The sequence below is a fragment of the Oryx dammah genome, unplaced genomic scaffold (genome assembly GCF_014754425.2).
Source record: "Oryx dammah isolate SB20612 unplaced genomic scaffold, SCBI_Odam_1.1 HiC_scaffold_11, whole genome shotgun sequence".
In the NCBI taxonomy this organism is placed as follows: Eukaryota; Metazoa; Chordata; class Mammalia; order Artiodactyla; family Bovidae; genus Oryx; species Oryx dammah.
This window is the reverse complement of record NW_024070195.1, coordinates 32,938,085-33,041,635: the sequence shown is the minus strand read 5'-3', so window position 1 is coordinate 33,041,635 and position 103,551 is coordinate 32,938,085. Positions and strand designations below refer to the sequence as shown.

At 41.2% G+C, this 103,551-nt stretch overlaps 2 protein-coding genes across 5 annotated transcripts; both read left to right on the top strand.

Moving 5' to 3' along the window:
• Positions 1–15,903: 15,903 nt before the first annotated feature.
• On the top strand, positions 15,904–37,629 carry SPATS1 (spermatogenesis associated serine rich 1). Of its 4 annotated transcripts, none has more exons than XR_005722711.1 (9): positions 15,904–16,099; positions 16,384–16,560; positions 23,905–24,049; positions 26,834–26,958; positions 28,276–28,437; positions 32,415–32,535; positions 33,980–34,042; positions 37,092–37,324; positions 37,450–37,629. XR_005722711.1 is itself a non-coding variant. In XM_040249548.1 (9 exons), the coding sequence occupies exons 2-9, from the start codon at positions 16,446–16,448 to the stop codon at positions 37,476–37,478; spliced, it is 876 nt and encodes a 291-aa protein (XP_040105482.1). In that variant the 5' UTR covers positions 15,904–16,099; positions 16,384–16,445; the 3' UTR covers positions 37,479–37,629. The 4 variants fall into 4 exon arrangements, 3 of the variants coding, with proteins under 3 accessions (XP_040105482.1, XP_040105480.1, XP_040105483.1); XM_040249548.1 differs by having other exon boundaries at positions 37,092–37,207; XM_040249546.1 differs by having other exon boundaries at positions 37,092–37,629.
• Positions 37,630–42,618: 4,989 nt separating this feature from the next.
• Positions 42,619–86,867, top strand: CDC5L (cell division cycle 5 like). The gene is made up of 16 exons (XM_040249545.1): positions 42,619–42,791; positions 45,106–45,209; positions 46,599–46,760; positions 47,345–47,472; positions 48,850–48,949; positions 53,440–53,658; positions 55,024–55,168; positions 56,246–56,434; positions 59,752–59,900; positions 61,784–61,946; positions 64,139–64,303; positions 65,362–65,442; positions 66,258–66,500; positions 69,053–69,250; positions 81,839–82,051; positions 82,811–86,867. Exons 1-16 carry the CDS (start codon positions 42,747–42,749, stop codon positions 82,913–82,915), a joined length of 2,409 nt encoding a protein of 802 aa, XP_040105479.1. The 5' UTR covers positions 42,619–42,746; the 3' UTR covers positions 82,916–86,867.
• Positions 86,868–103,551: the final 16,684 nt, after the last annotated feature.

Below are 103,551 nucleotides of genomic sequence, written 5' to 3'. Positions count from 1 at the left end.
GAAGATCCCCTGGAGGAGGACATGGCAACCTACTCCAGTATTCTTGCCTGGAGAATCCCATGGACAGAGGAGCCTGGCGGGCTGCAGTTCATGGGGTTGCAAAGAGTTGGACACAACTGAAGTGACTTAGCAGCAGCAGAAGTATTTAATACACATTTCTCTAATTTTAGAAGAAGAGCAGGCATATTGCAAAACACCTGAAGATTAAGCAGTTTCATTTAAGCGTGGTTATGAATGATGGGGTTGTGTCGTGGGCCCGAGATGCCTTGGTGCTCTGGGCAGAGGGAAGAGCAGGTAAGTCCTACAGGGAGCATATCAGGGAGCCCAGCCCTGTGGCTCGGCAGTGAGCCTGACTAGCCAACAGTGGTCACTGAGGGAAGTGTCTGGGCAGTTTTCCTAAGGGCTGCTCAATTAAGAATCCATTCTCAAGCCAGTCATCTGATGATGGGCACTTGGATTGCTTCCACGTCTCGGCTATTCTAAATATTGCTGCTATGAACATTGGGATGCATGTCTTTTTGTGAGTTAGAGTTTTGATCTTTTAGAAGATGTGGTACAGGGACTTCCCTGGTGGTCCAGCAGTTAAGACTCCTCGCTCCTAATGCAGGGGACCTGGGGTCAATCTTTGGTCAGGGAACTAGATCCCACATGTTGCAACTAAGAGTTCTCAGGCTGCAACTAAAAAAATCACACATGCTTCAAGGAAGATTGAAGACCCCATGTGACACAGCTAAGACCCAGCACAAACAAGTAAATAAATAAGATGTGGTATGTGTACATGAAATATTATCCATACAAATAATGAAAAATTGCCATTTGCAGTAACATAGGTAGTCCTTGAGAATATTATACTTAGTGAAGTTAAGTCAGACAAAGAAGGACAAATAATATGTGATATCACTTATGTGGAATCTAAAATATAATACAAATGACCGTGTACAAAACAGACACAGACTCACAGAGAAAGCAAACTTAAATAATTACCTTTATAGTTACCAAATGAGAAAGCGGGGGAGGGATTAATAGGAGTGTGGGCTTAAAAAAGCTATTATATGTAAAATAGATAAACAATAAGGATTTACTGTATAGCACAGGAACTGTATTCAATGTCTTATAATAACCTATAATGGAAAATAATCTAAAAAATACATGTATAACTGAATCACTTTGCTGTACGCCTGAAACTAGCACAATATTGTAAATCAACTGTACTTCAATTTTTTAAAAAAAGGAATCCATCCTCCTATCAGAGTTGGCCAAGGCCAGGGGTTCATGTGTAGTGTTTTTTCCTTCCTTGAGAGAACGTGGAATAAAGAAATTCTGTATGAAATGCTATGAGAAGATCTCCAAAATTGAAAAGAATAGTGTGAGTGTATGCTATTGCTGTATACAACAGATGGGAAAGAAACACACAACTGTATTTGCTTGTAGCACTCCAAAAGGGATACAAAAGGAAGAACAGTGGTTTTGCGGGAGCAGGTGAAGGGGCCTGTTCCAGTCATGGATACAGTGGGAAGGAGGCTTTCCTTGTCTACTTTTAAAATTTATTTATTTTTTTACTTTTGCATGTGCTGAGTCTTCATCTCTGCACTTGGGCTTTCTCTAGTTGCAACAAGCGGGGGCTACTCTATAGTTGAGGTACAAAGGCTTCTCATTGTGGTGGCTTCTCTTATTGAGGAGCACGGGCTCTAGAGTGTGGGCTTGGTAGTCGTGGTCCACAGGCTTAGCTGCCCCGTGACATATGGAATCTTTTTGGACCAGGGATCGAACCCATGTCTCTTGCATTAGCAGGCAGATTCTTAACCGCTGGACCACCAGGAAAGCCCCTCTTTGTATACTTTTTCAGAGTTCTGGTTTTGCAAGCCATGTGTGGTTAGTTGCACAGTCGTGTCCAACTCCTTGCGACCCCATGGACTGCAGCCCACCAGGCTCCTCTGTCCATGGGGATTCTCCAGACAAGAATACTGCAGTGGATTGCCATGCCGTCCTCCAGGGGATCTTCCCAACCCAGGGATTGAACCCAGGTCCCCCACATTGCAGGCGGATTCCTTCCCCATCTGAGCCACCAGGGAAGCCCAAGAATACTGGAGTGGGTAGCCTATCCTGACCCAGGAATTGAACTGGGGTCTTCCACTTTGCAGGTGGATTCTTTACCAGCTAAGCTATCTTTTTATGGTGTTTGCAAGTGGTGTAAGTGCATTTCCTACTGAAAAATTAATAACTAAAATGCAAAATAAGAAGCGATAAGATAATATGAGACAATTCAGTCCAGTTCCTTGGAACACATCAAAACAGGAAATTTCAAGGCGTTGGCATTCCCTGATTAATCAGAATTTCAAAGACTAGCACTATGCTGTGAGAGTCGGGACTCTGTGTCTTAATAATGCACCTGTGTCTTACGAGGCACATGACTCTGCCATTAAGGTGCTTTATTTTGATACTACTTTTACTTCTCTTTGCTTTTTTATTTTTATTTAAAATTTTTATTTTGGCTGCCAACTCACAGCTTGCAGGATCTCATTGCCCTGATCGGGGACTGAACCCTGGGCCACAGCAGTGAAAGCACTGAGTCCTACGCACTAGCCTGCCAGAAAACACCTCTGTTTGCTTTGTTTTGTGCTTTGTGTGTATTCTAAGGGCTTCCCAGGTGGCGCTAGTGGTAAAGAACCCGCCTGCCAATGCAGGAGATGTAAGAGACACAGGTTCGATCCCTGGGTCGGGAAGATCCCCTGGAGGAGGGCATGGCAACCCTCTGCAGTATTCTGGCCTGGAGAATCCCATGGACAGAGAAGCCTGGCAGGCTACAGTCCACGGGATCTCAAAGAGTCGGACACGACTGAAGTGACGTAGTATGCACGGACACGTGCACACATATTCGACAGTTAAGTTTGTCATCCTCTCTTTCCCCTTTCACAAACGTATTTGGGTACACCCTGCCTATATGTGGGATTTGGGGATGCAAAAGTATGTTGTCTTCAAGAACACATCCTAAAAGACTGGCATCCTGTAATGGCTGTGGCTCCTGGCTGCAACTCCACTAACTCACCAGAGCGTCTCAGTGCCCTGTGGCTTCCTTGCTTCTTGTCGTTCAGGCTTTTAGGGACAGAGTTGGTCACTCTGGCTTTGGTCTAGAGACATATGATGAGAAGCCCTTTCTGCAATAAGTGTTTAATAAATTAGAACACAGGTTTCCATTATCCCTTCCCGAAATGGGGCCAGCCACTGTCTGTCTATAAGGATGTCTGCAGAGTGAAAAAGTAAACACAGAATCAGGAATTTTATCCTTAATGCAATTTGCCTTTGCTTTCGGCTTCCTGTGCTCGTCTTTGAGACGCCATTAAAAATGCATGCAGGACGTTAATGAGATAAAACATATCAAAATTCAAGCTGATTCCAGTTCACCGTGACACTCCATTTCTCTGGCCCTCTGGCTTCCAGCGGGCTTTAGCCCAGATCTTGGGGGTGAGGGATGAGAGCCTCTGAGCAGTGAAAGGTACTGGCCTAAAGCTCATAAAGGAGAGTTGGGAATTCCCTGGTGGTTTGGGGATTCCCTGGTGGTCTAGTGGTGATTAGGACTTGATGCATTCACTTCAGCGGCTTGCAAGCCAAGCAGCATGACCAAAAAAGAAACAAAACAAAAGCAAGAACACCACCACCACCAACAAAGAAGCCAAATGAGTGTCTTTGCCACTTGACCTGTGGAATCAGTAACTTACTTCATATTAATAATGATAGCTGTCCCTTTGGGCATATGCTGTATACCAGGTAAGCTACTTTATATATAAAAACTTATTTAGTCCTCATAACAGCCTAATGAAGTAAGTTACTATTGTTTTCCCATTTTACAGATGAAAAAACTGAGAGAGGTTAAGTGACTTGTTTAAGATCACACACAGGGAATGGTAGATCAGGAATTTGAACCCACACAACTGGGCTCCAAGGCCCATCTTGTTAACCACGTCTGCTCACCTCCCATCTGATGTGTGTGTGTGTGTTTAGCACATATAATTCTAAACAGTTGCGGTGGTTGGTTTTCTAACTCTTGGCAGATCAAGAATTAGGGCCACTAGAAGCATGTGTATAACATCGGGAGACAGACTGGGGACCTAGTAGGTCTGAGGAACTAGTCACCTCCAGCAGTCTGGTCTCCACTAAGGAGTCTTTCTCGCACATTTCAGCTGTTCTTTCAGGAACCACAAAGCACAATAGAGGAGCATGATTCCATTTACCAAGATGGTTGTGGCAGACGCCATCCCTAGCCTTCAATTTCCCCTTCTCTTAGAAATGGAATCCGCAGGTTTTCAATGGACCACACCACTGGGTCTCGTACTGCAAGGCTTGGCCGTGTAGCCCTTGGACTAGGGGCAGAAGTGGGATGTACCAGATCAGCAAGCTCTGCCCTTTTGCTGCTCCTCCCATGGCCTGGGATACAGTCTCAGGGGACAGGGAATCACCCAGCGGTTACAGCAAAGGATGTAAAGAACCTGAGTCCCTGCCCCTGTGGAGTGACCAAGGGCATCCTGGACAGGAATAAATAAAATACCAAAACAAAAATCTCTTGAATTTAGCCAAAATTTTAAATTTCAATTATAAATGAGAAGGCTTTGATTTATCCTGGATGAGTTAACATTGTCCTCTTTCAAATAATAGATAAATATGTTGAGTAAAGGCAATGGCACCCCACTCCAGTACTCTTGCCGGGAAAACCCCATGGACGGAGGACCCCCTGCAGTCCATGGGGTCACTAAGAGTTGGACACGACTGAGCGACTTCACTTTCACTGTTCACTTTCATGCATTGGAGAAGGAAATGGCAACCCACTCCAGTGTTCTTGCCTGGAGAATCCCAGGGATGGGGGAGCCTGGTGGGCTGCCGTCTATGGGGTCTCACAGAGTCAGATACAACTGAAGTGACTTAGCAGCAGCAGTAGTAACTATTTGTCATGCTGTACTAAGCACCTGAATTTTAATCTAATCTCTTCCTAAAATAAAGGTATAAAATTGCTTCCTGATGTTAATAGAGAATGAAATCCATAGCATAGCCTAGCATGCGGTATGTCCTGAGCTCTGGACATGGGAGTTTGTCACATGGGAGAGAAACCAGCTTTCTCATTGAAGCTCTTAGTGCGGCAAACTCAAAAGCTGATGAATACACCCAGGACATCAAGGAGAGGTTACATTATGTTTGCTGTATTTTGTTAATAAGGCAAGGAAATATTCAGAGAATTTTAGAAATAATTCAATAACAAGTTCTGAGGCCTAATGGGAGCAACTTTAATTATTTGGAAACATCCCCAGAAACTTTCGAAATGCTGGCAGAAAAAAGAACACACTTTGCTTGGTTGATGTGATAAAGAGAGGATGTAAATTCAGTTCAGTTCCACAAATACTTATGAAAAAGCTACTTCATGCCAGGCAAGGCTGAGGGCGCCCTTGTCCTCAGGGAGCTGACAGTTGGGCTTGGGGATCAGAGGGCTCGGGAACAGGGACTGATGAGCAAGTGGATATAAAGGTGATCAAGCTGATGGGCACACACCCTGCCCTGACTTGAGCATCAGGGAAGGCTCTTAGGAGGAGCAATCAGAAGGTTTGCTGGCTGCTGTTCCAGCTCTTGGCAGGGTTAAGTTTTCCTTAAAGAAACAAGTACTTGTGTCTTATGGAGGTTGGACCTGAAAAGCTCATTCAGAAACTTCTCTGCCTTGAGAGATGTGAGCCAAGAAACTGACACTTTGGGTTTCCCCCTTTCATCTTTTCTTCTTGTTCCAAGCTCCTCGTATCTTTGGGAGAGACTCCAGATAACCTTGGGTGGTCATGGTGCCCTCTTGGGATGTGGGTTAGAAAATACTCCCTAGAATATACTTTCCAGGAATCAGAGGGTTTCAGCTGAATGCCTTTTCTTTCATCTTAATTTTTTCAAATTTTATTTCTAAAAGAGCAAAGACATCCCTTTGCTGGCAAAGGTCCATAGAGTCAAAGCTGTGGTCTTTCCAGGAGTCAAGTAGAGATGTGAGAGTTGGGCCGTAAAGAAGGCTGAGTGCTGAAAAATTGATGCTTTTGAACTGTGGTGCCGAAGACTCTTGAGAATACCTTGGACTGCAAGGAGATCAAACAAATCAATCCTAAAGGAAACCAACCCTGAATATTCATTGGAAGAGCTGATGCTGATGCTGAAGCTCCAATACTTTGGCCACCTGATGGGAACAGCCGACTTATTGGAAAAGACGCTAATGCCGGGAAAGATTGAAGGCAAAAGAGAAGAGGGTGACAGAGGATGAGATGGTTGGAATTGCATCACCAATTCAATGGACGTGAACTTGGGCAAACTCCGGGAGACAGTGAGGCACAGGGAGGCCTGATGTGCTGCAGTGCATGGGATTGCAAAGAGTCAGAGGTGACTTAGCTACTAAACAACAACATCTGTTTATTTTTGTCTGTGCTGGGTCTTCATTGCTGCGAGGGCTTTTCTCTAGTTTCGGTGAGTGGGGGCCACACTCTCATTGCGATCCATGGTCTTCTTAATGCAATGGCCTCTCTTGTTGCAGAGCACGGGCTCTAAAGCACATGGGCTTTAGTATTTGCAGCACCTGGGCTCAGTAGTTGCAGCTCCCAGGCTCTAGGGCACAGGCTCAATAGTTGCAGCACCCAGACTTAGTCATTCTGCAGAACGTGGGATCTTCCCAGACCAGGGATCTAACCTGTGTCTCCTGCATTGGCAGGCAGATTATTCACCACTGAGCTACCAGGGATGTCCTATTTTTTATTTTTTACTAAAAATTTTATACGGGAGTATAGTTGATTAACATCATTGTGTTACTTTCAGGTGTACAGCACAGTGATTCAGTTATACCTATACAAGTATCTGTTCTTTCTCAAATTCTTTTCTTTCATCTTTAAATAGTGGTAAAAGCAGAAGTAGCCAGGAGCCTGAGAAATTGAAACAGTGCCCACGGGGAGCAGGGTCAGTGCTCCCTCCCCCTCCCCGACCTGCCCCTTTCTTTCTCTCGCTGTCTCTTCCTCGTCCTCAGTGACAGGCTGATGGATGATGGGCTAATTATCGAAGTCTGGCTGTCAGTTCTGTGAATGGTGATGTTACCCTTACCCTAGCAGGGGACTGTGAGCATGATAAATTGGAGGTATTAGATGGCACTTGGCAGACAGAGAGAGTCAGTAATTAAAGACTTTGGAGCAGGCTTGCAGAAATATTGATGCTTGACAGACAGTTGATGCTTTCTTTTCCCCAGAGAGTAGATCTCCGGGAAAGAGTCCAGATTATGGTAGATGGGGTGACTAGTAGAACACAGAGGAGAAGCAAGGAAAGGTGAAGCAGGGAGGTCACGAGAACTCTTTCCCCGAATGGTGATTTGAGGCTGGCTTCCTTGGAGTTTCACTCCAAACATTTTCCTTACCTCTTCAGTCCCCAAAGTTAAGACTTGGCTTTAATTTTAGCTGATTTTAGTCAAAGCCAAAATCCAGCAGTTTATGCTTATAGAGTTAAAAACATTGCCTTTAATTTTGTTAAGGAAAATTGTTTTCTTTCACACACGTACATACACATACATAGACATGTATAAATGTATATACACATATGTATACACACACACATATATATACATGTGCTGTGCTGTGCTTAGTCTCTCAGTCCTGTCCGACTCTTTGTGACCCCATGTACTATAGCCCACCAGGCTCCTGTGTCCATGGGATTCTCCAGGCAAGAATACTGGAGTGAGCTGCCATGCCCTCCTCCAGGGGATCTTCCGAACCCAGGGATTGAACCCAGGTCTCCCTCATTGCAGCCAGATTCTTTACCGTCTGAGCCACCAGGGAAGCCTAATATATATACATATCAGTATTTTATTTGATTTTTAGCAAAGATTGATTGCATTTGTTTTTTAATGCAAAACTTTGTGACCAGATTTAAAAAAAAAAAACACTAATGATGGAATAAATAGAATACCAAAACAAAAATTTCTTGAATTTTGCTAAAATTTTGAATTTCAATTATAAATGAGAAGGCTTTGATTTATCCTGGATGAGTTAACACTGTCCTCTTTCAAATAATAGATAAATATGTTGAGTAGTAACTATTTGTCATGCTGTACTAAGTACCTGAATTTTAATCTAATCTCTCCCTAAATTAAAGGTATAAAATGCTTCCTGATGTTAATAGAGAGTGAAACCCATAGCATAGCCTAGCAAGCGCCGTGTCCTCTGCCTCTCCCTCCTTCATGCTCTGTTGTTTTACTTGATTTGATTGTCTTCGCAGCACTTCTTTTTTAAAAAAAAAAAAAACTTTTTATTTTGTATGGGGCGTCTCTGGTGGCTCAGGTGGTAAAAAATCTGCTTGCATTGGAGAAGACCCTAGTTTGATCCCTGGGACAGGAAGATCCCCTGGAGAAGGGAATGGCTACCCACTCAGTATTCTTGCCTGGAAAATACCATGGACAGAGGAGCCTGGTAGGCTGCACTCCATGGGGTCACACAGACATGACTGAGAGACTAATACTATAGCCAGTTAACAATGTTGTGATGGTTTCAGGTGGACATCGAAGGGACTCAGCCCTACATATACATGGATCCATTCTCCCCCGAATTACCCTCCCATCCAGGCTGCCACTGAGAAGAGTTCCCTGTGCTATACAGTAGGTCCTTGTTGGTTATCTGTTTTAAATATAGCAGCGCATACAGGCAACTGTAAGTTCTCACAGTACTTATTTCTGTCTCTCATTTTCGTAGTTATTTCTTTGTTGTTTAAAGAGGTCATTGAAGGGAATTCCTTTGCAATCCAGTGGTTAGGAGTTGACACTTCCATTGCTGTGGCGTGGGTTCAATTCCTGGTTGGGGAGCCAAGATCCCACGAGCTGTGTAGTGCAGCCTTTGAAGATATAGACTCTAAACTAGTGGTTACCAGTGAGGAGGTAGAAGAAGGGCAATACAAGGGTAGGGAGTGGAAGGTACAAAGGGGTATAAGATAGGCTCAAGGATGCATCGTGCAACGTGGAGAATATAGCCAGTATTTTGTAGTAACTGTAAGTTAACCTTTACAAATTGTGTCGACAATTAGAAAAAAAATATTTAAGTCATTGAAATACAACATGGGGTAGATAAGTCCACTTAGGTGAACTGCTAGGTAGATTTTTCTGGTGGTCACCGACTTTAAAAACATGTTTATTGTAAAATATACATAACATTTATTATTTTAGCCATTCTTAAGTGTAGTATATGATTCATTGGCATTAAGTTCAGTTACACTGTTGTGCAACCATCACCCCTGTCTGTCTCCAGAACTTTTCCATCATCCCAAACTGAAACTCTGTACCCATTAAAAAACAATGCCCTGTCCCGCCCTCCAGCCCCTGGTGACCACCGTTCTTCCTTCTGTCTCTATAAACTTCGCTACTCCAGGGACCTCCTGTATGGCTGTGGACGTTCAATATGAAGTGGACTGGCTGTGGTCCCGAGACCAGACACCACATGTCACCCATTCCTTTTTATTCCGTGTAAGTTTATTAATGTCCACCTGTGTGATGGCAGTCCCCAGCTAGCCATGGTGCCTTGAAGACTGTTCTCATGGATTTTTCTCTTATTTTCTGTCATCCCCATGAGAAACTGCTAGGCAACTAATGTCTCAGCGTCAGACCACAGCCTCCAGTGTGAGTAATAGAAGCTACCAAGTTCACAGTTAACTTCCTGTGCCCGTCACAGTAATAAGTGGGTTCCTTCTCCCGAAGTGCATTCGGTTAAGTGCTCAGAGGTGATGCAAACACTATCTTTTAGAATAAATCTAAGCCTTGTTTGAAGGATGCTGCTTCCAATCATGATGATTTCTGAACGTTTCTTCCTCTGCTCTGAAAGACTCTTCTGAATCTGAGGGCTTTGTATCCAAGAGTGTCTGTTTAAAATCAAAATGTGTTAAGTATGCAGTCCTGTCTCTTTCTGACCTGACCCCTTCCCTGAATCTGAATCCTGTCGAGATGAGGAAGGAACATCTGGAAGTCATCAAGGCCTGTTTCATCCAGGAGAAAGGCACATCTAATTTAGAATATTTCTGGAAAATGAAAAAGCAGAATAGGAATTTGAAAAGATTGGAGTGTGTTGGAAGGACATGTCCATGCCTTACTCTAGAGCATAAACATCACAAGGATGTTTGGTGTGAAGGAGCAGAAAGTCCTGCAGCCAAGGCCTTACTCTTGCCAAAGCCCCGTTTCATGAACCAGTGAGGAGTGCAGGCATCAGAAAAAATGGACTACGGTTTGTTATAGGAGCTGGAGATGACTGAAGAGGAAGATATTTTGTACGGTAACAAGGACAAATAGCCTCCTAACCGCATGGATGTTTTGGAGGAACGGCTGAGGATGCACATGAAACTCACTGGATGAAATGATTGTTCTCGGTTCATCAGGCCCTCCCTGTACTTGGATTATACATCCACACTCTGTACCACAGGACTCTGTATTATCCCCCACTGGGTGTGGATGGAGTACACGTCCTCACTTCAGTGATTTTGAGTTTCCCCACATAATTTGCTTTGGCCAAGAGAATATGGGTGGAAGGGGCAGTGTGCTAATTTATACCCCTCTCTTGTGCTTAGGCCATTTGATATGAGAAGAACATGTCTCGTGTGGACTTCCCTGTGGTCCAGTGGCTAGGACTCCAAGCTCCCAACGCAGGGGACCTGGGTTCAATCCCTAATCAGGGAACTAGATCCCACAAGCCACCACTAAGGGTTCGAGTGCTGCAGCTGAAGATTCTGCATGCCACAACGAAGATCTCGCATGCGGCAACCATGACCCAGTGCAGCCAAATAAATAAATTAAAAATAAGTACCAAAAAAAAGAAGAACATTACTTGGGGAGCTATGGGCCCCAGGAGAATGGACAAAACCTGAGGAATGAAGCTGAATCTCAGGGACACCCTGGAGCCAATCTGACCTGCAGCCTGTAGTAGACTGATGTTAGCTTACCTCTAGACTCATGAGTGATAAGAATATATGCTTGTCGTAGGTCACTGAGTTTGGGGGAAGTTTGTTACAGAGCAGTACTGTGGCAATAGCTGACTCATACAAAGACCAAAATGTGGAAGCAGAGAGAAAAAGGGCAAGTGAAGTAGGTGGCTGACATATGAGTAAGGAAGGAAGTGGTGGTGGGGTCTGAGGAGAGAGCAGATAGGGAAAGGCCTCTGAGAAGAAGAATGAGGTGGACAAGAAGTAAAGGCATACTGCAGCTGCGGTTCCCTCAGGTGCTGGGATACAGGCAGTGGGATAGGAGGAGAGCATGCACGCACGTGTGCCACACACACACACTCACAGCCCGAGCCTCTGATGAGCACTGCACCTTTTTACTGTCTTTGTTCATTGTTGCCAATGTCTGAGAGGTTTCCGGGGAGTACAGGTTTGATTCTTAACCTGTCTAGACTTCCAGTTTTGGGTTCTACCTAGGCTTATGGTTACATTGTATCAATGGAGCAACAAAAGAATCTAAAAAATACCAACTAGTGAATTAACAAAAAAGAAGCAGACTCACAGATAGAGACAACAAACTAGTGGTTACCAGTGGTGAGAGAGAGGGAGGTACAAGCTGTTGGGTGTAAGATAAGCTACAAGGGTATATTGTACACACAGGGGAGTATAGCCAGTATTAATGTAAGAACTCCAAATGGAGTGTAGCCTTTAAAAACTGTATAAAAAATAAAACCAGCAAAAAAAGAAGAATAAAAATATGAGTTATCTAAGGACAGAACTTTCCTGAGTACGTCTTTAACAAAAATTATTTATATATTTGGCTGTGACAAGTCCTATTGAGACACTCAGGATCTTCGATCTTCACTGTGGAATGATGTTTTAGTTTCGGCATGCAAACTCTTAGCTGTGGCACGTGAAGTCTTTAGTTTTGATATGTGAGATCGTTTCCTGACCAGGGATCAAACCCCGCACCCCTTGCATTGGGAGCTCAGAGTCTTAGCCACTGGACCACCAGGGAAGCTCTTCAACAACTTGCAAAAGTGAAAATCACATCTACTGTTTTCTCTCTTCGCCATTCTCTAACAGAACAGGCCAGATGCTGTTCAGCTCCCCTTGCTTCAGATTTGAGTTGGCGCTTCATAGTTAGAGAAACCAGTCATAGAAGGAAGTGCTCTTAACAAAAGTGCACACTTATTGGCTTCTTACCATGTGCAGGGTGCGCTAAGTGCTTTACATGTGTTTATTCATTAATCCTCTCAATCACCTTGTGAGAGCACACACTAAGAAGGCTCCTGGGGACTTCCTGGTGGTCCTGTGGCTAAGACTTCACAATCCCAGTGTAGGGGACGTGGCTTCAATCCCAGGTCAGGGAACTAGATCCCACATACTGCAACAAAGATCCTAGATCCCACATGAGGCAACTAAGAACTGGAGCAGCCAAATAAATACATAAATAATTTTTTTAAAATAGAAGGTTCACAGTAGTGAGGGCCCCAGCTCTGAATCTAGACAGACCCGGCTTAAACTCCAATTAGGAAATGGTACCCCACTCCAGTACTCTTGCTTGGGGAATCCCATGGAAGGAGGAGCCTGGTAGGCTACAGTCCATGGGGTCGCAAAGAGTCGGACACGACTGAGCGACTTCACTTTCACTTTAGTGGGCTTCCCAGATGGCGCTAGTGATAAGGAACCTGTCTGCTAATGTAGGAGACTTGAGACATGGATTCGATCCCTGGATCAGAAAGATCCCCTGGAGGAGGTCATGGCAACCCACGTTAATATTCTTGCCTGGAAAGTCCCATGGACAGAGGAGCCTGACAGGCCACAGTCCATAGGGTTGCAGAGTCTGACACAACTGCAGTGACTTAGCATGCATGCAGTGGGACTAGTATTTTACCCCCTGCATCTGTTTTTCATCATCTGTAAAATGGGGATAATTCTTATAGCACTTTGCCATTGTGAGCGTTAAATGGGATAATGACTGTAAAGAGATGGGCACATCATAGGTGCTCAGTTGGAGAAGGGACTGGGTTTTACTCACTTTCAAATCCCTGCCCCTAGCACAGTGCCTTGCACATGGGAGGTGCTTGGAAGCTGTTTCCTGACCTGAACTGATGGGAAGTCCTTGAGGGTTTGGGAGCTGCTGGTGGTAGCAGGTTCTGAGGTACAAATGCTCCCTCCCAGCCGCCTTTGCCAGGGCCCCTCTGTCTACCTCTGAAAGTTGTCAAAGACAACGGTGCGTCAGTAATCCACCCCACACCCATTTCCCCAGTGCCCTCTTTGTAGGAGGCTCTGTGATTTTTTTTTTTTCATGTCCTGGTTTACACTGCCCTCTGGTGTGTGTTTATGGGACATGCATGTCATGTGGGTTTGTGGTGACTTTTTCTTGACATTGGAGAAAAGAGGTTCCCATATATACACTGTTTGTCGTGCAGCTGGGGGGAGAGTTAATGTTTAAGGACCCCCTCCCCGATTTAGATGGAAACTCTTGAGGTTTACCAGACACAAGAAGCATTTTAGCATGTCCCTGACCGCTTGACTATCACACAATGCCATCCTTCTAGAGTCAGGCTTCTTCCCTGTGTTCTGCTAAAGGCCCCAGAGGAACAGGGGTAGAGTTTATTTGATTCCCTCTCTGCTGTCTGGCTTCCTGTAATTCCCTAGGTACCTAGTTCTTGGGCTGCCCAGGTGGCACTAGTGGTAAAGAACCCGCCTGCCAATGCAGGAGATGTAAGAGATGAGGCTTCAATGCCTGGGTCAGGAAGATCCCCTGGAAGAGGGCATGGCAACCCACTCCAGTATTCTTGCCTGGAGACTCCCATGGACAGAGTTGTGGCGGGCCACAGTCCATAGGGTTGCAAAGAGTCAGACATGACTGAAGCGACTTAGCATGCACCCACCTAGTTCTTATCACTGCCTCACTATTTGTTCTAAAGGGTCTGGATTCAGAGCAGGCCAAGCAAAAACCAGAATTGGCCCTCCCTAACCAGTGTCTGCAACACCTGCCTGGTTTTCCTCTTCCCACCAGCTGCCTCGCTCTACTGTCCCTTCTCAGAGCCGAGCCCCCAGTCAGTGACTGTAAAGTGAGGTTCCATGGGGCAGAGGGGCTAGTGGGACTAAGGTCTAGCTCACCTTCCTTCCACCTCACCATGTAACCTCCCAGAAGCATTTGCCTTTTATGGTTAGGTTGGATCATGAAAATGTTGATATACAACAACTTATGACCCACAAAAACATTAATTAAAAAAAAACCTTATTTAGGCACTAGACCCTATATGTGCTAGTGATGGCCCTGGGATCCCACTCATTTGGGATCCCTCCTCCCTCCCCCAGCTCATTCAGACCCAGCTCATGGCACGGCAGGATCCCAGACTGCAGAGCTGCAAGGAGGGCCCTACAGCCCTCGAGAAGGTTGATTTCAGGACCCAAGATCGGCCCACTTTCTGCATCAACCCTCTGTTTCCATGTGGATTCTGTGGTGACCTCTGTGCCAGGCTTGGTCTTGGGGGACGCAGCCAAGAGAGAGGATGCTGATGAGAGCCCCCAGATAAGCCCTTTTTGCTGGAAGGCCCTCGCCCTCTGGGCTATACACACAGACTTTTCTGGGAGCTTCAGGAAGCCTTGGGCTTCTTGATACACCAAACATCCAAACCTTCACCTCTACTGCTGAATCGTGGCAGCCAGGCAGCTTCTGGAGCTCTGCTGCCCCCCCAAACTCCTTAGGGTGACTCCCATGCCCTGTCAGAACTCAGCCCAGAGTGGGAGGCATCTAAAACTTGCCCAGGGGATGAACGCAAAGTGGCCCAGGAGGCTTTAAAGCTGCAGAGTAAGGGAAGGTTTAGGAGTTGCAGTACGCAGGGCTTGTCTAGGATGACTTTTGGCTCTGCTGTCTGTCCTGATGTCTTGAAACTTGATGGTGCAGGTTAGAGACCTGGTCTCTTTCCAGAAGGATGAAAACAGAAGAGGGAGTAGCTCAGCTCGAGCCATTGAAATCCATAATCCATCCTCCCATTTATTTGTTAAACTGATTATTGAGTGCCTATATGTGCTAGGCACTGTGCTAAGTGCTTGGTGTATAGCAGTGAACAAAACATGAAAATATCTGCCTTCCTGGCATTGCAGCATCTTAATGTTAGCTGGGCAACAATACTTTTAATTTTTTTTCAAGGTTTCTAGAATGACCACTTTTTTGTTTTATAATCAGTAAAAATTTTATTAAAATAAAAACACAGTCTAATTTTTTTCCAGTTCACCAAGGGAAAAATTGCATCAGAATTTGAACTGAGGGACATAAACCAGAGTCGGAGAGGTTTGCCTGCAAGATTGATTAGTTGCTAATAAGAATTAAGTAAGATGATTTAAATTGGTATGATGGACAGAGTGGTAGATTTGGAGTGAGAAAACTTGAAAATGAATCTGTTTTCTGGGTGACCTTGAGCAAGCCCTTGCTCAAACTCAGCTTTCTATTTTGAAAAATGCAGCTGGCTGCTTAAGGAAGATAACATCCACCAGGGCGCCTGGCCCAGAAAAGACGCTCTGAAGTGTTAGGTGATCTTGTCCAATCAATGCCAGTTATAAGACCGCATCTGCAAGCTTTGTGGAGGGCTCATCCATCATTCACTGCCACCAGAGGCTACAGTCCTGATAATGAAAATTGCCCGGAGAAGAACCACAGTTAAAAAAAGGTATTTGTTTACTTGGCTGCACAGGGTTTTAGTTGCCTCTCACAGGATAGTTCCCTGATCAGGGATGGAACCCAGGCTCCCTGCATTGGGAGCGCGGCAGTGAGTCAGCCATTCGACCACCAGGGAAGTCCCCACAGTTCTTAAAAAGAAAAAGAAAAAAAATTCAGAAACACAAAGCCACTTTTCCATTGGTCCTTGCCCACCACGCCCCGCCAGGGCTAGGGACTCTGGTTTTGCTCCTTTAAAAGACTCCATCACGTGCCCAGAGAGCCGCGGGAAGCCAAGAGGACCGGGAAGCACCGCCTGGCGGGAGGCGGCGGCGCGCGTTCCTGGGCTGGTGTCCTGGCAACCCCCGAACGCGCCTCCGCGGGTGAAGCAGGTGGCCGCGGCGTCCCTCCTGCCCTTGGCTCTCGGATCCTCGGCCTGCAGTTCGGCAGTTCGGCTGCCGGTTGGGGTTGGTGCGTTGATGTCGGCCGTATCATCCTTGGAGGCCTCGGAGCGTAGAGCCAGGCCTCCCCTGGGGGAAGGGGTGGACCACCCAGCGGAGGAAGGGAAGGAGCATCTCGGTGGGCGGGCGAGGGCCCAGGGAGCTCGGCGGGCGTCCGAACCCGGAAGCGCCCAATCAGAGAAAGCAAGGGAAGCCTTGATCAAGAGGCCAGCCCTGCCCTCTAGACTTTCGGTGGCCCCTGAAGTTTCTGTTTCCTTTGACTGATGCTTTTTTAAAACAAAAACAAAAACAAAGGTCTTTCCTTTGTCTCCGGCTCGCTTTTTAATATTTAAATCAACATCTGCACAGCTGAGTCCATGGACGCTGGAAGCAGTCCTCGGGGCTCTCATCTCTGCCTCCCCTACAGCAGAGACCTGAAGAAGGTTCAAGAGAAAGGAGACTCTGACATCACCACTGGAGAGAAGAGATACAGTTGAGTTTAAAAAATCAGGAGGGCTGACTGGGATTTGGTTGCCTCAGTCGAGTACACTGAGCCAGAAGGCATCTTTTGACGTTTAAAAGAAGGCTAGTTTGGGACCCTGTAATAGGGACTATTTGTGTTGATACTGTCTGTGTTAACCCAAGGTCTGCTAAGGCAGAGAGCAGCATCCAAGCAGGCGTTCTCATAAATGACCTCCCTGGATCTCCTAATATATCTCACGGAGAGGTATACTACAAAGAATGAAGGAGGACATAGGTTTGACCTGCCCAGTGTGTCAGTCAATAAATGATAAAGCTGGGATTTGACATGAGTCTTCCTGTCTCCAAACCCAGGCCCCCACTTCTTTTTTCTCTTTGCTCATATATCAGATTTGTGGCACTGTTCATTGGATGGGACAGCTCAGGTAGAAATTAGGAACACTTTAATGAAAGGTTTAGCTTAAACAGTGGATGGGAGCTCTGTGATTGATTTTTATGGCTGAAGAGAATGTTTAGGGGTATATTTGCCTTTAGAGAACAGTGCTGTGGAGTAGAACAGCCAGAGTCTCTCAGAAAACCCCCGAGTGAGTACATGTAAGTGGGTAGCCGTCATGCCACAAAAAGAGACTGTAGAACGTTCCATCTCTGCCCATTAGAGCTTGGTCTTTGGGCTTCTGTATTCCGGGTCTGTGATCTCTCCGTTTACAAGTGCAGGGAGAGGGTCGCAGTATGATTGACTACCTACCTACAACTGGGGCTTCCCTGGTGGCTTTGACAGTAAAGAATTTGCCCTCAATGACTGGGGTTCAATCCCTAGGTCGGGAAGATCTCCTGGACAAGAGAATGACAACACACTCCAGTATTCTTGCCTGGAGAATCCCATGGACAGAGGAGCTTGGCGTGCTACAATCCGTGGGGTCGCAAAGAGTCGGACACCACTGAGTGACTCAGACTTTCACCTTTTCTTACAAGCGGGGGCCAGTGGAGCAATAGAAATTAGAGCCACTAATTGCCCAATGTGGCTAGTTCAGCAAGAAGAAAAAAGGTTCTGGGATTCTAGCTTTAAGCTCCAGAATGTTCCACAGTTTTCAGATTGACCAGGCCTAAAGAAGGATGCTGCTATTTTAAGGGTGGGTAAAAGGGTTTCAGGTTTCTAGGTTAGGGCTCCTGGAAGAACACCAGCCCCTGAGATTGCCACACCACATTAACACAAAGACCCATGGCTTCCTTTTCTGCTGGAGAGTGGTATCCACTCAGGAGACCACATCTGAGCTCAGCTTCACATGGAGTCCACAGGTTTCAGTAAGGAAAGGAACATGGATCTGTGAACCAGCATAGGCTGAGTGCACAACTCTGGATGTGTATGCATTTTTCCAGCAGAGAGAACCCAGGACTTTCTTTATTTCTTGGGGGGAGTCTGTGATTCAAAAAAGGGTTAAAAACCACTGTCCTAGATCTTTCATTTGTTTGTTGAGCAGATAAACAGGGATTGGAAACCAAGTGTTTGGTTAAAGAGTATCCACAAGAAGCTAACTTGGCTTGCTGTGTTATTTTCTCCCCACCAGACAGTGCTATTGTGTAACTCAGCTGAGATGACAAGAGTGTGAAAGTGCCTTGGTTATGTAAGGTGTTATTCCTGACTAACGGAAATGGAACTAATTATTGTGAATTTCACAGATGGTACCAAAGAAACAGACTTTTTTCTGAAACAGACTTTTTTCCCCCTCGATTCCTTTCTAGTCATCAAACTTTCTCTTAGGTTGGATCATCTTTTTTTTTTTTGTCTCCAAGTGTTTTGACTTAGGATTTTCAAGTTCATGGCTCACTGGATATCTTTTGCATTTGCGTAACAATGAGCATGATAAATGGTGACCCTTTCAAGAAGAATGTTCCTTAACTTACCATGTCTCGCCTCAGGCTACAGTGCTAGATAGAGAGGTGGGGCAGGCATTGTGAGCTGGGCACAACAGGTCACTGACTTGCTGAAAGTAACTTGTTACTCTACACAGCGGAGGCATCAATATCAGAATGGGAGGTTCATGGAAGGGTTCGGACTTGAGGGTTCTGTCTTGCATTTCCAGCGCTCTTCTCCCCCCTGGTGGCTCAGACGGTAAAGCGTCTGCCTGCAATGAGGGAGACCCGATTCCTGGGTCAGGAAGTTCCCCTGGAGAAGGAAATGGCAATCCACTCCAGCACTCTTGCCTGGAAAATCCCATAGACGGAGGAGCCTGATAGGCTACAGTCCATAGGATCGCAAAGAGTCGGACACGACTGAGTGACTTCACTTCACTTCTCCCACCTGAGGAGATGTGGAGAGGCAGCCTAGGGTCAGGCTTAAGTGTCTCCAGATGATGTTTGAAGCTGAGTTTCTTCTAGGAATTCCCGGAAGTCAGCCAGGTTTGGAGAAAGTGCCAGCTGAGCAGGCAGACCAGCCCTTGCTGGTCAGTCTGCAGAGCCTGCTGTTGGGGCAGCTGCACGCGGCTTTCTAGAATGTTGCCATCACAAAACTTCTTAAGTAAACAGGGAAATAGGCTAAATTTGTAGATGTGATTTCACTGGCTCGCTGCTTAGGGTTGCATAATATATTTACATTTTATCTCTCAAAAAAAAAAAAAAAAAAGAAAGAAACCTCCAAACTTGTGAGGGGGCCCCCTCTGATACCATCCTTAGCAAACAATCCTTGCTTTGGTGAATTCGCCAGTCCCCCTAGTGGCCGAATACAATATAGAATGTGAACTATTTAGAAAAGGCAGTCTCTGTTAAAACCTATGGGCAAGTATTCTCATAAGTAAATGCTGTGATAAGTAACTCAGAACTGACATGAGTCTCAACCCAGAAGACATCTCTGCTCTTAATCTTATTTTTTCCTTTACATATGTGAGTCCTTTGTGCATCTTTATATATACATTTCATACCTTTTTCATATGTTACTGAAAGTAGAACCTTGGAATGAAAGAGCAATTCTCATAGGTTTTGGAGGACATCAATGGCCAAATTACTCTTCAGTAAGATGGAAGTTTTTTTCAGCAACAGTGTACAAGAATGTCATTCCTCCAAGCTGTGCCAGCCTTAGGTATTTGTAAATGGATAGAAATAATAATATCTTAAGTTCAGCTCTTTTACTAATATAAGGATGAATTTTTTTCCCCAAACATATGTGTGTTTAGTGAATTACCTAATCATGTCTTTTGCTCATTTTTTTTCCTTTGGGTATAAGATTTTCATCTTATAAATTTTTAAAAACTCGTGTTTTGTCATGATTATTAGCTCTTTTTTTTATCCTGTATGTTATGAATCTACTTATAGTTTGCTATGAAAGTTTCAAATGTGTGTGTATTCAAATCTACACATCTTTTATTTTGCTTGTATTTTATACCTTTCTTAGAAATAACTTCCCCACTCTAACATTATTTAAACATTGTTATTTTTTCAGATACATCTTTAAATTTTTGCATTCAAATTTGTAATTCATTTGAAATTTATTTGGGGATAAGGGAGGTTTAATTTTATTTTCATTCCAAATGGTTAATTAGCTGTTCCAGAAATATTTTTTTGAATGATCCATTCTTTCTTCACTGAGATAAAATGCCACTATTAATCACATAAAATTTTGCTCTAGCTACATTTGCTGTTTTGTTCTGTTGATTTATCTGTCAGGGTTTGTGTCAGTTCCATCATGATTATTGTAACATTAAATTACATTTTTTTGTTGTTTTGTTTTTTTGGCTGCACTGTGTAGTATGTGGGGATCTTGGTTCCCCAACCAAGGATCAAACCTATGCCCCTTGCAATGGAAGCTCAGAGTCTTAACTATTGGACTGCCAGGGAAGACCCTAAACTACATTTTAAGAGTTATACTCCATTGCTCTGTAACCTTGTACAAGTTATTTGATATTTCTGGTACTCAATTTCTTTATGGGTAAGATTATTTCTGTTTTATTTGTAATTGTGGCCTCTTTTTCATTTCTTATACTGTTTACTTATATTAAAATTTTTTTCTTGAACTTTATCTACATTTTTAATTTTTTCCATGAACTGCTAATTCTGATAATCATCTTTATTTCATTCATTTCTGCTTTTATTTTATGATTTCTTTCCTTATCATTTTGAGGCATTTGTCTTTTTCCCCTTGTATCTTGAGTTGAAAGTTTAGGTCATTAATTTTAGAATCTTTGTTTTCTGACACTATAGCCTGTCACTTGTAAGATGACATTTTTCACAGTTTGTGTCTCTGAAGTTGGATGGGTCTTGCCAGTGCCATGGGCCCAGGAGCCCCTGTGAAGCAGTTGATACAAACTTTGCTGGATGAGCGCTGAATAATGCAGAGGTGTGTCTGTGGTTTGGAAGAAAATTTCAGAGGCACTTAAGCAATGCTCCGTCACCTACATGCTTGTTGCATTGCGAAAAATTCTGGTGGAAAATGTGGACATCAGGGATTGAGGTGCACTTTTGAATGTGCATAAGGTTTAAGAATGCCTTGTGCTCAGTCGCTCAGTCTTGTCCGACTCCTTTCCTCTGTCCATGGATTTTTCCAGGTACGGATACTGGAGTGGGTTGCCACTTCCTACTCCAGGGGATCTTCCTGACCTAGGGATCAAACCCGAGTCTCTTGTGTATCCTGCATTGACAGGCAATTCTTTACCACTAGCACTACCTGGAAAGCCCCACGAGTGCCTTTAGCCATTTAATTTTGCTTTTATTTTCCTTCTTTAAATATGCACAGGATTAAAATCTATATCTAAGTAAGTCTAAAAGGATTCTTCAATAAATATAAAAGTCCAAAATGATAAAGCATGTGTCATAATTTAATTGGCAGCCTCTGTTCTTTGTGGTCCATAAAATAATAATGTTTTTACAACTGATGATGTCTTATATTCAGTAAAATACAGTGTATGCATTTAAGGCTCTAGATTCTAATTACTGCTTTAGTTGAATCCACAAGTTTTGATATATTGTATTTATGTCATTGATCGTTAAGTACCTCATGAGTCACATTATGCTCTCTTCTATTATGTGAAATGTTTGGAGATGTGGTTTGAGTTTCCAAGCTTATGGGTGTTTTTTGGCTGTCTTTTTATTATTGATTTTTAATAGTATTGCGTGTGGTCAGAGAGTGTGGTCGGTATTATGTTCCTGATACCACACTTATGGCTCCATATTTGGGGCTGCTGGCGACCTGTGCTCTTTCTTCACAGCTCTGCCCTTCTCTGGGTTCCACTCCATCCCAATTACTCACTCCTCAAGCAACCAGTTGACCCTCGTGTATGGAGGGCTGCCCTAGGCTGCATGCCATGCTGTGCTTAGTCGCTCACTCATGTCCGACTCTTTGCGACCCAGTGGACTGCAGCCCGCCAGGCTCCTCTGTTCGTTGGGATTCTCCAGGCAAGAATACTGGAATGGGCTGCCATGCCCTCCTCCAAGGCATGGCTCAGGGCCTTGAGCCAAACACAGCTCTTCCCACACTTGGCTGGCTCTGAGAATCACACGAGGTGCTTCTTAAACATGCAGATTTCTGGGTTGCCGCCCCCTCCTGGTAAGTTGTCTTGGAGCCCTGGAATCTGCATGTTGAACAAGTGTCCTAAGGTGATTCTCATGTGGACGCATGTGGAAAATCAGCAAGAGGGGCAGGTGATGAACCTGGTGCAGTGATGGACCTGGGCTTGAAGAGGAGGAATTTCCCCGCCAAACATGAGCCTAAGAACTACCAAGGGAGTGAGGCTTCTTCAAAATGTGGATTCCCAGGCTTCACTGACCAAGATTCCAGTTTGATGGGTCTGTAATGAGATTTGGGAATTGGTATTTTTGAATTATTTCTTATTTTTTAATGTTTTCTGTTGTTTTTTCTTCCACCACCCCCATTTAATTTTTTTAAAAAATTTTATATTGGAGTATAGTTGATGAACAATGTTGTATTAGTTTCAGGTGTACAGCAAAGTGATTCAGTTATACACAGACATGTATTTACTCTTTTAAAAATTCTTTTCCCATTTCAGTTATTACAGAGTATTGAGCAGAGTTCCCTGTACTTTACAGTAGGTCCTTGTTGGTTATCTGTTTTAGCATCCCCTTTTTCCCATTTATTCTGGTAAGCTGTATTCTTTTTCTTTTTTAAAACTTTAAATTTTATATTGCAGTATAGCCAGTTAACAATGTGATAGTTCCAGGTAGACAGCAAAGGGAGTCAGCCATGCAAATATATGTATCTACTCTAAACTCGCCTCCCATCCCAGGCTGCCACATATCATTGAGCAGTGTTCCCTGTACTATACAGTAGGTCCTTGTTGGTTATCCATTTTATATATAGCAGTGTGTACATCCCAAACTCCCTAATAATCCCATCCCCCATTTTGCCCCGCTGCTGCTGCTGCTGCTGCTGTTGCTGCTGCTGCTAAGTCGCTTCAGTCGTGTCTGACTCTGTGCTACCCCATAGACGGCAGCCCACCAGGCTCTGCCGTCCCTGGGATTCTCCAGGCAAGAACACTGGAGTGGGTTGCCATTTCCTTCTCCAATGCATGAAAGTGAACAGTGAAAGTGAAGTTGCTCAGTCGTGTCCAACTCTTAGCGACCCCATGGACTGCAGCCTACCAGGCTCCTCCGTCCATGGGATTTTCCAGCTAGCAACCATAAATTTGTTCTCTAAGTATGTAAGTCTGTTTCTGTTTTGTAAATAAATTCATTTGTATCATTCTTTTTTTAGATTCCACATTTTTATAAGGGATGTCTGACTTCACTCATATGACAATCTCCAGGCCCATCCATGTTGCTGCAAATGATGTTATTTCATTTTTTCTAATGGCTTTAGTAATATTCCATTGTATATATGTATCACATCTTCTTTATCCTGGGAATCTGGATTTTTAACAGGGCTCGCAGGTAACTCTGATGCAACAGTTCTTATCCTGAGAAACCCCAGGATGGGGGTATTGTGAGAGGACAGATTTTGTAGATTTTAAACTTTAAACTTTGTAGAGTCACAGGCAAAGTCCTCCTAAGAGTAAAGTGTTTGGTAATAGAGTTGGGTCTTGACAAGTGTGGGAAGGATATGATTCACTTGATAGATGAATTTGAGAGGGAGTTGACAGGAAATGAATAAAACCTGGCTAAGGTAGTTCCACTGATGGATGGTGGGAATTTGCAAAGATGCCCAGTAGATGCCACACACATGTGAATCATGAAATGGTAGGTGGAACAGCAGTCATTCTAAAAACGTACTCCAGCATCAGAGAAGTCTGACTCTTATTTCTGAGAATTTTCTTATAGTTTTTTAAAACAGAAATTATTTACCATCTGGGAAACAAGATCAAGTGGGAGGTAGTTTCATGAATGTAATCCAGTGGTGATATCTATGTGTTACAGGTACCAAGCGCAATGATCTTGTGGAATCTAAGGGATGCTTTGCCAACGTAACATCGCCTGGCAGAAGGGTCAGCCCCTCATCTACCGACACAGGTCTAAGTGTCAGTGGGCCTCTCAGCCCTGGCAGAGGCTTTGTGCACCCAGAGTAAGTAAGGGTCCAGGGAAGAGCCGTAAATATTGGGGTCAATTCTAACCAGGGGACCAACAGTCTGACAGGGAGTGTGACATGTTTGCAAGAGCATGGGTTCCAGAGCCAGACTGGGTTCAGATCTCACTCTGTCACTCGGTATCTGTGTGAATTTGGGCAATTTACTTCACCTCCCTGGGCCTCAGCTTTCTTATCTGCAAAATGGGGGGAGGTGGTGGTAATACTTCAGGAGATTGTTGTGAGGATGAAATGAGGTAATACATATAAAGTGATTAGAAGACTCCTTGGCATGAAACATAGACTGTGCAAGGGCTCGCTATTATGAAGGTGAAATTAAACTATGTATTTTGGGGAATGCAAATATACACACACAGGTGGCAAATCTTTTACAAAATATTTGTTTATGTCATTTTTATTTTTGGCTGCATTGTGTCTCAGTTGTGGCACATGGATGTTCCTTGTGGCGTGTGGGCTTAGTTGCCCCAGGGCATGTGGGATCTTAGTTTCCTGACCAGGGATCAAACCTGTGTTCCCTGCACTGGAAGGCAGGTTCTTAAGCCCTGGACTACCAAGGAAGTCCTGGTGGTACACTCTTAACAGCAAAGAAATGGTTACCATAACAGTCAGAGTCAGGATTGTAGTTACCTCTCTGGGGAAGGGACACAGATGGTTTCTGGGGAGTGGGAGGAAAGGGCTGGCCATGCGTTATTTCTTTTCTTGGATGTCGGCTTTAGAAGTATTTGTAAACCTGCACTGTTTTATATACTTTGCTCTGTTTGATTTCTTATGATAAAAAGTCTTAAAAAGCTTTTTCTAACAGTTTCTGTTGTAATGAAAGTAATTTAGTGGTTTCCATGGTGGCTCAGTGATGAAGAATCCTCCTATCAACGCAAGGGACATGGGTTCAATCCCTGGTCCAGGAAGATCCTCCATACCAGGGAGCGACTAAACCCTTACATTACAACTACTGAGTCCATGTGCTCTAGAGCCTGGGAACTGCAAGTACTGAGCCCATAAGCCTGTGCTGTGCAACAAGAGAAGTCACCTCAATGAAGAAGCCACAGCTAGAGAAAAGGCTGTGTAGCAGTGAATACCCAGCACAGCCATAAATATATAATTAAATTAAAAAATAAAGTTATTTAAGTTCATTATAGGAATTTTGAAAATATAAAAAACGGTATAAAAAACAACCACCACGGTAATCTCATCTCTTAGAGAACTGGTATTAACTTTTTTTTATATGCATGAAAGAAATTTCTTATGCATGGAAATATGTAATTATTTTTCACAATTAAGATCATATTATACTACTTTTTTGCAAAACTTGCTTCTTCTAACTTTGCACTTACCCACTCTTTCACAGTCACCTGTTTATTTTATCTGTCCATGTCCTCTTCCCCTTGACCCTAAGCTCCTGAGAGCAGGGACTGTTTGGATCCCCAGTGTCTAGACCAATGATTTCCACAAAATGTACTCAGATATGTGTTTGTTGAGTGAAACAAGTAGGTGGATAGTCCTCAAGTTCTTTTGGATCATTTCCTTTATCTTGGCAATGTTTTCTATGCAGTTAATTCAGCAAACACAAATATATAAAAGTATTTAGGAGAGACATATATTACCCAGTGTCAAAGTTATACATTTGGAACTGGGAGGGTGGCCTCTGAGTTGTTGGCTTTTTTGCTTTATCTGCACACTATGGAAGTTCAAAGACATTAGTATGGGTATGTTTACTTAAAACTGAAGTTGGGCTATGCAAGACTATGAGTTATGGACCCAGGGTTCTTTATGATTTTCAGGCTGCAGATCCAGCTCGGCCCCTCTCTAGGGTGTGGGTTGTTAGTTTCTTTGAGGGGTCATTTCCTTTGCAAATGGAAATGATTCTACTGGCCCCACCTATAATAACAGGATTTTTTGTTAGGAGCAAACAAAATGATCAACATGAAGTTGGTTTGAAATGATTCCAATATCAAGGTGGCATAATATTTTGAAAAAAGATCCTATGACTTGATAACAGATAACTTACCTGAAAGTATTGTCCAAGGCCATCTATCAAATGCTAGGCCACTAAGACCAGAAGTGATGGCTTTTTCTGTTGATGCCCACAATAGCTCATTACAGGAAGTTCTGTACTAAACATAGTGCTCTGTTATTATAGCCATTTCAGTTGAGTCTTGTTTTTGATTATTTCTTTCTCTTTTCTTTATACTGATTGATTTTTTATTTCCATTTAATGATTTTATTGAACATGCATTTTTTTTGGTAGCAGTTTTAGTTGAAGCATAATTAATATACCATGTAATTCAGTTTAATAATGCAACCATTCTCACAATCAATTTTAGGACATTTTTATTGCCTCCTTAAAGAAACCTGTCACCCTCATGTCCCCTATCCCTCCAGCCCTGGATAACCATTAATTTTATCTCTATGGATTTATCTGTTCTGGATATTTCATATAAATGGAATCACCAATATATGGTGTTTGGTGTCTGGCTTCTTTTATTCAGCCTAATGTTTAGGTGTATGCCAGGAGTGGAATTGCTGGGTTATATGATAATTCTATATTTAACTTTTGGACACCAAACTGCCTTTAGGCATGCATCTTTTGAATATATTTCAGTTCCCTCAAATTATGAATCAATAAATTATATGCTCATGGACTTTTATTGAAGAGTAGTCCTAGTTTTCATATGTGAGGGCAATTCTAGTGTAAGAGATGTAAGATCAGGTTGTAACTTCCAATTTGAGCACATCGACATTTTCGTCCTTCTGCTTCCTTTCCAGCCCTGCTGCAGAGTTGGATCTGAAATCCTCCTCCTCACATTCTGATCACTCCTCTGAAACTTCACTGCCTGAAGTCCAAGAGGATAAATATCCCCAGGAATTCAGCCTACTCAAGCTGCAGACAAGTGAGTAGGTTATAGGTCCTCTCCATGTGCCTCGATGCCCAGGGTCTTTGCAGAAGGCTGCCATACTGTTGGGTGCCATTTGCTGAAGACCCACTAGGTGCCTGGCATTCAACATACTTCATCTCTAATTCTCACAACTCTGTGGGGCAGCTACTGTTATATGTTTTGCAAAATGAAAATGCCTTATAAACATAAAAGTACTATAATAAAATATTAAAATAATAAAGAAGCATGTAGAATATGAAAACCCCTTCCCCAATATTTTCCAATCATCCCCTTATTCTGCTCCATAGCTGTGAAGAATTTGATATCTGTTCTTCGAGAATTTTGAAATGTAAATGTATATGTATTTGAAATGTATATGTATATGTATAAATATATATATGTTTAATATATGTATGTTTGGATACATGTATTTATGGATTCTGATATACCACCATATTTTCACTGATAGAAAATAGTACAAAATTATTTTCAAAGTATTGTTTTCACTCAAAGTACAAATAGATCATGGATTCTTTCTGTGTCAATACATATAGACCTATGTGGCTAATACAGACCTCCCCGTTTTACACAGAAGGAAACTGAGGCTGGAGAGATTCAGTCACCCACACAGGCACACACAGTTAGGAAGTGAAGGGATGGGGTTAGAACTCAAACACGCCTGCCTCCAAAGCCTCTGGTCCTTCACGGGCACCAAGGAGACAAGAGTTTCTTAAGCAACCCTAGAGCTGTCAGATCTTTCACCGTTCCAAATCACTTGAGCAGTTTTATAGGAAAAGGGTTGGACGAAGAAACAGACTAAGGTCTCAGAGCAGCCCTTCTCCTCGGTCCTAATCACATTGCATTTCTCTGTATTTCTGTAGCCTGGGCATGTGCCAGTGTTGGCTGCCAACACCATATGCCATCTGGTTAAGATGCCATGGGTGTTCCAGCCCTTCCCCTGATGGGCTTTCTATTCCTACACATTTATTAGAGTGAAGATTGGCTCACAGATGCTTGTAAAACTGTCTCTGAGCTTCCTCACCCATACATCACTTCCAACCATAAAACTGGCCTTATTTTTGAAAGGGAGAGTAAAAAGGAAAAAAGAGAAGAGCCCTCTTAGATAGCTTTCTTTCTACTTCTCTTCTTTTGTGCCTAGTCCCATAGAGGTTAACACTGCCCTTGATGTAGAATTATGGAACTACACACATGGATACAGGTCGTATAGCCAGATAGTGCCGGGGGTGGGGGTGGGGCTTCACACCATTTTGTTATCCAGCTACACTGTGAGGCTGGAGCAGTGCTGATTGAAGCATTTCTGATGTCTTGCAGAAGATGGGCAGCGTCCTGAGTGGACATTTTATCCAAGGTTTAGCAGCAACATCCACACCTACCATGTTGGAAAGCAGTGTTTCTTTAACGGGGTCTTCCTCGGCAATAGGAGGTCTCTATCAGAGAGCATAGTGGACAAGAGCCTTGGGAGAAAGAAATGTGGTAACGTTTTCCTCCTGAATCTTCATTGTGCGATGTCCCAGAATACTCGTGAGTTGTCATTCCGGCGGCCCAGCCTTGTGTGGCTGGGGCAGACCTAGGGGGTCACTGTGTTATCCAGGTGCAGCCAGGAAAATAGGAAAGACAAGGGGATGGTTGGCAGGCTGCACTTTTTGGCAAGAACTCACACCATATGCTGATCCACATTTTTGTTTTTCTCTGAGTTTCATAAAATGCTAATGTGATATTTGAGTCATCAGATAAGTTCTCTCAGATACTTATTAATAGAAATCTCCATTGAAGTCCGAGGAAAAGAATTCACGTTTCAATTAGATGCTGCTTGTCATATGCATTTAAATCATACTTTCGATTCTTTACAAGGAAAACATCCTGTAACCCTTAGCTTCAGTGTGTGTTGTTGTTTTGTAGCTGATTTAAAGAAAGGTAGATGTGATGAGGAAGTGTATATATATCTCCTCAGCTTGTGACTTGGCGGGTTCTCTGTTCCAACTTAGCCATCATAAGTTTATTGAAAGACCCTAAAGAGTTTCTGAATACCAAGGGACCATTTATGGCACACGCTTCTATAGAAATACTTGTATAGGAGTCAGCAAGTGTTTCAGGGAAGAATAAGATTACTGTAGTAGGAATAAAGGGCTTCCCTGGTAGCTCAGCTGGTAAAGAATCTGTGTGCAATGCAGGAGACCCCAGTTCAATTCCTGGGAAGATCCGCTGGAGAACGGATAGGCTACCCACTCCAGTATTCTTGGCCTTCCCTGGTGGCTCAGCTGGTAAAGAATCCGCCTGCAGTCTGGGAGACCTGGGTTTGATCCCTGGGTTGGAAAGAGCCCCTGGAGAAGGGAAAGGCTACCCAATCCAGTATACAAAGAGAAAGAAATAGAAACTTCTAGTTTTTTTTTTTTTTTTTGAGTTTTAAAATAGACTTTTAAACTCACAGCAGAGACAAGCAGTTTTGAAAACCAAGGCTTTTCCTTGGGTAGTTGTTATTTAGTTGCTAAATCATGTCAAACTCTTTGCAACCCTATGGACTGTAACTCTCCAGTCTGTCCATGGGATTTTTTAGGCAAGAGTACTGGAGTAGGTTGCCATTTCCTCCTCCAGGGGATCTTCCTGACCCAGAGATCGAACCCATGTCTCCTGCATTGACAGGTGGATTCTTTACCACTGAGCCACCAGGGAAGCTCTTGTATGGATAGAGAATACACCATAAGCCAGACTAGAGAAGATGAGAAAGTAGTCATTGATACGGGGACTCTGAGGCATCCTGTGTCCTACCCAACTCCTGAGATCAAAATCTAGTGGCTGAGGGGACATGAGTCTAGCTGGGGCTTCTGCCTCACAGGGTGGCTGGGGGAAGACCTTGAGCTTCCAGATGAAGTGGCATCTCACCTGACTGTGCACAGAGAGCGATGATAACTCTGGGCAATGTTTGGGGAGAAAGCCTCCTGAGGGTCTCATCCACCCAGGAGATGTGGACAAATAGCAGCATTTCTGTGCCTTGTAAAGACTGTGGAGCTTAGGACAGAGAGAAAGAGAGCGATAGCGAGCAAGCGAGCAAGCCAGGGGAGCTGGTTGTACGGCTGGAATGCTGGCAGGCCACCATAGGGTATACTGTTGATCACCAAGCCGGAGGTCATATGGGAATAAATGTGTGTTTCACCTGATACACGGCAGACAGGGATGGCTTCAGAGGATCAGACTAGATGGCCCATTTTAGGAGACAACAGAAATAGATGCCAGCTCTCAGAGAGCAGCAGGTACCCATGTGGTTTGCAGATGGTGACCCAGGACCCAAAGCCTTCTCATAGATCCTGATGTCATGTAAGCCTGCTGTGCACACTCTGACTTCTCACTCCTGAGAGGCAGCCCTAGGGAGGAGAGCCAAGTATTTATTTAACTGGTTTAAATCTGGAACAGCTGAGAAAAACCAAGAAGGGACTAACTTTAGCTGTCTATTACTTAGGCATGCTTTTGGCTACAAGTAAGAGAAAAATCAAATTATCAGAGACGTAAATTGTAAGATATTTATTAAGTAATTAACAAGAAGCTTTGGTATCTAGGTGACCTATATGGTCTGGTTGCCCAGCGATCTCATCAAAGACACAGGCTTATTTTGGTTACCATTCTTCGTAATGTTGGATTTTTTTGTCTAGATGCTTGTCCCCTTATGGTTATAAGATAACTGTTGTAGTTCTAAGCATCATATTTGTATTCAAGACATAAAAAAGGAAAATCTCCTGTTGCCTTCCCCTTTTAGAAGGAAGGAAAGTTTTCCCATATGGTCCTTGGGAGACTTCCTTGTCTCACTGGCCAGAACAGGGACAACTGCAAGTATATATTAAAAGTAAATGAGGAAGATTTCCTTGGTGGCTTAGTGGTAAAGAATCCGCCTACTAATGCAGGAGACATGGGTTCCATCCCTGGCCTGGGAAGATCCCGCATGCTGCGGAGCAACTAAGCAACTAAGCCCGTGTGCCACAGCTATTGAGCTGTAGAGCCCAGGAGCTGAAATAACAGAAGCCTGAGCGCTGCAACTAGAGAAAAGCCTGTGCAGCAACCAAGACCCAGCACAGCCAAAAAGCAAAGTAAACGAGGGACTTTCCTCATGTTCCCAAAGCAGGAGCCCGGGTTCAATCCCTGGTCAGGAAATTAGATCACACATGCTGCAAAAAAGAGTGAAGATTCTCAAGCGCCATGGCCAAGACCTGGCCCAGCCAAATAAATACAAATATAAAAAAACTTAAAAAAAAAATTTAAAAAGAGTCCTGTTTGTTGGGTGTGAGCAAAGAAGGAGGTTGTGTCCCCAGCCGCATGTCCCTGCTTCTAGTCCCGAGGCAGCCTTGCAGGCCAGGATTACTTTCTTGGGAGAGGCATCTGGCATTGGAGGTGCTTGTTTAAATGGCCATCCTGTGCCAGCCTGACTCCATGGGAACTCAAGTGGTTTGTTTCTTGTTCCTGGGGCATTGGAAGGGGCTGGGTCGGGTGTCAGAGCCTGGGCTGAATAAGCAGTGTTTACTCAGCATCAGTAGACTTTTTCCTGACTCCTCTTCACCACGAAGGCCACCTCCCGCTGCTGCCCGGCCTCATTCTTTTTTTTTTTTTAATTAATTTATTTTTGGCTGTGCTGGGTCTTTATTGCTGCATGAGCAAATCCCTAGTTTCAGTGAGAAGGGGCTACTCTCTAGTTGCAGTGCATAGGCTTCTCATTCTGGTGGCTTCTCTTATGGAGGGTGGGCTCTAGGGCTTAAACAGTGGTAGTGCGTGGGCTCAGAGTTGTGGCCCCCGGCTCTAGAGCACAGACTCAATAGTTGTGGCACACGGGCTTAGTTGCTCCACAGCATGTGGAATCTTCCTGGACCACAGATCGAACCCATGTCCCCGCATTGGTAGGCAGATTTTATCCACTGCGCCACCAGGGAAACCCCCTGTCCCAGTCTTTGAGACAGAAGGAGGAGCCAGGATCCTTATTAGCTGAGATCCAATCAGAGAGTCAGAGCCCCAATTAAAATGGCCTCTAATCCCTGAGGAATTCAGGGATTCAAAGTGCACTAATGCCTAGGAAAGAAAAGATTTCAAGTCAGAGTTTATGCTCATCATTGCAGATAACTTTTGATTTGCCATTCATTTTAAACCAAACCGTCCCATCCAAACCTAAGTTATTGTTCTTTCTCAGGGTAAAGTAATCATAACACCTTTAAAAAAATGTCTCAAACATAGGCTCACACTTGAAAAAAGTTTTTAAATTTGTTTCTTAAATTTATTTTTTACTTTGATTTCAAGCTCACACTTTTCATCTCCTCAAGGTGAAACAATCAAAAACAGAACATTTAAGAAACCTATATGTACCTAATGATAAAACACTAAATTATCCTATTTCCACTGTCATGTCAATACTTAGAACAAATCTGGGGACCATCTTCAGCTCTTTTTATGATTTCATTTTTAAACACCATTCGCAGTTCTTGACCCTAGGAATGGCATCCCAAAGTTAACTCCAGGAGATAATCCATATATGTATCCAGAACAGAGTAAAGGCTTCCATAAAGCAGGATCAACTCTCCCGCGAGTGAATTTTTCATTGTAAGTATATGTTAATACTAGCATTATTTAGTGAACTTTAAAGGAATCATATTTCTCTCTGTTACATATAAATTATATTTTTCAAGGGGCAAATCTCAACAGGACATGGTGAAGATTTCTTAAAAAGTCCACGTCTATTTCCTTAGTGTATGTATATATGCATGTGTGTAACTGAGATCATACACAGGATCTTGACTACAAAAAGGTGGTTGCTAATTTTGTTCCTATTAATATTACTACAAATATGAAGGCTTAAATTTTCATTCTGAATCACATTGTTGGTTAGTAGGGTTGACTTACACTGGGAACTAAGCATTGACAAGAAAGGGAGGGTCACTAAATTAAAAGAAAAATAGTTGGTGTGGTACATTAAAAATATTTTAGAAAATTAATCACTTTCCAAAGAAAACAAAACCACTAATTTAAAAACATACATGCGCCCTAATGTTTATAGCAGCATTATTTACAATAGCCAAGATATGGAAACAACCTCAGCAGATGAATAGACAAATAAGATGTGTGTGTGTATGTGTATGTGTGTGTGTGTGTATATATATATATATATATACACATATATCTTTCCCTGGTGGCTCAGATGGTAAAGCGTCTGCCTATGATGCAGGAGACCTAGGTTCAATGCCTGGGTCAGGAAGATCTCCTGGAGAAGGAAATGGCAACCCACTCCAGTATTCTTGCCTGGAAAATCCCATGGGCAGAGGAACCTGGTTAGGCTATAGTCCATGGGGTCGCAGAGTCAGACACGACTGAGCGACTTCACTCACTTCACTCATACATACATATATAACACACACACATATATATATTATATATATTATACAGTGGAGTAATACTCCACCATAAAAGGTGAAATGTTGTCATTTGCAACAACATGGATAGACTTGGAGGTATTATGCTTAGTGAAATAAGTCAAACAGAGGAAGACAAATACTATATAATAGTAAAACAAACTAAAAAGTAAATATAAGAAAACAGAAACAGACTCACAGATATAGAGAAGAAACTAATGGTGATTAGTGGGGAGAGGGGTCTGGGGAGGGGCGAGATAGAGGTGGGGACTGAGAGGTACAAACTACTATGTTTGAAATAAATAAGCCACAAGGATATAAACTACAGGGAGTATAACCAATATTTTATAATAACTACAAATGGAGTATAACCTTTAAAAATCGTATATCACTTATGTATCCACTTTAAACATATTGTAAATCAACTATATACCGCAATAAAAATTAATCATGTTTGTTTTAATGATGTTTACAAAAAGCGATTAAAAAATACTAAGAACTATGGCCCTTAATGGTTTTGAAGCCCATACATGGCAATTAAAACAAGAAAATAAGACATTGTAATGAACACAATGAAGTATTGATATCTTTGCCATAGAAGCCGTAACAATCTGATGGTTGTCTTTTCTGATTTTCAGAGTGCCTTATGAAAAGAAATTTGATACATTTATTCCACTTGAGCCTCTTCCACAAATCCCCAAGTGAGTTATCTCAACATATTTCATATTATCCTACCTTTATGAAACAATCAATTATTTATTTTCTCCTATGGAGGAGTCATAGACACCTGAGGCATAGGGATCTTTTGAATCCTGGCAGCTGGGTGAGGCAGTTTGAATGGAGGGTTTCTGGTTTTGAAGGTCAAGTGTCTATGGAGTCTAGCCGCTGGGCTGCTTACATCTTCAACAGATATGACTGACAGACCACGAGATGCCCCGTGTTATTGTAGGCATGCAACATGAGGGGTTTTATGTGGAGAAACAGTCAGGGTCTTTGCTTTCCAAAACACAAGAGTTTGTTGGGAAAGAAAGACATATACTTAAATAAGCACAGCCAGAGAGGATGGTTAGAGTTTGAAAAGGCAGAGAGTAAACTAGTATTTCTGTATTTCAGGAAAGTATCATTCCTCTGATCTTTTCTTTTCTTTTTAAAGAATATTTGTTTTTATTTATTTGGCTGTGCTGAATCTTTTAGTTACAGCACGCGGGATCTTTAGTTGCTACATGCTAAATCTTAGTTCCAGCTTGTGAAATCTAGTTCCCTGACCAGGGATTGAATCTGGGTCCCCCTGCATTGGGAATGTAGAGTCCCAGCTGCTGGACTACCAGGGAAGTTCTCGTTCTTCTGATCTAATAGTTTAGCTTTGCTCCATTCTGAACCAAAATATTTTGATATGTAAGTTATCTTTATTTTTTGAAGAATTCTGTCATTCCCACTGATAGTTCCCTTTTGACTAAAGAATTCCTTAATAGGGAGATTTTCTAGATAGGGGAGCTTTTTGGCTTTTATTTTGTAATTCGTTCTTACTTGTATTACCTTGTGATCAGAAAGTATTTTTATTATTTTTATTTTATGGAACTTATCAAAGTTTTCTTGTGAGCTAATATACATTCAGTTTGGGGACTCTTTCCATATGCATTTGAAGGTACATTCTAGGGACTTTCCTGGTGGTCCACTGGTTAAGAATCCACCTTGCAGTGTAGGAGATGTGTGTTTGATGTCTGGTTGGGGAACTAAGATCCCATGTAATGTGGAGCAGCTAAGCCCATGAGCTGCAACTAAGACTCAATTCAGCCAAATAAATATATATATATATATTTAAAAGAAGGTGCATTCTATTTTATCAGGATGCAAATTAGATACATACCCAAAAGATTTATCTTATTGTTTATTGTTTAGTCCCTATTTTTTCTTACCCATTTTTGTCCACTTGACTGCTCATTTGGTCCGCTTGTACTAAGAGTTGGTGCGTTAAAGTGTCCAAATATTAGTGTGTTTCTATCTTTATTACTAGTAGCTTTTAGCATTGCAAAAATATCTTTCTTTTTTCTCATTTAATGCATTTTGTTCTGTGTTATACCTAGCCAGATATTAAGATTACAACTCTTACTTTGTTTTGTTTGCATTTGACTAATATGCTTTTGCCCATTCTTAGATTTTCAAATTACTGTGTTTTACGTCTTTCTCTCAGAAATAGAACTGGATTTTTCTCTGTGAGTCAATTTGAAAAGTAGTTTCTCTAAGAGGTGATTTAGGGTCACTTGTATTTATTGATTTGACAGATTTGATTTAAATTCTGTCAGAATAGTTTGTTACATGTGTTATGTATATTATATTTACCCTGAGTCTTTCACCATTTTATTTCAACAAAAGTTAAAAAATTATTTCTTTGGATGTTTAGGAATGCTGGTGTTTTTTATTCTATTGGTTCTTTATGCTGATATCTTCCTATATTGCTTTTTGCCCTGATTTTTTTAGCTGGGCTTCTAGTGGGTTGGCCAAAAAGTTTGTTTGGATTTTTACACAAGATGTTATGAAAAACCTGAACAAACTTTTTGGCCAACCCAATATTATTGTGTTGTCAGCTTTAAATGATGTTCCATCTATTCCTACACATGGTAATCCTCCTCTGTCTTCTTACAGGGACTTCCTTACCTTCAGTTTATCCGGGTGTTTTCTCAATCATAATGCATTTCTCCCCCTAAAGATGAAAATTCTAGCGGCCAAAAGATGAAAGCATTCTTCATCTTCCTGCTCTGACCCATCCCAGGAGCCAGACTTCCCAGGACCTCTTGGATCACACACAGCACAGCCCAACATATGCCGTTTCAAATCTCAACAGACCTGGGAGGATGCCAGGTGTCTGTATTAGCTGAGGTCCCAGCAGAAAGCAGAGGCATACTTTGCTGGGATTCTGAAGACAGTTTAATGAAAGGACTGTTTACCAATGAGTGAGCAGGTTGAGGGAACTCACATGGGAGGGTGAAGCACCCAGGGACTCCCACCAGTGGGAAGCTCTTAATGTCTAGGTCTGAACATCAGGAGAAGAGCTCATGGTTCGCAGGGCAGTGAGAGAATGGAGAAGGGCTGTTGTGAAGGAGCTGTGGCCGTGGAGAATACAGCCACTCCAGAACTGGGGTACCTCAGGCGACAGGGTGGGAGTCAAGGAGCTCAATAAGACACATCTCAGTCTCTGTCTTTGCACCTTCTGATCTCCTGTGGGTGCTTCCCACTAGCCAAGCCCAACTCAAAGGTGGGGGCAGGGAGGAGTCAAGGGGATGCAGGGTACAGGGCTCAGATTCCTGGGCAGACAGGGACACAAAAGAGACATGGGTTTGGGACAATGACGACAACTAATATGATGGGTTTTAAAAAAATATTTATTTATTTGGCTGCATCGGGTCTTGGTTGTGACATGCAAGATCTTTTATTGCAGAGCTCAAGCTTCTCTCTAGTTATGGCACGCGGCTTCAAGAGCATGCAGGCTCAGTAGTTGCGGCTCGCTAGCTTAGTTGCAAGGCATATGGGATCTTAGTTCTCTGACCTGGATTAGCCCGCATCCCATGTATTGGAAGACAGATTCTTAACCGATGGACCACCAGGGAAGTCCCAATACGGTGCTTTATGTTGACACCTGGTCTCCAGAATTGGAGGCCTTCTTACTATTGGAGAATGGAGTACCTTGTCTCCTGAAGGTGTTTGCAAATTTTGCATCAGGCGGACTGAAATGGTGTTGTTCTCTTCCCACAGCTTGCCTTTCTGGGTGAAGGAAAAGGCCAACATGCTGAAGAGCGAGATAAGAGAAGTCGAAGAGCTTGACGACTGGCAGCCAGCAGTCTCCTTGCTACAGAGTTTTCTACCTGCTGGTGGGTCAAAGGACTTTCAAAGAATAGCATAACAACTGGAGGCAAGCCCGGAAGAGCAGGCTTTTGAGAGGCTTCACAATGGAGAGGAGAGAGGCAGAGCCTCTCCCAGAGTGGATGGTATCCTTTGCCCCGAGGTGGCCCCTGGGCAGATGTCACGGCTGTGGGTTGCTGTCAAGTGTATGTTCGAGAACTGTTAGTCTTGCGATGGAGCACAGCCTTTAACTCTGTGCCTCTATCCACAGGTTCTTTGGACTTTCCAAGACAGTCCTGAACAGGTCCAGGAAGCAGGCCCTGACTGGCCCCGAGAGAGCCTTTTCCTGTTGAGTGCTCCTGTTAGTGCAACTGTTCTAAATCAAATGTTTGACTTGGACGCAAAATCACTGTGTTTTGCCTTTTTAAACGTTGTTATTATTTTTTGGCCATGCCATGCCATTTGTGGGATCTTAGTTCCTCGACCAAGGACTGAACTCTGGCCTTCGGCAGGGAAAGCTCGGAGTTCTAACCACTGGACCACCAGGGAATTCCCTTCACTTGTATTTTGAAAACTTTACTGATAGAAAAGTTTTCAGAATCATACAACAAACATCTACATATTCTTCACTTAGAACCTACAGTAGTTAAGGTTTGTCCAAAGGTATACACATTCTTTTTCTCATATTATTCCTATTATTTTGCTCAGTTATCTGAGAGTAACAGGCATCATAACTCTTTACTCCTACATACCTATTATACTTCAGTATGGTCAATGGTAATTGACTTCTTCATGCTTCTCCTAAGGTCAAGGGTAATCTGGTGGTTCACAGGAACCAGCTCACTGTGCAGGGGTGACGTCTGGGAGTAGCCTCTGAGCGCAGGGCACCCAAGTCCTGGGCCAAGCCCCTGAGAAGAGCAGGGCTGCTGCCTCCATGGAGTCTTTGGACTCATCCCTTCTCCCTTTGGTCCCCTGCCTTGGCCCCTCTCACATCTTTTTGTCCTGGGACCTTTCTCCCCATTTGGGCCCGAAATGCACTAAAGGAACCCCCTGGCCCCCACATCCCTTGTAGTTAGAAGTTCTGATGCTGATTTACTGCATCTACTGGCCAAGTTCAAGTGGACTCGAACTTGGGAAAGACTGGGAGCCCAGTTGAGATGTCTCGTGTTCTCCCAACACCAGGGAATTCCATAGGGGTTATGGCCTGAGCCTCCCCGGGGGGTGGGGTGGCCACTACTGACTTGAGGCTCCCAAATCTGGACTTTGTAAGAAATCCATGAAAACTAAACATTTTGTGGTGCACGTGGAGAGACCCAGCCTCATATCAAATAAGAAGCCTCAAATCCCAATGGCTTGTTTTCTGAAGAAATGTGTCTGAGTCCAGCAAATACAGAGAGGGTATGCGGGCAGCTTCTAGTGGTGACAGTGTGAGCATGGGTGTGACCATCTGGCTAGAAATATGTTCTATTGGCTGAGTGGAGTGTAGGCTGGAGGAAAAAGCTAAGGTTCTCTTGGAAAGAGAGGACAGAAGGAAGGCATGGGGCATAATTATACTAAAAACCGCTTACTGTCTATTTGAAATTCAAATTTAACTGGGAACTCTGTATTTTTATTTGCTCTACCTGGAAACAAAGAGCAGAGGTGGCACATAGGAGAGGAACTGGAGGGCTGCCTAGGAGATGAAAATGGCAAGACTCTGGGATGACTTGGATATGAGTGGGAGGAAAGTATGACAGAAGGGAAAGTGGCAACAGGTAGATGGTGATGCTGTTGCCCGGGCAACATGTGGTGTTCTGACCATAGAGTGTCTTCACTCACCTAGAGAGAGATGCTCTCTTGATGGACATGGTCCTGTGGGTGCACTACTTGGTGAGCAGTGTGCAAATTAGATTTTAGCCTCTATTTGTCCCTTATGCAATGAACCACTAACACAACCATACATGCCAGCCCTGTGCTATCCCCTGAAATAAGGAATACTGGAAAAGTATAGGTTTTCTAGAGGGAGCTCTTTTTTTTTTTTTTTTTTGCTCCACCATGCAGCTTGTGGGATCTCAGTTCCTGGATTGAACCCAGGCCCTTGGCAATGAAAGCGCGGAGTCCTAACCACTGGACCAGCAGGGCTTTCACAGGAGCTCAGTTTTTGGAAGTTGAATTTGAGAAACCTGTGACATGCTCAAGTGGAACTGTTCAGGATGTAATTGGGCATATGAGTTTGGGATCTGGTATATGAGTGTGGAAAAAAAACAGTCTCCTGTGAGAAAGGTAAATCTGAAGCCTATGCCTTGTGGATGCAGGGTTAGATGTAAATTATCTGATTGGAATATTGATCCCAAACTGGGAAATGAGCTTGAAAAGACTCTTGAACCTCTGGGGACTGAGAATGAGAGTATTCTCTTTGGGAATACCTCCCCACCCCAGGGCACCCCATAAATAACAATCATGAGCGTCTGAGAAAAAAATTACAAGCTACAACTGATACACCACAAGGGAGTATTGGTAGGTGAAACTCAAGCCAATTTAGATGATTAACCATGGTTAACATTATGGTATGGATTACTAGCATTTAGGGTACGTGGGATTCCATTTTGTAGTAAGTGGACACCTAGGGAGGAGGTTATGGGTGGCAATCTGGTAGATGGAGGGCAGGGCTGGAGGACCTGTCTTGAAATTATATTTGCAAAGCATCAGAGTATTTCTATTTAAATTTCATATCCTTATTTGGGGAGATGATGAAGATGATGAGGATGGCTACCCCTAGCCTCTTGCCATGCCTTGGTGTTGTCACAGGCTTTTGACCCTAATTTTAGCCCTTTCTTGCACAGTTTCTTGATGGTAAAAGAAGGGATATTGGAATTTCACTGGGACATACATGCATTCAAGGGTGTGTTGGGGAACTTTTAATAGGGCTTCACTGTCCTGGTGGGCAGGTTGTACAACACGTGTCCCTAAGGGGGTGCAATTTGTGTCACAGACATGGGCGATCTAATTTTCTTATAGTAAGTGTCCTGTTCTCCAAAAATCAGTAGGTTTTTTTTTTTTTTTTTTTTAGTATTTTGTTGACAGTTTTCCACCAGGTGTCAATTAAAGTGCCTGCAGGAAGGGGTACCTTTTTCTAGTTGGTAAAAAGCTGACATAGAGGGTAAAGGTGGTCCTGAGTGGAAAGGAGAAGGCTCTTGGGATGTTAGATCTGAAACGGCTTTTGAGAGAGGATAGGTTCAACTCTGGATATGCTAGGAATCTGGCTTATAAATAACAGAAACCCAACTATAACTGGCTAAAGCCACAAGGGGTAGTAATCATTAGAACTCAAGAACAGGGATGCACCGCAGACTAAGGAACAGGTTGCATCCAGGAACAGCGGCCCAGCCGAGACCGACCTCTGTCTTTCTATACCTCCTCTCTGCTTCTCTGAATGCACCTGGGAGCAGGGCTCCACTTTCCCCCCCCTTCTTGGTCTACATTGTACAAAACATGGTGGCAGACAACTCCAGGGTGTCATGTTAGAGGTTCGTCAGCCAGCAGCAACCCGGCTCTTCTAGGTTCCAGTGTCGAAACTCCTTGGGGAGGAGATTTAACTGGCTCAGCTTTGATCAAACCAATCGGCCAGTGTGTCTGTGTGAGAGAGAGACGAACTGTAACCACTGCAACTGAGTGGCTATTGGGGCTGAGGTGGGCAGGAAGTAACGGTCACGCATCCTACAGAAGGGCCTTGAAAACAGAGGTCCAGAGACAGAAAATGGTCTGTCACCAGTCACACAGCCAGCTGACAGCAGAGACAGGAGTGGACTGATATCTTACACCCCAAACAGCAAAGTCTGTGTGTTCTTCATAATCTGACTCTGTGTCCTCTTAACAAAGTAGTGATTTTATTAATACAATTTCCCATTTCATGGCAAAAAATATACATATAATCAGAAAGTTCTGTAGCTTTTTCAGAAGAGGCAAAGGGAAAAATGAAGAAATATAAAGAGAAACTCGTTAGTTAAAATACGGTGTATCCCAATCCCCTGAATATTTTCGTCCCTTCCAGGACTAGCTCCAGAGAGATGTTTTTGAATGGAGAAGGAAACCCAGTGAGTTGGAATCCCAGTTTGGCAATCCCTATCTCAGTGGGTTTTTGGCCTCAACTAATTTGCCCTTCAGATTTATGCGGTATAAATTGTTAACTTCACTTTTCAAATCAGGATACTGAGATTCAGTATGATTATTACTCAAGCTGATGAGGGAGCCAAGATTTCAACCCCGATCAAGTTTGCCTAATACTAGCGCCTATCAACGGTAGCTCTCTGCTATTAATATTAACCCACGTAGACTGAAGTGCAATAAATGGAAAACTCTGACACGACTGTTTCTGGGACAATCTCTGATCACTTGGGCTTGCTCTTCTCGTAGTAAGTTGCCATTTTTGTGAGCACTTCTTAGGTATCAGATACTACGATGGATTTACGATCTCATTTAACCCTTGTTAGTTGCTCAGTCCGGAGAAGGCAATGGCACCCCACTCCAGTACTCTTGCCTGGAAAATCCCATGGATGGAGGAGCCTGGTGGGCTGCAGTCCATGGGGTCGCTAAGAGTCGGACACGACTGAGCGACTTCCATTTTCACTTTTCACTTTTATGCATTGGAGAAGGAAATGGCAAACCCACTCCAATATTCTTGCCTGGAGAATCCCAGGGACGGGGAAGCCTGGCGGACTGCCGTCTATGGGGTCGCACAGAGTCGGACGCTACTGAAGCGACTTAGCAGTAGCAGCAGCAGTTGCTCAGTCGTCTGCCACTCTGAGACCCCATGGACTATACCCCGCTAGGCTCCTCTGTCTACGGAATTCTCCAGGCAAGAATACTGGAGTGGGTGGCTATTTCCTTCTCCAGAGGATCTTTTCCATTCAGGGATCGAACCCGGGTCTCCCGCATTGCAGGCAGATTCTTTTACCACCTGAGCTTCCAGGGAAACCCCTATTCAATCCTTAGGACAACCTTATGAAGTTGGCACTATTATTATCTCTATTTTGCAGGTTAGGAAATTTAGGCTTAAATAAGCTATTGCCTTTCTCTGAATATTTTTTGAATAAATTCCTGTTCGTTAAATGTTTAATAAAGTGCTAAGTTAATAAATTATCAACGCTATTTTTAGACCAGCTGAGCTTAAACCCTACAGGAGTGACGTTCCTATTCTTTGCCACAACGTGACATCACTATCAATCCCAGGACTACATTCCCAGCCAAGAGCCTCCGCCGACATCTCGCGAAAGCCGCGGTTTCTTCCAACCTATTTTGGGCATGCGCGCGGCTTCTAGTACTTTGGCTAGAGTGGTTTGATAGTTTTCTGTCAGTCTCCCTAGAGTAGAGTTTTACCATCGAGGCACTTATTTCCTTCCAGTCACTCCAGTTCTCGCGAGACTTGCTACTCCTGCTCTTTCCCCACCCCGCCCCCGCGCTTGCGCAGAGCTCTTCAAAGCAGAAGGTCGCGCTTGGAGGAAGTGGCGGCTTTGGGTCCGGTGGCCGCCGCGCCGTTACTACTTCTCGGAAGCTCCGCTCGGCCGCTTGCCGAGACACCCCGTCGCCAAGATGCCTCGAATTATGATTAAGGGGGGCGTGTGGAGGAATACCGAGGTAAGTCCCCTTTTCCCGCCGTCTGCCCTCCGCCCCTCCGGCTGCGGGTGCGCACGCGCGCAGAGGTCCGGGAGGCGGAGAGGATGCCTTCGGGGGCTGCGTGGGGGGTGGTGCGGGGCCTTTACCCTGTGCCTGGACCTCAGTTATCTGTCCATCTCAAGGACAGGGACCGTGATTTAACCGCTTGATTACCTGCTGGGCACTCGTTAGGCCCTCAGTGAACATTTGTTGAGCTGACGCGTCCTCCGCCGTGGTGGAACTCACAGTGGGAGGGGGACACAGGACAATTGTGATAGTCGGTCTTCTAAGCCCCGCCCCCCGCCCCCTACCGTTCCTCATCCCTGGCTCCGCGACTCTGCTGTTCAAAAATGAAGAGGTGCTGTGGCCACAACTTTGTTCTTTCCTTGAGTTCCTTGCTGAGGGGAAGCAGTTTGAGTGCCAGGTCCTAAGTACCCGGTTGTGTCCGCATCCCCGCGGTCGGTCATCTGTTACCACGGCGTAACTTGTCCGCCCTCCCGTCACCCAAGGCCTGTCTCTTCCGCCTCATCTTGGATAGAAGCCAGATAGGCCTACCATAGTCTCTTTGCTTCCAGAAATGTAGTGGATCGTGCCATTGGTGAACCAAAGAACAGTAGAAGAGTAAAATAGAAAAAAGGTTTTAGTGCAGTTTCTGTTTATAGTGCCCTGAACTTGTCAGTTTCCCCAGCACACTCTGTCTTTTTACATCTTGAACCTTCTTGAAATATCCTCCTACTGCTTGGCATCTTTCTGACCTTCCTTCAAAAACAGTTTAGAAACTCTTCTGAAATTGGTCCAGAAGACCGATTTGCCTGGTCATCCGGTAAAAAGTAGTTGCACCTGCAGTGGTCCCTGGACACCTCTTTCATCCATTTGTTATGGTTTGCTTTTTTTTTGCAAGCATCACATCCTGTGTGATGCTGGGATTATTAACCTCTCAGAGACTCAGTTTTCTAATGGGGATGATAATAATATACTTATCTCTCGGAATTAAATGAGTCACTACATTTGGAATATTTAGAACAGAGTCTGGCACATAGTAATCTTTCAGAAAGTACTAGCTGCTGTTTCTTTTTCCCAGTAGACAGCACTGCAAGTGGGCAGGATCAGATCTTGCTATCTTTAGAACTCTGGACAGTGCCAAACAAAATTTGCTTGGGAAATTTTGCTGAATGGATCTAATAGGGTGATAACTGTAGTATATACTTAGTTGAAGATGTGATTAAGTGTAGCAGTACTGCAACAAAGTAACAAATTAAGTCAGTGAGAACCTTGCCTCTCAGCTTGCACAGAGGGGACCAGGCTGTTTCAGTTGGAGAAGAGATGACTTCTGAGGGAGAGACAGATGTACCAAATCAAGTAACAGCAGGATTCTGATGCTGTGGCCAAAGCCCTGCAGTCCTTGAGTCTCAGATGTTAGGGGTGTGGAGTGGCGAGGAGTGGCTAACATATGAGGCGTATAGCTCAAGTTCATTGTGGGGGAAAAAAGCCTAAAAGTAAAATGCCCTGAGTGCATTCATCTGATATCCCTGGTGTCTTTGGTTTAGCCTGACAGGCTCCCTTGGGATTGGCGAATTCCTTATTGGAATGGGTGCCCTGGTGAAATAGTATCTAGAGACTGGGGGAAATTAGAGGCAGAGTTGATTGGTGACTTAGGGGAAACATACTTAATTCTTAGGTTAGACCTGAGATATGGATTCTTAGGTCAGAGTGGGGGCTGTGGGACTGGAGAGAGAATGCTGTTCATAAACTGGGAAGCCTCAATTGGAAATTGGATTCACTTGAGTCTTGACTTTTTGAGGGCTGGATGTGTCCTGCTTTATCTTGTTTTCTCAAGTATTGATATACAAGACCTGATACAAGGCTGGTGTTTGGGCAGTATTTTTTGTGAATCAGTAAATCAATGAGCCATAATCTTTTTAAGAGACTAACAACCACACATTGGAAAATTCTTTTTAAAATCTCTGTCAAGTAGGGTTTTTCACATTGGGCTGTACCCACTCCCAATTTTTGGATGGGATTGGGGGAGGGGTTGTGTGTAAGGGAGGGTAGGATATCCTTCCAGGGGAGTTCTTAATTTCTTTCATTTTGTTGATTCTGGGTTGCTGTTTTGTTTTTTTTTTTAATTTTTATTATTGTAATGAAGTTTTATACTTTCACTTTAAATTTAGGATATATGTGCGTGTTTATATCTCTTTCTCCCTAGCACAACCCAGTTAGAGTTAATTTAAATCTTGTCTTTTCTCACTTGGAGTTTTGTGAATGAATATATTGTTTTTCCTTTGAAAAAATTTAGGATGAAATTCTGAAAGCAGCGGTGATGAAATATGGGAAAAACCAGTGGTCTAGGATTGCCTCACTGCTGCATAGAAAGTCAGCAAAGCAGTGCAAAGCCAGATGGTATGTATCAGCTAATGAGTGGAAAACACAAAATGACCTTCATTATGATGAGGAAAATGTCATTTCTTTGAACCTTACCAAAGAAAAGCAGGCACTGTGACCTAACAGAAAGTAGGGAGTGGGAGTTGGGAATTTGAGTGTAAGAATTAGCTGTCTTTTGCTTCCTACGTGGTCTTAGGCAAGCCATTTTCTGTCCCCTCTCTCCTACCATTGTTGTCTTCCAGTGTATGACTCTTGGCCCTAACTCATGGAGATGTGAGGCTCAAATTAGTTAATGTTGTTTGAGAATGCTTTGTGAAGCATGAAATAAAACTAATTTTGGGTACAGATGGACCCCAGCTTATAAAAAGATTGTATTCCAAAAGTTTGTAAGTTTATTGTCTTAGAACTTACTTTCCCAAAGAAATAAACAAGACATGTTGGTTATTTTTCTAGGCTAGCTTTCAGTAGTTGAGTTTCCTCATTAATGGTTGAAACATTACATATTTGGTTCCCCAGAATATAATATACCCCAACATTACATCTGTGGTTACAGGGCAGTGGACACATAAGTTCTTTACATGTGTTTTTGGCATGAGTGATCTGGCCCTAGCACTGACCCATGTGGTACTAGGATCATATTTTGGATTGTATAAGGTGACCTGATTTCCTGGGCACCTGCGTAGGGGAAAGGATCAGAACGTAGAGATTGGCCCACAATGAGGAAGATGGTCCTCAGCCTGTGTAAGTGGTTCTGTGTTCTGCTTCTCTTAAGTGGAGCTAAGCTCCTACCCCCATGTTTGGTAAGGCTTATATATTGTTTGTAGGCTTCTGCAGCTAAGTAGACTAGATGGAAAAGTTGGGTCAGGTGGGGCATTAGGAAAGAGCTATGACAATAGTGGTTTTACTTAAACTCACCATTCAAAAACATACAGTGTTGAAAAGTGTGTAGTCAAATGCTTCAGAAATAAGTGAAGGTGTTGTGAGAAAATCAAAACGTGAGAAAGTACTATAAAAACTGGAAGCACTATGAAAATATAAGGGAGTTTATCTTATTTGCAAATAATTTCAATACCTCTAATAAAGTGTAAGGTGAATGACAGCAGTTGATAGTTGAGTAGGAAGGCATATTATCATGTTTCAGTCAGGTTACCTTTTTCAAGCATTACTAACCTTGCATAGTTAGTTAATAGAATTAATAGTTAATATAGTAAAATTTAGTGAATAGGGTATTTGGAATGGAATAAGTTTAACCAAATAGGGAATATTCTGTTGTAAAAAAGAATAGCTTTTGTGATTGAAGGATGAGAGTTAGCTTGCATTTTTCAAATGCTAGAAGTTAGTATGTCTAAAATGTAAATATTCATGCTGGATGACTGATTAAGGTATGAGATGATGTCTTTTAAATAGGTATGAGTGGCTGGATCCAAGCATTAAGAAAACAGAATGGTCCAGAGAAGAAGAGGAAAAACTCTTGCACTTGGCCAAGTTGATGCCAACTCAGTGGAGGACCATCGCTCCAATCATTGGCAGAACAGCTGCCCAGTGTTTGGAACACTATGAATTTCTTCTGTAAGTGAACCTCCAAAAATGGTACTAAAATGTGTGTATATCTTTTGAATGAGGCTGAATAAACTTTTAGCATTTTCTATCTTTAAACATTAGTTGAAGATCTGAATAAAGCCAGAGGAGCTAAAGCTATTGGATAGTATATTCCAGATCTCATGTGGTTGATCAAGATTGTCTCCAGTTATATACTTTTTAAAAGAATAATTTAAACATATTACACAGATCATACATGTTCATAGAAAATAGGGGAAAAAAATAAAAAAGCAAATAAAAATCACCCATAATTACACTGCTGAGAGTTAACAATTGGAACATGTTAGTTGTTCCACTAAAAGCTTTTTTGTGTAGCTCTGCTGCATTTGTGATTTAGGAAACATCTTTGAAACAGCTATTTCATGATGAATGGAACCACTGAAATTGGAAATTTAAAACCATCTCTTTTAGGTGAAGCAATAGTAGGAAATGCTTTATTTTGTTATGCCCATCCATTGGGTTTTTGAAAGAAAGAGTGCTAGCACTAGGGAACCTGGTATTTCTAAGACTGAATGGTGTGGTGGTGTGATTAATTACCTTGGGTTCATTTCTAGGGATAAAGCTGCCCAGAGAGACAATGAAGAGGAAACAACAGATGATCCACGAAAGCTTAAGCCTGGAGAAATAGATCCAAATCCAGAAACAAAGCCAGCACGGCCTGATCCGATTGACATGGATGAGGGCAAGTGTACTTTTGTGAGGAATTTATTTCTTTGGTAACTATAGACTCCTCAGGCTTTCTTTTACCTTTGAGTTCTTTTCCAAACTTCTCCGACTTTTTAGAACTGAGGTTCTGTCTGCAGTTGTTACTCTCAGTCTCCTTCCAAATGCGTCCACCCTTCTGTTGTAGGGTAATTGCTTTTTTTGGATGCTGTCCCTTTATCTTTTAATGTTTCAGTTCACTTAGTTAAGCAGTGTGGTATTCCTGGACATTTCCTGGTGGCTAGAGGTAAGCTCTTTAGGACTCTGTTGTCATTCCTCTTCTGAGGGATGAGAAGTATGGATTTGGGGATCCAGTGCTCCTATTAGCTACTTTTTTGACTTTGGACAAGTAGTTTGAGTTTTGTGAAAAGGCAGCACAGTAGTACCATGAGGGAGACTTATGATGCCTTTTTGAGACATTGAATCAGGAATCAGAGGAACTAGACTTTAGCTTAGTGCCATATCTGCCAAGTATTAAGCTCTTTGACTTTGGGTGAGTCATATAATCTCTCTGAACTTTGGTTCTGTTTCCTGTCAGATGTAGAGTAATAGTGTCTGTCTTACTTCCCAGGGTTGTTGTGAGCATTCAGTGAATATTTGTCGAGATTTTAATTTAAAAACTTGAAGGTGGTGGTTCCCAGAGGCAGACTGGGGCTGGGCTGGCTGCATCACTGTCAGATGGTGAACATTAAAAAATACAGGTACCAGGGCCTCCCCAGGAGATCTGACTCAGTAAACTGGGAAAGGCGAATGGAGGGTAGGGTAATCCTGGAATCTGAGATTTTCTTTTTTTTTAAGTTCCTTTGTGATTTCATTGGACATCCTTATATGGGAATTGCTCCAAGGTATCAGTAATGAACTTTATTCTACCCTGGGGAACTATGGAAAATGTACTGGAGAAGAGAAATAGTTCTGAGGGAGAAAAATCAAGGAAAAATAATAATGAAGATTATCAGTCCCCTTAAAATTAAATTATAGCTTTTATAATATTTCCCAATTTGTGCTGTGCCAGATAGTTGATGATAATAAAGGACATGATAATTATAGCCATTGTTCAATGAATATTTGCTGGATGCTTTACCTATTCATTTTGGTTAGTTCTTCTCAACATCTCTGTGAAGTAGGAATTGTTATTCCCATTTTGTAAATGGTGAGATGTTGTTATCTCAGAGTCACATAACCAGTGAGTCATGGGCATGATTTTTAACTTAGATACCTCGGACTTCAAAACCCAAGCTGTTTCCTTTATGCTGTACCATTTAGTGATTATATTGATGGGTTTTCTCATCTTAAGCACTAGGCTACATCTCTTACCTTGCTTCTGTTGGAGAAGTTAATTTTCTCTTTATTTTTGCAGATGAATTGGAGATGCTTTCTGAAGCTAGAGCCCGCCTGGCTAATACTCAGGGAAAGAAAGCCAAGAGGAAAGCAAGAGAGAAACAGCTGGAAGAAGCAAGGTATGGTTGTTTCCATCCATAGTTGACCAGTTAGTCTGTGCATCCTTAGGTCCAGTAAGACTTCTTCAACCCTGTTTGGTGAAGGACAACTGGAGTTGTCTCATTCCAGTTTTGGTAATAGTGCTTAACTTCCTTATTACCTTGGAAGAGTCTTTTATATATATTTCTAACCGTTTCAGAGTAGTTATAGAAAAAATACACTTAAAAAAATCAGTTGTTTTTAATTTTGACTCTTGGGTCTGTTGCTGCGAGGGCTTTTCTCTGGTTGTGGTGAGCGGGGGCCACTCCAGCTGCAGCACACAGGCTTCTCATTGCAGTGGCTTCTCTTGTTGGGAGCACCGGCTCCAGGGCCTGTGGGCTTCAGTAGCTGTGGCTCCCAGGCTCTAAAGCACAGGCTCAGTGCTTGTGGCACATGGGCTTCGTTGCTCCGTGGCATGTGGAGTCCTGCCAGACCAGGGATCATACCTGTGTCTCCTGCATTGGCAGGCAGGTTCTTTACTACTGAGCCGCCAGGGAAGCCCCAAAATACATGTTTGAAAAAAATTTTGTAAGACGTGCAGAAGTAATGCCGAGGTATGTCTTTGCTGTGGTGTATTCTGTTAGCATAGGAGAGCTTCATTGTTGTAGCCATCTTGGTGTCAGATGGCTGGAGGTCACACTGGGCTCTGTGACTTTGGCATGACTGCCGTTAGTTAACTCTCGTTGATTAGTGTTGGGAAGGCACTGGCTGTGAAATGGGAAGCCCGTCTGAACATGGAGGGAGTAAATGAGCCTTGAACCACGTCTTAGGCTGCCATAGGAATTTTTATTTAAAAAATGAGTGAAATTAAATACTGCCCTCTGCTCAAGGTTTTCTCTACTTTCCTCTTCTTTTTGGTTAGATCCATTATTGACTTCATTCCTAATGGCCTAGAAGCCAAGATAAAGTGGGTAAAGGGAAAAACCTGAACTTTAAGAAAGCTTATTAAATTTTGGAATTCAGGCATTGAAGTAATCTCCCCAGCCTCTATAACTGCCATTTTGGTCCTTAAGCTGGGAAGTATTTCCTGACCTGATGACTAGCATTGTGCTGATGGTTTCCTCAGCAATGACCGTGAAGTATCAGGTCCTGGGATGAAGGATTCTTTCCTGCCAGAGGATGCTTTTTGGCATAGCTGACCAAGCACTAGCCCAGAGTAGTGATTTGTGATGGGAGGATGATTGGCCTGGGACAGTAAACAGAAACTAAGAGGAGGTGCTAAGTTTTCTGCCCATCTCAGTCACCTTTCTATTTTGCTTACATTTAGGGTTAAGTAATGTGAGTAAGGTTACAAAAAATTGATTTTCCGTTTTTGTCCATGGTGGTTTGGGAACTAAGTTTTTTGAGCCTTTTAACCTTGTGAGTTTGACCGCCATGTGAGTTGGATCACCTTGTGAAATGTCCACTGGACAACCAGCAAAAGGCGCCCCCCACCCCCATCCACTCTTGTGACCGCTTGTTTACTTGTTAGTGACTAGCTGCTGCTGCTGCTAAGTCGCTTCAGTCGTGTCCAACTCTGTGCGAACCCATAGACGGCAGCCCACCAGGCTCTGCTGTCCCTGGGATTCTCCAGGCAAGAGCGCTGGAGTGGGTTGCCATTGCCTTCTTCAACTCATGAAAGTGAAAAAAGAAAGTGAAGTCACTCAGTCATGTCCGACTCTTAGTGACCCCATGGACCGCATCCTACCAGGCTCCTCCGTCCATGGGATTTTCCAGGCAAGAGTACTGGAGTGGGTTGCCATTGCCTTCTCCGGTTAGTGACTAGCAGGCAGGGTTATTGTAGGGAAGTCTGTTCTCCCCTTTCCTCCCCGAGAAATGTGAAGTCTTTGATAGTGTTCTTTGTGGGGGCAGTCTTGGGTGTGGCCATAGTCGCCTGAGGATGAGGTGATTTTGACCAGACTTGCTTTGACATAGTTTTCCCTGGGTACACCCAGCTGTTAGACTCTACTGACTGCTAGCTTATTGCCGTATTGTTTCCAGCAATGTCTTGAGGCATAAATTGCTCCACAGACTGATCCAAGTAAAGTTTGGCTCCTTTGAAGGGATGGTTTCTGAGGTCAGTGTTTGATGTTTGTTCTCATCCCAGGAAGGCTTCTCCCACTTTTCGAAAGGGGTTGATTCTGGAAGACTGTAGTAGGCCTGCAGTTTAGCTGTATCTCCAAAGAATCTATCAGATATCAGTTGCCTTTTCATCACAACTTCTACTGTTTTTGAGAGTGCCCTGAGGCCTGAGCCTCTCCATTTCCTGTTGCAAATGAAAGTCAGTTTCTTTGGGGAGAGCTTGGAATTATCTCTTATGTCCCATAGGCTCTGATGTACTTGTTCCTGCATGACACCCCACTTTAGAAGCTGAGTGCTCAGTGTCAGGGGTGGGGGTGCGCAGCCACCCCAGATCTCCTTGGCTTGCCTCCCCTGTCGTGGAACCCTCATGCCACAGGCCCAGGCAAGGACTCTTGGGGCTCCAGTATTCTCAGCAGCACTGTGCCCAAGGTAGAGCCTCTGGGCAGAAGGAAGCCTTTCCTTCTCAGTGACTGTGTCTGGACTTAGCCTCTGCAGTGGTTCCCTGGAGGCAGGGAACACTTAGTGACTGAACAATAACAATTTATTAGGTATGCAGAAATGGTACTTCATTTAATTTATGATTCTTTAATTTTCACTTTGTCATTTTCAGTTCAGTTCAGTCGCTCAATCGTGTCTGACTCTTTGCGATGCCATGAACCACAGCACGGCAGGCCTCCCTGTCCATCACAAACTCCGGGAGTCCACCCAAACCCATGTCCATTGAGTCGGTGTTGCCATCCAGCCATCTCATCCTCTGTTGTTCCCTTCTCCTCCTGCCTCCAATCTTTCCCAGCATCAGAGTCTTTTAAAATGAGTCAGCTATTTGCCTCAGGTGGCCAAAGTATTGGAGTTTCGGCTTCAACATCAGTCCTTCTAATGAACACCCAGGACTGATCTCCTTTAGGATGGACTGGTTTGATCTCCAGGATGGACTAGTTTGATCTCCTTGCAGTCCAAGGGACTCTCAAGAGTCTTTTCCAACACTACAGTTCAAAAGCATCAATTCTTTGGTGCTCAGCTTTCTTTATAGTCCAACTCTCACATCCATACATGACCACTGGAAAAACCATAGCCTTGACTAGACGGACCTTTGTCAGCAAAGTAATGTCTCTGCTTTTTAATATGCTGTCTAGGTTGGTCATAACTTTCCTTCCAAGGAGTAAGTGTCTTTTAATTTCATGGCTGCAGTCATCATCTGCAGTGATTTTGGAGCCCAAAAAAATAAAGTCAGCCACTGTTTCCCCATCTATTTCCCATGAAGTGATGGGACCAGATGCCATGATCTTTGTTTTCTGAATGTTGAGCTTTAAGCCAACTTTCTCTCCTCTTTCACTTTCATCAAGAGGCTCTTTAGTTCTTCTTCACTTTCTGCCAAAAGGGTGGTGTCATCTGCATATCTGAGGTTATTGATATTTCTCCTTGCAATCTTGATTCTAGCTTGTGTTTCCTCCAGCCCAGCGTTTCTCATGATGTACTCTGCATAGCAGTTAAATAAGCAGGGTGAAAATACACAGCCTTGACGTACTCCTTTTCCTATTTGGAACCAGTCCGTTGTTCCATGTCCAGTTCTAACTGTTGCTTCCTGGCCTGCATACAGGTGTCTCAAGAGGCAGGTCAGGTGGTCTGGTATTCCCATCTCTTTTAGGATTTTCCACAGTTTATTGTGATCCACATAGTCAGAGGCTTTGGCATAGTCAATAAAGCAGAAATAGATGTTTTTTCTGGAACTCTTGCTACTTTGATGATCCAGCGGACGTTGGCAATTTGATCTCTGGTTCCTCTGCCTTTTCTAAAACCAGCTTGAGCATCTGGAAGTTTGCGGTTCCCGTATTGCTGAAGCCTGGCTTGGAGAATTTTGAGCATTACTTTACTAGTGTGTGAGATGAGTGCAGTTGGGCAGTAGTTTGAGCATTTGTTATTTTAGCTGTTTGCATTTTTTCCTCAGTGACCTGTCCTTCTGCTTTTTTCCCTTGAGATGCATTAAAAAAACACTTGCCTGGATTCTTTATATCTAACCATTCCTAATACTAATTGCAAATTTTTTTCATACTATTTACTTTTTGGTACTGTTTTATGATTTTAAAAATGGTGCTACAGAGATATAAAATTTAAAATTGAAAGCTATTGATTTTTTTTTTTGCCCATTTCATTGATATTAAGTGAGTATATTCCCATCCAGAGATTAGATACATATTTATTTATAGTTCCTTCTGGTTTTTCTCTTTGCTCTAGTATATATGTGTACCTTTAAATCAGAACTGGAGTTGATTTTGGTGCATGGGGTGAGGTGAGGATTTAAGTAAATATTTCTTTCCCAAATGACTGGACAGCTTTCTTAGCTCTGTTGGATGCTACATCCCTTCCCTATGGTGTATGATTTTCAAGGTGATCTTTTGTTCTTTTGCTTCAGGCGTCTTGCTGCCCTCCAAAAGAGAAGAGAACTTCGAGCAGCTGGCATAGAAATTCAGAAGAAAAGAAAAAAGAAAAGAGGAGTTGATTATAATGCTGAAATTCCATTTGAAAAAAAGCCTGCTCTTGGTTTCTATGATACTTCTGAGGAAAACTACCAGACTCTTGATGCTGATTTCAGAAAGCTAAGACAGCAGGATCTTGATGGGGAGCTGAGATCGTAAGTTGCCTTTCTGGGTTTTTTTTTCCTTTCTGGTTTTATAAATGGAAAAGTATAGTAGGAATTTTATGGAGGGCCAGATATTATCCTTGTCAGAGCCAGATTTTTCTTAGTCAGCACAATGTGGCTTACATAATGCTTTTACTTATTTAATGGATTCACCTTTCTGAGAAAACCAGTGACCCTGGCTGTAATGTTTTTAGCACAGAATACTGTTTGCATTTCTTGAAATGTCAGCATTTGGCTGTTAGTGAATTTGGAAACAGGTTAGTTATTTCACTAATGGCCTGAAGGAGTATGTCAGAAATCTGGTCTGCTTTTTTTTTTCCCTTAGTGAAAATTTTATGTTGTTTTTCTTAAAGTGAAATTAAAAGGAAGAAATGACCATTACCAGTTCATTCTTAAATCTTTTCATCTAATGAGGATCAGTGTGTATTTTTATCAGATGTCTTAGGATGCAAAGGATTTTGCTTATTTATAGGGATTTTTAGAGTTTCTTTAAATCTTATATCTGAATGTTGTGGAAAAAACCTTTTATGCTTATCAAAGATTTTTAGTTTTCCACTCCCCCAGTGGCCTTCTATATTTCTGTTGACATGAGTTGTTAGTAAACAACAGATGTCAGCCAGTGTGGATCAGCATTTTCTTGAATGTACCCCGTTGTATTTGTTTTTCAGATTAGACCCTTGTTTTAGGTAGCCTCTACAGATAAAAAGATTGAAGAAAAAAAAGTCATTTGGATGGAGTAGACTAGATAGAGGAGAAGGGAGACATGCAGAGGGGAAGGAAGCATTCCTGGTCCTTTAGAAAATGACCTTGAGCCTGGCACTAGACCCTGACACCTCTCTGATGTCATTTGTGAGAACTTAACTATCCTTTAAAAAAAATGATGTCAAACAATTGATTAGTTTTAAAGGAAAATTTAAAACCAATGTTTTAATTCTGTTCCCTTCGTTTGTTCCCCTTTTTGTATACTTTATCATTTTCCTAGTACAAACACATATTTTTGTATGAAGGTAGTCATGATATAGGAGTAGTTTCATGGTTTTCTTTTCACGTTATATGTAACATTTTGCTTATCATCGTAGTCTTTATAGTTATATAGTTTTACTATTTAGTACTTAAATTACTTAGTGTATCTTATTTTCTTAAGAATTCTATTGCTATTCTGTATTCCTCTTGAACATTGTAGTAAGTAATGTATAGGAAAAGGAAACAGCTTAATGTATATAGTTTTGTCTTTTTATTAGTACTTTCTTAAGAAGGGATTATTTTGTTCAGAGTATATGACTATTTGTATGGCCTTTAACATTATTGCCTATGAGTAACTTTGAAAAATTTGTTTTCCACCTTGATCCATGACAGTGAAAAAGAAGGACGAGATAGAAAAAAAGACAAACAGCATTTGAAAAGGAAAAAAGAATCTGATTTACCATCAGCTATTCTTCAAACTAGTGGTGTTTCTGAATTTACTAAAAAGAGGAGCAAACTAGTACTTCCTGCCCCTCAGGTAATCTGATGAAAGTAGTTTTTTCACTGTGTGAACTCACATGCATTTATACATTTTTTCAGCAAATGTTTGCCGGTCTATGTGCTAGGCTTTCTTTTAGGTGCTTGGCACTCCTAAGAAATATTAGGCCTTGAACTTCTCATATGATGGTTTAGTAGTTAATTGTCAGCTCTTAGCAATTTGTCAGTAGACTGGGGCTCCAGGCCTCATTTTTTTGTAGCTGGTAATGGTGGTTTTTGGCCTTGTGGACTTCAGGTGACTACCTTTTAGGGAATGTTTGGTTGTGTCATTCTTCTCTTTTTGAGACAGTAACTTTGAGAATCAATGTGGGAGTTGTGGAGAAGAAACAATTCATTCAGCTCATTGTAGGCTCTGTTCCTGTGGCTGAATTGTGGTTGGTTAGAAACATGGGGATTTTGAATAAGCTTCTCTCGCATTTTGATGAGTACAGCTCTGTAGAATTGGACAGTTTAATGGAGCAGAGGGATGGATTTAGGAGGTTTGAACAGCTTCTTTAGCCAAATGAATGCCCTGGCTGCATTAATATAAAATTCTTGGGTATAAACATAAAATAGTTTTGTCAGATGCTATCATTTGTAGTGGTGATATTTCTTAAATTGGAATTTTGCTGTAACCTTTTCTTTTTTTTCAGTTCTTAGGATATTTGTTTTGGTAAAATTACAAAAATAACACCTTTTGATTTTCTTAGGGATTTTTGTGGCTCAGTGGACTCTCTGATATTTTAGTTTTTAGTATGTGCCCCCCAATTGATAAATGGTTTTGTACAAACACTATTAATTTATAGTCTTGATTTATTAATATATTGTTTTGAGAGAATTTCAGTATGGAAATAGAAGAATACAGTTTGATACTGTATCATGTATGGAATTTCCCCCCTACTTTATATAGGAACACTTTAAAAAACTATTAATATTATGGAAATTTTCAGACCCACAAAGTAAAGAGTAGTACAGAGAACCTCTGTGTACTCAGCAGTTCATCTTTCTAGAATGTGGACGTTTTAAGCTGTGTTATTCTCTGGTTAAATATTGCTACTATGATAACTGTTATCTTCAGATTTCAGACGCAGAACTCCAAGAAGTTGTAAAAGTAGGCCAAGCAAGTGAAATTGCACGTCAGACTGCTGAGGAATCTGGCATAACAAACTCTGCTTCCAGTACTCTCTTGTCTGAGTACAATGTCACCAACAACAGCATTGCTCTGAGAACACCACGAACGCCAGCTTCCCAGGACAGAATTCTGCAGGTAGGCTGCCATATGGTAGAATGAGCCTTTCCGTTTGCTTCCTATCCTTAAAAGTAGTATAAAGGAGAAGACTAAATGGTTTGGTTTTGTGTCTCTTAGTGTAAGCAGTTTGAAACAGTCCTGAATGCATAGCTGCTAGAGATTTCCATGGTAGGGAAGCTAAATCTTGTCAGTAAAGCACAGCATTTAAAAATTACACATTGCCTAGCAGTCCTGGAAAAAAAAAATACGTGTGTAGTTGGTAATTTTATTTATTTGGCTGTACTTGGGTCCTAGTTGCAGCCCACAGGATCTTTCATTGCAGCACACCGATTCTCTAGTTGTGTCTCATGGGCTCTGTAGTTGGGGTGAGTGGGCTTGCTTGCTCTCTGGCACATGGGATCCTAGTTCCCCCAACCAGGGATTAAACCTGTGTACTCTGCATTGCAAGGTGGATTCTTACCCACTGGGCCGCCAGGAGAGTTCCCTGTAGTCAGTAATTTTTTTTTTACAGTGATTTTTAAAACTTCCTTGTGATTCTGTATTAGCATGGCATAGACGGCCTTCAGTACTATTTCCCTCTCGCTCCTTAACATATAGGGTGTACAGCTCTGTGTGTTCCTAGGGTGTTAGCATGCTAGGTAATAGACCTAACTTTCACTTTTCACTTTCATGCATTGGAGAAGGAAATGGCAACCCGCTCCGGTGTTTTTGGAGAATCCCGGGGATGGGGGAGCCTGGTGGGCTGCCGTCTCTGGGGTCGCACAGAGTTGGACACGACTGAAGTGACTTAGCACCAGCAGCAGCAACAGAATACTGTTGCCAGCAGCAGCAACAGAATACTATTGAGTCTTTCAGCACTCCTTACATCTCAGTTTTCTAAGAGTCAAATATAATCTTAAGGTCTTGATTTAGGAGTCAAACAGTCCTATATAAGACTATGTAAAAAAACAGTGCCCCTCATTGTCTGCTTTCTAGAGTTATCAGTGACAGCTCTTTGTTTTCACCACTGTAATGCTAAGACACTTGTTTCATGTTGGTTTTATTTTCAGTTTAAAGCATTTTTTTTCTACTTAGAATTTGAACATTTGGCTCTCTCATGCCCTCTGCCTCTGCTGTGCATCCACACTCTTTCCATTTTCCCATCTTCTGTTGTTGTTAATCATAATTTTTGGTTAGCTCTATATTTATGGTTTACCTTATGCCTATGTGGGGCTTCCCTGGTGGCTCATATGGTAAAGAATCTTCCTGCAATGTAGGAGACTCAGATTCTGTCCCTGGGCCAGGAAGATCCCCTGGAGGAGGGCATAACAAGCCACTCCAGGATTCTTGCCTGGAGAATCCTATGGACAGAGGAGTCTGGCAGGCTACAGTCCATGGGGTTGCAGAGAGTCAGATATGGCTGAGCAACTTTCACACTCACTTGTGACTATGTAAACTGCATTCACTGCTGACCTAGAAAGTACCTTGTAATTATTCTACTGCATAGTATTTTGTTTTTCTTTGGATTAATACTTGTTTTACTTAGTTGCTAAGATTTTTGATTACTTGGCACAAATTCATTTCTGGATCTGGACTTTATTAACTGTCAGTCTCCTGTAAATCTGGTCAAATTTTAGGTATTCTTGTCTTTTTCAGCGCTTGAAGTCTTTCCCAGAATTTCTGAATGTTCTAGTCTGGACTGATAGCTCCTTAGATCTTGTTTATGGCTCATTCTCCTGCTCTCCCTTCAGTGTCACCCTGGAAAGTTTTCCCTTGGGTCTCCTCTTTCCTGGCTCCCATGTCTCTCGCTTTCTTGGTTGGCTCCCTTTTAGTGAGGCATATCTGTCAGTAGCTTTCTGAGGAAGCTTTCGTGGGAGATGGAATTTTTAAGTCTTGAATATTTGTAAGTTACTGTTTTACTCTCTTAATTTGATTGATCGTACAACTGGGTATAGAATTCCAGATTGAAAGGGTTTTTGTTCATAGCTTTGAAGGCAGTATTCCAGGGTCTTCTGACTTGTGCTGTTAAGGTTAATAGGAAACCTGTTTTTTTCCTTCCTTTGGAAGCTTATGTGACCTCTTTTTCACATGCATATTTCTTGATCTGTGTTTATTTTTAACCACTGTACTAGGTACTTGATGAGTCTTTTCATTCTGTAGACTCATGACCTTCAATTCTGGGAAGTTATTCTGAAAATTAGAAAAATTTCCTCCCTTTCATTGCTTTATTTCACTATTCCTCTCTGATTTTTTGTCTTAATTGAGTTTTTTGATTCATTGCTGGAGATTTTCTGAATTTTACCTTCATACAGTTTTTAAATTTCTACTGTCATATTTTAAATTTCTGAACTCTCTCTTTTTTAATTAGACTTGTGTGTATGCATGCTAAGTCTCTTCAGTTGTGTCTGACTCTTTGCAACCCCATGGACTGTAGCCCACCAGGCTCCTCTGTCCATGGAATTTACCAGGCAGGAATACTGGAGTGGGTTGCCATTTCCTTCTCAGGGAATCTTCTCAACCCAGGGATAGAACACATGTCTCCTGCATTGCAGGCAGTTTCTCTACTGTCTGAGGCACCAAGGAAGCACATGTGTGTGTGTGTGTGTGTATTTTTTTAAGATGCAATTTATCCTTTTATAACGTACAGTTCCGTGGTTGGAGTATCAGAGTTGGATTGTAAGAAGAGCATGTGAGATGAGAATTATGGTTGTGACTCTGTGGAAAATGCAGCCTGCCACAGACCCTGAATTGGGGATTAGGAGTTGTGGGTGCTGTGTTAGTAATGAGTGCAGGGTTATAGTAGAGGGACTGTAAAGAGAGCATGTAAGTCCAACCTGAAGAGGTGAAGCAGGACTTCAGAAAGTAATCTGTCTTCTTGAGTTTTCTAATGAAGTAGATAGACCAGTTGGTAATATTTTAACCTCACAGTGAAAGAAACTGAGACTCAGAGAGTCTAATGAAGATTGGATAAAGCATTCATGATAAAGCCAGACTGGGTGTTCTGATGTTTAGCTCAAGCTCATGTTGGGAAAGTTGAATTCTTAGTTTTTCATGTAAAGAGGCTTGGCATGAGTAATAGGAAAAGTTCTTGGGTAATGGTAATTTCATATGTGAGGCCACAATTACATATACATTTCTTGACATATAAAACTATTTCAAAACTTCTGACATGTTAATGTCAGAAAGAATGGAAGCATTGAATTCCTCCATGGTTCAATATTCATTTTCTCTCTTGGTTTTCGTTGAGAAAATATGTAAGAATTCTGCCTGCTTTTTGTGTAGTAGGACTATAAGAAAGGGGTTTGCTATCCTGTCTAAACTGTTAAAACATGCTTGTTTACTATCTTATTAATCAGGAAGCCCAAAACCTCATGGCTCTGACCAACGTGGACACCCCATTAAAAGGTGGACTCAACACCCCTTTGCATGAGAGCGACTTCTCAGGTGTGACACCACAGCGGCAGGTTGTACAGACTCCAAACACAGTTCTTTCTACTCCATTCAGGTATTGTAAATAAACAACTGATTTCTGCTTTCGAAAAACCTGAATCCGAGGACTTGGACAATGTGTTTGCTTTAGAAATGTTGACGGAAAATGGAAATTAGTGTTTAACTTGCTTTTAGAGTTCCCCTCATTCATAGAAGCAAATAACATTATAGTATTTAGGAACTTGTCAAATACTACATGAACCCTGCTTCTTTTTTCAGAGTTTCTGGTGCTGTCAGCTTGTTTGTGAATACTTTTAATCTGATTTAAGAAGTAGATCTATCCATTATTAATGATGATTTGGTGACTTTTATAAAAATTGTAATCCCTTTTATACATGTATTACTGTTGCTTGTTCCCCAACATTTTATTATGAAACAATAACAATAAATGTATAACATTTAGAGAGCTTGAAAGAATGGTCAAACATCCCTATACTCACTACTTGATTCCATGGTTTATGTTTTATTGTGTTTGCTTTATCATGTATCCATCCAGCCATCAGCCTATCTTATATTTAAATACATTTCAAAGCAACTTGCAAGGTATCAGTACATTTCACCCTAAACACTTCTTTGTCATATAAATCATTGACTAGAGTTCAGTATTTGTTTATACTTCTTTTTTTTAAACTTCTTTTGTTTTAAGCTACTATTTTTAAAGAATTTTTAAGATACAAATATTATAGAAACATATTAAAATAGAATTTGAGCTTTTAAGGTTAGAAATAGTTGGGGTTTACTATTAATTTTTAAATTTGTCCTCTTACTGGTTAAGTATGTGAAACATTTCTGACTGTTATAGTTGTGCATGACAGCAGGATCAAGAACTTTGGCAGCGAAAACCTTATGTGACATAACACTTGTGCAAGGCTTGCAAGAGAGCCTAATCCCTCTTTCTCCCGTGTATGTCTTGTTTCTTAACTAGATTGTGAGCTCCTTGGGGGCAGGAATCACGTCTTATATGGTAGCACCTCACCTCACCTCTGGGAACAGCTCTCTGGCAGCATCACCTGTCTGGAACACAGCCAGGATTGAGAAGTAATCAAAAAAACAAAAGTCTTTGAACATATAAAAAGAAAATTATTTATTTTTGGCTGCATTGGGTCTTCATTGATATATGAGGGCTTTCTCTAGTTGCAGCAGTTGGGGCTACTCTCTAATTGTGGTGCACGGGCTTCTCACTGGGGTAGCTTCTCTTGTTGTGGTGCATGGGCTCAGTGGCCCCAAGGCATGTGGGATTCTCCTGGACCAGGGATGGACCAGGGATCGCACCTGTGTCCCCTGCTTTGGCAGGCAGATTCTGAACCACTGGAATACCAGAGAAGTCCAAAGCTTTGGACATTTAAACTGTATGGTGTGAAGTTTATGGCTTTTATTTCTGAGAGTTTCTTAGACCTAACTCAGAACAATTCATATTTAGATGTGATCCTAAAAGTCTGGTGTTTGGTTTCCAAACAAACTTGAAGTATGCATACCTGTGATGAGAATGTGATGGCCAACAGCTATAAGCAGGGAGGAGACAAATGATCAATTGAAGATACTGAACTCAATAAGAGTCATTTGGGGTCTTAAGTGTGGTGGCCAACCTCCCTGACTACTGTGTGTTCTTAGCCACCCTGATGTGTTAAGAAAAGGTTGAAAAATGTTTTATGGACCTAATTAATAAGGTAAAAATATACTAGCTATCATGACTTTATTTGAAGTCATTAAAATAAATACACTATGTATTTAAGCTGAACCTTTATTTTAACCGAGAGGTCTAACTTAAAACTAGATAGGGAGACAGAATTTTAGGAATCTTTATTTATTTTCTTATAAAATAATTTATGTGAAAAATATTTGGAAGCACAATTCAAATAAAGTCGGCACTTTCATTAACTAGAATTTCTGTCTTTCTAGGACTCCTTCTCATGGATCTGAAGGGTTGACTCCCCGGAGTGGGACGACTCCCAAACCAGTTATTAATTCCACCCCGGGTAGAACTCCTCTTCGAGACAAGTTAAACATTAATCCTGAGGATGGAATGGCAGACTACAGTGATCCCTCTTATGTGAAGCAGATGGTATGTGTCAATTCTCTTTTAGTACTTTTTTTAAAAAGTTAAAATCTCAAGGGTACCAGAATAAAATTATCCCCTTGTCAGTGCATATTTCATATGCCTTTAGATTCTGTACACCTGCAGACACTAGAAAAGGAACATGATTTGTAGGACTTGAGAAGGGAAACCTTTTGGTCTTATTAGCCTATTTTTTCTTATTCTTAATTTATTTTTCAGTATTGATTATGCTGATAGTAATTCTCCTTGTATCTTTTGTGATTTTTAATTTTTATTATTTACTAATTAATAGTTTAGCTTCTTGAATGGTACACTGATTTTTTTTCCTATTTTTGTAAAATAAGGTATGAATTTCAAATGCCTTATAAATTAGATTTTGAACTTTGATTCCTGTTTGTCTCTGTACTTTTAGAAGGACAGTCCAAGTATCAGAGCCAAGTTAATTTGATGTTCATTGCTGACCTTAGTGAAGTTTTTCTCCTGTATGTTTTGCAAGATTAAATAGAAAGCTAATTATAAAAGTTACAGTTTTATTTTTGATCATGTTATTGCTTTTATTACATTACTGTTAAGCCTTCTTATTTATGCCATGGAAGATCATTGTGAGATTTTAAAAAATGAATTAAAAGATGCTTACTCCTTGGAAGGAAAGTTATGACCAACCTAGATAGCATATTCAAAAGCAGAGACGTTACTTTGCCAACAAAGGTCCGTCTAGTCAAGGCTATGGTTTTTCCAATAGTCATGTATGGATATGAGAGTTGGACTGTGAAGAAAGCTGAGAGCCAAAGAATTGATGCTTTTGAACTGTAGTGTTGGAGAAGACTCTTGAGAGTCCCTTGGACTGCAAGGAGATCCAACCAATCCATTCTAAAGGAGATCAGTCCTGGGTGTTCTTTGGAAGGAATGATGCTAAAGCTGAAACTCCAGTACTTTGGCCACCTCATGGGAAGATTTGACTCATTGGAAAAGACACTGATGCTGGGAGGGATTGGGGGCAGGAGATGAGAAGGGGATGACAGAGGATGAGATGGCTGGATGGCATCACCGACTCGCTAGACGTGAGTTTGAGTGAACTCTGGGAGTTGGTGATGGACAGGGAAGCCTGGCATGCTGCAATTCATGGGGGTCACAAAGAATTAGACACAACTGAGGAACTGAACTGAATGGTGGTTTGCTTCTAGTTTACAAATTAATTCTAACTTCATGTATAGATTTGGTTAGTTGAGAATTTTTTTAAATGTCTGATTGATACCATGTAATGCTGACTGTGAATGGCTACGTAGGAATTAAACAAGTGAAGAATCTAATGTGTGTAAAAGCACAGATCTGGACACTTGATGGGATTGAAAGTTGAGTAAAGATGTCCCTTGTCTTAAAGAATAGTTTATACTCTGGAGAGATTGGCAGTACTAAACCAAATCCAAAAATAATTGTAATATAAGAACAAAATAAAGCCCTTTGAGTAAAACCAACATGTTTAGGGTGGCTGAAGAAAGAAAGAAATCACATTTGCTGGGTGGGTACTAGGAAAGCCTTCCTTGAAGGAGGTATGCTCAGAAGTAGGGTTGGGGGCTGTCCCATGTGGAGATCACAACATGAGTAAGCATGGAGCATGTTCTGGACGTAGCAGCTCACCTGGTCTTCCTGTCTTACATATATGTGACGGACCAGTTGGGAATGAGACAGACAGACAGGTGAGCTGAGGATGGACTGGGGAAGACTTTGGGTACTAGGCACTTTGAGGAAGTATGAGCTGTTTTCTTTGGCTTGCATATGACCTGTTTTGCATGAAAAAGAATCATACACACGAATTCAGCTGTCTTTTCAGATTAGGTTTTATTTCTCCAAGGACAAATTTACTTTTGAACTTTTCTTTCATTTCCTATTAAATTTCAGAAATCCTTAAAAGGAAATCCTAAAGGATTTCTTATTTTTTTGCCCTTCAGAGGTATAATTCTCAAACCTGCTATTAGACTATCCCAGAGTAAATTCATTGACCACAAATCTAAGTTTTTATGATTGGTCTTAATGTAGGGAAGAAATAGAGATAGAAATGAAACAAAATTTTGTCTCAACCCTTAAGTTAGGGATCATTTTTCTAGAATTTAGGCTAATTGTGTTTTAGAAACTCTTATACAATATTAGTTGAGTATTTTAATGTGTATAAATTGAGAAAGACTAATTTTTTTCTATAGGAAAGAGAATCTCGTGAACACCTCCGTTTAGGATTGTTGGGTCTTCCTGCTCCTAAGAATGACTTTGAAATTGTTCTACCAGAAAATGCCGAGAAGGAACTGGAAGAGCGTGAAATAGATGATACTTACATTGAAGATGCTGCTGATGTGGATGCACGGAAGCAGGTGGGTGACGGCTGTTAACATGTCTCAAGATCTCTACTTAGTGTTTTTTTCAGTACTGAAAAATGCACTAAAGGAAAGTACATAGATCAGTCTTGATAGGTGTTCTTAAAATGTATAATCATATAGGTCGCAATTTAAATATCCTTTGTCAAATTCATTCAGTTCAGTTCAGTCGCTCATTATGCTCCTTTAAAATATGTGTAAGTGGTCTTTTAGACATTGCTTTCATTCTTGCCAAGAAAAGATGTTATTGACCAGTCGTGACAACCTAGAGGGGTGGGATGCGGGGGGGGGGGGGGGGTGGGGTTCAAGAGGGAGGGGACATATGTATATTTATGGCTGATTAGGTTAACTGTCTCAGGTCGTGTGTCTTGAAAGTGGTAAAACTTGAACTAAAACTGAGATCATGTGATCCACTTCAGGACTTTTTGTTGCAGCCCATTTTGGGATATTTTTAGAAATCGAATCATTTCTAGGGATTGGAGTGATGGAAGGCATGCTTTAGAGAGAAAGCACATGAATGTGCTTTTTGGTGGGGGATATATAATAATACTTTATGAATTTAGTTCTCTTTGCTATTTTGAGCTACATTTATTCTAAAAAATGGTTTAAAGTTTTCTTGTGTTAACCCACATTATTCATAATTTAAGAGTCATAAAACAGCACCCTTGCTGGCTGGCCTTTTAAATAAAAATCAGTAGCTTCTTAGGTGGAAGGGAAAGGTTGTATTGCAAGAGGGATAATTGGAAGCATCCCCTCTAAGTTTAGGATTTGGTCTTTTAGACAAGAAAAGAATGATTATCTGATTAAGGGAGCCATGCAAGTCTGGAGAATGCTCCTAGTAGCTGTTGGAAGTTCCTAGTTTGTGCTGTAACATGAGAATGAATAGACTGGCTAATTTCAGTGGCATTCTATTGCCTTTCTACGAACTTATACAGATTACTACAGCTTTAGCTCTTGAACATACATGTTCTTATAGACGAAAGTGTTTTCACCTTTACTGAAATGTGTCAGATACTGTATAGCTGTAAAAATGGTTATAAAAATAATTTTTCTAGGCCATACGAGATGCAGAGCGTGTAAAGGAAATGAAACGAATGCACAAAGCTGTCCAGAAGGATCTGCCAAGACCATCAGAAGTAAGTATTAGAATTTCTGCCTTAGGAAGTTTTAAGTTTCTTTTTATGTGATTGATGTTTTTTATATTATTCATAAAGTCTATAAAACAACATTTCATCTACTTTTTGGAATATAGTAAAGCAGTTCCCAGATCCAGTCTTTGAAATGCTTCACTGGTACAAATAAGAATTTTGAAAGAAAAAAGAAAATAATTTCTTTTGAAAATGTTAAACTGCTTTAGTTATACCTTGGAGATGTTGCAGGTTGGTTCCAGGCCACTGCAGTGAAATGCATGTCACTCAGTGAAGCGCGAATTGTTCTGTTTGCTTGTGCATATAGATGTTACGTTTATACTAAACTGTAGTTTTTTAAGTGTGCCGTAGTCGTATGTCTAAAAAAAGTACATACCTTAATGTACTTAATGTACATACCTTAATTAAAAGCTACTTTATAGCTGAAAAAAGTGCTAATTATCATCTAAGCTTCTGACCCTGAGTCATAATCTTTTTGCAGTAGTAGCATTAATGATCACAGCTCACCATAGCAGATAGAGTAGTAGTGAAAAAAATGTTTGAAATATTGCAAGAATTGCCAGTGTGACATAGACAAAATGAGCAAATGTTGTTGAAAAAAATGTTGCCAATAGATTTGCTCAATTCAGGGTTGCCACAGACTTTCAGTTTGTGAAAAATAAAAACACCTTGTCTGCAAATTGCAGTTAAGTGAAGCACAGTAAAACAAGATGTGCCTGTATTTAATTCATTGCTAAAAGAAGTAGTAACATTAGTATGTTGCAGTACTATGTTTAATAATTGTACTTGTTTTAAAATTTTAGGTAAATGAAACAATTCTAAGACCCTTAAATGTAGAACCACCTCTAACAGATTTACAGAAAAGTGAAGAACTGATCAAAAAAGAAATGATCACAATGCTTCATTATGACCTTCTACATCACCCTTATGAGCCATCTGGAAATAAAAAAGGAAAAACTGTAGGATTTGGTACCAATAATGCAGAGCACATTGCCTATCTGGAACATAACCCTTATGAAAAATTCTCCAAGGAAGAGCTGAAAAAGGTATCATTGAGTATTTTTGTCTCAAGATTTAAGTATTTGTTAGATACTGTGTATCATGGACAAACATGAACATGTTTTCCCATATGGATGTTCATAAACAACAGAAATATATGGTTAAGAGAGAAATTTTCATGTTAAATGTTATGCATTCATCCTCCCCTCTCTCTCCACAATGTTCAGGGATAGACCTTTATCAGATAGACACTGGCTTTGATGGCAGGGTGTTTTTGTCTCATGGGTGTGTTTTTCTGGGTTTAATTCTGTTGTCTCTGAATAGGGTGGGGTTGCCTTTAGTACTTAAACCTCACTTACTTAGAATACTATGAAAAAACAAGAATGTATTAAAATATTTATAGATTAAACTTTCATCTATTCACAGAAAGGAAATACAATTTACTGCATGTATTTCCCTGACGTGGTTTCCCCCTATCCTCGTGGATAAGGAAATAAATGTTTTCTTGTATAATATAACATCTGTCCTGCCTCTTCCTCCATATGCATTTTATTCTTTCTGCTTTGACAGAGCAAACAGCTGTGATTGTGACTAGAAATCTGTACAGTGATACAGGAAAAGAGAGTTGGTGTCATGGTTGGAAGAGGAGTGGTCTTTTGCTGAAGTCTTCTTCCTTTAGTCTTTCATTCTGAGGGGCAGTGAAGTACCTGCCCATTAGAATGGGCTGACTTAGGAGGAAACCAGATTCTTCTGTCTCTTTTCTCTCTTGTATTCGCCTTCTCTCTTTCTTTCTTTCCCTTTTTCGTACTGTATAAGTGATACATGTTTATTATAGATTTTTTAGAAAATAGAAGAAGAAGGGTTTAGATTTCTGTTTCAGTTTGCTTCTGAGTAACTTTGAGTTGCTGTCTTCTAGTAAGTGCCATGGAAGGTGCTCTCTGTTGAGACTTAGATAATGACCTCATTGCTTGAACAGTTTCCTCTTGTTAGAGTGAAAATATGAGAAGATGGATTTGAGGAAATCAGTCTTCCTAAATTTATTGTATATATGGAAACCTGAAACAAAGATCACATTGTTACTAATAGAAGTTCTGTAAGGGACAGATTCTAATGCATGCTTTGAAAATAATAATTGTTAAGTAATGCTTTAGAATTTTATATGAAACCATTACAAAGTAGTTCATCCTCCTGTATTTTATTACCTGTTTATAGTCCCCTGTGTTCTGAAAAATTTGAAGCAACTATTTACTTAGCAGATTCTTTAGGCACAGTTTCAGTGGAACTTAGCTGTACTTTCTCCTGATTATTATAAGAGTTAAATTTGTCAATTTTTACCATGTGTAGTTTCAGAGTGAAATACCATTTCACTGATAATAAAGTGCCCAGTTGTCATTAAGTGTGTTAAAATTGGTTTGTTTCCATTATTTCCCCTAAGAGGTATCATTTAAAAGGATCCATTCTTTATATTCTGCAGACATGATCCGCCCCCCTTTTTTTTTGTTTAAATTTTTTCATATGCTTGTTATTTATCTTGATTTTTCTTATGTTTTGGTCTGTGTTTATTTTCTGATGTTCCTGGAATGATTGAGAGCTTTCTATAAAGCACAAAAAGTAATTGTTGGTTTTTCATGAGCCATGAAGCAAAGGGCTGGAAAGAGTTCGTGTGGTATGCTGATGGAGTCTGTGTGTCTGGTGCTGGGCTGGCTCTTTGTGTCTTGCTGTATCACTTAATCCTCATAACAAACATGTTAGGTATTATCTCCCCTCTCCAGATGAGAAACGGGCTCACAGAAGTTCAGCAAGTTCAAATAGCTATTTAAATGCTAAAGCTGTGATTGGACTCCACTTGTCCAATTCCATCCTCATTCTGTCATCTTAAACCATATCTTTTCTAGTGACCAGCAACTGGTCTGTGATCTGTCATTATTTGATCTGTGCTTCCAGTCCTATTCTCTGGTAATGTCAGGGACATTCTTTCAGATGAAAAAAAAGGCATGTGTCAAAAAAAAAAAAAAACAACCCGCCTCATTCGCCTTCACTGCACTGGGGAGTTGGAAGCGTCGGGGTTGGTGATGAATGGAAGGAGCATCCTCCATGTGGTGGTCCCCTTTGGGGTGGGTGTGAACCTGTCTCTTCTGCTTCCTAGTGTTGTGTTTTTGAACAAATTGTTTAACTTCTCTGAGCCTTTACTTCGTGAACTGTAATGAGGTTAGTGAACTTCATGAGCTTCATGAACTTTAGTGAGGTTACTGTTGACTGCTTTGTAAGAGTGGTATGCTGTTTGGAGATAAAATAGGTAAAACTTTTCAGTCCAGTTCCTGGTACCTGAGAAATGGTAGCTGCTGTTTTAATGAGTGAAGGCAAAGAATGTTTATATTATTGGGGGTAATACATGGATGCCTGACTCTTCAGATCAATCTGCATTGATTTCTAGGCTTCTTAATTTGTTTCACTTAGATATTTATAATCCCCTTCCAAAAAACAGTCAACCAAAGCTCATTGCTTTTGCCCAGGGAGGGAAAGACCAGTCTTTTAAAACTTTCTATTGATGGCAAGTGTCTCTAGTACTCAAGCTTACTGAAATTATTATTGTGAACAGGCTCAGGATGTTCTGGTACAGGAGATGGAAGTGGTCAAACAAGGTATGAGCCACGGAGAACTCTCAAGTGAAGCTTATAACCAGGTGTGGGAAGAGTGCTACAGTCAAGTTTTGTATCTTCCTGGGCAGAGCCGCTACACCCGGGCCAACCTTGCTAGCAAAAAGGACAGAATTGAGTCGCTGGAAAAGAGGCTTGAGGTTGGTATCTTTTTAATATTTAACCTTAAATGTGTACTTTGATTGAAATGATGAATCAAACTCATACCTCTGATGAATGAAACTCATACAACTTCAGAAAAATAGATGCAATTGTTTTTGAATTTCTTGAGAAAAAACTGCACTGCACTGAAGTGTTTGATCTGCATTGGTTTTTCAGAATGGCTGGGCTTTGTGATAGAGAGAGCTCTAAGTTGACCACAGGTCAGTCAGAACCTTTTACATGTGGGAGCAAGGAGCCAAAAAGTGAATACTGGTCACTCAGACCAGTGTAGATGAGTGCTGAAATAGCAATTTTCTCTAAGGAGGGAGATCAGTGTACCAGGGAGCTTTCTTTCTGTAACCAAGAGGGCACACTTAAAAAACTTAAGTACCTTTCTGCTCACTCTCTGATTCCTGTGAGTTTGCTACTGGGAGAGCGCTGAGCTGGATTACCTAGACAGTGGCTTCCATGATTTTTCACGTCTGTGAAAATGTTGAAAGGTACTCGATGGGAATTTCATAGCATGTGGTTTCTTAATGTAGTCTGCATGTTTGGAATTCCAGAATCTGTGTAGAAATTTTGCCAGTGGTATGTAAATTGTGGTTCATGGACTGCTAGGCTGCCTTGTGAATTCTTAATGGTGGTCTTCAGGGATGTTTCTGAGGCCAAGCTATCTTGGGATGGGAAGTAGAAAGAGGTGCTTCAGGCAGTCACGTGCAGAAAGTGGCTTCAAGTTCCTCTTACGTGATTACCAATTTCTCTTTGCAGAAAGTAGATTTGAATATATTTTATTTAGGGTTAAAATAAAAAAATAGTGAAGTCATTTGGAGTGGTTGGAGCTGTGTGAAGCTAGGGAAATGAGCTGGAAAAAGCAGTAAACTTCAGTTAATTTTTAATTTTACCTTTAAGATCATATGTCTAGGCACCTAATGGTAATGCTTGTGAACAACTTTTATCATTTGGTGGGAAATCAGAGTTTCTTCCCTGAAGTGATTTTCATCTTGGGTGAAATTTTAAGTCCATTGCTACTGGTTACTCTAGCTGTGTTACTGACTTCCAGCAGGGTGTGCTGTTGCTCCGTGTTTTAATTCACAAAGTCAGGGAAAGTAAAAAGAACATCAGTGGTTAAATTTAAGTTATATTTTCTGTTGTGTAGTCTTCATTTCTGATAAGTGGTAGTTAGCAGTGTAATTCTGTTCTAAGGTCAGCATCATAATTGATTGGAAAGCTATTTGGAAAGCTTCCTTGTAACCTTTATATATAAATGCTTAGGTCTCTTCACTTGGTTTGAAAATCTCATTTGAGGTGGGCAAACTCTTTATTGCTCAAATGGTAAGGACATTTTGTGCTGTTTGAAATATAAAAAAAAGTTTTCCCCCCAAATCTCATTTACCTTGTTGAGGCACTAACTTTCATGACAGCAAATAAATGTGTCACAAAGTGAGTGGTGCCATAAAGTACAGTAATTTTTATTTCTATGTTGAATTGGTCTTGTGAGTTTTGAAGGGAAAAATACCGAGAGAACCACTGCTGTTCTTTTGGAGATTTATTTGGGTCGTTTATGAGCAACCATTAGAAACATGTGGTTCTCTTTGTTCAGTTCAGTACCAGGAACCGAAATCTTCCGTTGAACTATTTTTGCTGAAGGATTGGTGATTTTGGAAGAATATTCATAAAACAGTCTGAAGTAATTTTTCTTTTCTTGACTCCTGGATAACTTGCTTTAATGTTTACTCAGCTAGTTACTTTTAAAGAACACGTAATCAAATCCTTTAATTTAGTAAACTCTGCTTATTTCAAATGAAAGTTCATTAAGTCTTTAAAAAGAAGAAAAGAGACTCAAAAACACAAATAAACAAATCCCCCATTTTATTTGTATCCATCCCTAATTCAGAACTAGATTTGTCTTAGCTTATTTTAGTTTTTGAAGACACAGTTCTCCTGATTTGAAATACATAAATATTTTATTTCAATTGTGGTAATTCTTTCATCATTTTAGTTGATTGCTAAATTATAAACATTATGCAAAGTTTGTTGTGGGGAAGGAACTCTAGTTGTATTATATAAACTTAAGGCTGTACTTAAATTATCCTTCCACTCTTGGGTTCAGGGAGATGTGCCTGGCTGTGCTGAGCACAGTACATGACTGCCAGTGTGCTTGAGTTCTGCTGCCATGAACTCTGGAACAGTGAATCTAAATTAGGACCCTATCACACCGTATCAAGCAAGAGGAAATCCAGCTTTGTCATGCTTGGTGTCTCCTATATGGATTAAAAAAATATGCCCTGAGGTTTATATTGGAGCTAGTCTTCAAGCCATTACTCATGATTAGTGTTTGAAACTTAGAACTTAAATTAAAATCCTTAAGCTTCTCATTTAAAACTAGTTAGAACCATCTCAGATTTTATGTAGAATGTTTTGGCTGGTACAAGGAGTCCGTTAAATAAATAGAATCAGAAGATAGTCACAGGTCAGAAGCAAGTGGGAAAGACTAACCAAGTCCACATACTTTATTCTGCTTAGGAGATAGAATTAATTTTGGAACTTTACCAGACATCTGTGTGTAAAATATGGCAGCACCTGCAAGCAGAAATGACAGCTAATATCAGAAAAGGAAAGTCATGAAAACACAGCATGTTGAGGCCATTTAAATATGGTGGCAAAAGGCCATGTTATTTGAATAGCTTCTGAGGGCATTATAGGTGTATTCGGTAGGAGCAGCATGTTTGCTGTTCATGGGGATACTCCAGTTAATAAGAAAAACTTAATTTCTGTTCAGTGTCATGTTTCTATAAAACAGAAAAAGAAGGATGGCCAGTGTAGAAGAATTTTCATCAAACGGTTGAAAGTAAAAGAACTTTAGGCCTTTATTTAATCACACATTCAGAGTGTGTTACTGAGCATCTGCTGTGTGCCAGCGCCTGCTCTAGGCCCTGGGGATACAGCAGGGAACCAGGCGGATGAGCTTTCTGCTCCTCTAGACTTCATTTATCTGGAAAACACTTAACGTGGAGAACCTTATTTTCCGATGATGCCAGATAAATGAGTCATTACTGTATTTGGGAAGTGCAAATAGAATTTGAAGTGTTCTAATTTGTTTCCACTTTAAGTGGAAATAAGAAATCGTCTGAAGACGTAATTATTTTGAGTGAAATAATTTCCAGTAGGTGCAAAAGTGAAATGAGAAGTCTGAATTTAGGCCTGCCATTAAATTTAATAGTATTTGAAATTGTATCTAAACTGCTGTGTTGAGGAAGTTTGGCTGAAAAGTAGATTTTGTCATGTTAGCTGTAAAAATGGAAAGGCTTTCCTTAGAGGTGGAAACTAGGTCCAGAAGTAATACTTCTCCCTGTATTTTACTGGCACAGCCAATTTAGTCAAGAAATACTATGTGACATTGACTTCTTGGAAATAAAGTAACTTAAAGAACACAGATAACACATTTAAAATCCGTCTCAGTGTGTTTGTAGAACTCGTTTGGGGACTCTCACTTTTCCGGATGGTTATATTTCAGCAAAATTAGCTGCACAATGGATCCTGTTTTCTCAGTGATCATCATTTATTTTTACACAAGATAAAACTTCCCTTAAGGATTAAGCTGGTGTGCAGTTGAGGGTGGAGGGATGGTATGTTGTTGTATCTCAGCAGGTTTACACTTAGGCTCTTGTATGGGTGGGAGGGGGTGTGTAGGGTGGTGTGCGGTGACAGGCGAGAAGTCCTCAGTACTTGGAACATTCTCAGTTCTCAAGTTCTCCTCTCTGCCATCAGCCTTAAAGGCATTAACAGATTTCTTGGTTGTTTCTAGCGGCAACCTGGAAGCTAGACCAGAGATCTGTGATAACAACGGTGTTGCTTTCATTATTCCTCAGCGTTGAGTTAAATTTGTTTCTTGTAGTTGTTGGGTTTCATTTCCTAACTTATGCAAATGTAAAATGCTCTTGGCATTGCTTTATTGGTACTTTTCTGTTCTTGGAAGTGTGTTTAGTAAGGTTTTGCCTTATTGCTTTAGCTTGCTTTTTAGGGAGGCAGTCTGATGGTTGCTAACTGATAGATGCTGACTAATAATCACTTAATTGGACCTGGATCTCATCAATATTGAAATGGCTCACAGCTAAAACAATACTAATGAGCAATATAGAGATTAAAGGAGTATCACTCATGGGCTCTTGTTTGCAAACATTTCGATGGTTGAAATCACATCTTTACTACTATAGGATCATGTTGACTAGGAAGTGGAGCTGCCATTAACTTTATATTTATTTTAGGTATTCTGAAACCTGTTTTTCCAGTGGTATAAGGTTATTATCTGGGTCCCCGAGCAAGAATTTCAGTGAGGGATGCTCTTAATGTTTCTGAACCTCACTGTAACAGACTTTAACTGAGGACAGTATTGGAGACCCAAGGATAATGTGTTTATTTTGGAATTACTTAAGCTTCGTAACCTTAACAAACTTAGTGAGTTTGAGAGTAACAATTACACTTTTATAAGTCCCATACAGCTCCCTTTTGTAATGACCCGAGGAAACACTTATGGTTCCACTGATTCATCTCCTGGGGACCATCAGTTTTCCATTGGTCTCTGGCCAGTCTTTTTTAGACAGTTTCTCTTCTATGCATTTAAAAAATAACATTTGTAGGCATCTTTTCTAAAAATAATACCAGTACTTTGTAGAAAATTTTAAATTAAAAAAAAGAGAAAAGCCTACCATTCAAGTGTAATCACATTAAACATCTTGGGGTGTGTATATATAAGATTAAATATGATAGAAAAAGATTTAATATATGTAAGCCACACATATCAGTGTGTGGATAAAGGTCTTTAAAACTAAATTGGGATCACCATGTACTACTCCATTCATTTACTAGTATAATATTATAAGTACCATTCAAAAAAACAAAACCCTGATCACTTATACTCTTTTAAAGCCTGTGGCAAAAGATTAGCTTTGGTGAAATCTCTCATAATTCTAGTTATATTCTGCCCAGCTTCTCAAAAAGTTGTTAAAATAAACTTTTTTTTCCCCATAAAATTTTTCTGAGAGATATTTTTCCTGTAGTTTTGTAGCTTGTTAAGAATAAAAGAATTCGGAATTAAAAAATGTAAGCTGGGGAAATTGAAAGCTTTTCTCCAGTGTCAAATAAAATTTTTACAAGTAGCTATATACAGGTTAATGTCTAAATCAGGGAAGGAATGATGGGCAAGTTCATTAATTGAGATCTTGTTTATGTGTGTCTGGAATAATTTTTCAGGGAACTGTCTGGTGGCGTGAAGCCATCTAGCGCCGCAACTGGAATTTCTTCAGGCAAGTTTGCATTTCACGGGCTGAGGCAGAGAGGACATCTGGTTGAGCTGCAGTGTACCCTAGTGTTGGGCTTTCAAGTAGACACAATGGCAGAACTTCGTCTCGTGGTGACTGTGTAGCCTAGGGCAAGTTACTTAGCCTCTCTGGGTCTCAGATGTTTGTTACTTGTAAAATTTGGGTGATAGTTTTTATCTCATGGAAGTGAGAGCTTGAAATAATGTAAGATGAAATAAGAGTGTGTGCCTTACAGTTGGTAATTTTAGTGGATAGGAATCCTCTCCCAAGTCTCTCAGGGTCGTATCACTCTTGTGTAGTCGCTGCCTTGTTTGGACTCTTCTGTGACCTCATGGACTAGTCCGCCAGGCTCCTCTGTCCATTGACTTCTCAGGCAGGAATACTGGAGTGGGTTGCCATTTCCTCCTCCAGGGGATCTTCCTGACGGATTGAACCCAGGTCTCCTGCATGGCAGGTGGATTCTTTACTGCTGAGCCACCAGGTAAAGTGGCTCATTATCACTCTTAGTGTTAGCTAAATTAGATTTGATGGTATAAGGTACCAAGAAATAACTTTACCTTGAGTAAGAGGGTGGCTAAATTTTTGCTCTATAAATTTTGATGAATGTCTGAAATACGAGACATGGGTCAATTTTAGGAGAAAGATTTGAATAATACTCAAAAGGCTTACATTTTGTTTCATACAAATGAATTTTACATAATTGTGGATTTTAACGTTTCATTTGTACATTTTGGCATGTTGAGACAGTTGACGTACTTCTATTTTAATGTTTCCATTATATTGATGTTTCATGGTTTGTGGTGTATAGTCTTAACAAAACAAAATAGTTATCCTTTGGAGTAGACACTGAATTTGAAATTTAAAAAAACTTTTATTATGGGAATTTTTAAATATACCCTAAAGTAGACTGGTGTAATGAGTCCTAGTGTGTTATCACCCAGCTGTGACAGCCATCAGCTCATAGCCACTCTTATTTCATGTCATTTCCCCTTCCCCGCTATTTGAAACAAATTCCAGACATCATATCGTAAAACAGAATTATGATGCATGAAATTCGTCAGCTTGGTCCCCCTATACATTTATATGTAGATATATTTCATTCATCTCTGCTTGAATTGAATTTTACACTTTTGTTTTGGATGTAGTCAGCTTTTATTATATCCAGTGTTGTCCTACTTTAAAATCCTAATAGTTATAGTGAACTTTATTTAAAATTATAAGAAATTTTGTGCTGATACATATTTAAGCACAAACTTCCATTATAACCATATTTGGGAGGCTTGTCTGGTGACAAGTGAACAAAGTATTTAATCCTAATTCCATTATTAAGTTTGTTAGTTGTTTTAAGAAGACTTTAAAGTATGTCTCTAAGTGCAGTTAAGGATTTGAAAAACATTTTTTGACAACTTTTGGTAAATGAACTATAAATGCAGTGGTTTGAAATCAATTTTTGGAAGAACTTTTGGTAAATCACCTGTAAGAAGTAGTATATGCTCCCTAAACCAATACTTTTTTGTTGAAAATAAGTTGTCCTTCAGGGCAGTTGCTAGCGCTTAGTTGTATTTTTTAAAAGGGCTTAAAATATTAATCTAGTTAGGTCAGAGCCTGGTTCTTCTTGATTCTGTATATTTTTTAAAAAAGTTTTTCTGCTCTGTTGGACTTTTCTGTGTATGTTCTTTCTGTTTATGCTCTGTGGACTTTGTTGTTTCTGTGTATGCCTGTGGGGTGAGGGAGGTGGGGCTGATGCAAGTTAGATGTGTTCCATGTATGCATGTGTGGTTCATGCTTGAGATTTACTGGCTAGAAAAAGGCCAGACTTCATAGGTTAGTTTTTTTCCCTCCTTAAATGTATTGAGCAGTCATAGGTCGAGCATTTTACCAACTATGTGGATATGGTCCTTTACATTTTAATGATCAGATGGCAGATGTAAGATAAGCTAGAATTGAATATTAAAAGCTATATTCCTTTCTTTACATTTAAGGTATATTTACATATACTTTTTATGTTTCTTCTTTATATTTTTGTACTAACATATAGTTATTGGGGGTTCTGTGATGGCTCAGACAGTAAAGAATCTGCCTGCACTGCAGGAGACCCGGGTTCCATCTCTGGGTTGGGAAGATCCCTGGAGAAAGGAATGGCTACCCACTCCAGCATTTTTGCCTGGAGAATTCCATGGACAAAGGAGCCTGAAGGGTACAGTCCATAGGGCTGCAAACTGACACGACTGACACTGTCATATAGTTAATTGACTAAATTTTTTTTTTCTGTACTTTAATTTTTTGTAAAATTTATTTCCATATTTGCTTGAAATCTTAGCACAGTATTTGAGCCTGAAGATTTTAATAAAGCTTGAGCTAAATTAAATAAAATTGTTCATATTAAATGGAAGCTTTGCAGTTTTAAAATCTTTGGTGTTTTGGGAATAATAAATGACTCAACTGTGTGAGGTGAGGTAATTCCCAGATATAAGTCATACTAAACCTGCCTTGATGACTAATTAAATACTTTCTGAGCCTAAGTGTTACATTGTTACACCAAATTGGAAATTGAATTTCCATGGCGTGCAGTGTATAGCTAATTGAAATATCTTAGCCAATGAAAATGATCATTTGTGTGACTAATTTTTTAAAAAAGCACTGCATATATTAAGTTGCAATTCTTTACTGTTAAGGTTTTTGGAATGTGTATTTGAATCCACATGTGACTAGAGTGTCTAATGTTGCTATCGTTGGAACACAGTGAATTATAGTATCAGGAACTTGATGCAACTAACTTACGGATTTAGTTCACTTATTATTGGAATTGAGGACATTTTGGTAGGCCTGGTTAAGAGAAAAACAGCTGACACCTAGCTTCGGTAATGACAGTGGCTGAAACAGAATTCTCCATCCTGATTGCCTCCTGCAAACTAAGGGCTTTAAAAATACAGTAGTCTGAGACCATGTAAATAAGAGTCTCTGTACTGATAGATTTTAAAAACTCTACAGTTAACTTCTTAAATTTACAAACATATGTCACTCAGTCATGTCCGACTCTTGGCAATCACATGGATTATACAGTCCATGGAATTCTCCAGGCCTGAATACTAAAGTGAGTAGTCTTTCTCTTCTTCAGGGGATCTTCCTAACCCAGGGATCAAACCCAGGTCTCCTGCTTTGTAGGCAGATTTCTTCACCAGCTGAGCCACCCGTGAAGCCCAAGAATACTGGAGTGGGTAGCCTATCCCTTCCCCAGGGGATCTTCCCGGCCCAGGAATTGAACTGGGGTCTCCAGCATTGCCAGCAGATTCTTAACCAGCTGAGCTACCAGGAAAGCCCCTTTTAAGTTTAGCTGGGGTTGAAGAGCATTGGCTTAAAAAGATGTACTCCAGTACCTGTTACTTGGTGTGGTGGTCCTAAAGAGGCAGACTGCTCACTTAAGAAACAGCTGTCTTTTCCTTGCTTTATTCCCAGGAAGAGATCTCTGTCATTTTTAAAATTAAAGTTGAAATTTAAAAGAAGATTTTAAATTGTCATCCATAGTCCCTTGGTCCTTTAGAGAGGAGAGCAAAATGGTTAACCTCTTAGTACCTATAATAATTATAATCAGAGCTAACATTTGTTGACTGCTTGCTTTGTGCCAGATATTACTGGGTGGCTAAGGGCTTTTCTGTACTTTATATAGTAACTTTTAGTGATAACTGCCATTTTATTGATGGAGAAATGGAAATACAGAGGTTAAATAACCTACATCAACTCAAAACAGCTGAGTGACTCACTTTACTCCACGGCACTACTGATTTGTTCGAGTATTTCCTGACTCTTAGTAGATGTATCTTTGCTGTGGAACTCACTTTAATTTGTTATCTATTGGAGGAAAATGGCTCTTTTATAAAGGACATTATTTATTAATGGATTTAATCTTTAAGTGCATTGCAGAAGAATAAGAGCTTATTTTAACTTTTATAAAATGTTGAAGATAGGAGGCTTTAAATGAGCTTTACGTTAATTAAGTTTAGATCCATCTCATGTTCTTAAGGAACCCATACAGCATGTCCCTTCCCTGCCACCCCCTCTGCCCTGGGCTTATTTGACTTGGGCTTCAATAAAGTAACCTGGAGATGGATAGGTATGAAGTATTACTTTTCCAGTAGAAGTGTACTTTATATTTTGGGGAACATGGCATTTTTTGATGTTCTTACATATTCTAAAAAAAAAGAGAAAGCTTTGAGATTGACATGTTTATTTTTGTATCAGACGTAATGCTTTGAAGTGAATGTTTAATGGAAAGCTATATATTTGTTTGGGTGATTATATTGTTTCTAAATATTTAAGGAAACATTCTATGAACAGTTTTCTTATCAAAATTGTATATTTGACAACATTTTCCCATGGTACCATTTTTACTTATTTACCCCCCCTCCACCCTCACATTTAATATTTCAGAAAAAAATTGTCACTGTCTCCCTTGTTACAGGTACTCTCAGTTATATTATTGTGAATTACAGAGTATCATTTGGGTATATGTTATCCTGAAACTACTTAGCTTTGATTGCTTTTAGAAGTCACTTGATGGAATCAGTTTGGAGGGTGGTAGGAGAGGAAAGAAGTTGCAGGGAAAAACGGACACAAAGAAATTGACACAGATTTAATAATTATTCCTGAGACTTTGACCTCACAATTACAAGTGTTATTTGTTGGAAACAAGTAGTTGCAGATCATGGTGAAGTGGGATGTAGAAGGTACACCCAGAGAAGGCATTATACTGATGGAATTCTGCATCACAGCCTGCTGCCTCTCAACTTTTCCTTGTACCTTCTAAACTGAGGCTTTCTCTGTAGCAGCTCTAGAATTTTGTTGGAACCTTCTGCTAAGTGTCCCTCTCCAGTTCTTTTTGAATCTATACATTTAACATTTTTTTCACCTAATTTTAGCATCATCTGAGAGGCAACCCACTTGTGCTCAGTGTACATATTTAATAGGAAAATTGTTATTTCTCTTGATTTTATGGAGTCTTTTTGCTTCTCAAAAGTTAAAAACATTTTTGTTGTTGTTGCCTAATGTGATATTCTCTCCTTTATGGGTTTTATGCCAAGTTTACGATTATAACTTTTAAAGTGATCTAGTAATTTTGTACTTTTGAGGGGATTGTTTTGGTCACAGCTATGGTATATTAATTGAGTATTATTCAGTTATTTTAAATGTGCTTGATGTATAATATATAGAAGTGCATTTTTGAGATACAGATGGTGAAGATATATCGCTGCCAGCCCCCAAAACTGCCAGCTCCAGGATTAATGATAGCAGGAGTTATTTTTGGAGGTAGAAATTAGTTTTCCCCATACTGTGAAATTCAAGCCTGCTTTGAGTTTGGATCATGGATGAAGTTATTATGAATAACTTATTTGGGACTAAACTGTAAAACTGTTCAAGTGTAAGAGAAACCCTTCTTAAGCCTAATTTTGTATTATGGTAGTTGAAGTATAAGAATAATGTACTCTTTTTTTTCCTTTTCCATTGTGGTTTATTACAGGATATTAAATATAGCTCCCTGTGCTGTAGAGTATGATCTTGTTATTTGTCCCTTCTATACATAATATTTTGTATCTGCTAACCCCAAACTCCCAGTCCATCCTTCTCCTACCCCCTCCCCCTTGGCAACCACAAGTCTGTTCTCTATGTCTGTGAGTCTGTTTCTGTTTCATAGGTAAGTTCATTTGTGTCATATTTTAGATTTCACATGAAAGTGGTATCATATGGTATCTGTCTTTATCCTTCAGACGTATATTGCTTACTGTGATAATCTCTAGGCCCATGCGTGTTGCTGCAGATGGCATTATTTCACTCTTTTTAGTGGCTGAGTGGTATTGGATCGTGTATGTGTGTATATATATAGATACAGATATACGATATCTTCTTTATCTGTTGATGTGTCAGTGGACATTTAGGTTGCTCCCATGTCTTGGTTACTGTGAATTGTGCTGCTGTGAACGTAAGGGTGCGTGTAGCTTTTTGAGTTAGGATTTTGTCACAATGTATGCTCAGGAGTGGGTTGCTAGATCATATGGCGGCTCTGTGTTTAGTTTTTTGAAGAACCTTCATGCTGTTTTCCATAGCGCTGCATCAGTTTACATTCCCATGAACAGTGTTGGAGGAGGGCTCTCTTTCTCCTTACACTCTTCAGCCTGTTATTCGTAGACATTTTAGTGATGGCCGTTTTGACCAGCTGGTACCTCATTGTAGGTTTGATTTGCATTTCTTTAATGATTAGTGATGATGAGTGATTATGTACCTCTTAGCCACCTGTAAGTCTGTTTTGGAGAAACGTCTGTTTGGGTCTTCTGCTCATTTTTTAATTTTTAATTTTATTTTGCTATTAAGTTATGTGAGCTGCTTGCATATTTTGGAAATTAAGCCCTTGACAGTTACATCATTTGCACATATTTTCTCCCAGTCCTTAAGTTTGTCTTTTCATTTTGCTTACGATTTCTTTTGCTCTATAAAGGCTTAAAAGTTTGATTTGGTCCCATTTGCTTATTTTTGCTTTTGTTTCTATTGCTTTGGGAGACTGACCTAAGAAAACATTGGTATGATTTATGTCAGAGAATGTTTTACCTGTATTCTCTTCTAGGAGTTTTATGGTATCATGTCTTATCTTTAAGTCTTTTAAGCTATTTTGAGCTTATTTTTGTATAAGGCATGAGGGTGTTTTCTGACTTCACTCAGAAAACGTACTTGTGGCTGTCCAACTTTCCCAAGGCTGCTTGCTAAAGCAACTGTCGTTCCCTTATTGTATATTCTTGCCACCTTTGTCGACAATTAATTGTAGGCGTATGGGTTTATTTCTGGGCTCTCTCTTCTGTTTCATTGATCCATTTGTGTGTTTTTGTGCCAGTACCAATGCTGTTTTGGTTATTGTAGCTTTCTAATATGGTCCGAAGTCTGAGAGGGTTATGCCTCTTGTTTTGTTCTTTATCCTCAGGATTGCTTTGGCATTCTGGGTCTGGCATATATGGTTCCATATAGATTTTAGGATTCTTTGCTCTGTGTGCATGCTAAGTTGCTTCAGTCATGTCCGACTCTTTGCAACTCTATGGACTGTAGCCCTCCAAGCTCCTGGGAAGGCCAGGTGGCTTTGCTCTGGTAGTGTGAAAAATGTCATAGGTGATAAGATGGGGATCACACCTGCTGTACTTTTGCTTTGAGGCAGCAGGTGAGCAGTTGTGCCTTTTTTGTCCTATTATTGAGAATGCTTTTCTCATGATGTGATCTCCCCCTGGCCCCCAGATAAACAGGGGTCACATGACGACAGAAGCCAAGCGAGCCGCGAAGATGGAAAAGAAGATGAAAATCTTGCTTGGGGGTTACCAGTCTCGTGCGATGGGGCTCATGAAACAGCTGAATGACTTATGGGACCAGATTGAGCAGGCTTACTTGGAGTTACGCACTTTTGAAGAACTCAAGAAACATGAAGATTCTGCTATTCCCCGGAGGCTAGAGGTACCATTATTGCCTTGCAGCCCTGCTTAGAAAGAGAACTCTGAAGAATAATCAGGGTTTCCCTCTTTTGCCTGCCTGTGCAGGCTATTGTTTGCATTTGACATTGTCTGGCTTTTTTTCAATGAAAGCCTAAAATTTTTGACTTTCTTATCTAGAATGGCCTGTGTGTAGATGGATAGGCCAGGCCATTGTGGATACAGAGACTTTTCCTTTACTAATTTTTTGTTTTCCATGTAGATACACTATAAAATAGAATACATAACCCTATGATTTCCCCCCCTGAAACTTAATTGCATCCCATTCATACAGCTCTCTCAGGTAATTAAACTGATGTCTTTTTGTTTTGTAATTTAGAAAGCTGAGAATATAATATAGCTAGTCATCCCAGAGCATCAAATTCCTTTGGCCAGATTTGGTTTAACTTTATTTGCCAAATGTTCGTGAAAGTCCATGCCCAGATAAATGGCAGCCAGGGCTTATTTAAGTGCATGGTGGGTGTTCATAGGACAGTGATGGCTTATTTATTTGAGATAGCAGAGATTTTACAAATGCTGGTACATGTATGACCAAATCAAAGAGTGGCCACAGCACTGGTCTTAGAGCAAAAGTAGTTGCTATTTTTATTTCTCTTAGGGGAATACTTAACTCTTGAGAGTGTGGACCTAACTCAGCTGTTTGTAAGATTATAAAGTACCATAAGATATTTTTAATTTTCAGTGTGCTTACCTGTGAAATAATTAATGTTTTTATTTCTTCAAGTGTCTAAAAGAAGATGTTCAGCGACAGCAGGAAAGAGAAAAGGAACTTCAGCATAGATATGCTGATTTGCTGTTGGAGAAAGAGACTTTAAAGGCCAAATTCTGAAGCATATTCTCTCACAAGCTGAATTAATTGCTGGTGTTCAGACCCTGGAAGGCTGAAACTGCTGTTTATCTTCATTGACAAATTTGCCCACCATCTGTGGTTTTTCAGTTATTTTCAATGATACCAATCTTACGCATTTATGTGTAAAGACTTTAACTCCACAGGACATTTTAGGGTTTAAATTATTAAGACGATCATTCTTTTAGCAGTGTCTTATTTGCAAATTTTTTTAGTTTTGGCCTTTAATTTTAAAAGCCTGATTTTAAAGTGCTGCCTGTGAGTAAACTCTTGAATAAAAACAAAATATAAAAAATTGAGAATGTAGCCTTTTGTTTCAAATAGATACTTAGAGTGCCCACAAACCAGCAGATACATACTGTGTGTCATAATTAATGAGTGACTCTTGGATAATAAAAATGGCAATCCAGTATCTTAATTTAAATCCTTAAGAGGCAATCCTTTTGTGGCTTTGTTAGTTTTTACCATTTTTGCATAGGATGATCATTTCTCTATACACTGACAAGAAAGGTTAACTTTTTAATACCTCAGTTTTGGTTTTTTTCCCCAGTATAACTGTTGGCAGGTCTCTTCTCTGCCCAGCTACTTACACAGATAGGACTAGATTAGGACTCAAAAGACTTAATTTTTCTTGACTTGTTATTGTCTTGTAAATAGTTTTTTGACAAAGGCATTTTAAAGATTAATTCTAACCATACTATCAAATTTTATTAAAGCTCAGTGTTTATTTTAACAAGTTAATCACACAAGTGTAGAATTTGGGGAGTGTGTAGAGGTAGGAAGATCTAACTATAATAATTCATATGAAATCATTATTTGGCTACAAGTTCAAAATAAGCCAGTGATATCTTGGACTCGCCAAAAAAGTTTGCTTAATCTTAGACTGCTAGGGATTAAAGGGAGCAGATGAAGGAGTCATTCATTCATTCATTCATTCATCAGATGTTGTTAACTGTCTATCCAGTGTCTGAGTCCTGGAGATAGAACAGTGACTAAAATAGACAGCCTTCTGGTTTTGTGGAGTTTATAGTCTATTGAGAATGACTGACAGTGAAAATTCAGGGAAGAAGAATGACTTCTTACACACCAGGACTTATTTTAAGTTTTAGAGATGACGTGTTATTAAGACAAAGTTCTTCCTCTCACAGAGGTGACGTTAATGGCAATAAGTACCAAACGGGCAAGTATCAAATCATGAACTTTAGATTCAATGGAGAGAGTTAAAATACGGTGACGGGACATAGTGACTGAGTGGCTACTCTAGGAAGATCAAATTATCTGTATTTGGTGTCTTAAAAGGAGCCATCTTTGTGAGGTTCCAGGGAAGAGCAATACCAGCAGAGTGAAGCACCAGCACAAAGCGCCTTTGGTGTATTTGAGGGGCAGAAAGGAAGACAGTGTGACTTGAGTGTTAACAATGGCATTTGTATGGGATACCTGGCTGGATAGGGCCACTCAGGAGGCAGTGGTAAGGAACTTGGATCTTACTCTGTGATGAGAAGCTAGGAGAAGATTCTATGCAAAGGAATGACACAATCAGATTTATTCTGTGGATATATGGTATGTCTCACCAGGCTGGAGAGCCTGGTGCAGTAATCCAGGCAAACAACAATAGGGACTCAAACAAGGGTGGAGCCAGTCCTGATGGAGATAGGTTGGAGGAATTTGAGCAGTAATGATTCTGTAGTCTTTATAAATATATTTGTATTTTCCTCATATCTAGTCACTTTTTTGAGTTTTTTAGTCACCCCATGTTCTAGTACTTTTTTCAGTAACTTCACATTTTTTTTTAGGAGATATTTTGACATCCTCTATGGATAATGATAATGTTGTTTTTTCTAATAGTTCTAATTTTTATTGCATGTTTTGGTGGCTGAAATTTTCAATAATCTTGATGATGATGGTGGTAGACATTCTTCTTATTTTCTGGTTTTAATGGGTATGTCCATGGTGTTTTACCTTTAGGTTGGCTGTTTTGAGTCAGATATTATTTTCTTTAGAAAGGAAATATCCTCTTTTTAGATTTTAAAGAATTAGAAATAGCTCTGAAATTTTGTCAAGTACACATTTTGGGTATCTCTCAAGATGATCATACAGTTTAGTTTTTTTTTTTTCCTATTTGATTTGTTGATGATGCTTTGATAGATTTTCTAACCATCTTTGAACTCCTGGAATTAGTTAAGAAGATTTTTTTTTTTTAAGATTAGTTTACTTCTTATGTGAGCTTGAGTTGCATGGTTTAAAAATAACTGATCAAATAATAGTTACTTTGTTCTCAAAATTTGAAGTAATGCACATACTTGTACCCTAAAAAATAACCAAGAATTGCATCATTTCGAAGCCGGCAGTTCGGCTCTGTCAGCTGCTCGTGGTTTTGGCCCTTAGCGGTGCAGCTTCAGCTGCTCATGGTAAGCGGACGTGCCGTGGTCTTTGTCAGTGTTCCGTAATGCCTGGGACTCTTTACCAGCACCCTCTGAGGGCAGTGTTGGGTGGCTCTTTAAGATGCACTTCTATTGTATTCTCCTAAACATGCGATCATTTGGTGGTGGTGGTAGAACTAGTGATCAAAAGCATGTTCACGTTTCAGTAACTTTGGGACAGAAATTAAAGTGATGAAGACCCAAAAGTAACCACCACTATGAGTGAGAGCCCTCTTTGAAATATTAGAAATAATGGTGAGATAAGAAAAAGCAGTCTCAAAGGAAAAAAAAATACACTACAGTGATTGTAGACTTACACTCTCCGATCACGCATCCTCTATCTTTATATTAGTTTCCCTGGAAAGACTAGTTTTGAAATATGGGATGTCCTTCAGAATCCATTTCTTCTAAAATGTGTTGCCCTATTGCTACTATAGAATTTGATTGGCTAATATTTTATTTAGGAAAATTGCCTTTTTACATGAGAGTTTGGGCTTTTGGGCTAGCGTCTAGGTTTTGAGTTAGGCATTTTGCTAACTCTATAAAGTGAATAGGATACCTGTATATATTTTACTGTATGTTAAGCCATTACATTATAGCATGAGAGTGATTTGTTTCATGAAAAATTGAAGGACTGTGCTTATAAAACTTTTGAGTTCAGACTTTTTTTAGGAAATAAATTCTTGATAACTCCAGTTTCTTTTGTGGCTATTAGTATGTTTTTAAATTTTAAAAGTTTTTTGTTCTAAAATATATTTCTTTTGCATTTATTAATCTACTAAATTTAAGTATTTTATACTTTCCCAGAAAACTTTTTATTTTGTTGAAATTTAACACATTTGATACTTTTAATAGAGAATAAAAAAGTCTCTTTTCTATTAAACTTGATACTTGTAAGAAATTTACCTTTTCTTAGTTCTACCATTTTCTTTTCCTTGATTAGACTTTCTAAAGGTATCTCTTTTCTCTTAAAAAAGAAAACTGGATTTGTTTATCAATTATGACTTTGTTTTAAAATGTATTACTTTCTCATTTTGTGTTTATTATTTCCTTTGTTTGCTCTAGATTTTTTTTCCCTGTAGCTTTTTAAGTCTGGTACTTTTTTGTTTATATACAGTTGAATATGTTCAAGGCTTTTCCTTATCTCCAGTTTCAAGTATGTTCACATCCCAGCTATAATAACGTGTCTTGTTTTCTAAGTAGTTTATCTTTGTGTTTTGGTTTAATAGCTAAGAATATTTTAAAATTTCTGTGTGATTTACCTTTAAAAAAAAATTTTTTTTTCTGCTACTTGTAGAATATTTACCCTGACAGTAAATATGGCTTATTTGGTTTCTTTTTTAAAGAATTTATTGAGGTTTGGGGCCTAGCATTTTTGAAGAGTGTTCTGTGGGTGTCTTGAATGAAAGTTTATTCAATTTGTGTGTGACAGAGGTGAATGTGTATCTGTTCAACTACTTTAATTCAATTTTCATTTTCTTATTTTTTTTTAATAAACTACCATAGACTAATAATATTGTCTTAGAGTCTCCCATTATAGTTATTTCTCTGTTTCATCTTGTCTAGCTTTTGCTTTGTGTATTTTGATACTGTTACTTGGTATATAAATACCTGTGTCTGTTAGGTACAATTCATAAGGAAGACTTACTAATGTTATTCTTTGTGTCCTACTTAAGCTTTTTGCCTCAAATTTTACTTTCTTTGATATTAGAATATTTGTCCTCTTTGTTTATATTTGCTTGATAAACCTCTTACATTTAGCTTTCATATAATTTCTAGTTGTGTCTTAAACAATGTGTCTTATTGGATTTTATATTTCAACTCATTTGGAAAGTCTGCATTTTAATAGGGAATCTAATCCATTTGCTTTTATGTTAATTACTGACTTTGGTGTTCTGTGATCCTATTTTGTGCTTTCTCACTGATTCCTTTAATTTCCTAAATGAACTGTAATTTCCTGGTTTTAATTTTCTTAGCAATTTAAAAAATATATATCCTCAAAAAAAAAAAAAAAAGAATTTATGTCCTCTTGTAAATTTTACCGATGAATGTGTTATCATTTAAGGTTCAGGATCATTCAGAAGAAGGAAATACCAGTAATTTGAACAGGGAACATTCAATATGAAGAATTATTAACTACAGGTGGCTCAGTGGTGAAGAATCCACTTGCCAGTGCAGGGGACGTGGGTTCAATCCCTGGGTCGAGAAGATCCCCTGGAGGAGGAAATGGCTGTCTACTTCAGTATTTTTGCCTAGAATGTCCCATGGATGGAGAAACCCAGCAGGCTCCAGTCCAAGGGGTTGCAAAGAGTTGACACGACTGAACACAGTCTGCAGCACAGCTAATGGGATTACCCACTAAGAGGGGCTGATATCTCTAAGGAAAGTGAATAGCAGATGTAGGGAGCAGCCACTACTTGCAGATTGAGAGAGCCCCCAAGGAAGGAACAAACTTTTGAAAGAGCCCTTTCCCACCTCCCCCAAAGCTGAGATTAAGATCTCATTGAAGACAGTGTGGTGTGGCTCACTGGGTGGAGAAATTTGCTTGAAGTTGCCACAGTTTAAAATGGCAGGCAGGGTGTTGGGGAAACTCGGTAGGAAGTCACTTGCTGGGATGCCTGTGACGATTGGAGGGAGGCCGCGTCTTAAGTGGCTGGCTGAATTCTGGAGAGTGTGTGCCACTGGCCAAGAAGCCTCCTGCTGGCAAGAAAGCCACATGCTGACAATGACGTGTGAGGAACAAGGAGGGAAAGCAGCAGAACGGGGGTGAAGCCACTTGCACTTACAGCCCCCGCCAGTGCCTTCTGCTGACAGTGCTAATGTGTCGCTGCTGAAGGAGGAATGTTTATAGGCCGCAACTCAGTATCACACCCAGAGCAAAAGTGTGGATTTGGAGCTGGCTCAATAGCCCATTGTTTTCCAGGCTTTTCTACTCAAGCCTGTATTTATCTTAGCAGCTGAGTAAAGAGTGAAGCTGTTGTCTGAACCACTTTTAATTCCATTAACAACACCTTTATATCTCTGGGGAATCTCCAGTGTATGTGTCCTATTTCACTAGTCAGAGCTATTTTATTTCATCTTGTTGTCCCTGATGGGTATCTTTAGATGTGAATCCAAGATTTTCATCTCTGTCTGGCCCCTTGGGTTTAGGGCATTTGTTCAAAGTGTTACCTTGATTCCTTCTTCTTCCTTCTTCACTTCTGCATCCTTTTTTGTCCTCTTTACTCCTCATTTGCAAACCTAGACAGCATATTAAAAAGCAGAGACATTACTTTGCCAACAAAGGTTCATCTAGTCAAAGCTATGGTTTTTCCCATAGTAATATATGGATGTGAGAGTTGGACCATAAAGCTGAGTGCTGAAGAATTGATGCTTTTGAACTGTGGTGTTGGAGAAGACTCTTGAGAGTCCCTTGGACTGCAAGGAGATCCAGCTAGTCCATCCTAAAGGAGATCAGTCCTGGGTGTTCATTGGAAGGACGGATGCTAAAGCTGAAACTCCAATATACCTCATGCGAAAAGTTGACTCATTGGAAAAGACCCTGATGCTGGGAGGGATTGGGGGCAGGAGGAGAAGGGGATGACAGAGGATGAGATGGCTGGATGGCATCACCGACTCGATGGACTTGAGTTTGAGTGAACTCCAGGAGTTGGTGATGGACAGGGAGGCCTGGCGTGCTGCGATTCATGGGGTTGCAGAGTCGGACACGACTGAGCGACTGAACTGAACTGAAATGTTTCAAAAGTCTGTTTCAAGGCAAGATTTTTTTCCTTTGGGTATGGGGGAGTAGGGGAAGAGTACAATAACTTATGGGGCTTCCCAGGTGGTGCTAGTGGTAAAGAACCCGCCTGCCAATCCAGGTAAGACATAAGAGATTTCAAGCCCTGGGTCGGGAAGATCCTCTGGAGGAGGGCATGGCAATCCATTCCAGTATTCTTGCCTGGAGAATGCCATGGACAATAACTTATTATACATGGGTATTAAACTTACCAGCCTTGGGTCTTCCCTGGTGGTCCAGTGGTTAAAACTTGCCCTTCCAGTGTAGAGGGTACAGGTTTGATCCCTGGTCAGGGAGCTAAGATTCTACATGCTTGATGGCCAAAAAACCAAAACATAAAACAATACTGTAACAAATTCCCTGAAGACTAAAAATGGTCCATATTAAAAAAAGTCTTTTTAAAAAATTATAATACCAGCTCTAATATATTTGTTAACCTACCCTGTAGGGTTGTGCTGTCTAGCATGGTAGCCACTAGCCAAATGTGACTGTTGAGCACTTGAGATGTGCCTGGTTTAAATCGAGCTGTGCTCTAAGTAACTTACTGGATTTTGAACACTTGGTATGGAAAAAATATAAACTATCTCAACTTTTAAATATTGCTTACATGTTGAAATGAGAATATTTTTGATAGAGTGGGTTAAATAAAACATTATTAGAATTAAGTCCACCTGTTTTTACTTTTTAAAATGTGGCTAGTAGAAAATTTAAAATTACATGTGTGGCTTGCATTATATTTCTGCTGCTAAGCACTGTTCTAATTCTTTTGTTATTGATTTATAATTTAATTCCATTGTGGTTTGAGAACATACTCTGAATGATTTCAATCCTTTTAGATTTATTAAAGCTTGTTTTATAGCCCACCACATGGTCTGGGTGAATGTTCCCTGTTCACTTGAAAATAATGTATATTCTGCAGGCTGTAATGTTCTATAAATGCCATTTAGGTCACATTCATCGGTGGAGCTCAAGTTTCCTAAATCCTTAATTGCTTTTTTCTCTCCACTTCTTCTATAAGTTGCTGAGAGAGATATATTAAAATTGCCAACTATAATTGTGGGTTTGCATATATGCCTCCTTGTAGTTGCGTCCGCTTGCTTTTTTCTGCATTCACATTTAGGATTATTATGTCTTGCTGAATTGTCTCTTGAACTGTCATTGTGAAATGTCCTTTACATGGGGCAACGTTGTCCTGAAGCCTGTTTTGTCTGCTACTGTGTCATTGTGTGTCTTTCCCTGTCTTTTTGCCTTTAACCTCTCTATCCTTACAGTTAGGGTAGTTTCCGTCGTGTTGGTTGTGGCCGGCATGTCTCTCAGACATCTTGATACTCCACAGGTCACTGAGGTTCTGTTTTTTTAAAAAACTTACTTCTTTTCTTCTCTGTTCTTCTTCTTGATTAAATCCTATTGCTCTTTTTCAGGTTCACTGATCTTTTTTCTGCATTATCTACTTTTATTTCTTTATTAATATTCCTTTCCAGTTAATTTTCATTTCAGATATTTCATTTGTCTTTAGTGGTTTCATTTTGTTATTTTTTATGTCCTTTCTCTCACAGTATTTGTATTTTCCTTTACATTCTTTAGCATAAAGAGCATGTTTATAATAGCTTTTAGTTTAAAATTTTTTAATATGTATGATTCTCATTGAAGTATAGTTGATTTACTATGTTAGTTTCAGCTGTACAACATAGAGAGTCAATATTTTTGTAGCTTATACTCCATTGAAAATTTATAATAGCTTTTTTGTGTGTTGGGAGATGCATCATTAATTATTTTTTATTGAAGGATAATTGATTTACAATGTTGTATTAATTTTTGCTGTACAGCAAAGTGACTCAGTTATACATTCTTTTTTATATTCCTTTCCATTATGGTTTATCTCAGGACATTGAATATAGTTTCCTACACTATACAGTAGGACCTTGTCCATCCATTCTGTATGTAATTGTTTACTATAAATAGCTTTCAAAATGTCCTTATCTGCTAATTCCATCATTTGTCATTTCTGGGTCAACTTCTACTCTATGATTTTTCTCTTAGAAGGTCATTTTTCCAATTCTTTGTAGGTCTAGTACCTGCAAAGGATGGCATACATTTTGAATGTTATATTGTTGGCTTTTGCTTTCTTTATTTTAGCCTTTATTCTAGCAGATAGTTAATTTACTTTCAGATCAGTTTCTTTGAGGCTTGTTTTTAAAGCAGACTATGGCCCATACCTGTTTTTGTAAATAAAATTTTATTGGAACACACGAATCTACCTTTTGAAAATTATATTTATTTATTTATTTATTTTGGCTGTGCTGGGTCTTTGTTGCTACGTCCGGGCTTTCTCTAGTTGCGGCAAGTCGGGCTACTGTAGTTGTGTGTTGGCTTCTCACTGTGGTGGCTTCTCTTGCTGCAGAGCATGATCTCTAGGACATATCCGCTCAGCTGTGGTGCACAAGTTTAGTTGCCCCACAGCATGTGAAATCTTCCTGAACCAGGGGTCAAACCCATGTGCCCTGCATTGGCAGGAGGTGAATCTACCTTTTTGATTCATGAATAATTCTAGAGGTTCTTTCTATATCTTGGGAGTATATCTTTGTACTGATGCCCTTTGCAATCAAGTTCATGGAAAAGCAGTTGTCATCCTTTTCTACCAGATATCACTTGATGTTCCGTCTCTGCCCAACCCCGCTCCCCCGAAAATGTTTCGTTGAATGTACTCAAAGACTGTCGTGCAGTAATGAAGTGGTTAAAAAGCAGAAGCTGGACCAATTTTAAAAGCCATGCATGTCACTTGCCTCTAGGAGGTGTATGATGGATTATTGGAAGACTAAACATATAATTTAAATCTTTAATCATGCCCCCAGGAGAAGGGCATGGCAACCCACTTCAGTATTCTTGCCTGGAGAATTCCATGGACAGAGGAGCCTGACAGGCTACAGTCTATGGGGTCACAAAGAGTCAGACACGACTGAGTGACTAACAAACATATAATTTACTCTGCTTCCAGAGTAGCCATTGCAGAGAAACTTAATATTTGACTGAGAGTAGAACTGTTCAAAATATGTGGGTGTGGACTTTCCCAGTGGTCCAGTGGTTGGGAGTCTGCCTGCCAATGCAGGGGACATAGGTTCAGTCTCTGGTCCGGGAAGATCCCACATGCCATGGAGCAACTAAGCCTCCATGTCCTGTAGCCTGCGCTCCACAACAAGACAAGCCACTGCAATGAGACACCCACGCTCAATGAAGAGGAGCCCCCGCTGTCTGTAACTAGAGAAGTCCGTGCACAGCCACGGAGACCCGGCACAGCAAAAACTGAATGAATGCATTTAAAAAACAAAACAAAAACAAAAAAATGTGGGTGATGGTTATTCAATTAGCCCAAAAGAGAACTTCAAACAGAAGTGGTCAGGCTTGCCAACTGTAGTTCTGTGATTAAGACTTTTTACCTGAGGAAGGAGAGGTGAAGAAAACCTGTCCAGGTGTAGGACTTGCTTGCTTGAGAAATCTAGACTAGAAGTTGTTAACCTCTGTAGAGGTGTCCAGTATCTGCCCCCAAAGTTCAGAACTGATTGATAAGATTGTGGGGGAGGAGAGTGGCAGCCATGTTTAATTTGGCTTTGGTCTGGCAGGAGTGAGCTGTTTCTCTGCTTGGTGGGTTAGGCAGAACCTACATGGATGAACTTCCTTTGATGGTGCTTTGGAGAATTGAGCTTGGAGGGAAAATGGGGATCTTAGCAGTGATGAGCCTGCAGATACAAACAGGCAGTAAACTAGAGGGCTTTGGGGGCATTTAACCTGGCAGAAGCCATCATTTTTCAGAAGAGGGTGGGATGGAACTAGAGAATGAGTCTAGGGGAATCATGACTTATTAGACTCTTGTGTAGACTTATTTTCCTAGTCACCTGTTTGGTTTTATTTTCCGCTATTGCCTTGATGGTTAATCAAGTATTGGGTTGATCAAAAGATTCATTCATTTTTTTCCCATAATATCTTATGGAAAAACCCGAAAGAACTTTTGGGCCAACCCAATATTTTGTTCTTGCCTTTAATAGGAATCAGTCCTGAAGTGACATGCGGTTATGGTTGGTTAAGGAAGTGGTGGCATACCTCTTCCAAATTCCAACTGACTCTGTCAGGGCCCATGGAGTGTGGTCTGAAATTTGAGCTGGTCCAGGGCCCAAATGCCATCTAGTGGTTAAATGGAGGAGTTGCTTTTAACTGCTGCTGCTGCTGCTAAGTCGCTTCAGTTGTGTCCCACTCTGTGCGACCCCATAGATGGCAGCCCACCAGGCTCGGCCGTCCCTGGGATTCTCCAGGCAAGGACACTGGAGTGGGGTGCCATTTCCTTCTCCAATGCATGAAAGTGAAAAGTGAAAGTGAAGTCACTGAGTCATGTCCAACTCAGGGACCATCAAATCTGAGAAACAGAACATGTTCATTCTCAGTTGTCATCATGATTTTCAAGCACACTTGCTTCTTTGAGAATCCTTGCTTTGAACTAGCCTGTATGTGCTCTGTCCCGTCCGACTCTTTGTGACCCTGTGGACCATGGCTAGTCAGGCTCCTTTGTCAATGGGATTCTCCAGGCAAAAATACTGGAGTGGGTTGCCATGCCCTCCTTCAGGGGATCTTCAGGACCCAGGGATTGAACCTATGTCTTCTGCACTGCTGAACTTGGAACTAGATGGATTCCAAAATAATATTAGGTCCAAACATTCCTCTTGGGACTTCCTAGTAACTCAGTGGTAAAGGATCCACCTTCAATACAGAAGACACAGGAGACGTGGGTTTGATCCCTGGGTGGGGAAGATCCCCTGGAGAAGAAAATGGCAACCCTCTCCAGTATTCTTGCCTGCAGAATCCCACGGACAAGGGAACCTGGTGGGCTACAATCCATGGGGGTCCCAAAAGAGTAGGACAAGACGTAGTGACTAATCAATAACATCCCTAGCAGATAATGAGGAAACGATAGCCACAATTTTGCTTAACGACAAAACCACAGCAAGCAGGTAGAGAAAAAAACCTAAACAAAACCAGTGCTCTTTGAGAAATAGGTTCATCCACCCTGAGCCTGAAATCTCCCTCAATAGACTGAGCTACCGTAGGAAGCTCCCTGAGTGTGGATGAGGACGTGAAGATCGACGACTCTGACTACCTGGGATGTGGCTGATTGTGGAACAGTTTCACAAACATCAGGATATGTGTGAGGCCTTTCCCCAAGTATTTGCCTAAGAAGTCATGCCCCTTTTCCAACAATGCTGCCACTGCTTTAAAAAAGTTCTTTGGAACTGCTTATTGGGATTGTTTTGAAACCTCCATTGGTGCTTAGGAAAGACTGACTTGGAGACAGTTCATGTAATGGGGCTGGAAAGGACAGAGGCAAAGGCAGAAAGATTGATGAGAAGATATTGATTGCAGGAGTCCAAGAACAGGTGATGAGGTATGAGCTGTAGGGACAGAAGAGAGTGGATTCAAGAGGCTTTGAGAAGTCAGAACTGAAAAGTGTAATGCTTGGATATGGAGGCGAGAAATGGTGGTGAGACAGTTGTCTCTGAGAGGGACAAGTTGTCTCTGATGACATGGTGAAAGAATTTTCTCCAGTTTTTGAAGAAAAGATGAAAGGGTTGCTTCTGGTGGAGATGTCAAGCGGGCATTGGGTCTGGAGGTTAAGAAGGAGATTGTTATTGGAGACCGATCGTTACTTATTCATGGAACAAACATCATAAAATACCTATAGTAACAGCTGGCGGTTAGTAAGCACCTGTCGTGCTGTGGACAGTGCTGAACCTCTCTGTGCGCTAACTTATCCTCACAAAACTGGAAAGTGTGCGTGCTCTCATTACCTGCACTTTGTAGATGGAGATAAATGGTTTGAAAGGGCAGATTGTACCAATCTTCATCCCTAGTTAAGTCTGAATTAAGTGAACGGTAGTAGGGAGCAAGAAGAAATCAATGAAAACATCAATGTTATTATCGATGAAACCAGAATGCAATATGGAGGTTAGATTTGTGCTCACAGGTGCTCCCCTGACCCTCAGGCCTCAGAGCAGCGTCCCTCGTGGGCTGGTCTGAATCTGTGGAGCAGTCGCATTCTCCCAGACTGCTGCCTCCCACTCTTCTCTCAGGGCTCTGGTCCTAATATGTTTGGTCCTCTATGATGGCTTCTGACAACTTTGAAAAGGTCTTTTGATCTCTGGTTGCCGAAGATGAGTTTACAAAGCAGGACTGAATTCCTTGGAGACAGGCTCCAAGCCGATCATTTCAAGAGAAACAAGCCCTTGGCAGGCAGGAGTGGGCTGGGAGTCAGGGTTCTGGCGGCCAACTGCCAGATGTTCGGAGCGGACCTCAGGAGCTTCGAGGCCTAGAGGCTCACTGCAAAGGGTGATCTCTGCACCCACATCTGCAGTACCACCGGAAACCGCCCCCCCCCCCCCCCGCCGCTAAGTGTGAACCTGCATTTTAACAGGACTCCCCTGTGGTGGCCTGCGTGCATATTAAAGTTTGGGAAGCACTGCTGGAACCGTACCCAAGGGCTGCCTTATACATGAAGGAGAAGCTTGTTTTTCTCCTGGTTGCCCCCTGGTCTTGGGAAACGTTGATTAATATTCTCTTCCCTGCAGAGGCCTTCCTGCTGTAAAGGCTGCCAACCAGCCTTTCCTTCGATCACTCATTATATCAACAATTTGTCCGTTATTTGGGAGCCGGGGGAAAAAAAGCCTTCTCAAAACATGCCCTGAAGCTCATGGGGCATATGTGATAACTTACTTAAACCAACCTGATACTTATTTCATTTCCCTGCATCGTCCACTCCAAAGAGTTTTTTTTTAAGTAATTTCTGAAACCTTTGGATAGGCCATTTGTTTCGTTCTAAGGCTTTCTCCCCAGAGAGATCTGTGATTATAACTGGAGTGAGAGAACTCTGTTATTAGAAATAATATTTGGTCCTAGAAGCCCCTAGAGGACTTGGGTGGAAGGGGGAATGGTAGCAAGGGCAGAGGGAGTTAGGGGTGAGGATGGGGAGAACAAGGGCTCTTGCTGTATCCTTAGTTCCCAAGTTGGTACTTTGAGAAAGAGGTAGACAAATCCAAGGAAGAATGAAGGTTCAGAACTGTGCTGGTTCTCTTAGAACCATGCTGTCTGACATGGACACTCGATACATACAGCAGTTAAAATGAACATTTTGATCAAATTTACATAAATCTAAGCAAAATTATGTGAATTTACATTCACTCACCCTAGCTACATTTCAGGTGTTCAATAGCTACATTTCCACCATCAGGAGAGTTCTGTTGTGCCATGCTATACTTGAAAATCATGTGGAGTTGAAAGGCATGTCAGCTGCTAAGATGTAATAATTTATTTTTAATTCACAACTGATCTGCATAGGAAGGGGCCTGAGGGTATGCATGGTTTTCCCTAAGCCTGGGTGGTTATACCTTTTGACTCTGTGATGCTTTAAAAGATAGAAAGTAAAGCAAGGGTTGGACTTCCCTAGTGGTCCAGTGGTTAACACTCTGGACCAGTGCAGGGAATGTGGGTTCGATCCCTGATCAGGGAACTAAAATTCCACATGCTTTGCAGTGCAGCCAAAAAAAAAAAAAAAAAGGCAAAAAAGAAAGTGAACATATATCTGTGCCCATTTCCTCTTGAAGTGGCAAGAAGCTGTGGGCCATGTACTGAGTCTGGAGCCAGAAGACCCAGTATCGCTGTCTGCTCTGCATCACACTGGACAGGTGCTAACACCAGTGGTCTCTTTATGCAAGGATGGTGTCTGTCTCTGACTGGCAGTGTGCTCGTGTGTTGGAAAGGGCGACAGTGCAATTCTGAATTGCATATGGGACGTAGAAGACGGAACGCTTCATGACTGCTCGTTTAGTTAAAGCAGCAACAAAATTAAACAACAATATCGACAGCAAAAAATACACTCATCTCCCTGCACTTCCCATAATGTGTGTATTTATTTGCTTTAGAAGAGGACTCAGGGGTGAACATGGCATCAGTGAGCTTTTTTAGTGGTATCAAAATATGATGCCATAGAAATTTAGTATTGCTAAACTTAAAAGTATTGTGTTTTAACAGGTCTGAAATAAACCCTGATGCCGGCTGTTTTGCATAACAAAACCTTAGTTTGGCAATTCAGCAAAATGATATTTTAAGACACAATGGTGTTTGCATTCTTGTATAGCTCAACATTTAATGTAAGGGTTTGCACATATAAAATGTGTCTGATTTCCTGCCTAAAATTCAAAGCACCTTGTCTTGTGGTTTTTCTCTGTCACTAAGGAGAAGCTTTTTCTTGTAACTTGTTAGTCAGCACTGTTGATTGGTTCTCCTTGTGTATAAGTAAAACAGTGTCTAAGAAATAATCCTATGTCTGTGGGCTGGTCTTTTTAATATACATAACACAAAATTTATCATTTCAGCCGTTTTCAGGTGTGCAGTTCAGTAGTGTTTGCTGTGTATTCACATTGTGCAATATGCAAGATGAACTTTAAGAAAAAATCCTCACTTTACATTTTTTTTTTAAGTATGTATTTTTGGCTGCTCTCATCTTCGTTGCTGCACGTGGGCTTTCCCTAGTTGTGGCGAGCAGGGCCATTCTCTAGTTGCAGCGCCCAGGCTTCCCATTGCGGTGGCTTCTCTTGCTGTGGAGAACAGGCTTTAGGGTGCCCGGGCTTCAGCAGCTGTAGTGCTCGGGTTTAGTTGTTCTGCATGTGGAATCTTTCTGGACCAGGGATCAAACCTGTGTCCCCTGCATTGGCAGGCAAATTCTCATCCACTGTACTATCAGGGAAGTTCGATGAACTTCTTCATTTTGCAAAACTGTAGCTCTAAACCCAATAAACAGCAACTCCCCAACCCCCACTCCTCCCAGCCCCTGGAGACAGTAATTCCTCGATTAATGTGGCCACTTTGATGCCTGGGTAAGTGGAATCATATGGTATTTGCCTTTTGGTGACTGGCATATTTCACTTTACAAAATGCCTTCGGGGTTCATACAATAGCATGTGTCAGAATTTTCTTCCTTTTTCAAGGCTGAGTAATATTCCACCAGGAATAGTTTTTGTCTAGTTTTGAACTTTGTATTGCTTTTCAGTCTCTGTTTATGCTGTTACTTTCTAGTTTCAATGCATTGTGATTAGAGAGTTATCTGTACTCATTCTGCTTTTTGAAATGTATTGAGTTTTGTTTGTTTTTGTGACCTTACATCTGGTCATTTAAAAAATTAATGTACATTGGCTTTTAATAGCATATCTCAATGTACTTCAAACTCAGCTGAGCTCACATTTTGTAGATGCTGTGAACACAGGGACACACTTCTGAGTGACACTGAAGTAGATGAGAAGAGGGATGTGCAAGTCAGTGAAAGGTTAGGACTGCAACACTTCTAAGAGGCAGTCACGACCCAGCCCCCGTCTGTGCCTGCTCAGTTCCCAGTCTGACACCTGCTTCACCTGCTTTGGCCTGGGGGCCGTGGAGGTCACTTCTGGAAGACAGTGTCTTCCCATACCCTTCTAAATAAACCCTGCAAATACCGATCCATCTGAAAACCTGGATGTTTTCCCGAAGCACATAAAGGAGAGAGTGATTGTTCACTATAGTTCAGTCAGCGGCACACTTTGAAAGGTTAGAATACGCTTATGAACCTTCATTTCCCTACATTTCCTCAAATGCGCGATCAGGGCAAAAATGACCTTGTCCCTGAGCTAGGGAGAAGCAGAAGAGCAGCTCTGAAGCTGCCTTCCTACAGGGAAACTCCTGTCTTCCTAGGAGATCTACATGGTAGCGCAAGGGAGATCCACTAGTATTGCTTAAGTCAAAGGCCAGGAACAACCTAGATGTCCATCCAGGGATTTGATCCGTCCTGGCAACACCTACACCTGGGGGTATGGTGCTGCCCCGCACCCAGCGTGGAGGGCCCTTCCCTGCTCACCCTGCTGCAGGCTGGTCTTTCCTCCATCTTCCTACCAGGCTCTGTCCAAACCCAGTCAGGCTGGCTCCAGCCCACCCTGCCCACTCAGCCCTCCTCTGTCACCCATGGTGCCGATGTGTGCTTGGTCTCATGTATTCTCCACCTCCTTCCCGATCTCTTCCTGTGTCTTGTTTTTGCCCCTTAGCCAGAATCTAGACTTCTTGAACCATGTCTTCTGCCCAGAATGAAGACTGCTCCCTCAATCTGTCTCTCTGTCTCTGTCTGTGTTTCTCTCTTCCCCTTTCATCTCTGGGTGCCTGTGGACCATAAACCCCAGCTTCCCATGCCTGGCACCCACACTGGCAGGATGAGCCTTCACTCTGGAGATGACTGCCTGACAGCCAGGTATGGGAAAGGAGAGGCACTGGGGAGGACCTTCCAGGGAACAGGATCACACCCTGTTCTCAGAATCAGAAGTTCTGGGTTTAAGTCTTGCCTCTGTTGTATTTAGGCTGTGTGACTTAGGGCAAGTTACTTGATATCTCTGAGCTTAACTTCTGTTGTTGAAAGGCAGCTGTGCCGGCTCTCCTGAAGGACCACATCGAGAGTCAGGTTGGTGTGGTTGGTGAGCTGCCCAGCGCCCACACCTGCAAAGCTTTCCTGCTCCCTGGGCTCTTCATGACCTCTTGACTGGAGCTTATGGAGAAGGAACCTAGAGAGAGCCTCACACCAGATTCGGAGCTGCAGCGAGGTCTGTGGAGGGGGAGGCACTGGCTGGGAAGGCCCAGAGCGCCTGCAGACCCACCATCCCCGGTGACTTGACCCACATGTCCTTGGCACCAGCTTCTTTCTGAGTCAGTGGATGTGCTGATTAGTTGTACTTGGTGAGCCAGAGGCGCAACCAAAATATGTTGCACTGTGGGATTTAAACAAATTAACAGAGCACTGTGGTGATGAGTGTGGAAACACGTTTCAGTTTTAGTTTTCAACCATTAACACATATGTTCTGAAAGCCAGTCTGGGAAAATGCGCTTGTCGATGGCATGGAAGCTGGGTGCTGTCCCTCCTCCTTAGTACTGATGAAGGAGACAGGAGGGTGGTGCCTGTCGTCCCCTGGGGGGCAGGCAGTAGGGTGGAAAGAGCTCTGGATTCATGAAGGCTTGACCTCAAAGGAGCTGTGTGACCTTCGGCAAGTTACTTACCTTCTCTGAGCTTCAGTCTCTCACCTGCAAAGTGGGGGAGCTCCTTTACAGGGTCTTGTGAAGTTTAAATCAAAATATCTGGGACCTCACCCGGTACACAGTGGGCCTCCAGTCAGTGGGAGGTTTTACTGTCATTTCATACAGTCAGGAATGGGATATAAAACAAAATCACTGTTAACTCTGGGGTTTTCTGTTACAGCTGAACTTAATCCTGGCTAATGCACTTGTCTTACAAATGAATTCCCCACATTGCTTAGAAAAGGAATCCAAAGTTACAAACCCTAACTTCCTACACATGGCCTAGCCTCTAAGCCTGTTTTGCATTTTTCCAAAATAACTACCACTCTCTCAGTGAACATTCTCGGCACTCTTTAACAGTCAGTTTTCAAAGCCCTTATAAAAAAAGTTATGTCTCTCAGTTTTGGCCAGAGGGGCAGAAGCAGAAATGTCAGAGACATGTTCTTAAAATGAGAGGGGGTGTTCATCACTCTTTCTGCACTGTTTATACTTATATTTATGGCGCCAAATGGCCAATAAACTCCCTGCCAAGCCAGCCAGTTCTCTAATTCTCCAGACACCCACTAGGTGTCCTACAATTTAGCTCAGTTCTGACACTGTGACTATTTGGAGTTGTTATTTGTATTCAAAAATTATACAGTGAAAGGACCTCCCTGGTGGTCCAGTGGTTAAAACTCTGCACTTCCAGTGTGAGAGGAATGGGTTCGATCCCTGGTTGGGTAACTAAGATCCCACATGCTGTATAGAATTGGCAAGAAAATACTAAAAAATTAAACAGTGTAACAGTGCAGATGGTGAGTTGTAATATTTATGTTTGACATATGCAAATGTTAGATCAATCAATGTTTTAATATGTAAAAAGTTTTTGTTAAGTCACTGCAGTTGTGTCCGACTCTTTGCGGCCCTACGGACTGTAGTTTGCCAGGCTCCTCTGTCCAAAGGATTCTCCAGGCAAGAATACTGGAGTGGGTTATCATTTCTTCCTCCAGGGGATCTTCCTGACCCAGGGATCAAACCCATGTCTCCTGCATTGGCAGGGGCCTCTTTACCACTAGTGCCCTCTGGGAAGCCTGTGATTTACTATGGGTATCAAATATGCTGAGTGAGGAGAGGTGCTCGAAATAGTTGAGAAATCAGGGGAAACTGGGCTGTCGCAGGACAACTGGCCCTCTCATTAATGAGCAAAGGTCAAAGGATGAATCTTAGGGAGCAGTTCTTCTTTTCCCAGAGGCTAGAAAAGACCAATCGTGGGATAGGGTGGAGGCGAAAGGAAACACTGGTGGGAGATAAGGACCACCGGAGGCAGGAGGAGCCCAAGGATGACCTGATACATTCTTCAAAAATGTGCATATCACTTAGTAAAAGTGCAATACTAATGTATGTGCAATTTGTCATTGGCTTTAAAAATGTATAATACGGTAAATCTTTTCATGCCATTACTTTTTCCTGTACTGTTATTATTTTTAATATTCATTTATTTATTTGGCTGCATAGGGTCTTAGCTGTGGCACCTGAGCTTTTCTAGGTGCAGCATGAGGCTTCTCTCTAGTTGTGGCACATTGGTTTTAGGGTGCAAGCTGAGTAGTTGTGGTTCGTGGGCTTTGTTGCTCTGTGACATGTGGGATCTTAGTTCCCTGACCAGGGATCGAACCTGTGTCCCCTGCCTTGGAAGGTGGACTCTTACTTACTGGACCTCCAGGGAAACCCCTGTGCTATTATTTTTGGTGGCTGTGATCCTGTCTCCTAGAGGCCCTTCTGTGTGTCTCCTTGCCTTGTGTCCCTCCCCAACACCATTCACAAAAATAGCTTCCAGATGCCATAAGAAGTTAACTTGAAAAATAAGTCCTGAAACTATTAGAAAAAAATAGAAAATTATCTTCAAGAACTTAGGTACGGAAGCTGCTTTTAGTTACTGCCCCACTGTCCAACCATGAAGAAAAAGAACAATTTGATGTCATTTTCAGGGTGGCCAGAGATGACACATAAAGTTGAAAAGACAAGGAACAAATTTGTAAGCTACATATAAAGCAAAGGAGGGTAACCAGACTTCATAAAGAACTCCTCCAATTAAAGTAAAGAAAAAGACAAATGACTTAATAGAAAAAAAGATACGAACTGGTTACAGAGGAAGCCCTCTCACTGGCTAATACCCAGGAAAGATGCCTAACCACACCAGTAATTAGGGAAATTAAAACAACACTGGGATACCACTTTCACTCATTAGACTGAAAAGATTAGTCTAATCATATCAAGTATTGAGAATACAATGAAAAATAATAATCTCAGACACTGATGGAGGGAGAGACTCAACAGAACCTGGTAAAATAGAAATGTGTGTATCTTGCTGCTCAAGAATTCTATGTCTACATTTATACCCAGAGGGAACTCTTCAGCTTGTGTACAGGGGAGCAACCTGAATGTCTATGAGTAGGGAAAATGCATGGGATGTGCGAAGGTCTCGAGGAATTGCTGTGCAACCACTGAAAGAAGTTACTGAGAAAAATGGGATGCAGAGTCATTTAGCAAGACGGCATTTGTGAAAATCTAACCCACTTGTTCGGAGAGAGCTATGGCACCCCACTCCAGTACTCTTGCCTGGAAAATCCCATGGACGGAGGAGCCTGGTGGGCTGCCGTCTATGGGGTCACACAGAGTTGGACATGACTGAAGCGACTTAGCAGCAGCAACCCACTTGTTTATTGGGTAGACTAGGAGTTGATACACACAGACACACACATACACATGGTAGAAAAAAATGCAGTTCAGTTAGTAAATTTGTTATTTTCTGACCAAATTATACTTTAAAAAACAGATTCATGGATACAGAAAACAAATTAGTGGTTGACAGAGGGGAGAGGGGTAGGGAGTAGGGTGAAATAGATGAAGGGGATTCAAAGATACAGATTTTCCGTTATAAAATAAACACGTTGGGCTTCTCTGATGGTTCATTTGTAGAGAATCTGCCTGCGATGCAGGAGAGGCAGGTTTCATCCCTGATCTGGGAGGATCCTGCATGCCTTGGAGCAACTAAGCCTGTGTGCCACAACTCCTGAGCCTGTGTTTTAGAGCCGAGGAGCCACAACTACTGAAGCCTGCTCCCCTTAGAGCCTGTGCTCCTCAACAGGAGAATCCACCGCAGTGAGACGCCTGAGCACCGCAGCTAGAGAACAGCCTCCACTTGCTGCAGCTAGAGAAAGCCCACACAGCAAAGACCCAGCACAGCCAAAAATAAATACATTAATAAATTTAAAAATTTAATAATAAAAAATACGTTGCTGACATGTAATGTACAACATAGG

Coding starts and splice junctions, on each gene's coding strand:
- SPATS1 (XM_040249546.1), top strand. CDS start 16,446: ATGGACGCTGGAAGCAGTCCTCGGGGCTCTCATCTCTGCCTCCCCTAC. Junction 16,561..23,904: donor CACTGGAGAGAAGAGATACA/GTTGAGTTTAAA, acceptor TATGTGTTACAG/GTACCAAGCGCAATGATCTT. Junction 34,043..37,091: donor CCTCTTCCACAAATCCCCAA/GTGAGTTATCTC, acceptor CTCTTCCCACAG/CTTGCCTTTCTGGGTGAAGG.
- CDC5L (XM_040249545.1), top strand. CDS start 42,747: ATGCCTCGAATTATGATTAAGGGGGGCGTGTGGAGGAATACCGAG. Junction 66,501..69,052: donor CCAAGGAAGAGCTGAAAAAG/GTATCATTGAGT, acceptor TATTGTGAACAG/GCTCAGGATGTTCTGGTACA. Junction 82,052..82,810: donor CTATTCCCCGGAGGCTAGAG/GTACCATTATTG, acceptor TATTTCTTCAAG/TGTCTAAAAGAAGATGTTCA.